Source organism: Crotalus tigris, unplaced genomic scaffold (assembly GCF_016545835.1).
Source record: "Crotalus tigris isolate CLP2741 ecotype Arizona unplaced genomic scaffold, ASM1654583v1 scf7180000018490.839948, whole genome shotgun sequence".
NCBI classification, from domain to species: domain Eukaryota; kingdom Metazoa; phylum Chordata; class Lepidosauria; order Squamata; family Viperidae; genus Crotalus; species Crotalus tigris.
Window position 1 is genome coordinate 164,661 of NW_024097036.1, and position 144,179 is coordinate 308,839.

General features: G+C 38.6%; 1 protein-coding gene across 2 annotated transcripts; it reads left to right on the forward strand.

The window, feature by feature from the left end:
- The first annotated feature begins 2,033 nt into the window (after positions 1 to 2,033).
- NPR3 (natriuretic peptide receptor 3) lies at positions 2,034 to 69,174 on the forward strand. Of its 2 annotated transcripts, none has more exons than XM_039353047.1 (8): positions 2,034 to 3,182; positions 16,966 to 17,088; positions 27,199 to 27,365; positions 58,168 to 58,303; positions 61,335 to 61,429; positions 65,853 to 65,985; positions 66,346 to 66,433; positions 68,830 to 69,174. In XM_039353047.1, exons 1-8 carry the CDS (start codon positions 2,456 to 2,458, stop codon positions 68,939 to 68,941), a joined length of 1,581 nt encoding a protein of 526 aa, XP_039208981.1. In that variant the 5' UTR covers positions 2,034 to 2,455; the 3' UTR covers positions 68,942 to 69,174. The 2 variants fall into 2 exon arrangements, with proteins under 2 accessions (XP_039208981.1, XP_039208982.1); XM_039353048.1 differs by having other exon boundaries at positions 2,035 to 3,182; positions 66,349 to 66,433.
- The last annotated feature ends 75,005 nt before the right edge of the window (positions 69,175 to 144,179 follow it).

The following is a 144,179-nucleotide window of genomic DNA, read 5'->3' on the forward strand; positions in this document are numbered from 1 at the left end:
TATCATGGGAATCCCATTTCATATTGTTTTGAATGTTTTATGATTGGCTTGTTCTTTTTTTAAACAATACCCAGCTATAAAACTTAGAAAAGCATACTAGACAATAAAACACCAGGCAAAAGGTTTATTTCTATTTTCATTAGTTGGAACTAGTCAAGGCAGAAGACGATGAGGAAGAATAAAAGCATACGTTCAAAGACAATGTTTCTTGCTAGAATGTGAATTTATTGCTGCATTAAAAATCTGTTATGAGGAAGAATTCATGGGTTGCAATTTGATATATATATTCATTGTTTTGTGTGTATTTCACTTTCTCTCTGTATTACCCTTTATGGTTCCACAAAACTGCTCATAAACTTCTCTCTTAAAATATGGATTAAGGCTCTGTTTCAAGATGCATCTTTGAAACAACGGCTATTAATATACCTTTCATGTGGTTTGAATGATATTTTTGTTTCCTGCTTTCATTTCCTCCCCCCCCCAAAATATATATATATAAAACTTTCTTCCTCCTGATTTTTGTAGTATCTCGATTCATGCTCTTAGTCCTTAACAAATACAATATACAAATTTGTTACACATCTGTGCATATACAGATTTTAAGCTGTGCATGATATGGTGTGATTTATTTATTTAATTAAATTTTTAAAAGTGTACGTAGTGGAAGATTTTCACAAGTTTCTAGCCTTCACCCACTGAGTAGAGATCAAAATGCCTATTTCTATACAATGTCTATAAATCCAAGTCCATACACTACTATTCTTTCTAATGATGGTTATTTCATTTTTCAAGATTTCTGTAGCCCTTAAGGCCAAATGGAAGGGATGCTAGAATCAGTACTGTAGTCCTTGATTTATGACATTTGGGACCAGAATTTCTGTTGCTAAGCAAGGTGTTAAGTGAGTTGGCCTGATCTTATCATATTTTTTGCTAAGACTGTATGCGAACCACTGCAGTTGCTAAGTGAATCATGTGGTTGTTAAGTGAATCTGGCTTCTCCCATAGACTTTGCTTGTTGGCTGGAGAGATTGCAAATGGCAACCCCAGGATGCTGCAATACATGCTGGTTGCCAAGCGCCTGAATTTGATCAAGAGATAGTGGGAATGCTTTTTTTAGTGATGTAACTTCAAACAGTCTCTAAAAATGAATGGTTGTTAAGTGGAAGATTGCCTGTATTGAAAAGTACCTGAAAAAGCCATCTTGTCTGGTGCAGGATCTTTCAGATCCAACCTCTGAAGACGTCCAGAGAAGGAAAATACATTTGATGAGGTAACTTGTTCCACTTGTTGACAGCATTCACTACTACATCCTTACTATATATGACCACTACAACTAAAGCCTTGCTGTCTTTCTCAATCTGTAGCCTCGCCTCTTAACCGCCGTAAGAAATATCTCATTCTTTAAACTCTACTTCCTTTTTACAATTTTGCTCTAAGAGCCTATTCCGCTGCTGGAATGGTAGATTTTATATCCCTCGTCTGTTTATTTATCCCAGGTTGTTTATCAAGTTTCTCCTTCAAATGTTTTAACGCTTTAATCCACCCAGAGAGCCTTGATTCTGCATGATGCAAAGCAGATTCTCTGCCACTCGCACGGATCCGACTCCACGTTTGGCCCAAGGCCCAGCACCTTGCCTTGTTTCCCAGGCATGGTGCTCAGGATCGCAGCCTGGATTTGGAACCCCCCCACGGGAGGATGAGGAGCGCCACAATCCCCAAGCTGGGGCGCGCAATTCCTAGCCAACAGAGGTCGGCGCCTAGATTCCCCGTCCCCCCTTTTCCGCCTCCGCTCCAGCCTCCAAAGAACAAAGCTACGGAAAAACGAGAGGGCAAAAGGCGGCGTGTGAAAGCGGGGCGGGGAGGAGCCAAGAAGAGGGGGCGGGGCCAGCCAGCCAAGGGACGTTACGGAATGGCTCCTCCCCAGCCGCCCTCCCCCGAAGCGCAAACCCGGCCTCGTCGCGCCGCGTGTGTGGCGACCGGGCGCGCGGGCTGCAGCCGCAGTATTTAAACAGAGGCTATGAGGCCAGGAGCGGCAAGGACGGTTGACCCAGCTCACTCGGGAAGCAGAGAGATTGGGGAGGCGGGTGGAGACGGCGGCGGAGGGGAGGAGGAGGAGGAGGAAGAAGAGGAGGAGAGGTGGGCGAAGAAAAGGATAAGGATGCTGGCGCCGCCGTCGCTCGTGCTCCGACGGTTACATGGAAGGCGAGGCGCGGGAAAGTTGTAGTGGGACTGCAGACCGTCCCTTCCCAAAGCCGTGAAGCAAATTCACCCCCTATTCCTGACTAGCATCAAGGGACGAGAGGGAACAGACGCCCCTTCCGAGCGGATCCCTCCAAACTTTTCCGCCGCTCTCGCTAGTCCGCTCCTCGGCGTTCTGAGGTGACCGCTGCGCTTCGTGCGCCTCCGGCTCTTGGCCGTTTAAAAAAGAATTTCCCGCCCGCTGTGCCTTGCCACCATGCCGTCCCTTCTCTTCCTCAGCTGCTGCTTCTACAGCCTGGCAGCGTGGCTGCTCTTGGCCATCCCCGCCCCCGGTAGCAGCGCCCCGGGCGCGGAGGCGGCTGCGGCGCCCGAGGAGGAGACCGCGCTCCGGGTGCTGGTGCTCCTGCCCAAGGACGACGCGTACCTGTTCTCGTTGGCGCGGGTCAGGCCGGCCATCGAGTACGCGGTGCGGAGTTTGGAGGCGAACGATTCGCTCCTGCCGGCGGGCTACAAGTTCCGCCTTTTCTATAGTGACTCGGATTGCGGCAACAGGGCGCTCTTCAACATGGTGGATATGATCGCCTTGAAGCGGGAGTGGCCCGACCTGCTGCTGGGGCCGGTGTGCGACTACGCCGCCGCGCCGGTAGCCCGGCTGGCCTCGCACTGGAACCTGCCCATGATCTCGGCCGGCGCGCTAGCCGCGGGCTTCAGCCCCAAGACGGGCGAGTACTCGCACCTGACCCGGGTTTCCCCGGGCTACGCCAAGATGGGCGAGATGTTCCTGGCGCTCTTCCGCCACCACAAGTGGAGCCGCGTCCTGCTGGTCTATCACGACGACAAGGAGCAGCGCAGTTGCTTCTTCGCCGCCGAGGGGGTCCACCTGGTCTTCCGCGAGGCCGGGTTGCACCTGGACGACTTCGCCTTCGAAGAGAGCGGCAAGTACGCGGACGATGTGGTGCGCGCCATCCAAGGCGGCGAGAGAGGTGAGGGCTCGCGGATTGAGGGGGGCTCCCGGCGGGATCGCTCGCCGGGCTTTCTGCCTGGAGTCAGGTTTCCTAGCGGGGTTTCGGGGCTGCCAAGCGGAGTGCCGGTGAAGCACCGCGCAATCCAGGACGGGAGGGATTCCGAGGCCACTGCTCCACGCCGGATCTATAGGTGGGGAGCGTGTGGATGGGACTTGAACCAAGCCGTGTACAGGATCGGCGCGCCAGGAACCATATGGCTTTGATCCGAGTGAACCCGGGAACCTACAGACCTCTTGATAGTTTAGACTAGAACTCCCGTTCTAATCACCAAGTGTTTTCCGGAGTTGTAGTCCAAAACATCTGGAGAGCATCGGGTTGCCTGCGGTTCATCTCCATTTTAAGCTTCGTGCTATATTCATCCTGGGAGGGTGCCACCTCTAGCCGTATTTGCAGAGCTAGTTGCAAATATTTACTCAGAAGTAACTCGGACTGAGTTCAGTAGGTCAGACTTATTCCCAGGTAAGCGGACCCATAGCAATTGCAGCTTCTGCTCCTCTGAGCTACAGTATCCTTGCAAATTCTCTATGGGGTAAGTTCTGCTCCTGTTGGAGGGAGGGGGGGAGGGAGGGAGGAAGGAAGGAAGGAATTACAAATTACACTGCTAAAATATGAACAGAGATGCATCTTGAACCAGACCCAATGATCTCATTCAAATACACCTGAGAACTCATGCAATTCTCCTTTATCCTTCATCTGTTCACTCTTTAGGGGTGCTGCATGTGAAAAAAGTTTGCGTATTAGACTTAAACACAGTGTGGTGTATTAATTGACAAGGTCTGTTTCAAAAAGAGGGAAAATGGAATTTATGACAAAGGAGATAACTGCTTTTTTTCATACTTCATATAAAGGTATCTTGGCACCTAACCAAGGAGGGAGCATCCAGTCAGTAGAAACATTAATGCAAAACAGAAGCCGTAAAATTTCTGCTAAAGCAATATGGATATTATGAGGAATAGAGTATAGCATCACTAGTTACATCTTTCCATTGAATTCACATTCACTGTGAATGGTACTTTCCATTGAATTCAATTCACTGAATGCACTTTCCACTGAATTCACATTATCTGAATTCACATTAGTGATGCCACATGATTGACCCAAGGGAGTTCTTGATGGCTTGAAGACATATAGCATGTCAGACAGTAGTGTGATGCCATATGATGCCACGTAGCATGACAGACTAGTAGATTTGTCCTATGACATCAAGTCCTGTGCTAGCAGTCTATCAATGGGCTGTGCATGTAACATTACTAATGTGAATTCAGTGAATGTGAATTCAGTGAAAAGTGCTTTGCTTAGAAAAAAGAAGTAACTTGTGCACTGTAGCAACTCTGCAATTGTTATCAAGTGTAATAGTTATTCAAAAAAGGCCAGAGACTGCCTGCCAGTATGTTAAATACATACTTGATTTTAGTATTTGATTTACACATTTATATTTGATTTACATTCAATTTGATTTGTGTTTAGTTAAAGTAAGTAAAGAACATGAAAAATGTCTTTAACAGGTAAACTTGTATAATTTGCCTTAAATTACCTTGTACCCATAATTTTCAAAATCCCAATCCATCATATTTCCGTTTTACTTATCTCCTCCATTTAATCTGCCCACAACAGAAATTGATGGCAATATCTTTAATCAAATTCTCAAGAAGATTTACAAGTAAATGTAAAAAACAAAAACATGGTGATTTTTATGCATTGTTGCCATACAGTATATCGGTAGCTCCATCTAGTTGCCCCTGGGACTAAAGGGTGGTAAAAAGGAGGGGTTTTTTTTGTTATATACCTTTTCTGTTTTCATGCTTATAAAATGAACAGTGATCTCCAATAAGATTATTTATTCACTTGCTTGAAATTAAGGGTGCAGATAGATTATAACATTTATTCATTTATTAAAATTTCACTGTTTCTCCAGTCATATGAACCATAAATAAGTTGAAATTTGTTATTGTTCTGGTTTATACTTTTTTATAATGTGTCTGCATACATAGAGTTGGTATAATTTGAACTACAAATTGGGAAGCTCAAAAACGCCAATCAACGAAAATCTCAGTAAGTAGTTTTAAGAAACTTTAAGAAATTCTTAAGAAGCCAAGTTTAATTCTATCTTTGTATGGAGGATGAAGATAATACTTCTGAGGTTTGTAAGGAATTTAAGTAAGATAATGTACATATGCAAGTTGCTGTAAAGTACTAGGCAGATGCTGTATATTAACTCCTTTATGTAATTTTTCCTTGATAGCGCATTTTCTAATGTTTCTGTAGTTTGGGGAGTAATAGAATGGGAAATGTTTGGAGCTGATCATTTAGAAAAGTGTTTTTGGGGGATTAGATTAGCTTCATGTTAAAGTATTACTTATGACCTATGTTTCTCCATAAGTACTATAAGTTTGATTGCACATAAGCAAGGTGCAAATGAAAAGTTGAGAACCCTAATTTATGGAATTCCACTCTGAATAAAGTATACTTACCATTCATTTGACTGAATTCTTATTATGAATAATGTTAGAAAAACTTGAATATTTCTAATCCATTTCATAATGGATTCTGTTCATTTGTATCATTGTTCTTTTATTTGTTCATTAAATGCCAGCATGCATGCTTGTTTATAGTTCTACTTATGGTAATAGCATCTAGATTGTATGAAACAGATGGTTAAACATAAATAACAGCTATGAATTGCTACCTACAACAGAGATTGGGTAAACCTATCACTGTCTAAGAAGCTCAGACGAAATCTAGTCACTTCAAATAAACATCTGCTTCTATCTTTCTTTCCAAATGTTATTCATTTCAGTAACTTATTCTAGGAGTGCATAGTTTCCCCCTTTTATTGCTTTGTCATACAAGTGGAAACCAGAAATGTTTGCACATTTACAAGAAGTGCACTTGGATTATGATCAGTAAGCTCCTTTGCTCCCTAATTTACAATACAAGTGGTTGTTTGCAGTTCAATATAGATACAATAGCAATTTCCTGAAGATGAAATTGGCCTTTATGAGACAACAAGATAGTAAAGCAGTCTATCTCACCATGTCTCATCAAGAAGAAACCACAAAGCCCCGAACAGAATCTATTAGAAAAATGCTCTGGCTGATCAGATAAGTCTGAGTTAACTTCAAAGTTACGTTCCTTTCCTTCCTGTGTTACCACCTCAGAATTCCTGTTCCTCCCTTTGCTGTCTTCTCCTATTTCCATTTACTGTTTATATTTGTCAATGAAAAAATGAGCAGGATTTCCCTCTGCTTCTTCCTGTGGTTCTCTTGGCATCTGGCAGATACAGCAGGCTGTCTTCCCCCAAAGTTTAGCTCATTGCCATGTTATTTACCTGAATGGATGTCTTGCCCAATCTGTTGCCATTCAGATTGTTGGAGGACATCTCATCTGGGGCAGGGCTATGAAAGGTGGATTGAGATGATGCACAAGAGTATCTTCTGAAAACTGTATTATTATTTGCCTGTGCTTCAAATATTTATTTCACAATATCAGCACACTTTTTATTTTATTTCCCCTGCCCCCGTTTTTCCTGTTTTTATTCAAAATAGGAAGTTGTTCTCTGATAGGTCAGACATGGATGACTTTTGGACTCCTTTAGTTCAGCAGGGGTAATAAGCGAGGAAGTCAGTGTTACAATAAATGGCGGATTGTGCTGGATTGTTTGTGGCATGGACTTGTCAACCAATTGCCTGAAATAATAACCATTTCCAGAACAGCCCTATTATTTTGTTGCAGCTGAAAACAAGGACAAATCTTGGTTCACCTAAAGATTCAGACATTTATTGAGGCATAAACAACTAATGAAGTGGACTGTAGTTCACAAAAAGCTTGTGCTGTAAAAATATGTTATTCTTTAAGCTCCCTGGGAGTCCTTGTGGTATTTTTGAAATGTGGATCAAGTCACAAGGGTTGAATTCATAACTGTCATGGGATATATGTGTATTAAACACATAGTTGCCCTTATGAGATCCTACTCAGAAAATATGTAGACGTTGCAGAACAGGAGAAGGAGTCCATATCTGTAAAAGGAATGCCCCAAACACAAGAATATAAGAAAGTTGCAGTAGTATTTGACACATACTTTATGCTCACACTATATCCCTTAAGTAAGCCAGAGGTTCACAGCAGCAAATCTAAAGAAAGTCAGATCTTCCCACAACTAGTTTAAAGTGGCATCCACATCCATTAAAATCTACAAAAGGTTTTATAATATCTGGAATGGATTTAAATTACAGGTAGCCATCAATTCACAACCATTTGTTTAGCAACAGTTTGAAGTTACAACAGCACTGAAAAAAGATAGACAAAATAGTCCAAGAGAAGCTTCATGCTTAATGTCTGGATCAAAGTTTTCCATTTCTGCAAATGTTTGAAGCTCAGATCATGGAATAATTGGAGGATATTTATAAACTTTTGCAAATATAACCGATTTTGGCAGAAGCAGTGGTTGCCATCATGTGGTTCCTCCAGAGGAAGATCAAGGTGTTCAAATAACATCTGAATTTATTATAGAATCATAAAATTAAAACCGATCTCAAACATAATCTTTGTCTGTTTTTTGCTTGGGGTCAGATCTGCTAAAGCATTTCAACTAGCCAGCCTCCTTGAACATCTCCAAGAAAGAGAACCAGAACCACTTCATGAGGCAGCTAATTCCACTTGTTGGCAAGTCTTACCATGAGAAAAATCCCCCTGATGGCGATATGGAATGCCTGTAATTTCAACTCATTGGTTTTGTATGGCTTGCATGTCACTTGTATGACAGCCCTTTAGATAATTGAATACTATTACTCTACCCTCCCTCAGTCTTCTCTTCCACAGATTAAACATATACAGTCCCCTTCCCTGTTCCTTATAGGATTTGGTTTCCAGTTTCTTCATTATCTTGATGGTCCCTTTCTGAACTTGCTTTGATTTGTTGATTTGTGCTTTTTAAGCTGCAATGACCAGAAGGACTGACCAAGGCAGGGGAGAGTAAGACAATTACTTCCCATGTTCTGATTCTATGCTCCTGTTACTGCATCTTAAGACTGTATTTGCCTGTTCAGCTATATCACATGGTTGGCTTATGTTCAAATTGTGATGTACATAACACAACACCCAGATCTCTTTCAAACATATTATTGCTAAACTAGGACACCTCCATCCTACTTGGTTGCTTCATTTTTTTCTCCCCAGTTGCAAGATTTTATACTTCTCTCTGTTAAATTTTAACTTGCTCATTTTGACCTTATGTTCAAGTCTATCTTCAAGTTTTTATCGTTAAGGTTTTTTTAAAAATCTTTTTCTCTTCAAAAACATTAGTCATTCTTCCTAAGTGATCTGCAAATCTGGTGAAAATCTCAACAACTCAATCCAGGTTCATTGCAACTTTATACCATTTGGAACAGAGTAGTGTGACACTTCATTTGAGGCTATTTGATTTTGGTGTACTTGGTAGACTATTTGAAGGAGTGCTCAGTTGGTCAGATAGGAGTACATCTAATAGTTGGATCATATAGTCCATATTTTGCCAGTTTATTAATGGGGATGTTCAGAGGATGATGATAATGACGACAACAATTATGATGATATCCATTCAGTTGTGGCCAACTCTTGGAGATTCTATGGGCCAGGTCTCTGTGGGAAGTCAGCCTCCCAGAGAAGGAAATATTAAAAGGGCAGAAAAATATATTTCCACAAAGAATCTTGAAGAGGCAGAAAAGCATGCCCAGTTTTTTTAATAGCCCCAAGTCTCCCTGCCCCAGAAGAAACCAGCTCTGTAGAAATGTAGATGTAAATAATCTAGGAAGGTTGGAGGCCCCCAGCTAGAAGATTAAGAAGACAAAGACACCTAAAATCTACATACCCCACCCAAACTCTAAAACAGAACATAATAGGATTAACTCACAGATGCCAAAGGGACACAGGTCAAAATACATGACACAGGAAATACAAAGCCTCAAACAGAACAGGAAACAACCTCAAGAGCCACACAGGGTATAAAAACCCACTCCCTAATGTGCTGTGCTTTTTTCTTTTTCTTCTTCTTCCAGAGCCATTTTTCTGTCTGGCTCTCCTCTCCAATAAACTGCAACTTTCTTCCTAAAGCAGTCACCATGTTGTTTATTCCCGGCTTGGACTGAACCATGATGAAGACTTTTCCTTCAACATCTCTCTACATCTTCCGATCTTGCACTTCTTTGGGTTTTTCTATGCTTTGGATGGCATCAGCTTTGGTGGCCTTTCCTCTTCCTTTTACCACTAACTCTTCCAAGCATAATTGCTTCCTCCAGTGAATTCCCCCTCATGACATGGCCAAAATAAGTGAGATGCAGTTTTGTGTTATTTTGCTTTCCAATGACATGTCTGGTAGATATTCATAACATTTTATCAAATGCTTTGCTGAAATCCACTATGTTCAGTGCATCTCCTAAGGTAGTAACTTGTTCAAAAGAGGGGATAAGGTTAATCTGGCAGGGCTTGCTGTGACAATCACATGCTGGTTTTATAAATAGCCATTCTACCCAAGTGCTACTTGAGGACCTTAGACATCATACTGAGAGGCCTATAATTTCCTGATTCCTCCTCCTTCCCTTTTCTGTTCTCTTCCAGTCTTCTCCGCAGTTCTCCAGAAGTTCTCAGAGATTACAGCTAGTAATTTTGCAATCATGTCAAATAGTTTTCTTTGGTACCCTAGGATATAATTCCTCTGGCCCTGGAGACCTGAATTAGTTTAAGTTATCTAAATGCCTGCTACTTTTGTAAATAGCATAATGATAAGTACAGATAATACAGTGCCCTCCAAGCAGGTATTTTAGATGTGAGCAGTTTATTATACTTGATTTTTTTTTAAGTGGCATTGAATGAAATACACTAGTGATTAAGGTTGATGCTGAGGAAACCTCATTCCCAGCACTTCTATATTTAAAAATATACAGGTAGTCCTCAACTTACAACCACAGTTGAGCCCAAAATGTATGTCGCTAAGTGAGACGTTTGTTAAGTGAGTTTTGCCCCATTTTACGACTTTTCTTGACACATTTCTTAAGTGAATCACTGCAGCTGTTAAATTAGTAATACAGTTGTTAAGTTAACCTGGCTTCCCCACTGACTTGGGTTGTCAGAAGGTTGCAAAAGGTGATCACGTGACCCTGGGACACTGCCACTGTCATAAATGTGAGTGAGTTGTCAAGCATCTGAATGTAAATCATGTGACCATGTGGATGCTGCAATGGTCATAAGTGTGAAAAATGGTCATAAGCTACTTTTTTTCAGTGCTATTGTACCTTCGAATGGTCACTAAGTGAACTGTTTTAATTCAAGGACTACCTGTATTATATATAGTGATGGCTAGCTTGAGATGGGAGACAGGATTTGATGGTAAACATGTGTCAGTTTGATAGGGGAATTTCTGGATGTAATTCAAGCTGCTGGTTATCACTTTTAAAGCCCTACATGGCACCGGGCTAGATTATTTGTGGAAGCATCTTTGGATGAGGGTATCTGCCTGTCCCACCAGATCAAATAGGTAGGAACACTCCAGGATTCTTCTCTTAAATCTTGCCATCTTGAAGGACCTAGTAAATGTGTCTTTTCTATGGCATCCCCTGCCCTATGAAACATTATTCTGCCTTGAGACTCAGAAGGCTTCCACTCCACTTTTAAACTCTCTTGGAAAGCACTCAAGAGCTGGCTTTTTTATTTATTTGTACCTGTGCCTTTATTATTTTTACAAACAACCCTAGGCAGCGAACGTATTCAACACACCTTTTTCCTCCTATTTTCCCCATAACAACCACCTTGTGAGGGTGGGTTGAACTAAGAGAGAGCGACTGGCCCAAATTTCCTCAGCTGGCTTTCGTGGCTAAGTGGGATTTGAACTCATGGCTTCTGCTTTCTAGCCTAGTGTCTTAACCACTAGGCCGAACTGACTTTCCTTGCCCCAAGCATTGGGATAACTGGATTTGGAGGTGAGTTTTGTGGGTCTGCATTGGGGAAGTTTGGTTGTGGCACTGGGTTTTTCCCTTCTTGTTTATACATATTGTTTTATCCTTTGGCTGTGAGCCATCTAGAATTTGGTTTTAAGGTAGATGGCTATAAAATGCTATAAATAAACAAATTTGCAAACTGGAAGTTTTAGGGAGATACTTGATTTCCTTTGCTCACACTAATTTTGCTGCCTCCTACCAGAGCTTACAAAATATTTCCTTGGCATGAAGAGAAATATAGGCATGAACAGGAGGATACAGAAGTAATTGAATAAACCATCACTGGCCTCTGAGCCACTCTTTGTATCTCTCTATGCACATAGACAACAAATGGAAATTTCCCATTATATCTTCCGTTCTATCCCAAGGCATTGTATAATATTAAATGGGGGAAAATGATTTTTTACTGTTGTTTTTCAAACTAAGGATAGCATCTTCTTGACCTAAACCATTCCTTTTGTGGATATACTCCCACAGTAACATTTCTTAGGAATCATCCTTCTTTTTAAGGCCTTTGGTTCTAGGAATGTTAAAACTCCAGTCGCCTACCCAAAAGGAAATGTTGGAAGGACAGCAAAAAATGTGATGCTTAACCTTTTATTCTTTTATAGTGATGCTGCGCAGGGTGAGTGTCTGAGGGATGCTTCCTTTTGGCACTTCTGAATAGGGAATTTTCCCCCCGTCAATCTGCAAGATCCTACAAAGTATTAATAAATAGCAAAAGCATTTTGAGGAAACGGAGTGGTGACAGGGTGCACATTTTAGGAAAACAAACAGCAAGAGAGAGACAAACAGCATTTTACTGCTTCATATAAAACAAAAGATATGCACTTAAGCTTAATGTCAATATCTGCAAATCAAGTTACAGGTGCTGATAGCCGATATATTACGTTAAGCGAGGATCTGCCTTTGTCACTTTTATTTATTTTGTGTATTTCTTTTACGGTATTTTGCCCCAGTCAAAATTGGACATGGATGGGGTACAACAAAACAAAAATACAACATGAAAACAAGATATAAATCAGTGTTTCTCAACCTTGACAATTTTAAGGCATGTGGACTTCAACTCCCAGAATTCCACAGCCAGCAATGCTGGCTGTGGAATTCTGGGAGTTGAAGTCCACATGCCTTAAAATTGTCAAGGTTGAGAAACACTGATATAAATGAACCAATAAACAACCTCATTGACCAGGATTGCTGTTAATGATCAGGCTAGATGAGCAGGATTGAGTTCAGCAAGCCATTGCCCAATTTATCCTGGTGCTGAACATCAAACGGCTTCCAAAATACAGGTAGTCTTTGACTTAAGACCATAATTGAGCCCAACATTTCTATTGCTAAGTGAGACATTTGTTAAGTGAGTTTTGCCCCGTTTTACTATCTTTCTTGCCATAGTTGTTAAGTGAATCACCGCAGTTGTTAACATTAGTAACATGGTTGTTAAGTAAATCTGCTTCTCCATGCCTTTGCTTGTCAGAAGGTTACATGTCCCTGGGACAATGCAACCCTCAGAAGAATGAGTGAGTTGCCAAGCAACTGAATTTTGATCACTTGACCATGGGGATGCTACAATGGTTGTAAGTTTGAAAAATGGTCATAAGTCACTTTTTTTAGTTCCATTGTACCTTCAAACGGTCACTAAATGAACTATTGTAAGTTGAGGACTACCTGTAATAACCATCACTTTCAAGTGGACCTTGAAACCTCTTAACACCCAATGCAACTGTTTCAAAATCAGGGTTCTGGCTTGATGGCATTGTTTCCTGAAGAGATGAGCCACTGCGTTTTGCACCAACTGTAGCTTCCAGGTTGCCTCCAGAGGCATTCCCATCTTGGACTCCCATTACTCTAGTCCAGCTTGTTTTTGAATGAACTATTGTTAAGTAGGATCATAAATTGGTGCAGAGAAAGCCTCTTTTTGCTGTGGCTTCTACTTGTTGCTTAAGCAGGCTGAGTCCAGAAGAATCCCAAGTCACTAAACAATTGTTTTACGATCCATAGTAACTATCAAAATTAATATTAACAAATATTTCTGATGTTTGTTGACAACAAGCAACTTCATATTGGCTTCGTATTTATTCTGGGGTTGTTTTGCCTCATCCAGATTCTTATAGCTCCAGACTCTGCTTTTGTTCATCCTTCAGCCTGCTAGGCTATTCAGCCTAAATGTTATGAAAGTCCTCATCTTTTTACCAGGTGAATTGTCATATAATTAACTATGTTAAGCCAAGAAACGTGGAGTCATTCATTGGCTGACTTAAGTCCCCAAAATCTTTACTCGGGAGAAAACAAGTTCTAACAACCTATTTGGAAATCTAGCTCATCTTTCTCCAAAACCTACTTTTCCTTTGACCATGCCTTTAACCAAACAAAGCAGATTACAATAGTATTAATGTTTATATATCAAGGAGGTCAGAGATTGCAATATATTAAAGATCTTAGAATACCTAGATAACTCATTTTTCTCTTTTTGATTTCCTTGAAAAAAAAATACAGTAGCAGGAAAATATTCCCTTTTCTATTGCAAAAAAATGACCTTGAGTTTAAACATTACTCAGGAAGTCTCAGCAATATGCAGTAATGGGGATTTGTTCATAAATTGTCTGGATAAACAAATGCCTAAAAATGCAAATAAAGAATTTTAGAGATGATCTGCAATGATCTATTATTATACTTGATGTGAACAACTATTTCATACCTATCTTGGAGGTACATAGAAAAGCAATTGCTGACCAATTACAATCTAGGAAGACTTGTGAATAAATAAATGAAAACTTCATCTAAAGAAAAGAAAAATATTCTTGAGGCGATACTATGATTGTTAGTCTGAAAAAAATGTGCTTGGCAAATAGTGAATGGCTTCACCCCCTCTTTTAAGAATTGCTCCCAAATACCCAGATATGGCCAAAAATGTTTTTGTCCACTTTAAGGCTAAGTAAATTTCTGGGAAGAGATTATGACAGTTTGAATCTGTTTTGAATCTGTCAATTTAAAGTCTTTTTTTTTTTTTTAGAGCTGGGAAGAGGAATGTTTTTCTGTGTCCCTTAAAACTGATGTAGTCTGATAACAACAGCATTTATACGGATTTTGTCTTCTATTATCTTTAACTCTTGGAATGAATTGCAAGTGCATTTTTTATGCTTTGAACACATCTGAATTTTGAATCTTCCCCTTCTTTGTTTTTATTTCTGTCACATTTTGTCAAATTTGGGAAAACTTGAAAGATCGTACATTATTTTGTGTTCCTTTGGTTTGCCCTGATATCAGTTTATATATTTGTTAGATTTACAATGTATCCCACCTTTTGTTCATAAACTCAAGGCAGCATATATAATATTTCTATCCATTTGCCCCACAATAAATAAATTATAAATTTCTCTGAGAGAAGGAGGCTGTCGCTAATCGGTTATAACTTAGGTGAGAAGATCTAAATTTGGAAAATACCTAATACGACTTAGAATAGAATAGAATAGAATAGAATAGAATAGAATAGAATAGAATAGAATAGAATAGAATAGAATAGAATAGAATAGAGTTGGAAGGGACCTTGGAGGTCTTCTAGCCCAGCTCCCTGCTCAAGCAGGAAACCTATACCATCTCAGACAAGTGACTGTTTAGCCTCTTCTTAAAAATCTCCAGTAATGGAGTGCCCACGATTTCTGGAGGCAAGCTGTTCCACTGGTTAATTGTCCTCACTGTCAGGAAGCTTCTCCTTAATTCCAGGTTGCTTCTCTCTTTCATCAGTTTCCAACTGTTGTTTCTTGCCCTGCCCTCTGGTGCTTTGGAGAATAACGTGACCTCCTCTTCTTTGTGGCAACCCCTCAAATACTGGAACACTGCTATCATGTCTCCCCTATTTCTTCTTTTCTTTAGACTTGCCAAACTCAACTCCTGCAGCCATTCTTCATACGTTTTAGTCTCCAGGCCTTTGATCATCTTAGTTGCTCTTCTCTTAATTTTTTCCAAACTCTCAACATCTTTTTTGTGATATGGTGACCAAAATTGGCTGCAGTATTCCAGGTGTGGTCTTACTAGGGTTTTATAAAACGATACTAATACCTCACGTGATCTTGATTCTATGCCTCTGTTTATACAACCCAGGATTGTATTAGCTTTTTTGGCTGCTGCTGCACACTGCTGGCTCATAGTCAAGCGATTGTCCACTAGGACTCCAAGGTCCCTCTCATAGTTACTGTTTTCTTGCCTAAATGTAAAACTGTGCTTTTCTCCACATTGAAACTCATTTTGTTGGATAGGTCCCATTGTTCAAGTTTGTCAAGATCTTTTTGGATCCCAAGTTTGTCTTCTGGGGTGTTGAATGCTCCTGCCAGTTTAGTCTCATCTGCAAATTTGATGAGTTCCCCTTCAATTCCCTCATCTAAGTCATTTATGAAAATATTGAAGAAAGAGTACTGGGCCTAAGACTTTGTTGGCATATCACACCCTTCCCCAAAACAAAAGAGAAACAATTCTCTATCTCCCCTCCACCTTGAACAATGGCACTCAGTGACAATGCCTCTTCATTGCCGTTCCCAATGGGCACAATGCTGAAGTTAACCCTGAGGTTGAGGCCCAGGCCTCGATTTCAGCTCTAGCATCATACTGCCATGCAAAAAGACCTCTTCACTGCTGTTCCCAATGGCCACAAGCCTTGGGGAACAACACAATGGCCCAGGATCTGCCATGTACTACTTATTTTCAGGTTGTGTTCTCTCTCTGTTGAGAGGCTGCTCCAGGTTGCACAAGGCCTTTGTTCTGGAAGCAGCTTTAGAGAATGTTCTTCAATAGACTCTGCAGCCTCCAAAAACCATAGGAAAGCATGCCCCATTCTCTTGCAATTTTTGAAGGTTCCATAAGCTACACAAAAGCACCATCCTTTCTCTTGTGGCCTGCACAACCTCCAAAAATCACATGAGAATGGAAAGTACTTTCAAGAATAATTGGTGCCAGGTGTTGGTAAATGCTGGCATATCACTCAAAATGTTGTGACATGTCGCTTTTGACACATGTGTCATAGGTTTACCATCACTGATCTAGCCAATGCTTTACGTAACTAGTCAGATCCACTCTGGTCACTATATGGACAAGTAACATCATTTGGACCTGCTCCTGGCAATCCACAGCTCTTTTAAGGAGATTCCAATGAGATTCCTTTGGTAAGTTGCAGGGGACTTCAACAGAGAGATAATACAAGCTGAAAATAAGCAGTGCATGGCAGATCTTGAGGAGCACTGTGCCATTGCGACAATCGTGTTGTTCCCCAAGGCTTGTGTTCCTTGGGAACAACAATGAAGCAGTCTTTTTGCATGGCAGTGGTGATGCTAAGGCTGAAATCGAGAGAGGGAGAGAAAGATGCCATAAGAGTCTATCCACCTTATTCATTGCCTTCCTTCTCTTTACCCAACTTTGCCAAACATGGTTGTTTTTTCTAGTCCATCATTTGCTCATGTTACAAGTCCAAAGTATGCAAATTTCTGGAACAGTTCATCTTTATTAATATTTATTTTAATGCCTGCATAAAATCTGGTGCTTAATGTTGGTTAACTTAGAAACTGCCGTCCTGTAAAAGTATTTGTGAAAGTTGTCCTTTCATATTTTCACACTGAATATCCTGATCTTGTTGCTGTCCTTTGTATAGCCATGAATTAAAAACAAAAACAAAGCAGCCAGAGGACCGTCTGTGTCATTGTCTCTAGCTGTTCAGAAATTTGACAGTCTGTTTCTGGTCTTTGAGGAATGGCTTCTTATCTCTGTTTTCCATTTATTTCCACCAGTTGTGATCATGTGTGCCAGCAGTGACGCAATACGGAACATCATGTTGGCTGCACATCGGCAAGGAATGACTAGTGGAGATCATGCTTTCTTCAATATTGAACTTTTCAACAGTTCGTCATATGGTAATGTAATTTCTGTCTTCTTGGATTGCAAGATTTTTCTAAATACACTAACATTTTAGTAATGGTGTCAATCTTTAAGCAAGTCATTGTAACCTTTCAAACAAGCATTTGAGTTATGACATTTGGCAAAAAAAAAGTAAGCAAGCAGACCTATAATTAATACAGTGGAAATTAATTTTGTTTATGGTTGCTTCCCATGCCGTTTTCAGAAATTTGCTCTGCTGTATAATGGCTTACTTAGTGAGAAACGGTTGTTTGTCTGAATCCTGTGTGAGCTCTATAGCTCAGGGGTGTCAAACTGGTGGCCCGTGGGCCGGATGTGTGACATGCAGGCCACGCCCACCCCAGTTCTGCAAAGACAAAAAACGTGATATGTCACGTTACACCATGTGACATGATCAAGTTTGACACCTGTGCTATAGCTGGTTTTGAATATGCATTACTGTGATGCAAGACACAGCATCACACACTGACTGACTGAAGCATCATTTGGTCTTCTTGAACTATAAGATTTATAAACCAGATAAGTTTACCATGTTTCCCTGAAAATAAGGCCTACCCCGAAAATAAGCCCTAGCTTGATTTATGGGGGTGGGACTAATATAAGCCTTACCCCCAAAATAAGTCCTAGTTTTGGGGCGAGGCACACACCTAAAAATCAAGCTAGGGTGGGGGTGGAGTTGCCCCACAAGCCCTGCACCCACTTATTTTGCAGCCCACTTCTGTAGCATCTTCTGCAGCCAGGCCTACGTTTCTCAGTCACAGGCCTTTCCAGAAGGCCTGTGCAGCCAAGAACTGAGCTATGGATTCAGTACTCAGTACTTTGTTGCATAGGCCTTCCAAAAAGCCAAGCTCAGTACTTGGCTGCATAGGCCTTCTAAAAAGACCTCACTGCAAAATGCTGCAGAATTAAGCTGCTCCTTTGGCCCCAGAAGAAGTGGACCTGTTGGGCGGGGCTGTCAGTGTCGGAGGTGAGTAAGAAATCCCCCGAAAATAAGACCTGGTGCCTCTTTTGGAGGCAAAAAAATAAAATAAAAATAAGATCCGGTCTTATTTTCAGGGAAACGTGGTAACTCCTAGTAATTACATAGGCACAATTCTTCCATTTGCTTGGTAGCGATTTGCAAGTGATTTGTGATGGTCTTTCAACTTTTCAATTTAGCCTGTACTCCTGGACTTTCATTGTAGTCTCCTTAAAATGCTAACCAAGCCTGATCCTGCTTCGTTTCCAAGCTAAGAGAAAGCCAGGTGCTGTCATCTGCTGAGACCTAAGTTAGTACTGATTGATTGGTTAATTAAATGCCATTATGTCAATGTTGATTATTAGCAACCACATAGATTGAGCATCTCCAGGACGATCTGCCCAGCCTGGCCAAGATTTTCCAATGGGGGCTCATCACTGCTATAATCAAGTTCATCTGTCATGCTGCTGGTTATCCTCTTATCTTCCACTTTTCCCAGCATTGTGGATTTCTCAAGGGGAACTGGGATGTTCTCATAGTGTGTCCAAAGTTTATTAATTGAGTTTGTTATTTGTGCCTCAAGGGAGAGCTCTAGATTATTTCCCCCTGTAATGGTTTGTGGGAATAACCTTGGGAGACAGGAGGAAGTGATGGTGAGATAAGAGGTCAGCAGCTGAGCCCACAGAAGGAATGGGAACATGGCAAATGTCTCAGAAGGGATCCTCCCTAGTTCTATGGAGTATAAAAGTGAGAGGGAACAAATATATTTTCAGATTTTCAAGATTCTGTTAATACAACTTTGGGATAGAGCTAATACTTCTGGGTATGCTTCTTTGTCTGGACTACCTTGCAAGGCTGACATGTTTTAATTTACTTCCCTTCATTTCAGCCAGCATGGCTAATGGACATACTGCCCAGAAATAATAGGAAACATGAATACATCTAGAGAGCACTAAGTTGGGGAAGGCTGTATTTATATATAACGAACCAAACTTTGAAAGTAACACTGACTACAAATAAAAGCTTTGATCACACAATTTGTTCTTTCCTATTTGCTGACCTCATGCTCAGAATTGTAACTGTTTTGTCTTTCAATATCTTGTTTGGATCATACTTCTTAATTTCAACAACCGGAAATTAGCTGAGTGTTTGATGATAAAATATCTGAGTGTTGTTTCATTTTTTACTAGTTCTTTCCTTTGTTAGTAAGTTTCAGTGGAGTGATTTCCATGGTGCAGTTTGAGGAGAGACCTGGTCATTTAACAAATAAAGCTTCACTTGAAATAGTGGAGCTTCTTGCATAGGAATTCCCCAAGGTAGCATGTTTAGATGCAGGAAAAGCTTGCCATCTAAGCAAGTGTGTGTGCGGTTTGTGGGTCTTGCAAATTATTTAATGGACAATGTCCAAGGCTTGACTTTAGTGTTTGGCTTCATTGAAAGTTATTTCTAGGAAGTAAGCTTGTTTGCTTATGCATTTTATTTATTTATTTATATAATATTTATAAACTAGCCTTCATTAAAATATATCACAAAAATGTGTGTGTGTGTGTGTGTTCTTGCACATATATAAATAAATTGCATACCTATGCAACACTGCTACTTTGAGTACTTTGCAAAATAAATACTTTTGCAAAAATAATCATCAAATTAAAAGGCAGTGAAAATACAGTTTGGTATAAACCTACCATCTTAAAATGTCCAAGCAAATAATAACAAATTGATCAAAGCTGAAATGCTTGAAAAGACAGCCTCAGTTAGGCTTCTGTAGGACAGGTGTTCTATTAATGTTATGTCACAACCAAGAGAGCTCTCTTCCCCTCACATAATATGTATCAGCTGAACTGTTTTGGTTAATGGTTAAGGCAGCAGGCTAGAAACCAGGAAACCGGGAGTTGTAGTTGTCCTTGGACATGAAGCCAGCTGGGCGACCCTGGGCCAGCCACACACACTCAGCCCTAGAAAGGAGGCAGTGGCAAACTACTTCTGAAATCTTGCCAAGAAAACTGCGGATATTTATCCAGGCACTTGCCAGGAGTCAAAAGCAGACTTGATACCCCAGTCTTGGCTTAAATAAGCCTTATCGAGGCAATTCTAGGTACATGCCATGTGTTCTTGCCATCCAGTCCAAAAGCTACTAGATCACTGGATACTATGGCCATACTATTCCTGTGGACCTGTCTAAACAGCTGTCTATGTGGAGGAAAACCACTTAGTGCTGCCCAAATTATCTGATGACCCTGGCTCCAGAGATATTCCCAAGTTAGGCAGATGATATTTTTCAACTTAATGGTCTCTTTAGTCCCAGCCAAATGATAAAGAGTGCTATTTTTCTTTCAGAATAAATAAAGGTAGTTTTTAAAACAATGCTTAGTTAATACAGATAGTCCTTGACTTATGACCACATTTGGGTCGTACGTCTGTTGCTAAGCAAAGTGATTGCTAAGTGAGTTGTGCCTAATTTTCTGATCTTTTTTGGCACAGTTGTTAAGTAAATCATGTGGTCACTAAGCAAATCCAGCTTTCCTCATTGACTATGCTTATCAGAAACTGGCTGGAGAAGGTCGGAAATGAAGATCACATGATCCCAGCATGCTGGAACCATCATAAATGCATGCTGGTTGCCAAGCACCCAAATTTTGATCATGTGACAAGGGGATGCCGCAATGGTTGTAAGTGTGAGAATTGGTTGTAAGTTACTTTTTAGTGATCCCTCAGAAGAAATGGAGTAGCCTTCATAGTCAATAAAAGAATAGGAAAAGCAATACTGGGATACAATCCCCAAAATGACAGAATGATCTCAATTCGAATCCAAGGCAAACCATTCAATATCACAGTAGTCCAAATCTATGCCCCAACCACTGGTGCTGAAGAGGATGAAATTGACCGGTTCTATGAAGCCCTACAGCACCTTATAGAATTAACACCAAAAAATGATGTCCTTATCATCATGGGGGATTGGAATGCTAAGGTAGGAAGCCAAAAGATAACCGGAATAACAGGCAAGTTTGGCCTTGGAGTACAAAATGAAGCAGGGCACAGGCTGAATAGAATTTTGTCAAGAGAATACGATGGTCATAACAAACACTCTTTTCCAACAACCCAAGAGACGGCTCTACACATGGACATCACCAGACGGTCAACATAGAAATCAGATTGACTATGTGCTCTGCAGCCAAAGATGGAGAAGCTCTATACAGTCAGTAAAAACAAGACCAGGAGCTGACTGTGGCTCAGATCATGAGCTTCTCGTTGCAAAATTTAGGCTTAAATTGAAAAAAGTAGGGAAAAGCACTAGGCCACTCAGGTATGAACTAAATCATATTCCTGATGAATATACAGTAGAGGTGACAAATAGATTTAAGGAATTAGATCTGATAGACAAAGTGCCTGAAGAACTATGGATGGAAGTTCGCAACATTGTACAAGAGGTAGCAACTAAAACCATCCCAAAGAAAAAGAAATGCAAGAAAGCAAAATGGCTGTCTGAGGAAGCTTTGCAAATAGCTGAGGAAAGAAGGGAAGCGAAAGGCAAAGGAGAAAGAGAAAGATACACCCAATTGAATGCAGAATTCCAGAGAATAGCTAGAAGAGATAAGAATGCCTTCTTAAATGAACAGTGCAAAGAAATAGAAGAAAACAACAGAATAGGGAGGACCAGAGATCTCTTCAAGAAAATTGGAGATATGAAGGGAACGTTTCATGCAAAGATGGGCATGATAAAGGACCAAAATGGCAGAGACCTAACAGAGGCAGAAGAGATTAAGAAGAGATGGCAAAACTACACAGAAGAACTATACAAGAATGAGCTTAACATCCCAGATAACCACAATGAGATGGTCACTGACCTCGAACCAGACATCCTAGAATGTGAAGTGAAATGGGCCTTAGAAAATCTGAGCAACAACAAAGCTAGTGGAGGTGACAGTATTCCAGCTGAGCTATTCAAAATCTTAAAAGACGATGCAGTAAAAGTGCTACACTCAATTTGCCAGCAAATTTGGAAAACTCAACAGTGGCCACAGGATTGGAAAAGGTCAGTTTACATTCCAATTCCAAAGAAAGGCAATGCCAAAGAATGTTCAAACTATCGCACCATTGCACTCATTTCACATGCTAGTAAAGTTATGCTTAAAATCCTACAAGCTAGACTCCAGCAGTATGTGGATCGAGAACTACCAGAAGTACAGGCAGGATTTCGAAGAGGCAGAGGAACTAGAGATCAAATTGCCAACATACGCTGGATCATGGAGAAAGCTAGGGAGTTCCAGAAAAACATCTACTTCTGCTTCATTGACTATGCTAAAGCCTTTGATTGTGTGGATCACAACAAATTGTGGCAAGTTCTTAAAGAGATGGGAGTACCAGACCATCTCATTTGTCTCTTGAGAAACCTATATGCGGGTCAAGAAGCAACAGTGAGAACTGAACATGGAACCACTGATTGGTTCAAAATTGGAAAAGGAGTCCGGCAAGGCTGTATACTGTCGCCCTGCCTATTTAACTTATATGCAGAGCACATCATGAGAAAGGCAGGGCTAGATGAATCAAAAGTTGGAATTAAGATTGCCGGGAGAAATATCAACAACCTAAGATATGCAGATGATACCACTCTAATGGCAGAAAGTGAAGAGGAACTAAAGAGCCTCTTGATGCGGGTGAAGAAGGAGAGTGCAAAAGTTGGCTTGAAACTCAACATTAAGAAAACCAAAATCATGGCATCCGGCCCTCTCAATTCCTGGCAAATAGATGGGGAAGAAATGGAGGTAGTGACAGATTTTATTTTTCTGGGCTCCAAGATCACCTCAGATGGGGACTGCAGCCAAGAAATTAAAAGACGCTTGCTCCTGGGGAGGAAAGCTATGGCAAATCTAGACAGCATACTAAAAAGCAGAGACATCACCCTGCCAACAAAAGTGCGTATAGTCCAGGCCATGGTTTTCCCAGTTGCAATGTATGGCTGTGAAAGTTGGACCATAAGAAAGGCTGAGCGCAAAAGAATTGAGGCCTTTGAACTATGGTGCTGGAGAAGACTCCTGCGAGTCCCTTGGACTGCAAGGCGTTCAAACCGGTCAGTCCTAGAAGAGATCAACCCCGACTGCTCTTTAGAAGGCCAGATCCTGAAGTTGAAACTCAAGTACTTTGGCCACCTAATGAGAAGAAAGGATTCACTGGAGAAGAGCCTAATGCTGGGAAAGATTGAGGGCAATAGAAGAAGGGGACGACAGAGAATGAGATGGCTGGATGGAGTCACTGAAGCAGTAGGTGTGAATTTAAATGGACTCCAGAAGATGGTAGAGGACAGGAAGACCTGGAGGAACGTTGTCCATGGGGTCGCGATGGGTCGGACACGACTTCGCAATTAACAACAACAACTTTTTACTGCTGTTGTAACTAGGTAGTGAATTTTTTTTAGTGCTGTTGTAACTTTGAACAGTCACTAAATAAGTGATTGTAAGTTAAGGACTACTTGTAAATTGCAATGCCTTGGGCTATTTGTTATGTCAAGCCATAAACTGGTTGGCTTCACACCTTTATTTTGCTCCATAAACCGCAAACCATATGATGATTTAGCATGGTGTAAATCCAGAAATGAGTTTTCTAAAATGCTTCTCATTACTGTAGACTGGATTTTTGAGTTTGCAGATGTTTGTGGATGTAGTCTTGCAAACTTTGGAGTACATGCTTTTTTTGAGTGACTGAATGGACAAAACTAAATAGGAATAGTCTGAGAATGGCAGTTGCAATATGGCTAACCTTGTGTCAGCATTAGTTTACGATTCTGTAACTAACAACTAGTATAGTGAGTTCAAGTGGCAATAGTGCATCTAACCATTCAACGTTTGCATACCTTCCTTCCTAAGTGTAGTATCTCATGGTCATTCACAATCATGCTCTTTTACAAAAAGAAAAGGTGGAAAATTACTGTAATATTTTAGTAGTAATACTTTCTGTATAACTGCATCTTTATTTCTCACATGGCTGGCAAGGTTTTCATGTCTAGATTAAAGTTATATATAATAAATTAAGAAGAAGCATATATCTCTGCAGTACCTATTGGTTTGTTATCAGCTTTGCTGCCTGCTCATATGGCCCTCTGTCTTAATAGAAAAGAGCTCACATCAAATAACTTTTGCAATAACTGCGCTGGATCTGCCCATTTCTGGCAGTTGATGTAAGGCACAACTCTGTACCACATGACAGGCCTTGCTGGTGAGAATTATTTTAATTATGTATTTGATGGATTATAGGGCCACCCACGTCAAACAATGTGACTCTGGGTGGTGTAGAGCGAAAAGCAAACAATAAACCAAAGAAATAACCACATAACCTTCAAAAACCTAGCCAAAATATAAATTGATGACCAAACCTGATAATTAAACAACCAAAAAGGGACTCCATTCAACTGGATCCAAACACCTAAAGAAAAAGCCAGGTCTTAATAGCTTTTCTGAAAGCAACCACAGTTGGGGCTTTTGATGTATTGGAGACAAGATCATTCCAGAGCACAAGAACAGCCACTGAAAAAAGCAAAATTGTAAATTCCATGGGATGACAAAGTCTAAAAGAGAGATCCTGTAGCATATCCTTTCTAGGGATTGGATGTTCTTGGGAGAAGAAAGTCCCACAGGTAACCTGTTCCTACGCTATGTAAGCTTTAAAGGTGACAATCAGCACCTTCAGTTGCATCTGCAAGCCTGTTGGAAGCCGAAACAGCTTGTAGAGTAGCTCTGCCACATGGGTATAAATCAGTGGTTCTCAACCTTTCTAATGCCGTGACCCCATAATACAGTTCCCCATGTTGTGGTGACCCCCAACCACTTATACATCACCGGGTGCCAGGGGCATGGCCAAAGAAAAGGGGGAAAAATGGCGGACAGCCTTGTTTGGCGACCCCCGTGAAATGGTCGTTTGACCCCAAATGGGGTCCCGACCCACAGGTTGAGAACCACTGGTATAAATGAACTGCTTTCCATAACTACTTTACCACTGCTTTCTGAACCAACTATAGCTTCTGGGTGGTCTTCGGGGACAAGGAACCCACCTCAGAAAGGAGGCAAACCAATGTCCTCCACTTCCAGCTCCCTCAACCAGTCCAGAAGGATGCTATGTTTGATGGTATTGAAGACCACTGAGACATCAAGAAGAGCCAGAGGCACAGATGTCTATAAAACATGCAGCACTGTACTTTGGAGGACCATTAAACCTTTTTGAACTTTCCATTTCAAAGAATGTTGAGATTCTACTGTGGCCAATGGAAGTGGTGTGGTAAAATTTCAGTGTTGCGGCTGCATCAGAGACCCAACTTTCTTTTTCAGCTTGAATGGGATACAGTTTAATGGTCCTCAGAAGTACATTGCAGCTATGAGGAAATATCTTAATTTTCTCCCCAATTGTGTATTTGAAACTAGGAAGAAAGCAAGGGATTATCCTTGACTTCATAATAGAACAAGTACTCCATTATCCAGATACTTCTCTCTCACACTTATCCTCACTTGACCTAGGTGGGAATAATACTTTGGCAATAGGAACAAATGACTGTTCTTCATACCTGGCCTCCTGATTACCTCAGTTCATTCTGTTTTGAAATTTGAATCTTGGTATTTTTAGACATGTCTGGAGTTTTATGTCTAAAGGTGTTAAAAAACAGTATAACCTTTACTCTTAATTTTTTTTAAAGGACACTTTATCCCCATATTAATCTCAAAGCCTCTTCTCTCTTTGTTTCTGAATTCTTTTTTTTTGGGGGGGGGGAGATTTTCTACTAGACTGAAGAGAAAAAGATGGATATTTCTTTCCCGTTTTCTTATCTATTTTTTCTTGTAAATCAGAGCAATTTAACCTTATGACCACCCAGATTCGCCTTTTGGTAAGAGGAGCAGCAAATAAATTAATGATTTTTGCCACTTTTGATCATTCTTTTCTAGTCCCAAAGGATATGTATGCTGCTTTCCATTCATCCTGAATTTTCTGCAAACAATTATCTTTCTCTTTTGAAATTTTTAAATAAAATTCCTTTTCAATGTAACTATTTCAAGAATCCATATGAATTCATCTCATAGGAGATTATTATAGTTAAGGAACAGGCAAGACTATTAATTGCATTGAGGTGAACTGATACGTACCAACTCAAATTAGCATAATTAAAATGTATTTAGATAACAGATGGATTCTGCTCCTAGAGCAAGAATGGGAAATCTCTGGCCCACAGGCTGAAGGCCATACAATGGAGTTTCCCATCTAGGTACTTCTTGGTCCATCTTTGCTAAATTAAATCCCATTCACTAAAGCCAGAAAGGAGAAAACTAACTGTTCTTCTCTGTATAACTAACAGAACTGATGAGAATTTTTTTCCTACTGGCTGGTTTTCAGCATCTCTCCCACTGATGTGAGTAGAAAGTGTTTCAAAGACTAATTGTCAGGGGGAGGGACATTTTCAAAGAAAAAAGATATAGTTCAAAGCCCTTGAAAAATCACCTCTTCCTACTTGCTCACTGCAACTGGACATTAAAATAGTCAAGTGATCAAAATTCAGGCGCTTGACAACTTGCATGTATTAACAAAGATTGCAGCATCCTGAGGTCGTGATCACTATTTGCAACTTTCTCAGCTGTCTTCCAACAAAGTTGAGAGGAAAGATAGAGTCACTTAACAACCATGTGATTCACTTAACAAATACACAATTTGCTTAACAACTGTGGCAAAAAGGGCTATCTAAAATTGGCATGACTCCCTTAATAGTTGCCTTGCTTAGCAATGGAAATTCTAGCCCCAATTCTGGTTATAAATCAAGGACTACCTGTATTCTAGTTTATTTGTGCAGAAGGTCTTTTTAATAATAATAATAATAATAATAATAATAATAATAATAATAATAATAATAATAATAATAGTAGTAGTAGTAGTAGTATAGTAGTAAAGTTGGAAGGGACCTTGGAGGTCATCTAGTCCAACTGTGGAGACTCACTTGGAGCAAATTTAAGCTTCAATATGAAATGAGCCTCCTAGCATTGCCCAATATACATTGTGTTATCAGGTACTTCTTGCTAAGCAAAGCAACACATGGGAAAATACAGCCAAAGGAAAAGAAGAAAACAAGCTCTTTATAGTCCCTGGTTTGGAATTGTAAATATTTTTATTTCTCCCTTAGGGAATGGTTCATGGAGGAGAGGAGACAAATATGATCTTGAAGCAAAGCAAGCATACTCATCCCTCCAGACAGTCACACTACTGAGAACATTGAAACCTGAGTTTGAAAAGTTTTCTATGGAAGTGAAAAGTTCTGTTCAGAAACAAGGAATCCATCATGATGATTATGTAAGTACCTGATTAAGAGCATCAAGATTTTAGCATCTCTAAAATACTACTTGAAATAAATCAGGGGCGACATTCTAAACTGAATCAAAGCCTACTTCTATTAGTATTCCCATTTCCTTGCTGTAGAAAATTGCTGTTCATTCACAGTCATTTTCAGTAGAGCTACTGTTATCAGTGAAATGGGTAGCATAAAAATAAATAAACTTTGTTTTTATTTATTTCCTAGAAGTGGGACTTCTAAGGTATGAAGTCGGGAAAGAATAGAGTCCATAACTCATAGTGCTTTTCTAGTTCCATTTTGTTCTTTGTTTTCTTTTTACTCCGATGTTACCAAATGACCTGGGACACGTGTTTCCAAATACACCTGCAAACTTCTCAGTGGTCACAGAACACTGAGAGAACATAAAAGATAGCAGAGAAAATTACCTCAAATGTGCTAGGTCCAAGGGAGATGTATGGCTGGTTTGCAATGAGTTGAAAGAGATTTATGACTTTTAGTGCTTTTAAAAGAGAAGCAACAAAATGTTTCCTCTTCATTTACATTATCATTGTAATGTTTGTGTGTTTTTTTTAAATAAAACTTGAGGTAACCATGAATGGATTCTTAGTAAATGGAACATGAGTTCCAATTAGTTCTGATATTCTGTACACAAATCTAAATCAAACACTTTTAGAGTGTGGCTTTAGGACCAGGTACTGGTTGATGGATCTCAGCAATAAACAATAAAGTAGATTCTATAAATATAACTACCTAGTTATATTTAATAGTAGGGAAGAACTGTTCTCTCCAGGAAGACAATGGTGAGTTCACGCATCATGCTAAGTTACAATGTGATTTGCTGGTTTGTGTTTTAATGTGTTGCGTGAACTGAGATAGTTGTGATATATTCCTGTTAACCATGTCTCAAAGATGCTTTTTCAAAAGGCAACTAGACTTTCTTTGTTTTTCCTTGAAGACATTTCACTTCTCATCCAAAAAGCTTCACTAGTTCTGGATGAAGCTTTTGGGATGATGGAACCAATGAAGCTTTTTGGATGAGAAGTGAAATGTATTCAAGAAAAAAACAAAATTCAATTGCCCTTTGAGACAACCATGACCTGGATGACTGAGAATCTCCATAGATATGTTAGCCATGGCTTAACTTAATACTATATGTAGGAAGTCAGTAGGAATTGGCTGTTGGGAACTCAAAGCAATTGGGAACGCAAAGAAAAAAATTGGGAAGCCAAGTGCATGGACTTAGAATCACTTACTTAAGAGTGCCATGCAGAATATGTGGTGGAGCCAACACTACACTGGAGCCAACACCATACTGGAAGTCAGCATGCCCTGACGCTTGTTATGGATGGCTCGTCTAGTTTTCATAACGTTTCACAGTAGACTTCTGAATTGATGGTCAAACCACACTCCACGAACTTCGTTAGCAGTACTCCTTTGCATCTTCACATTTGGCGGGATTTTCTATGGCACCACTTCCGGTGTGGTGTTGGTTCACGATAATGCTTGCCCGCACACTGCTAGACGCACCCAAGAACTTTTGAAGCAGTTCCATTGGAATGTTTTTGATCACACATACCCCATAGCCCAGATTTGGTGCCCAGCGACTACTACTAAAGAATTTCAAGCCTTGTAAAATGTTATGACAAATGCCTCAATTTGAATGGTGATTATGTGGAAAAGTAATGCAATGTTGTAGTTTTCTAATGTGTATAATAAAAGTTCTGTATCTACTAGTGTCTGTCATTGATAACCAAACGGAGGTTTATTTCTGAATTGCCCTCATATGGTGTGAAAAAGGGAAATTTATTTGAAGTCAAGCTGAATTCCAGATGATGTGATGTATGCATCCACATAGTTTTCTTAGCATCAATATAGAAGTTATTTACTATTTCCTTCTTTGGGGATGTTTCTGCCTATCTTACAACTTTAGAATTATCTGGAAGTCCTTATGCAAGTGCTAACTTTACCTGATTATAGTGGGGTTATGAGTCCAGATTCAACTAGATGTTTCCACCATTTACTAGCTTCTACAAGTTCTGTGTATTGTTGGGGCTTCTCTTGTGTTCATGAAAATAGAGCATTATAAATTGGGTAACTTACTGTTTGACTTGCTTTGTGAAGCTACGTCCCTTCATACTCCTTCATACTTTGGACCAGCTCCTATAATCTGAGCCCCTATGGCTTATATTTAACCAGATAACAAGGATAAGGGTGGTAGGTTCATATTTATGGATTTAAATGTATTTTTATTATTACTCAGTAGTGAAGTGCAATAAAATATAATAAATGACATCCGTGTATGATAAATATATTTTAGATAATCATTTAGTAAATAACTGACTCAATAACAGTGACAATGGGTGCATCATTTGAAGATCTGAAGAATCAGATTATCCTGAATAAATTCTGTTAATTTGTTAAGAGGTGACAGTGACTTGATGTCTCATAATCAGTAAACAGTTTAAAGAATACTTCAATAAATAACAGATTTCAAATATTTAAAATTAAATGTAACCTGATGTCCATTTTTGCTACTAGAACACAATTGTGTGATTTTCCTTGGCTTTGTATTTGATCTCCCAAATAGGCTGTATGACAGAGAAGGTGGCTAAGATTTTAAAACAACATCTGTCTCAGAGTTTTTGCCTATTCCAAGAGGTTGAGATGTAATCCCTGTTATTTCACTTTCCCCATGAATATAATCTCCTTGGAGCTTCTTCAGGTGTAAAATTTTATGTTAGCCAACAAGTCTTTCATTTGCAGATAATGGAAGAAATTGCTTGAAAGTAAAAACCACCCTATGTAGACGACACAAAATATTACTCTGGCACAATATATCTAAGCATTTCTGATGCTCAAATGCAAATCATTTTCACTTGTAATCTTTCAAATCTGCCATAAAACAACCTGGATTTAAATTAGCATCAAAAGAGAATCTAAAGGCTACCCCCCCCAACTGTGACCCTTTCTTCTGAATATTTCTTAGCAAACAAGAAAAAAAAAAGGGGGGGGGGTTCCTGACTCTCAGCCAGAGACATTAGTATTTGTATAGAGACAGAACTGGCCACTTAGGACATGCTTCTTAAAAACTGGGCTTCAATTAGATATTGTCTTTCTAACCACTATTAGTATCTAGTTTAAATACCAAACCAGTAAGAAAAGGCTTGAAATAAATCTACCTATAATTTTTACAGAAAGAAAAAGATGGCAGTTTGGAATCTCACATCAAACAATTTGGATTAAAGCAGTGAATATTATCCTGCAACATTATCCAAGGACACATATATTTGCCTTCATTCATAAAGCAGTGAAAGCCATCTAGCATACAATGCTCTAGATTTATACTACAGATAGGCCTCAGTTTATGATTGTGATGAGGCCTACCCATCATGGTCATAAGTCATGACAATCATAAAACAGGCCGTCCCTTCATCAACCCAATTTTGCTTTTTTGCAGCAGCTGTTCAGCAAACGCTGCAATCATTAAGCGAAAACCATAGTTGAGCAGACCAATGGTTCGCCATGGGCTGGTTTTGATGAAAAACAGAAGTAAATGCTGGTGTTCAGCAAAAATATTGTAAAATTATCTGACCACAAGATGCTGCAAATGGTTGAAAGTGCCAAGCACCTAAAATGCAGTCAAGTGACCACAGAAGGGAGGCAGCTATTGGGAGTTTGGAACCAGGTGTAAGTACCACCTGTGGTCATAAGCTGAGGACTAACTGTGTAGCTCCACTAGCATTAAAATTGTTTACTTTATTATATTAAATAACAAAGTGTCTTACATTATTATACTTTTTTGTGGTGCTGGTTTATGTTGTATACAATTTTGTTTTCAGCTCCATTATGCTGTCAGGGGTAGGCAACCTTGGCTCTTTTATGACTCATGGACTTCAACTGCCAGAATTCCTGAGCCAACATGGCTCAGCTTGGAAACCTCTCCCTTTCCCCTCAGCATAGCTGGCTCAGGAATTAGTAATATAGTAATAGTAGTAAAGTTGGAAGGGACCTTGGAGGTCATCTAGTTCAACCCCCTGCTCAGGCAGGAAACCCTACACCATTTCAGACAAATGGCTGTCCAGTCTCTTCTTAAAAACTTCTAGTGTTGGAGCATTTACTGCTTCTGGAGGCAGGCTGTTCCACTGATTAATTGTTCTCACTGTCAGGAAATTTCTCCTTAGTTCTAGGTTGCTTCTCTCCTTGATTAGTTTCCACCCTTTGCTTCTTGTCCTGCCTTCAGGTGCTTTGGAAAATAGCTTAATTCCCTCTTCTTTATGGCAGCCCCTGAGATATTGGAATTCTGGGAGTTGAAGTCCAGGAGTCATAAAAGAGCCAAGGTTGCCTTCCCCTATGCTATGTTATAAGTCCACACTGAGTAAAATAGCTATTATGACTAAACTATTAACTACATGTATGTCAATAACCATGTTAATACTTTAAATATCTACACTGCAGCATTCCTTCACTTGAAGTCTTCCAGGTGTGTTTAGAACCAAAGTTCTCAGAAATCCTACCCACTTTTTTCTTTGACTTTCCTGGAGGTTAAAGTTCCAAGACATCTAATGTAAGACCAGATTGAGGAAAGGCATGTATATATATATTTATTTGTCACCTATCTTCTTATGAAATGACTCTGGGCTGGAATTCAGTATAAAGGCTCTCAGTCTCCAGGTTATAGCCCTCAAGGGACATGAAACAAGGGATGAAAGTAATTAGGTCAAGGCAGGACACAAACAAATTTCTATGGTACAAACAAATAATTAACAAGCCTCGCCTTGATTCTAAAAATAGTTCCCACAAACTGTCATTTAAATAAGTGTGATTAGAAGGCTTGGTGTCAGATTTAAACTGTTTGATTTGGAATACTGAGGTCAATTTAACCGAGATCCCTAAGAGGGCAATCCTTGCCAATTGCCACTGTGCCTTCTAAAGAAAAGTCAAGATTCTCCCCCCCCCCCCCCAAATATAGCCATTTGGCCAATACCTTATTATTACTCTTTCATCAGACCACAGATTGTGGGGTAGTTAAATCTTGACATTAAAATGTTTTTCTTACTGGCACGGCTCTCAGAACGTTCTTTGCTTGTATGCAGAATAGGAACACTGTATTCCTATGTTAAGCAAATGTAAAGCCAATCTCAGCTGCAATTAGAGTAGATACCTGTTTTTAGCTCCCTGTGAAGGAGGCTACTTGTATCAATCACCCCATGTTATCCCTGCTTTGTCAGTCAACTAAGAGTAGACAGAAGATGAACATTGAACTTTATTCATGTTATAAATATCAGCTTACAAAATAAACTGGGGGTCTTCATCCATCTGGCTCCCCAATGTTTATGACAGACAACCCCCGTTTCATAAGGCGAATCTCATTTCCTCATTCTACTCAAATTGTTGAAACTATTAACTTTATCTTGCTCTGTCTCCAAACTTAATAGCTCCTATGAGACCCAGAGAGTAGCAAGAAACTATGGGAACTGTGGCCCAAAATCCCTGCAGAGCATCTACAAGTAGATGATGGAATCTTTGCATATAGATGTGCATAGTAGACTTGCAAAATTGACTGAACATGTGCAAAACTGAAATGTGTTTTACTAGATTACAAGTAGCCTTTGACTTATGACCGGTCACTTAGCTACTGGTCAAAGTTATAATGGACCTATCTGGAGGTACTTATGATCTGGATTTAAAGTTTGGGGAGTCAGACCTTCCCTCCCCACAATCACATGAGCACACTTTGGGCGCATGGTAGTTGACTCACATTTATAGTGGTCACCTGACTTTGTTTTATGACAATTTTGTTGAAAACTGACATTTACATCTGGTTTTCAGCAAAAGTGGCAGACAGCGAGCCATGGATTTGCTTCATGACCATGGCATTTGCTAACAGCCATCACAAAAAAGGTGATAAAATTACACCAGTCGTGTGATTGGCTTGCTTTATTACCATCACACCTTACTACAGTTACAACTGTAATGGGCAGTCTCCATTACAGTCATACCTCAAGGGCTACCTGTAATTGTCAATTTCTTAGTTTAGGTATTTCTGCACCAATGCATTCCCAGAATGCTACCAAGAATGGTTCTTCCTTTTGAGATGGGATATGATCACAAGAGCTTCAAAATAAACTGCATTTCTTTTGTTTGATTTCTAAATCGGATAATTTCAAAACAGAAAAATATTAAAGAAATAACATTGTTGATGAAAGTTGCTACTGCATTTAGCAATACTGTGTTCTATTATTATGTCTTGCATCCTGAGAAAAGAGTTGTGGGAAATTGATTTATGGCACTTTTTCCATGTCTTGGTGCCTACATTTTTGGGACTTTGACCTAAAAGGTATAATCTTGGTTTTAAAATGGAACTTCGCCCAGAAGGGTAGAGACATCTGACTTTAACCCAAGCCACCTGTATGGACTCTTTCAAACATCATACAGGTAGTTCTCAAATTACGGCTGATGATTCAGCAATTGTTCAAAATTACAACAGTGCTGAACAAGAAGAGTTATGACCCCTGCCTGACATTATGCATCATCCCCGTAGTCACATGATCAAAATTCAGGCACTTGACCATCTGCCTGCCATTACACCAGCTGCAGAGGCACTGCAACTGTCTCTACTTGTCAGTCCCTCTCCCACATCTCACCTGCCTAAAGCTGTCTGGGCCTTGGAGGCCTCGACTTGATCCTTAACTATTTCTTGTCCCAACACACTTGGGTTCACTTACCTTTGTGTTGTTCTGCAGCTGCTGTCTGATGCGCCTTGCACTATCTTGCTAGCAGACCCCATTGTTCAGAAGGTTCTTTTTCCATATCTCTGAGGCACCCCCACTCTGCTTAATAACCCACATGATCACTTAATGATCTTGTCTGGGAATTCCAGGATTGCAATTGTTGAGAAAAACAGTCACTGCATGCCTCAACATACGACTGCAATGACTTATGATGAAAATTCCAGTTTCAACTGTGATTGTAAGTCAAGGACAATCTGTATGAAATTGCAGTTAATTCTCTTGAGTTCACAGAGTAAAATATCTGTCTAAACCAGAATTCCCCACCTTTCTGGCTTTGCGGACCAGCTGGGGGGGGGATGGTTCTGCATGAGTGGCAGGAAGCGTGCACCGTTCCATTTGCACGAGTGGCGGGCAAGCGTGCCCACTGCTCACGCAAATGGAGCGCATGCATTTGCCCGCTGCTAGCACAAGTGGGGATGTGCACATGTGCTCGCCCACCATTTTTGAAGTCCGGTTCTGAACTGCTCAAGGCCCGGTAGTGGCCTACAGTCCTGGAGTTGGGGACCCCTGATCTAAACTATTGTTATTTAATTGCAGAAGCCATTGGTGGTAGAAATAGCAACTTTAGCAGAGCTTTTGATTTGATTGATTCACCATGCCAAAGCAGTAGGAAAATACCATAACTGAAATACATGTAGTAGTGGGGAACAATAAAATAAGAATTTGGAAGTCATCTGTTAGACACAGTCCCAAGTTGAGCTCACTTATCACACACAGCCTGTTGAGGCATGCAGATCTTGTAAGCCCCCCTTATTCTCCAGCTGGATTTTTCAGATATGTGCAAGTAGAACAGAAAAGACAAGTCCTGGTCAATTTCTGGAAAATAATTAGGAACACTTTCAGTTTCCACCAAATACTGAGTTATATCAAGTCCTTCTGGAATATATGGAGATCCAATGAATCTAAAGTAGCAGAAGAATTTTACTGATTAAAATGTACATTTGTGATCTTTCTCTCTTTCACACATACCCACACACACCCATGCACAAATCTGCACTTACAGACCTCTTTTTCAACTAGGCTGCCAGTCACTAACTAGAACCCCAGGTTTGGATGTAGGACAACTCAAAGATTGAGCTGGCTGGGCTTCAGGAACTCTTTTCTCCCCAAAAGTCCTTCCTTTATTGAATCAAAAGACTGGTAACTATTCTTGCCTTGTCAATTCACAAGTGTGGTACGTGTGGATTGGGTTGGGGTGTTTTCCATTGGCTCAGGCCCAGCCTCCTTTCTCTGCTTCAGGAGGCATTTCTTCTTTGATCCCAATCAATTTGTTTCCTTCTTATCTACCTCCCTGAAGGGATTTTTTTAGACAAGATTTCTGGCTTTTATCCTCTCTGCTTATGACCCTACTTCATCTTTAGATGATGGCAGCTTCACCACAGTCTTGTATACGCTTAAGATTTAGATAAAGATAAACCAGGAATTAGGATTGCTAGCCTGTAGCTGATACACCCCTCACCATTGGCCATACTAGAGACTGCTCTTTACAAAGCCATGGGCTATGATACAGCTTGTGTTGTACTGGCAAACTGATTACCAATATGATAAGAAATTTACATTTTGTTTCATTCATGAGAAAGAATACAGGTAACCCACAACAGTTATAAGTATGATAGTCATAAAATAGGTCATCCCTTTAATGTTGAATTTAATAACAGCAGCAAGATTATTGGTGGGTCAATATTGGAAGAAGGATACTCTGCCTTCTTTAGAAGAATGAGTATTTAAGGTTTCTAATTTAGCAGAAATGGCTAAAATTTCTGCTTATTTAAAGGACCATTCACAAGAGAGATTTTAATGTATGGAGAAGATGGATAGAATATGTTCAGAAGAAGTATGGAACTACAAAGTTTCACTTATTTTATGAGTAATGAATTTGTTTATAAACTTATGATGTTAAAGTTTGAAGAGAGTTAAGGGTTAGTATGATTTTGGTTATTGTATAATTAGTAAACTTAAATAGATTATGTTTAATATGTTTGTATAATCCTGTACTTTGCTCTGGGAAGTCGGGGGGTGGAGGGGGGTGGGGGGTGGAGGATGGGTTGAAGTTTAAGTAGTTCAGATAAGTAGAAATAGTTTTATTGTATATAATATTGATGTTTCAATTTGGAGAGAGGAATTGCTCGGGCATTTCCCCTGGACCGCATCCGGAGTGAGAAGATAGAAGAAGGCGAGAAGCAAGTAGGAAGGTAGAGGAGAAGGAGGAGAGGGGAAGAGTGAGGAAGAGGAAGAAGAGGGAAAGAGGCAAGTGGATGCGGTTTGGGGGGAAATGGGTGAGCAATATCGAAAGTGGTGTGTATCAATTTGTTTTATTTTTTATCTGAAGTATTTTTAAGAATGTAATGTATTGTAAAATTGAAAATAAAAACTTTTTACAATATAAAAGAATACACAGCTACTTCAAGTTTCGGAATGCAGAAATTGTATAACATCAATCTCATTTATGATTTGACCACCTAAAATAAACGCCTGTTTATTTAAAAAAAAAAAAATAGGTCACCCTTATGACTGACCAGATTTTACAACCTTTTTTGCAGCGATCATTAAGTAAATGCCACAGTTGTAAAACAAATATTGGGGACATTGCGCCTGTTTTTATTGAAAAGCAGAAATAGATCCTAGGTTTTGGTAAAACAATCGTAAAATGTCTTGTAACCATGGGATGCTGCAAATAGCCCTTCATTCCAGCTCAGCTTTTCTGCAATGAAGTTAATTTTTCTATTTTTATTGCTCAAAAAAGACCAGTAAGATTAGAAGCAGTGCTTTAGAACATTTGATTCTGGGTTTACAGTTTTTAAAGTCAGAATTGTTCCATTTGTTTACCTTATGATTGTGCATTGGGTTTTACTTTAGAATGAAGTGTGTCATTATCAGCAGATGATAGCATTTATCACATTGGAAGTTGAACAGGTTTATGAATGTCTCATGTTCTGGATAATAATATTAATTAACAGTTTTGTTTACTTTTCTTTGCTTAATTTACTTATTCAGAGGTACCTTGCATTAAGACCCTGTGTAATTAACAACTCAATCTACATTTTCATCAGTTAATAATGAACCATTGTTTTACCACTCTAGTCCACTCCTAAAATTGCTGTCTATTTTAAAAAGTTAGCACCAAATGTTATACATACTTGTAGTGCAACAGTTAATTCCCAAGAAGGCAATTTCATAATAGAGATTTCATTTATTTAAAGAATCTGGCCAAAGTTACATGACTTTTGTTTTAGAAGGTTTTATTGTTTTGCTGAGAAATGGAACGATAACAAAACTAAATCTGGTTTCCTCCAGATTATATAAATCAATTGTGCCATTACAATTTGAGACATTTTTAATCCATGTATTTAAAGAGCTGTCTGAATAGAAAATACAACAACAAGCAGATTTTGATTGAAACAGAAATAGTCAGTTGTTTTACTTCTTACATGCAGAAGCCGAAAGAGACATTGCTGGTTTAGAAAGTCCACTTTTTGAATCTTTCTTTCTTTCTTTCTTTCTTTCTTTCTTTCTTTCTTTCTTTCTTTCTTTCTTTCTTACTTACTTACTTACTTACTTACTTACTTAGATGGATAATGTGCATTTGTCTTCTGCAAATGAAATAAAATATTGAAAAGGTATTTGAATCACCCCAGATATGGTGTTAGGTCCACTGAGCATGATAACCTGATGACTTAAAGCTCTGTCAGTTGCTTCTGCATAACATGTTGAGTCCAGTGGAGTTTTAATATTATATGAACCCTGCCCATTTGATAAATATGGCTCATTATGTTGCATGAACATAGAAAATGGGTTAATTTGGTGAATTAAACATGTTATATGAACCGAACCAGTGAGTTACATTGTTGAGAAGTAAAAGTACTTCCCCAAATTTGTTCTTCATTATGTAACACTACTATTTAAGGCCTGGGGAGTATTAGCAGATACATATAAATACTGAAAAAGGGGGATCCTTTGAATTTCACATTATACCTAACACAATTAAATTGCATATAATAATATGGGTAGACAGTCTTCTTTGGAATATATAGAACTTTGAGAAGACGCTATCAGATCTGTCACAAAATGGATACTTGGGGGGATAATCAAGAAGAGAACCATCCTAGAAATAAGGAGAAATTTCCTGATAGTAGAACAACTAATCAATGGAATGGCTTGCCTTCAGAAGTTGTAGATGCTCCATCACTGGAAATTTTTAAGAAGAGATGGATGACCATTTGTCTGAAATGGTATAGCAGGGATTCGACTAGAAGACCTTCCAGGTCCCTTACAATCCTGTTATTCTATGTTATTCTGTTATAATTATTTACAGAATAGTTGCCATGATGGCCAAGCCAAGTCTTATGACACCCATTATCCACAAAGCAAACAAACTCCTCATGCTCAGGAAGCTTCTTATCATTGGATTTATTAATAGTTTCTCTTCATAGGCCGAGAAAGTGCTGGCTGAAACCACTAGTAATTTGTTGTTTTCTATGAGCGCCAGTGGGACCAATACTGGGTCCAGAAAAAGTATTGTAAATACATTTCATGCAACCTGCCAGCTCTCCCTTTTTAAAATTAAAAGTATTTTTACAATTGGTATCCAGAATGTGATAAATACCAAAGGAACAATTTATTGGGATCCCATTGCCCATTTTTATTTTACAATGAACAGTGTGCATAAACAGGCCGTCCCAGGGCAAAAACAAATGCTGTGATATCTGATTGGCCAAAATTGTTTTTTCAGCTCAAGTTCAGGCACAGCCTGCTTTTTATTAAATAATTCTGAACTTTTGCAGAAAATTGGCTTAGGCTTTACTTTTCAAAGTTTTTAATGCTACCTCTGTTACTGGTTTCAGGGGTTGGACTTAATAAATGGTTCTTTTATTTATGACTCAATATTCTGTGCTGGGATGGTTTTATAACCTTGGCTATTTGGCCTTCTGAGGTTAGCAGGCAATCCATAGCTTGTTTTCCCTTCTCATTTAAAGCTAATGGAATTAACTAATTTAACACTATTTTTTGGATGGAGGAATACATTGGTAATATCAATTCTTATTCCTCAGTGCCAGAGACACTGAACAACATCCTTTTATTAAATTTCTTTATTCTCTCAAATAGTGAGTCAAAATAATGATATATAATTTTATATCTGATCCTCATTTTTTTTAAAAAATGAACCAACTATTCCTCCATGAGGGGACAAAACTAACACTTTTCTGAAGCGATGATGACTTAACTGCCTAAAACAGCTGGATGGATGACTACCAAAATTAGCAAACTCATGAGCTGATCAGTGATTTTTCATGCCAAACTCTCCACTTCCTTTATCTTTTATCTCATCTTATCTCATCTCGTCTCTTCTCGTCTTGCCTCATCTTATCTTATCTTCAGAAAGAGAGTTTAGCATTATTGGAATTTAATTGGTCTAGAGATGGGAGCTGCAAAATAAGAGTGAAATTGTATCTGTAAAACCACTGAAAGAGGACACTAAAGCATAACTTGTTCAGTGGGGTGTGCTGCACTAGCCTTTCCCCCAAATGTCTAAGTACGATTCATGAGAGGCAGGCCTTTGTGTCCTCATTTGAATGCATCAGAAGCAAAAAGAAAGACAATTTAAAAAGACTGTTGCTAGGGGATAATTTGTCCAAGTGAATAGGTCCATTCAGTATCTGGAGTGCTTTTTTCTAATTGTCTCTGAGTGGGAGCAAGAGAAGGGGGAGGAAACAAGTCAAAATAAGCATTTAAACTCATGAAGAAAAGAAGAATTTTTCATGCTAGTTTACATATTGCTGAGTGAGCCAATCTGCTAATAATTATAAATTTAAAATTTGACCCTGCAGTCATTAAAATCAGCAGGAGGGTTGTTGTTGAATCTTTAGAACAGTTAAGGCAGAGATATTGCATGTTTTTCAGCAGTGAAGAAAATAATAATGCAGCTCTACTATTTTTATTTCTTTGTCCTTTGATATTTTGGTTACTTTAAAATAAAAACTGGCTTATTCACACTAGCCAGTTGCCTTTTCAAGGGAATAGACTGATGACTGTTTCTGGAGGACAGAAATAGGCAACATTATCAACTAGTCCCTCGATTGTCATTGTAGGGGTTTAAAAGCTTGTTTTTGTGCTCCATCTAAAAATACACTTTCCCGTGTTATATTCTGTTCAGTGCGCCTGTCTGTTTTGAAATACACATTTCAGTTTGTTGCAGTTTAATCCCAGCAATCCACCAACTACTCTACAAAGGCAGAAGCACCCTTAAATTCAGTCAGTGCTGACCACAGTCTTTAATAGTTTTCAGAGCTACCTTTACTGTGAATTCTATAATAGCATAGCTATTACAGGTAGTCCTTGACTTACGAGAACAATTGACCCCAACATTTTTGTTGCTGAGTGAGACAGTTGTTAAGTGAATTTTGTACCATTTTACAACCTTTCTTGTAGTTATGTGAATCGCTACAGTTGTTAAGTTACTAATATAGCTGTTAAGTGAATCTGGCTTTCCTCATTGACTCTGCTAGTCAGAATGTCACAAAAGTTAGTCACATGACCCTGGGACACTGCAACTGTCATAAATATGAACCAGTTGTCAAGCATCTGAATTTTGATCACATATCCATGGGGATACTGCAACAGTCATAAATGTGAAAAACAGTCATAAGTCACATTTTTCAGTGTTCTGTAACTTTGAACAGTCACTAAACGAACTGTTTTAGGTTGTTTAGTTTATATGTGTGTGTGTGTGTGTGTGTGTGTGTGTGTGTGTGTGTGTTTTCTGAGGTTTTTGCGGGTGTTTGTAGGTCTTTGGTTATTCGGGTTTTCTCCTGCGTAAAATTGGAAGTGTCTTGGTGATGTTTCGACAAAGTCCCATTCGTCATCTTCAGGCTGGTTTTTTCGGCTTTGTGCTTCTAGGAGCAATGTGTGATCGTAGCTGTTTCTTCCTTTTAACTGCCAGTGGGGGTATGAACTGATTGGGTGGGAGCTTGGCTGTGTTCTGATTGGGTGGAGGTGTGTTCTGATTAGTTAGGAGCTTGGCTGTGCTCTGACTGGGTGGGGGGTTGGCTGTGCTCTGATTGGCTGGGGGAGTGTTCTGTTTGGGTGGGGGCTTTGTTGTGCTCAGGTTAGTCTGAGTTGCAGGGGGAATTGAGATGGTGAGCTGCATTGCTGTTGTTTGGCTTCGCGTTCATGGTCGTGCCTCATCTTTATGGTGGGTGTCAGTTTGCTTCATGTATGGATTGGAGGGTCTTAAAGTGGCTAATGATGCAGCTGTGGTCTGGCTTCTGGTTTGTGGTTGTGCCTCATTATCGGTGTGGGTTTGGGTTTGCTTTTTGCATGGATGTGTGGTGGTGACCTCCTGTGTGGTTTTCGTGAGTGTGGGTCTGGTGTCATTCTTTGTGTTAGGGGCTCGTTTGTCAATAAGGGCGGGTTTCCAAATGGCTGGTAGGCAGGAGGTATCTCGTTCATTCATGCTGTGTGGGCGTTTTTCTATCTCGATGGCTTCTCTGATTATTCTGTTATTAAAGTCATCGAGATAGAAAAATGCCTACACAGCATGAATAAACGAGATGATACCTCCCGCCTACCAGCCATTTGGAATAGCAACGCAGCTCACCATCTCAATTCCCCCTGCAACTCAGACTAACCTGAGCACAACAAAGCCCCCATCCAAACAGAACACTCCCCCAGCCAATCAGAGCACAGCCAACCCCCCACCCAATCAGAGCACAGCCAAGCTCCTAACCAATCAGAACACACCTCCACCCAATCAGAACACAGCCAAGCTCCCACCCAATCAGTTCATACCCCCATTGGCATTTAAAAGGAAGAAACAGCTATGATCACACATTGCTCCTAGAAGCACGAAGCCGAAAACACCAGCCTGAAAATGATGAATGAGACTTCGTCGAAACATCGCCAAGACACTTCCAATTTGACGCGGGAGAAAACCCGAATAACCAAAGACCTACATACAAACACCCGCGAAAACCTCAGAAAACAAATTGTGTGTGTGTGTGTGTGTGTGTGTGTGTGTGTGTGTGTGTGTCCTTAATAACATTAAAAATGCGAATCCTGGGCAAACACATATCAATAAACTATAGAAAAAACGAACACCAGGATAAAAATAAAACAAACCTGTTTAATACAAACAAATTTGTAAGTAAAAGAGTTACCAAGCTTTCATCGGCCCGACTGCCGACATGATGACGTAGGCAGTCGGGCTGATGAAAGCTTGGTAACTCTTTTACTTACAAACTTGTTTATATTAAACAGGTTTGTTTTATTTTTATCGTGGTGTTCGTTTTTTCTATATTTTATTAATATGTGTGTGTGTGTGTGTGTGTGTGTGTGTGCGCGCGCGCGTGTCTTGTATATAGAAGGTTGCTGGTTCATACCTGAAAGACGTATCATTGCTTTTAATTTCAAAGTTTCTTTCTTATACTTAAAAACAAAAAAAAGAGTGGTGGTTGAACCACTCTGTCCAGTCTGTACCAGTCTGTGCTTGAGCCCATCTATTTAGGATTATAAAACATGCATATCTTTGCAACATTGGACCTTGCCCACATCTGTTCTGTAGCATAATCTACCAGTTTACGGAAATGGCAAGATGAGCAATGCGATACAATGAAATTGTGCCTTTTGTAGTACTAGAAGAGACACAAGCTTGCTACTTTCCATGGCATTCATGCATTGAATTCCTGCAGCATTTACTTCTGACCTAGTTGGAAATTTGTACTTAGATGAGCGGTGGATTCATTTCTGTTCTTGGAAAGAAGCCCTGCAGTGAGATTTTCAGTACTGTATGAACTTTGCTTACAACCCACTGAAAAATACTGTAATGAGTGAGAGGCCAAAGCATGCCAGAATGTTCCAGATGAAATTAAACAAAGCAAAAGGAAAAGATGTGTATATTCATACAGTTATAGCATCATAAAGTCCAGGATCCTTAGGATACATTTCTATGGGACAGAGGAAGGATCTTTGTCATTCTTGAGAGATAGAATCAAAGATTACTTCATTACTCTTGAAGCAAAATTGAAAACAAATCAAGATTCACACAATCCTTTCATAAAATTATTAGGAATGTACAGAGATCAAAATCTGATGCACATGAGGGTCTACATCTAGGACCTGCACTTTTTTCTGGGCTTGTACACCTCTCTAGCAGGCATGAAATTATCATAAGAGACATAGTATTTAAGGTATATGTGACAGCAACTACTTGTCCACCCATGTGCTGAATCTTCTTTTGTCCTTCTAATTCAGATTCCTTCACAGTCACAGGAGTTATTGCCTTAAATTCTCTGAGTTCAAGGAAGGGATAGGGAAGACTACCACCGGAATAGAGAGGTGGAAAAAAATTGATACCTAGCTCTAAGAAAAAAGAATTAAGATCCTTCAATATCTTGTTCTGGAATAAAATAGAGTTTTGGCATTAAATCTAATAGTTCTGTTAGACTGTCCGGCAGACCTTGAAAGAAATTCTAGGAGACTTGATTTTGCACAACTTAGTTTGATTTGAACCTACCTGCAACCTCTCTGACCTATAACATGGCATCGCTAGATAATAATCTCTAATGCCATGTGGGAATGAAGCCATCAGAGTGAAGGTGCAAATTCCCTCTTATAACCTTGGATAGTTCAAACCCATTGCCTTTCTTCAGTAGATCCTTTCTGTGAACTCCTTGGCCTTGAAGTTGAGCAATTCTGTATTGTTTCTATAACTGGCTTCTCTTTGTTGAGAATTGCTGGCTCTCGGCTGGACTGTCACAGATTCTGTATGTGTCCAAATTCAAATATGTGCTGAACAGGATGCCGAAAATTCATTCCCGAATGGTCCTCTGTTCCTTTTAAAGCAGAAAGCCAATTAATGTGCCTAAAGGAATGAGAGATGCAAATATCAATTCCCTTCACTAAATGGGCATCAACAGATATATTTGATTCATTTGGCAAACAGGGTTAGCTGAAAGCTCAGGAGGGTGCAATGATTGTAAAACATCATGCTGTGCCTTCTTTCCCCCTGGTCACACGACTGCATTTTGGGCACTTAGCAACCAACTTACATGTACAACTGATTGTCAAGAGCCTCATGATCGTATGATTGCCATTTGCAACTTTTTCTTCCAGCTTCCCCAGAAAATCAATGGGGAAGACATCAGGGAAAGCTGCAAACAGAGGGGAACTGTAATATTTCAGCTGGTGACTCTTTTGTTCCATCCGCTTAATGTCCCAGGAGATTACTTAACAACCACAACTGGGAGTCATTGCAGTCATTGAATTGAACAGTTATGTGGGCATTTTGCTTAATGACTGCTTTCTCAATGACTAAGATTCTGGTCCCAGTTTTGGTCATAAGTCAAGGACTACCAGTGTGATGTCCAAATTACCTTGGAGATTTTGTACATTAGTATGTGTCATGGTCTTGTGATGATGTATGAAGTGTTTTTTTTACTATGGTAGAAATAGAAAATTATATTGCCAATTATATTTTCCTTGTCCCATGCTCATGAATCCCAGTGGTGGGATTCAGCCAGTTTGCACCACTTCAGCAGAACCAGTAGCTAATTTTTTGTTGCCCAGGCCCAGAAAGGCGTTCCGGAACCTGCATCCAGATAGAGAAATGGTTGTTCACATTTTTGAATCCCTGAGTACCAGTCAAGTGAAATATAAATATTCAGAGCAGCAAATGATGTTCTGTTTATATTGTAATTTAGAGGTAACTTGCCACATTGAACAAATTGTCACCTAAAATAAAAAAAAACAATATTGATATTTCACTTTATAGTATTTATTTTGTAATGAAATGTTGTCTTTTATGCGACACAAAGATTAGTCTGCAATCTCCTATCACATTTTGTAAAAAAATAAAAACACGAACAATTTCTAGGCAGGCCTTATGTCACCGAGAGGTATTTTTGTAAATAAGATGATGCTAAAGACACTTTCATTCACCTTTTAAGTAATTTTTAAAGAATGAAAATTGTGGGAGAGAACCTAGCACACACCAAGAGATATCAAACAACTCTGTGGACATAGAGGTTTCCCTGTGAACCATTGCTGGCTTATGAAACTACTATTTGATCATTCAAAAAATGTGTAGGATGTTACTGATAAGACTGCATGATGATGGTATCTGGGATTCTGATGCTTGGGAAGAACAAGGATAAGGAACTGAATTCAACCTGGAGTTCGTCTGCCTCTCCCTCCCTATGATCAGGAAGAAACAAGGAGGCCTGACGTAAATGAAGGAAGTGAGCCATTGCTTCCATGTTCCTCTTCTCTACAGAGAAAGGGCTGATTATTACTGATAGATCTGATAAAAGGACCTGAGCTTGTCTTTGTCTCTTTATGATGCCAGCTTGAGAGAGAGAGAGAGAGAGAGAGAGAGATGAATGTCTGATGGGAAGCCCAAAAGTTTATTTCTCCTGGAGACAGAAAGATTCATTGCATGGCAAAACCTCTCATTGACTTTGTAGCTGGTCCTAAATCTGATGAAGAGGCCGTTCAGGTTTCATCAGCAAGACAATAGAAAGAATTTGGGGTGGAGGATTAAAATTACGGGTTGTTTGGTAAGTTGGCAAGGTAACGGTTGCCAGGATTTTACAGACATTTTACGGTTGTCTAAACCCTTTGAAAATAATGTAGCAATTTGAAAAAAAGGATGCAATGAAGGAGGGGTTGCTAATAAGCACTTCTGTTTCTTCAGAAAGGAATTTGCATCCTCATTTGTAAGTCATTTGTCACTGTGATATATGCTCTACATTTATCCTGCACATACTATTATTAATGAGAAGTAAGATGAATGTCTATTATTATCTGCATAAGAAAGACAGCCGGGAGTAATTCAAAGTTTGCTTGGTTCTTCCCACCGGAGATACACAAAACATAAAACATAATAGAGTTGGAAGGAACCTTGAAGGTCTTCTAGTCCAACCCCCTGCTCGATCAGGAGACCCTATAACATTTCAGATAGATGGTTGTCCAGTCTCTTTTTGAAAGGCTCCAGTGATGGAGCACCCACAACTTCTGAAGGCAAGCTGTTCCACTGATTAATTCTGTTAGGAAATGTCTCCTCACTTCTAGGTTGGTTCTCTCCTTGGTTAGTTTCCAACCATTGTTTCTTGTCTTGCCTTTTGGTGCTTTGGAAAATATTTTGATCCCCTTGTCTTTGTAGAAGCCCCTCAAATATTGGAACAGTGCTATCGTGTCCCCCCAGTCCTTCTTTTCATTAGACTAAACATACCCAATTCCTGTAAACATTCTTCACAGTACCAAGCAACACTCTGGATGTTTTTTCCTGCAGCCCCTGGATCATCTGTCCTCCCGTCTTCCTCTTCCCGGTACAGAGCAATGAGGGAGGAAATAGATGCCTATCCTGGACATTTGCAAAAGACTTTTGAAGCCAGTGTGAGGTTGCATGACATTGGGCGTGTGTGCACAACGAATTTCAGCCTGCATTGCTGAAGTTAAAACCTTTACCTCCCATCTGCTTATAGGTAGTTCTCGACTAACAACAACTGAGCCCAAAATTTCTGTTGCTAAGCAAAACAGTTGTTCAATGAGTTTTGCCCCATTTTATGATTTTTCTTGCTACAGCTGTTAAGTGAATTACTGCAGTTAGTAACACAGATATCTATCTGGCTTCCCCATTGATTTTGCTTGTCAGAAGATCACAAAAGGTGATCACATAACCCCAGAACACTGCAACCATCACAAATACATGCCAGATGCCAAACATCCAAATTTTGATCATGTGACCATAGGATGCTACAACGGTCGTAAGTGTGAAAAATGGTCATAAGGCACTTTTTCCAGTATCCTTGTAACTTTAAACTGTGACTAAATGAATGGTTGTAAGTCAAGGACAGCCTGTACATCAAATTGTTCCTAACAGATGACTATAATATTAAAATGTATGTTTTTTGATATAATTCTATCATTTCTTCTTATTTGCAAACTCTTTGAAAAGAATGCAAAGTAGTTCCTTAATAGCATCCACTGAGATAAATCAGTCGGGTTTTAGACTTTTCAAAGCAATCACTCAGACAAGACTGTAAATCTAAACTCCTTGGGAAGATTATACAAGAGCCAATTGTTTGAATAGCTTTTGGAACTTTGTTTGATATCTAGCTATCCCTATAAGTGGCTAAACAAAATTTACATAATAAACATTTTCAGCTGTAACTGCCCTTAGTTTTACTTGTCCTTTAAATATACTAGAGATCATAAATGTTTGGAGGAATTAAAAACTGGAATTAAAAACCCACCAAGAGATAACTACTTTTACAGTTGACGTACATGAAGTTTTGGATGTTTGCAACTCTATCTTGGTTGTTTTCCCATTGGATACATATTTTACGTATAATTAATTTTAAAAATTTGTACATTCTGAGGCCAGATTTTTGCACTTTGGGGATCCATAATATAAATATGCTGTATTTAAACGGATGATGAGTATTTCACTGATGTAGTTTACTAAAATTCAATAGTTGTTTTGGATTTTTAATAGAGTATGGAGAATGCAAATGAAAAAAATCATTGGGGGAGATGGGCGGTGTAGAAACAAAATATAAATAAATAAAATAAAAAAATAGTAATGCAATTATATTTATACATTTATTGAAATCAGATTGATTCTATCAGTTTTTCATCATAATCAGCACTGTAAGAATCAGGACAGGAATAATCAAATATTATTCTTAAAAGTATATTTTCTTTTGCTTTTTTTGTTAAAAATTTACTAAATATCACCCTCCCACTCTGTTGTTTTCAATGTTAAATGTGGGTTTTATTTTTACTTTGTTTTATTTGTATGATTACTGACACAGCATGCAACTCTGGGTGGCAGAATTATCATATGAAGAAAAAAAAATGCAAGTGTTCCTTGAATTACAACCCTGATGGAGCCTACCCATCAAGATCGTAACTTGTGACAATTATAAACCAGGTCACCCACGTAATGAAGCTGATTTTAACAACCTTTTTTTGCAGTGGTCTTTAAATGAACCAATGGTTTGCTATAGGTCAGTTTTGCCAAAAAAAGAGAGGTAAATGCTGTTTTCAACAAAACTGCCATAAAATGTGGCCATATGTCTATGGCAGGGGTGTCAAACTGGTAGCTCACGAGCCCGATGCATCATGCGCAGATTACGCCCATTCTGGCTCCGCAAAGGCAAAAAATGTTGCAATGTGTCATGTGATGCAATCGAGTTTGACACCCGTGGTCTATGGGATACTGCAAATGGCCATACATATGGCCCAGTTGCCAAGCACCCAAAGTGCAGCCATATGACATGAGGGGGGGACAGGGTCATCCACGAGAACTTCCAATCCAGGTTGTAAGTACCCACTAGGACACAGGTGTCAAACTCGCAACTCTTTTTGCATTGCCAGCAATGGGGTGGGCACGGCTTCAGTGTGATGAAACCGGCCCGCGGGCCGGCAGTTTGACACCCATGCTCTAGGGAGGTCTATGGCAACTTTTTTTTATAAGTACCTCTAGGGAAGTCTGTCATATGTAAGTCAAGAACTACCTGTGGTCCATCTAATTCAGTAACTTGTCATTTTAGGTTAGTATCACATCTCCAAGGTCTTGACAAGCCATTTATCTACCCGTGCCAGTACATACAGATCTTGGTACAGGCCCCAAGTTTGCAAGCTTCCTTCTTGTTCCTGAAGATCAATGTTTCTCAACTTAAGATGTGTGGACTTCAACTCCCAGAATTCTACAGCTAGGAGTGAGAAATACTGCTGTAGACCAGGGGTCTTCAAACTTGGCCCTTTTATGACTTGTGGACACCAACTCCCAGAATTCCTCAGCCAGGCAGGCTGTCTGAGGAATTCTGGGAGTTGAAGTCCACAAGTCATAAAAGGGCCAAGTTTGAAGACCCCTGCTATAGAAGGAATTTCTGAGGGTGACCTGAGCTCACCCACTGGAAGTCTTGAAAATAAACTGCTAGAGCAGGGGTTCTCAACCTTGGCAACTTTAAGACTTGTGGACTTCAACTCCCAGAATTCCCCAGCTGGCTGAGGAATTCTGGGAGTTGAAGTCCACAAGTCTTAAAGTTGCCAAGGTTGAGAACCCCTGTGCTAGAGGAAGTGCCTCTGATCTTTAGGTGAGATAAGGCTCATCGGCATGCATGGATAATGCCAGATCATCTTGAGTTACAACAGAAATGTTGCAGTTACATTACAAATTCTATTTTCTTCAGTGTGTCTGAATACATAACTCTTCTGTCATAAAATGGTAACTACATTTGTGCTTGGATTAACCTATTTCAAAATGCAGATTTTCTGTTTTGAGTGATTACTCCGCAAAAAAAAAAAAACACATTCCAGTGAAACTAGATATCACTAAAAGGTTTTGTGTAGACTTGCTTTCTTTGATACTGATTTTCTATATGTAGTTTTTGGGGACCGGGATAGCAAAGCCAGACACTTGACCCAAGACACACTTACTTCAAAGGTTTCCGGAGAGGAAGATCTCATTTAGAGATTTGCAGGATTTTCCCTTCGCTCAAGGCCATGGTGTTCCTGCTGTTTGGAGAGATTAAACCATGCTTTAAAAAGGGGTCTGAACTGTTTTACTCCATCATACAGCTTCCTAAAGGCTTTTTTCTCTCCCCCAATGTTTAAACTGCACATCTGGGGCAGCAGCTGAGTTTCAACCTGCTAAAGGCATGAAAGACACATGCCTTGGCATGAATGTAAGAACATTCCTGAACTAATGTATAATCAGCAAATATTATTATAGATTATTCCCCCAACTCAGTTTCCCTTATTGTTAAGTCCCCACTGTTAATTCCCTCTTTGGTAGACACACAGCAACAGCCAGCAAAGATAAGCACAGACAACTTAATTTGAAATGGCATACATTTCATGTTAGACTTTGGCAGCTACTTCAACTGAAAGTAATTCTTCCCACTCATAGAGCCTCATTAACAAGATTTATTGAGCTAGGAAGGAGGGGGATTATTGGAATTTCATCAGCTAAATGATTATTTACACAGAATTTAATCTAACTCTGAAATATCTCACAGTGGAGGCTTGCTCAGTTTTTTCTTAATATCCTCATAAAGTTGTAAGAAAGTAGATTTCTTTGCATGTAATGGAAGATCTTGCTGCTGTTTACTAAGTGTCTCTAGTCTAGAACCTTTATCAATCTGTGAATTATCTTGTACAATTTGCGGGTGTTCTCTCATAGTTAGAAGGGTTTTACTGCCTAGCTAAAAGCAATATCTTGTTGCACAGGGTAACGCAACAGAATAAGGATCTTATAAAAAAGCTGTGTGATCCTTTAGCCCTCTGTAATATCGAACTGTTACAATTACACAACAGCACCAACAGAATTTCACATAACTTTACCTCTTATTATCTACTTGAACCTGTTTTGTTACTATATAGGAATTAAATTGGGAGGAATAGTAGCAGAGTATTTATTATAATTTATATTTCTAAGGCCAGTCAATTCCATCACTTTCAAAAGTCTTCTATCTGAATTGGTTATGGTGCAACAATTTATAGGTGGCACATTCTGTTGGGATCCTGTCACTCTGCACTTGGAGATGATTCTGGATCACCTTAGCTGGTGGTAATTGCCTGTACGCACATTTGTGCAAGAGGGATGCTAGTGCTACCTAGCATATGCTTTCAATGCTTTTTGTAGGTTTGATACAAAAGAAAGAACCAACAATAACGGCACCCTGTTGAAAAAGAAGAAATACAAAGTAAATGTGACAGAGAAGTCAAGAGTACTAGACAACTGTAAATCTTTTTGAAGTTTCATAGACTGTTCTTTCCTATTATAATAACAGAATAATAGAGTTGGAAGGGACTTTGGAGGTCTTCTAGTCCAACCCCCTGCTCAAGCTGGATACCCTATACCAGGCACGTCAAACTCAATGATGTCATGTGATGTCGCTTGACCTATTGTGACTTTTTCCCCATTGCCGGCAGTGGGCACAGTTTCAGTATGATGCATCCAGCCCATGGGCCGGCAGTTTGACATGCCTGCCCTATACCATTTCAGACAAATGGTTGCCCAATCTCTTCCTTAAAACCTCCAGTGTTGGAGCACCCACAACTTCTGGAGGCAAGTTGTTCCACTGATTAACTGATTGTTCTAGCTGTCAGGAAATTTCTCCTTCGTTCTAAGTTGCTTCTCTCCTTGATTAGTTTCCATCCATTGCTTCTTATCCTGCTCTCAGGTCCTTTGGAGAATAGGTTGACCCCCTCTTCTTTCTGGCAGCCCCTTAGATATTGGAACACTGCTATCACATTATAATAATAGATGTATTTGCATACAAATATGATTGAGCATTCTTTCAGGAAGGAAAGGAGAGAGAAAGAAAGAGAAAGAAGAAAGAAAGAAAGAAAAAGAAAGAAAGAAAGAAAGAAAGAAAGAAAGAAAGAAGGGATCTGATTAAACCTTTCACTATAGTTCTGTTTTTAATATGAAATGGTCCGCAAGTTACTTGTTTTACTTCTAGAGCAGACATGTCAAACCTGCGATATCACGTGATGTTGCACAACGTATCGGAGCTTTTTCTCCATTGCCGGCATTGGGATGGGTGCGGTTTCCTGGTGATGCGTCCGGCCCCGCGGGCCAGCAGTTTGACACCCCTGTTCTAGAGGAACAATAATAAGGCCTGCGTGTTTTAGGTTTAAGCAGATTTTCCCCACATTCTCTTTCTCACATGGATTTTGGGTTAAAGAAAAAAATGAAAGCATGTACATAAAGTATGAATTGTGGCGTTTATTTGATGTCTAGCTTGGATTAGTTACTAGAGTGACTGACTTTGGAAGACAGTCAATACCAGCACAGGTCATAAGTGTCTCAGAGTCCAGAGATCACTTGATTGTATTTGTTCTAGGAAACAGGACAGGGTCTCTTTCATAATCAGCACAATTCTCTGATAGATAGGTATATTTACTTTTGCAACAAATGAATGCTTCAAATTCTTGACTATTGAGAATATTTGATCAAACACCAATTGTTGCTAAAGGAATTCTGGATGTCTTGGCAGATGTTTTCTTTCCATCCCTGTTGCTTTCCATGATCCTTGTTCAGATTTAGCATAGCTCAAAGATTCACTCATTTATTTATTTTTTTGTCTGACAATGAAAAAAGAGCACATCTTGAGTTGCTGAAATGCAGAAGTAAAGTTGAAATTGACCTGTGTTTTTAGCAAAATGTTAAAGATTTTAGTGTACAGCAGAGACACATATCCTAGAATCACAGCCAGAGAACCCTTAATAGTTATATACAGTGCTTTTTTTTTCTTAAAAAAAAAGGTGCCAGACTCACACATATCATACAACCCACCTTGCCTACCCTACAAGGTTCCATCCAAAAAGGTGCCAGAACTCCGTTCTGGGCGTTCTATGAGAAAAAAAGACCTGGTTGTATAGAAGAAAGAATTGCAGTGGGCATAACTCTTATGCAAACAACATTTTCTGAATTTCCATCTTTTATAATAGAGTTAAGAAAGGTCAAGGATGGTGCCTCCTTTTTGCTTCTGGCCTACCACTTGTTTCTATTGAAGTAGATAAGCACAGTTATTTAAAACTGAAAGTAGACACAACAATTGATTGGTGTGTTTTTTAAAAGTAATCTACATCAGGCAAATAACTAACCAGACAATTTAATTCCTTTTATGCTGCATTCCTGAAGAAATCCCTCTTCTGAATTTGATTTTTCTATTTGGCAGTCTCTTCTTCCTTGCTCCAGAGGACTTCAGCCAAAAATATTGTTTCTCAGTGATGAAAAGCTTGCTATTCTTTTGAAAAAAAAAATGAATTCAAGTTGCTCTATCCAACTTTGAAAGTCCTCAGTGGGTTGTGCTACCTTCTATGGGGTGGATGAAATTGCTTAGATAATGCTAGTATTATTGCTTTATTTATGTCTGCTTCTCCATCTGATTTGACAATAATTATACTTCCAAATCATTTCCACATTTTTCTTGGGGAATTAAGTGGGTTATATTAATTTGAATTTTTAAAAATTATCTTCATTAAGAGATTGGTGTGCAGTGAATATTTTCCTAGTAAATAGACAGTTTACTATTAATTTTTTTTTTAAGATTCGCAACTGAGGAAGGGGATAAATTCCCTGTTCATTATTACTCCATTTCCTTCCTTCCTTCTTTCCTTCCTTCCTTTCTTTTTTGGCAGCTTCTCTCCACTTAATGGAATTTGCCTTTTTAAAAATTAATCTAGTCCTTAAAGATTAACTATAAAGTCTTTCCACATGAAGAATGTGTGCCAAATAGGAGTTGCATTAGACTTCATAGGTCCCCAAAATCAACAGTGTTATGAGTGTTCAAGTGATTTTTTGTGTTGTTGCTTAACTGCAAAGCTGAAACCTCTTCCAGGCTACTTTTTCAAAATTAGCCTTTTTTTTTTTTTTAGTCTCTCAAACATGGAAGGAACCTGCTGCACCTTCTTCTGTTTGAGCTTTAGGTCTCATCAGGGGAATGTTTCGTTGACTGCAAGGACACCCTCCCATTCTGAAATAGAAGCTTAGATCTCACTGTCGTGGCCTTCTCAACTTGTTTGACTTTACCTAGTGGACACTTTTGCTTGTTTTGTTTTTTGCTTTGCATTCCCTGTTAGTAGCCCAGAAAAGAAAAGAGAAGCATTAAACTCAAACCAATATTGTGAGTTTCCATCTTTTCTTCAATGCAAATGTATTTCATGGCACAGAGCATGGTTATTTGAGGTCTGCCTGTCCCTATGGATCTCTGCTCATCCCAGTATATCCATCAGGGTGGGTGCATTCCAGGCCTCTTCAGTTAATCAGTGTCACCTGTTGGGATCTAGGAAGTATGTCTCTCAGAGCTCCTTTACTCTGGAACAGCATTGTAAGATCCATATGGCTATTACCATGAAGAGTATTCTGTAAATTCTTGCTTCAGGCCTGGGGGGGGGGGGTAGAGTAGTTGCTGAGTCCCTGTCAGGTTTTGGGGGAATTGTGTTATTCCAGATGTTCAGTGTCTTTTTTTTGTTCAGGATTTTTAATATGTCAGCTACCCAGGCAGGCTCCAAATTGAATGAATAAATATTAGTTTTCTGCTTTCCTTTTTGTACAGAATTTTGTAATGGCGATTTCTTCTTAGCAGAATTTAAGATCATTACCAATCACCTCGCAACTGTTTCTGAAGGTTTGGGAAGTAGAAAAGGTGGCAATATGGAAACGCCCTAAAATTGTCATTTATTGCACATAAATGCATTATTATATTTTTGGTGTACATCATGCTCCTATACTCTAAAGAACGGTTGCTGGAATTTGGGTATGTCTAGTTTAATGAAGAGAAGGACAAGGGGTGGGGGACATGATAGCAGTTTCCAATATCTCAGGGGTTGCCACAAAGAAGAGGGAGCCAAGCTATTCTCCAAAGCACCTGAAGTCAGGACAAAAAGCAACGGATGGAAACTAAGTAAATTACAGTTCTAAATTACATTCTATAAAGGGATGAATGTTGGTTTCTCAACCCCAGCAGGTGCTGGAAATGCTATTCCCCATCAGGTGAGCTTCAGAAGCACCACAACAAAATCCTTTACATTGTTCTTTTAAATACTTGTATAAAGCAAGTCATGTACGTGCAGTCAAAAGTTAACAACTGGGTAAGTGCTGTTGAAGAGCTGTGTTTTGAGACTATAGAGCAGATATGTCAAACACAAGGCCCGGGGACCAGATGCGGCCCACAAAGTGGTTTCATGTGGCTCGTGAAGCCACCCTGGAAACAGTGAGGGAACGGCCCCCGCTGCCTTGGCCCTGGCCCAGGCCAGCCGGGAGACAATGTACAATTTTGTGGTGGCCATCTATGCTGAAATGCATTCAGTCTTAGTTCCACAAGGCCATTCTGGAAACAGTGAGGAACCAGCCCTTGCCATGTCAGCCCCACCCCCTGGGTGCATGCTGGGGAGGTGTCACCCTTTATGAGGAATGAAGAAATGCACCATCACCTGGAAGTGGCCAATAAATGGCCCTCGCCTACTTCACATATCCGGCTTGATGGGCTCTGGGGGAGGGGTTTCAGCAGCAGCGGGACGTTCTCCTCACAGTGCCGAGAGGCTGAGCTGAGCAGCACAAATCCAAAAAGAAATGCAAGGCCACCCAGCTCCCAGCCTGTCCGGTTTCAGCAGGCAGCGGAGCGCTGTCCTCACAGCGCCAAGAGCTGAGCTGGGTGGCCCAAATCTGATGAGAAGTGCAATGCTGCCTAGCCCCCAGCCTGCCCAGTTTCAGCAAGCAGCATGGTGCAAAGTTGGCAAGCTTCGCACCGCCCGGCTCAACTTCTTGGCGCTGTGAGGAGAGCGCCCCGCTGCCTGCCAAAACCATGCCCACCCAGTAGGCCACACCCACTCCATCCACACCCACCCAGTAGGCCGCACCCACCTTGGTCACACCCACCCGTCCCCCCTGAGGGCAACCGCAATGCTGATGCGGCCCTCAGTGAAATTGAGTTTGACACCCCTGCTATAGAGGGCCAGTGGAATGATCTTCTCAAAAGAATTTGCTGTAAAAAGAATTAAGAAGTGGGGGCTTCCCTATGAAGCGCTACATGCAGACTACAAAATCTTTCAATTACATCAGGGATGGGTTAGTCAATTTCAGGACTTGGTATTCTGCAAGTCATTGATAGGCCAGCCTGTTTCAAAAATTAAAAGAGAGGAAGTGGCTGAAAAAAAATCATTACAGTAAGCATACTTTGCAGATGAGCTCAAAGTCTATTCCTAGTGTTTTAAAATCATGAACTGGTATTGCATTGGTTTAGTAGAACTTTGGACATTTCCACTACTTAAAAAAATCTTCTGCCTTAATTTATAAATCACTTGTTAATCATTTGTGCAACTTTGCTGCATTCATATTATAAGAAACTCAAGAGACTAGTTTCTGAAGTAAATGTGGGTGAAATGAATGTGTTCTTTTGTTCACCTAGGCAATTCAGCGTTCTTTTTCTCCTATTCAGATATATGCCTTTATTTCTGTTGCTCAGGGAAGTTAATCTCATTAGCCTTTCTGTTTTTAATTGCCCAAAGAATACGGCAATTAGCTGCTTTTTTTTTTTAATGCAACTTTCTCTTGGGGTTGCTCCAAAATGGACATACATTTGAAAAGAGGGACAGGAAAGAATTCTGTAAATAAAACAAGGGGAAGTGAAAGGGGTCCCCTCCAGTTTGCCATAAAAGACAGGCCTGTTAATTTAAACTGGCTGCTCCCATTCTCTCTGAATCTACAGATGGCCAGCAAATAGAACAAGCATTGCAATCCAGGGAGAGCAGCTACACAGCTGGACTCCTTGTAGCACAGCATTGCCTGTATTTCTCAAAAACACAAGGCCATTTATATGCTCTTTGGACTTGTATTGGAAAGGGACATTTCATTTAGCTCATGCCATTGACTGAAAGAGCCACAAAACTCAGAGACACATGCGCGCACACACACACACACACACACACACACACACACACACACACACACACGGGGTAGTCTTTAGAAAGTAAGCTACAGAATGGAATTGTTCTGCTGTTCAAAGTCCTGCCAAGATGGTGTCTGCTGAGCGGGTTTCTAGCATCTGTAGGAGGGTTGAAAACTAGGAAAGGCCACCAAAATCAGGAGACAACAATACTCCTTTCTCCTCTTCCAAAAGCCTAAAAGCGTTCTGATAAACCTGTATTCTGTTAGCACTTTCTCAGATCCTCAACAGGAAAAGGGATACGGTGAGTTGGTGGATTATGTATATACAGTACATTGAGTAATTATTACACGCAAAAAAAGAAAAGAAACATCTCAGATTGTCCTATCTGTTCTAGGTCAGACCATTGCTTCTGCCATATTAAACTTTGTGTGACTTTGCTGGCAGAAATGCAAACTCATCTTTAGTATAAGCTGAGCAGCTATGTTGGTTTGTTGTTGAAGGCGATTAGAATAATACCTTCCTTTTCATGGGTTCTGTTTGTCAGCCAGTATCTGCTGCTGGATACAGACTGAAATTGAAATTCTCCATCCCTATCATATCACAAGGAGTCACTATATCATTCTAAATTCATACATATCTTGCAGAATTCCAGAGACATACAGTAAACCTGCTTTATCCTACCTGAGACTGAGATTTCTTCTCCGATACACATTTTTCAAGTATCTCCACAAAAGTTAGCACTTCATTTTGCTGTAAGAGAAAATTATTCTGAAATAACCACTTGAAGATCTCATTTGAAGCCTATGTATCCTCAATCTTTACATGCAAATTAAAATACAGATTAAAACTGCATTATAGGAAATGTAGGAATATTGTAATAAAAAACACACTTTGTATACAAACAAACTCATGATATTAATGGATTGTAACACAGCTTCTATAACAAGTCATGGTGATAATCAAAATGCTGGTGTGTTCTTTATAATGCATACAGGCTACCTGAGAGACTGCTTGTCTTCAATCATGTCTGCTTGTCCGATGTGTTCCAGCAGAATTGGTGGGCTCCAGGTCTCCTCCATTAAATGCTGCCATCTTGTGGGACCTAGGAAGCGTGTGTGTCCCCTTTGTGTGGGGCCCAGCCTCTGAAAGTGTTCCAGAAAACTTAGAAAACTTGTCTTTGGATCTGTGTCTGGGGTTAATGTTTGTTATTTTTTAATGGGTCTTATTTTGTCTTGTGTATTTTGTTATAAGAACATTTTAGTCCAGGATGCCTGTTGATTTAATATTTTTAGCTGCTTCTATGTCTTTTTTTACCTTTGTGTACCACTCAACATCCACTGGAGTTGGGCAGCCAATAAATTTAAATGAATGAATGAATGAATGAATGAATGAATGAATGAAATTATTAAATTAAATAAATAAATATCATCATGCAAATTTTGGGATATTTATACGAGTACACAGGTTACATCATTTTCATGCTGATCTCATAACATGCATATTTATTCAACCCACTTGCTCCCTCTAGGGATGTCTATGAAGATGCATAAAATTATAATTTTGCTGAACTTATGGGCCAAATCACCAATGAAATGTTGTTCTGTTTTTAGGTGAATATGTTTGTTGAAGGTTTCCATGATGCCATAGTTCTCTATGTTCTGGCTTTACGGGAAGTTCTGAAGAATGGCTTCACAAAGAAAGATGGAGATAAGATTGTTCACCAGACATGGAACAGGACATATGAAGGTACATCCAGTCACATAAGCCATGCTTTTTTATAAACAGTTTTGTTTGATTAAAAGCTGCCACTTTTTATCCTTGTTTCTTCATAGTAGAGATTATGATTCCTGGGTTTTGTTGATCAGTGCTTCTAGATAATTGAAATGAAAAGCCAATTGTTTCTGCTAATATTATGAAAGATTGATTTTGTTAGCCATTTTTAAAACAGATGTGTCATGCAAAATCTTGTGCTCGCAGCATAAAGTACAGGACTAGCATAGGAGTTTAAACAACCAGTTCAGGAGCTTCAAGTACCAACAAAGTCACAGGGCTTGAAGAGAGAACAAAAGAGGTCAGACTGGAGTGGTTATCAGAGGAAAAATTCTAGATAACCTTAGGACAACAATCGGTTTCTATGGAAGGAAGTTTCTGTGAGAAGAAAACACTCTGTAGGGTTACACAGACTGAAACCAATCCTTTGAACTGGGCCTGGAAACAACCAAAACCCTGAGAGAGTTAAAATGGAGCACTTTAAAAAATAAAGCATAAGGATCACTGAATGCTTAGTTTAAATCAGTGTTTTCCAAACTTGGCCACTTGAAGATGTGGACATCTTCAAGTTGCCAGGTTTGAAAACCACTGGCTTAAATAATCTTCACCCCTCAACCTTCTATCTTTTGTCCCCATTGTTCTGCCTGAAACACTGTCTCTTGCGTTTGATTGTATAGTCTGCAAAAAATAGAGTGGAGAATGTTGAATTTAATCACAATAGGTAGAGAATTGCATAGACAGTGCAGCTTTTAAATAGCTCCCTATTGTATCCATGTTAATAGCACCAATATAAAGTATCAGTAGCAAGCAGCAATATGTCCTTATTGCAGTTATTTAGCAGCTCTTGACTCCCCTGTTTTTTAAGTTTTTTTCCCTGTTTTTCAACTGTTTTCATGTTTGTTTATTAGTTCGCCACATTACATTACTTCCTTTATTAATTCAGTTTTTTAATCTTAAAAGCTAAAATGTTCAGATGTCCATTGCCTACTTATTTGTTTAGTTGTAGTGTTACGGGTTTTTGTATTAGGTTTTGACATTTTCATTGTGCATTTGGAAAGTAAGGCTTTCATTTTTTTTTTTCTTTTCTAGTCTTTGTGCCTGATTATTGAAACAACCACGCTAAATCCTACAAGCCTTATAATGTATAAATGTACGCAAAACTTAATGTGGACATCCACATAAAGATAAACTTTATAAAATAAGCAGGACATTCCTGGTAAGACCAGCAGCCCTTGTCAAATTCACCCTTCATTATGTACTGGGCAAAATTACCAAGCTTTTCAGTGGAAGTACTTAAAGAAACGGAAATGTTTCCTTTAGATAAGAACCCAACAATGAGTTCAGAAACTGGAATGGCTTTGAAAAACATCATCAGCCATTTTCTCAGCTGCAGTTACTTTTTCTTTAGGAAGAGAGCATTAAAGGAAATGCTTTAGTAGAAGGGAAATATTAGATTGACAGTAGAATTGCAGTGAAATATCATTTCATCTGGTATGCATTTTGAAGTGAACTTCCTATTCCACATTTCCTGGATGAGCAATTATCTAGACTGTGCTCCTCTCAGAATTGGATAATGGGCTTTTTGGATCGCAAGTTATGCAAAGAAGTATGTATTTCAGGAGAAATGGTCCATGAAAAGGAATTTTCTTTTTTACATGCAAAGAAGAGCAAAATGTATATACAACTAAGCACATAGAAGTTTGGCACAGACTAATCTGTCTGGCTTTATCTGAAAGGGAAAAAAAATTCCCTTCTAAATCTTTAATTCAACATTCCTCATTCTGGCACTTTCTGGATATACTTGGAACTACAGTTCTCATAATCCCCAGCAAGGAATTAAGAGGCATTTTAGTATGATTATATTTGTAAAATATTAGGTTACAAGTCAAGCCAAAAATTTGCATGTATTTTTTCTGTAAACAAGTTCAACTAATTCAGTGCCTCACATTACAGAGATGATAGCACACAGCAGGTCCATTGATTTCAGTGAAAACTGCAGTAGAAGGACACTTCACTAGCATATACACTATTTTAAGAATCAGTTAAGGAGGCAACTAGTGGTACAGCAGTTAGTGTAGAAGGTTGTGGGTTGTGGAAGAAACAGGGAACTGTTTAATCAAGATACTGGTATTTGCTATCTCTTTACCTAATTTTTGACAGAGTTTCTACAAGGAAAGAAGAGGGAAAGAACTATTCCCTATGTTATTTCTACAGATTTTTTTTTTTTTTAATGTGCCTTCAAGTCAGTGTTAATCCCTGGTGACTGGCTGGATTAATCCCTGGGATTTTCTTAGCAACATTTTTCAGAAGTGTTTTCCCATTGCCTCCATCCTAGGGCTGAGAGTGTGTGCTGGTTTTGTGTTTAAGATGGGACTAGAATTCCTGGGCCCCTGGTTTCCAGCCTGGTGCATTAACCATTATTCCAAACTGGCTTTCTAGTTCTACAGAGAGGGATCCTTAAAATTCTTTTGACTTCAAGTAAGCAACAGTGAGCATCCTGTGAGAAATGAGATTTTTCAGAGCAAGGTTTTTCATTGTAAATTAATTTCCAACATAATTTTGTTGAGCTTTAATAGAATTTTTAAAAAAAAAAAAAAAAAAGTTTAGGAAGACAAAACTATTCCAACATTCAACAAGTACATTTGCTTTCCAATATGACCTCTCTCTGTAAGCTATTCAAAGCCATTTACTTCTTGCTTCTTTTAACTCAGGGCAAGGGTTTTAAAGGCAAGGAAGACAGTTTCTATTAGGAAACGTCGAATAAGACTTGATTACTTTCATTTCTACTAATAAGCTGAAATAATTTATCCTCTTGAGAAGGAAATGTTACATATTCTAGGAATGTAGACACAACTGCAGTCTCTTGGAATGCCAGCCAGAACCCTGGAATATTGCTAGGATTCCTTACCATATCGGTCTGTAAAAATTCTGCCCTCTTTATGTTATTTTTACTTGGAAACATTCAACATTTTCAATTAATATATATATATATATATACATTCTTCAGGCATTGCAGGGCCAGTATCTATTGATGCCTCTGGAGAAAGATTTGGGGATTTTTCTGTGGTTGCCATGACAGATCCTGAAACTGGAACACAGCAGGTTAGTAAATGTTTCTAAATCAGCTTTGACCATGTTTATTCCCCTTTGGGTTGAACGACCTAGCATGGGTAGCAAGATGTCCAGGCCTGGGAGTTGAAGACCAACACCTCTGGAGTCCATCAATTTCAGGAAAGCTGTTCTAAATTATAAATTGGGTTGAAATGTATACTTGTTCTGTTTCATTAAATCTTTGAGTGGCATTTAGGTTCTAGAAATTTTAGGTATAACAATAATTTCTCCTACTGAATAGGAATTTGAACTATGCTTCTCCTGGACCAAGTCCAATACTGTAATCATATCCTAAAAGTGCTTCAGTTTTATATATGGCAACTCATAGAAATCAGCTAGGAATTTAGAAAAAAAATAAGGGCAGCAATTATGAAGGCAAGAAAGATTAAGGGGGTGAATTCATTTAACTTTTATCCAGAACACCAAAATTACAATTAAATTAAGCATAATTCAAACAAAACCACTTGCCTGCAAGCAAGAACTGGTGGAACCACAAAATAGACAAAATAATAGAAAATGAAGAGGCTAAAGTGCACATTGACCACATTTTGGGTACTTGGCAACCAGCTCATATTTATTTTTATTTATTTATTAATTTGTATCCTGCCTTTACTATTTTTACAAATAACTCAAGGCAGTGAGCATACACAATATTCCTTCCTCCTTCTATTTTCCTCACAACAACCCTGGGAGGTAGATTGTGTTGAGATAGAGTGATTAGCCCAGTGTCATCCAGCTGGCTTTCATGGTTATGGCAGGATTAGAACTCACAATCTCCTGGTTTCTAGCTTGGTGCTCTAACACAAGACTAAACTGGTTCCAGCATCCCACAAACAAATGAGTTTCTAGCAAATAAATGCCCATTTGGGAGAATGGATTTGGACTTATAACTGTGTGATTTGTTTCATAACTGCGGTAAAAACAGTCATAAAATTGGGTGTATGCCTTGACTTAATGACTGTTCCAACTTACAACCGAAATTCCAGTACCAATTTTAATCATGAGTCAAGGGCTACTGATATGAAGAGTTCATATACTGTAACTCACTAGCACCTTGAAAAGGTTAGATGGAAGAATAGGTTGGCATAACCACAAGACACATTTTAAAACACTACCAAACTAACCATAATAATTAGCTATCTGGATATCACAAATATGACCCTAAGAAGTATTTTAAGTATTGGCATTGTGAAATGATAATGACTGCAAAGAGAAATACAAAATCCTAAATCCAAAATATCACAAATATTATATTTTGTGAAAATAGATGCTCCACTTCGATAATACATGATAGAAAATTGAACTAAAACACATGCGTGGCATGTATTTCTTATACAATTCCATATTTTGCCAATTGACAGCAAATAATAATAATTTGGGAAGATGAAGAGAAATAGAGAAGGCAATCTGTTCACTTCCCGATGCTTTGAATTATCCTTGCAGTCTCTTGCAAGCAATGAGCAATAAAATTATAATTTGAATTACACCATGTTCCTCTCTTTTTTCCCCAAAGGGAAAGATTAGAATCAGTTTACTAAGGTCCGCATTAGGAGAAGCTTCTGAATAGTAAGACTGGTTCAGCAGTGCATGCAGTTTGTTTAACAAGGTGGTAAGCACTATTATCCTGCCAATATTATATTAGAAGGTGGAAGGCTACCTGAGAGGGGTGTTGTGCTTGCACGATTCTTTTCAATTCTATTACAGTCAGTTTCTCCTTTCATACCCTTAGTATTTGAGGTCTGCCTAAAGTCAAATGTAGATTCCTGTTTCCTGTTAGTTTACTAAGTAGGCTTTGAAACAAAAAAAAAAAAATCTGCAGTTATAGAGCCTGGCAAATTAGAACAAATTAGGTAACTATTTCCTGTTTTCAACATAATGGGGAAATATTTTCTTTAATCAGAACTGCAGTACTGAAGCCAGTATTCTCAGAAAAGGGAAGTCAGTGCATTTCTGGGTTCGTGACACAAGTGTCATTACATCCAAACTCCAGAGTCTAAGAATCTAGAAAAGATGCCATTCTGTTGAGTTTCTATGGGGGAAATAGCCCCCATTAACAGAGCGGAAGTTATTACTTTCAGGTGATTATAATCTGCTGCTCAAGATGGTAAAATTAGGGAAATCATTGTAATGTCACCTTGTTGAACTGCCAATTCAGTGAATTGGTTTGATTTGGCATGGATGAGCCTATTTGTGCTGTTATCTTATTCATATAATCTTTTTAACTGCACTTACGATATTTTGAGGTTTGATGCCATATACTGAAAATTTATCCTCTGAGCCTCTGAATTAATTAATTAATTAATTTATACTCTGCCCGTCTCGCTGTTTGGGGCAGCTTACAATGTCATAAAAATAGATATAAAAGCCATTATAAATATAAAAACAGATTAAAAATTGCAAAAGATTAAATACAAAGTGAAAGAACATGAGCTGACAGCAGAGCGGCATTGATGCCTTCTCTGTCCCTGCACCAATCAACTCCAGGCTACGGCTTCTCCGTCAGGGCCCTGCACCAACCAGCAGAGCCAGGCTTTAAGGCTCTTCCTAAAGGCCAGAAGGATGGGGCAAATCTTATCCTTGGTGACAAAGTATTCTGGGGAGTGGGAGCCATGGCAGAAAAGGCTCTTCTCTAGATCCTGCCAGCCAAAATTCCTTAGCTGATGGGGCCTGCAGGAGGCTCTTTCTGCCAGAACAAGTGGAGCAGGCCAATCCCATGAGGCAAGATGGTCCTCAGATTTCCTGGATCCATGCCATATAAAGAATTTTCTGCAGTAAAGATTTTTGCTTTTATACTTTGTTATCTAGGGTCCTATAGAAGTATTTCTGATTTTATTTTATGGCTGCAAGGATTTTTTGTTAGACATTTCTCTATCACAACGGGCACGGTGGCTTGTGTGGTTAGGATGCTGGGTTGGAGGTTAGCAAGCCCATTCAAGACCCACGTTCTGCCATGGGGCAGGGTTGAGCTTCCATCCTTCGTTCCATCTCCTGTCCTTCGTTCCATCTCCTGCCGGGGACATGAAAGGTGTCCCCAATTGTGTGTTTCTCGGGCAACGGTGATGTCACCAGCTAATCCTTTCAACCCAGAAGTGCCTTGGTGTTTCTGACAGGAGTGCTACATTATGCTATTTCTCTATCACATGCCAGCCCTACTGGCTGCTCCCCCTTCCTGACTGAAAGAAATTCCAGATAAGAGATCCTTCATTGAATCTTCCTCCAGCGTTTCATTGAAAAGTGGGAAATTAGAAGCTGGGGAGAGCAGTGAAAGCCAAGACCCTAAATTGCTCACTTAAACCAAATCTTGCCCCCAATATAAGAGAATTTTGCCGCTACTTTGTAAAGTAAGCAAACTGTTTCCACCAAGTTGAATGAGAAAGATTAACAAAACAAATGCATTATAAAATATTAAAATGGAAGATGTCGAAAGAGAAACTATATAAAGGTAATAAAAAGTCCAGAGGTCATCTGAGGCAAGACCAAAGGGATTCAACATTTTAAGCCAAAGAAAATAATATTGATTTCATTCTCTGCAGATGTTCCTGTTCAGCCCTCCTCTTGGGCAGAAACAATCACTGCAGGGCTAGCAACCATTTGTTAACTTTCCGTCTGCTTGTACAAACATCTCTCTTTTCAGAGTCTGATTACTTTCCCTTTTGAGTTGGTTGACATCATTTCTTTTACTATGTTTGCCCCAGCTCTGATTTATAATATTCTCCTCTCTTTGATGATGCTGGTGGCGGTGTTTGTTTACTTGGGAGATTCCTTCCCATCGCTCATGAAAACTTTATTTCCTAAGTGGAACAGAGCCAAAGGAACTTCGGTCTTTATCTGATCACTTGGTGTTTACAACAAGGTTACTTTGGCTTCTTGTAAAATAAAAAAAATAAATGGCCAAGATACATGATAGAAAATCCTGACAACTGTACACAAGTAGTCTCAGATTGTAATGACACCCTGATAGTTCCTCTGTTAAAGCTGTAGGAAGCAACTTTGTATGTGGATCCACAAACACAGATGGGTTGCAAATGTTTATTTATTCCCCAGGTCTGTATAATTTCAGCGACTTGGTTTTGCACCAAACAAATCTTAGGAGTTTTGAACTAGGTTGGAATAATTGTTGTTGCTGTCATTATTTTTACCATTGTTAAGTTCTTCCAGAAGCTCAATAGACTTTCAGTTTTCTCAGTTTTTTTCCCTCCTTGGGTTTTAAGATAGAGCAAGAAAATTAAATAATTTACCAACTCTGTCTTCAGACAGTAAATCTTAGAATTGTTAATGCTCTTTACCAGACTTCTGATGTAGATGTACAATGGGGATGGAAAGAAAGAAAGAAAGACACAAACAAACATACTTTTTTATCTTTACCTAGCAGGATATTGTTTTCATTTTGTCATATATATCTATATATATTCAGGTAATTGGAAACTATTATGGAAAACAGGGAAGGCTTGAAATATTTCCAAGTGCAAATTACCTCTGGGAACAAAGACTAAAAACAGACGATAGCCGAGGATTGGAACACACAAGCAATGCAGCCTGCAAATCATGTAAGTTAATGTACGAATGTTAGGCCTAATCAAACCAAACTGATAATCTATGCTTTTACCTCTGTATTTTACTAGCAACCTTATTCTGGCCAATATTTAGGTCCTGTCCTGGATCTTGAAAAAGACCTACATATTTTCTTTCTCCTACTAAAAGCAAGCAATGTCAACAATGAATCTAGAATAAACATAATTTATAAAAAAGGCTGTGAAGCTAAAGAAAAAAAACATTTCAGCCTCAGCTTAAAACTAAGCTTCAAACAAATCTGTACATCCAATTACAGATTAAATCTGTAATTCAATCATTCTGCAAGATTTTGTTGTTAATGGATTCCTTTGGTTGATTTCTGTTTATTTTTCAAGCAGGTGGTGTAGGAGAATCAGCAGTTACCGGGATAGTGGTAGGGGCCTTGCTAGGAGCAGGATTGTTGATGGCCTTCTACATTTTCAGGTGAGTTTAATTTTAACACCCAGTATATTTGAATGTCTGTCATTTCTCCTCAAATTCTGTAGTCTGGCAGAGAGGGTTCATGAACTGATCCAAACACTGCCAAAAACGCTATGGTAATTAAAAAGAGATTTATTCAAAGTCAGCCTTCCATTCCCTTAGCAATTGGAAACCAGAAGTGAAATTAACATGGCAGCCAAGGTGCTGGCTGTCACCTTTAAAGCCTTTCATGGCTTGGAACCGGGTTACCTGAGGGGACCGTTTTTCCCCAGTCGTTTCTGCCTATCCAATTCAATGAGGCAGGTTGGACCATTCAAATCCTTGAACAACTGGTTCTGTGTGTGGATGTAGGCCTGGGCCTCCCAGGCCTAGAAAGGACTTCCGGAAGTGGCATCCTCGCACTTCCAGCTGGCCGTTCTAAGCCTGGTAGGCTTTCTCCAGGCCTCCCAGGCCTAGAACGGACTTCCAGAAGCAGTATGCATTCAGCCGATTCTCTGAACTCAACAAAATTTAGCTACTGAAACAGCTGAATCCCATCACTGGGTTGGACACATGTTGAAGGCCCCATCAGCCAAGAAATGGCAATCGGAGGGGACCAGGAAGAATGCCTTCACTGCCATAGTGCCTGCCCTCTTTAACATTCTCCCTCCAGAAAATAGGATGGCCTTAATTCTGTTGGCCTTTTACAAGGTCTTGTGCATGGGCCTCAAACCCTGAGTATATGAAGAGGCTCATTTCCTGGTTATGCTAACAGTTACGGATTATAATAATTCTCTGCTGCTATATCCATTTAATTCTTCTTCTTGCATTGTGATTTCAATTAGATTTTAATCGATTAAATGATTATTTGCTGGCTAGAGTCACTTGCTTGAGATGGAAAGTAAATGAATGAATGAATAAATAAAATTATTTATTTATAAAATGTATTGGCCATCCATCTTACCATAGGGTAACTCTGAGCGGTTTACGGTTACCTATAAGCTAAAACATAAAAAGTTAAAATCAAACATTAAAACCAAAGACACATAAGGAGGGCAGGGGCGGTGTGGGGGGAGGTAGGATCTGTTATTACTCAGTCAACCAGCTACATTGCACTGTTCCCCCACTGGGTTCCCAAGCCAACTGGCACAGCTGTGTCTTTAGGCCCTTATGAAAAGATAGGAGCATTGGGGCCAACCTTACATCAGGGGGCATGATGTTCAAGAGGGCAGGAGCAATAGTAGAGAAGGCCCTCCTCCTGAATCCCGCCAGCTGGAATAATCGGGCTGACGGGACCTGCAGCATGCCTCCTCTGCCGGCACAAATGGTACAGGCCAATCCCAGTGGGTGAGACAGTCCCTCAAGTAACCTGGAAAAGGGCTTTAAAGATGATCACCTACACCTTGAATTGCACCCGGAAACAGATTGGTAACCAATGCAGCTCATAGAGGGGGCCATTCTTGGGGCCTCCAAAGGTGCTCTTGCTGCTGCACTCTGTACCAGCTGTAGCTTCCGAATGCTCTTCAAGGGTAGCCCCATATAGAGCTCATTACAGTAGTCCAGTCAGGAGATGACTAGGGACTGAATGGCTGAACGCAGGGATCGTAACTCCAATCCACAGGAAATCTAGGAATTCTACTCCCTTTACATATAAGGGGGAGGGGATATGCTGTAACACAATTTTTAGCAGAAATGTGCAGTTGACACATGCAGAAAAATACTTAAATCATGATTAGGCTTTCTTAAAACAAGTGAGTTTGGCAACAATATTCTTGTTTAGAATATCTCCCAGCCATGCTTTCTTTCTTTCCAACTTCTCTACTCCCCTACTTTTCATCCCACTGCAGATAATTAGCATTCTGTACCAAGTTAGCAAACAATGTTCTCATTTTTCTTGTTTCATGAGAGGTTTGCCATGTAAGGGTTTCTTTTTCTAAAAAGCATTTTTCTGCTTCTGCATACTGCTGGCCCTTCTCTTTCTTAGTAGGCTCATTCTGGTGATACAATCATCATTCAGCATTTGAGCTTCCTGTAAAAATAATACCAACAACAAGAAGCAGGGTTGCACAATATATTACTGTAATTAACAAAATGGACAAACATTTAAATTTAAGTGGCTCACAGATAGACTTTTAATTACAGATACGATTTTAACTCTCACTGGATATAAAGAATCCTCTTGTTTTTAGGGTCATTTTGTTTGATATTTGTAACTAAAGAAAAAAGCTTATCTGAAATATTTAAACATGCCTTAACTTGTATACGAGACAAAAATGGTGCGAGGCACATCCCTTTAATCTTTTGGCAGTGATACTCATTCATGTAACTGATTATGACAAACCCAGCTGTTCTTTTGTAGTGGGAGTTTTATTTCTTATCTCAAATTCCTGAAGGAATTGTTCTTGCTTTCTGCCACCCAGGAAAAAGTACAAAATAACCATTGAAAGAAGAAATCAGCTGGAAGAGTACAACATCGGCAAGCACCGACAATTACGAGAAGATTCCATCAGGTCTCACTTTTCTGCTGCATGAAATAGAAAAGAATTGCTCTTGTGGGGATATCTGTAAACAAATGGACAGTACCAAAGACTGCCACAGGGGGAAAAAAGTGTGTTAAGGACTCCACCTTTTAAAAGTAGAGTCACTTGTCTTAATTTTTTTTTTCAGAAACTCAGGAATGATTTACTAGCCACATTATGCCACATGGCCTTTTTTATCTCACGGAAAGATGAATGATTAAAAGAAAAATACCTGTTTTCTCATGACAAGACATTATTAATACTTTGTGGATATCTCAAGACAGATTTGGGGTCTTGATGATGTAAACGTTCCTTCATGATGCCTTGTGAATGTCAGGTGATTCTTTACTACATCACACACCAGATCCTTAAATACTTTCATAGACAAAGGGGCAGCTTCACATAGGGAACAAAATAGGTTCTGAACTGAATTGTGGAGACAGGATGGGGGGAAAGAGTGTAGTTAGTACAGTGCAATATAATTTTGGAAAAAGAACAACCATGCATTTCATCAATGAGACAGAAGAAACCTCACGGTGGACCCAAATGATGATTTAATACTGAACACAGTTTACATCTCACATTAGTTTTGAAATTGTTCCGCTGTGATTCCTAGGGATATTCTCTCACTACTCTATTATTAATATAAGAAAGAGAACTGTATCCATGGGAAGGGAAAATTCTTCTTCACATAAATTCCACTTTACCCTGAATTTTTATTTGGAGGAAGTTTCCCTGTCCACATTATTTCTACATCCAGGGGGAAATGCTTCCTGTCTTCAGCTCCAGATGTCTGAGGCTGTAGCTCCCTAAATTTTCAGCATGGCTGTTAGGAATTTGACAATTATAATCATACTTTAAGAGCCAGCATAGGACAGTGGTTTAGACATGGCCTAGTATCTGGGAGATTCCAGTTCAAGTCCATCCCTTGATCTCTTTGAATGACTTTACACAATTTTGTCTCAGTCCAACCTGCCTCATAAAGATTTTGCCATATGGATAAAATTAGAGGAATCAATATTAAATATCACCAAGATCTGACAAATAATAAATTCTTAATCTGTCTAGACAGCGTAGGCTATTTTAGAAATTTGGTATAAGGTTAACACAAAAGAGTTTTGGGGGAAAGAGATGCAGTTTTAGGCCAGCTGTGTACATAAGTTAGGATAAAGTGATGGGATCCTGAAGTTTGGGTTTTCAAGTTCAGAATGCAAATGACTACCTGAATATTTTCCTATATAGAAAAAAAAGGTTAAGGTATTTCAAAATACTTCAGAGAAGATTGTTCTATCTAATCCTCTCAGTGGTTGACTAACAGGTGTGAACTGGATTTCTATGAAGCATTTAAAGATTGAAGTCAGTTCTACCATCTGGATGCCTATCTCATACGCTTGATGTGTAAATCAGATTTTACAGCTGCCAATGACTCAAATCAAAATCTCTGCCTCTAATCAAAGTGCATGCTGCTCTCTACACAAGTAGTCCTCGACTTAACAACCATTCGTTTAGTGACCGTTTGAAATTACAACGGCACTGACAACACCGACTTACCGCCATTTTTCACATGACTGTTGCAGCATCCCCATGGTTTACCTGATCAAAATTCAGAGGGTTGGCAACTGGATTTATGGATTTATGATGGTTGCAAATCACCTTTCGTAACCTTCTGACAAGCAAAGTCAATGGACATATTCATATTCACTTAACAACCATATTACTAACTTAATTGTAATGATTCACTTAACAACTGTGGCAAGGAAAATTGTAAATGGGGCAAAAGTCACTTAACAACTGTCTTGCTTGATAATGGAAATATTGGGCTCAGCTGTGGTCGTAAGTCAAGGATTACCTGTATAGGTATCCTTGATATAAATGAAAATGCAGACACCATTGGAAATTCAGGTGAAATTCTTTGATGATGCCCTGTTGGACCATAAGTCTGTAATTAGCAATGCTGAAATGTAAACTAATGAGAAGAGGGGTCCTTGGTGAATGTAAAACAAACTCCACTCCTTACTAGCACTGAAGATGTTTTCTAGTGTGGGTAATGTAATGTCTGCAAGAAAACAATCAAGCTCAGACCACTCGTCTCAGCCCTGAGCTACAAATATTCTTCTCTGTTGGAACTAATGAGATATTTAGCCCCCGCAGTTGTCTACTGTGCAGCTGTGAGAATCTCGGTGTCTCCCCCTCCCCAAAGCAACTGGTTTTCAAAACCAGGCTGTTAACTCAACAATATGTTCCATTGAAAACTGTGGTACTTTACTTATGAGGGAAAAAAAGCATAGAATTAGGTTGCAATACAGCATCTGCCCTCTACATTTTTTTGTAGGGTGTAAATGCCCAACTGCCAGCTTGGAGCCTTGGGTGCAGCCCAAACTTCGTAAAATACCACATGGCAGAATAGTTTTGTACAGCAATGGAAGTCGCAAGTATTTTGTTGTGTAAAAATGATATTCTGGTTTAACATTTTATTTTTAAGTATTCCTATATTTTTCTATTAGAAAACTGGTTATCTATTTGGGATATCTGTTTTGCTTTGGAAAAGATATCTGTTTGGGATATTTTTTTTATGTTGGAAGAACCAAATGAAAAGCATATTACAAAATCTATCTTTTCTTTTTAAGTCTGAATAATCGTGAGCAGAGAACTTAGATTCAATAAAAGTTTACTCTTTTATATCATCATGGTCGGAAGCTGACCTTCCGCCTTTTTCCTTCTTTCTGTCAACAGTGGCAACAGGTAAGAACTGAACGTTGATGCTCATGTTCCCAAGGTCTGGATAGTGCAAGAATGACCAGCCACAAAACTCTTTTTTCCCAGAAACATTTGAACCCCCAGGCCACGCAATGTAATGCCATGAAGCCCAGGGATTAACAACAAATAACCGTGTTAAGGCATTTCTTTTTGCCTTTATTTGCCAAAAACATACACATAGAAACAATAAATTCTGTTTGTTTTCTTTTTTAAAAAAGCTATTGATTAGGTTTTCTGTCTTCTGCCTTAAAATTTATCTTTATAAACCAAGGAAGTTCTCATGAACTTCCAAACAAATTAGCTAGTTGCACCCAGAGAGGTAGTGTGCATGCTACACACCATTCATAGCCCACACACTAGCAATGTCTGCCTCCATTATTTTTCCCTGTCTCATGCTAGCAAAAGAGTCAGATGTATTTCTCTGACCATGTTCCTCTTGCCAGAGGACTCCTCTTTCTTCTATAGTGGTTTCTGAACTGGGCATATTGCAGAAGATTCTAGAATGTACCAGATCTAGGTTGCAGAAATCCAGGTATCCACTAGATGGCAGCAGCAGGCCTCTTTTTCCCATCTACCAGTTATCTGGATTTTCACAACTTATGGGTGTACTCCCAGCCTCTACATTCAATCATACCAGTTAAAGTCCATAGCTTCACCACTATCTTATAGTTTGTGATTATTATATGCACACAGTCCCCAGCCTTATTCTGGTGCTACCCATTACAGGAATCAGGTTAGTTTCAGGGAACTTTATATTGGCTGGTTTTATTGATTTTCTAGCACAGATACTACTGTTAGATTTCAAAGTGTTTCAAAATAGATCATGAATAGAAAAGATCAGGCTTACACAGGAGTCTCTGTGGTTCAGCTGAACATTGAGGAAATTATTTTATCCAGTTGAAATGAAAGTGATCCTAAATATGCATTACATTGTAGTCCAAATAATACATACAGTGCTCAGACAGGTATAGTGAAACTTAATTTAAGAACTACATAAGTATCTAATACTTGCCTGATTCAAGTGAAAAATAGACAGTAAATCATATTTGATGCACATGTCACTGAACCAGTAGCTTTTGGTGAAAATAGTCAAGTATTCCCAGTTTCATACAAATTTCCAGAATATCCAGGCATTTTTACTAGTAGATATTGGATTAATCCAATTTGATCCAGGTAGGACTCTTACCAAACATAAGAAAATCCATTTCTGAGGAAACATGCATTGAATTGCACTATTAAATATATACTATTTTCCCCTTTGGCATTCCTTAGAACCATAAAATTCAAAGGATTCCTCCCCAAAGTAGTGAACTGGAGTGTTTCTATTTCAAATCAGTACCTAGATACTTCGTCAATAATGTTCAAGCCAACGCTAAGTTTGAAAATGGTTTAATTATATCATGGCATGCAAAAATAATTTTTTAGCTGTATAGTTTTTGAGGTATGCCCAAAGTAACTGTGGTAAAGAAAGAAATACAATTATGCTTTGAAAAAAATGCTTGCATTTAATAATATTAAAATTCAGATATTTATTCCTGCTTGAGTTGGATCCCAATATAGTCTGTGGGGCTTTTGATAAATCTAACTGAAGTTACCCTGATTTCATGGGTCTGTTTTAAATCTGGCTTAATCTAGTCTTGAGATTCAGTCTTCAGTAAACACCAACAAGACCAAATAAAAGGCTATGGGATTAGGACAGTTGAAAAAAAATTAATAATATTCCACAATTACTGAACAGTGATTGTACATAAATATTAACCCTTACAATGTTTAACCTGGAATGAGGATGTCCTAAGCAGAAGACCTTATGACAAAAATAGTAAACATAAGTTTTCTTTTAAGAATTCATTGCAGCTTCTTTAGTAAACAGTCGACGTGAGGCTTTCTAAAACCAGTAACTTGGTTTTCTAATACAACATTCAGTTAATCCTATTTAATTGATACATGCATTTTAGGGCATTATGAACAATGTTTAAAGCTGTTCCTTGCACATTTTACATTAACCATTATTGTTAATGCTCTTCACCAAAGATAAAATTTCTAAACCAAGCTGGTTTTTATGCCTAAAGTGGGACTAGAACTCACCATCTCCTAGTGATTGGCCCAAAATTACCCAATCAGTGTTCATTTCTGAGGCATAACTAGAATTCATCGTCTCCTGATGATTGGCCCAAACTCACCCAGTCACCTTTCATGCCTAAGGTGGGACTAGAACTCACTGTCTCCTGGTGATTGATCCAAAGTTACCCAACCAACGTTTGTGCCTAAGATGGGACTAGAACTCACCATCTCTTGGTGATTGGCCCAACATCACCCAACCAACCGGTTGTCATGCCTAAGGCAGGACTAAAACTCTCCATCTCCTGGGTTTTTTGTTTGTTTGTTTGTTTTTTACTTTTTCAAAACATCTCCAGCTATTGCTGTTATTCTTTGTTTATGGCTGGTGTGAATTTGGGACACACGTAGTCCTTGATTTATGACTACAATTGAGCTGAAAGTCTGTGGCTAAGCAAGTCCGTTGTTACGCGGGCTTTGTCCCATTTTGCGACCTTTTTGCCACCATTGTTCCTGAATCACTGCAGTTGTTAATAACTCGGTTGTTAAGAACTAAGGAGAAACTTCCTGACAGTGAGAACAATTAACCAGTGGAACAACTTGCCTCCAAAAGCGCTGAATGCTCCAACACTGGAAGTTTTTAAGAAGAGACTGGATAGCCATTTATCTGAAAGGTTTCCTGCCTGAGCAGGGGGTTGGACTAGATGACCTCTAAGGTCCCTTCCAATTTTATTATTATCACTACACTAGATCTCAGGATGTCATCACACAACCCATTACCCAGGTTGTTACAACACAAAAGACTAATGGGCACACAGCCAGCACCTCAACTACTCAGGATGTTACGAAACAGCCAAACAATCCACAAACAATAACTCCAACACAGCCAACCAATCCACCTACAGCAACTAAGCCAGCACTCCACACACCCCCATCAATATATATAGAGAGACGGCAGCTCCAATCAGACTTTGCTTACACAAGCACGAAGACGAAGACCCCAGCCTGAAGATGACAAGTGGGACCTTGTCAAAACGTCACCAAGATACTCTCAATCTTACACGGGAAAAGACCTGAATACACCAAGACCTACACATACATACACACACACACATACATATCTATATACATACACATATATATACATATATACATACATATGTATGTGTTTTCTGAGGTTTTTGCGGGTGTTTGTATGTAGGTCTTTGGTTATTCGGGTTTTCTCCCGCGTAAAATTGGAAGTGTCTTGGTGACGTTTCGACGAAGTCCCATTCGTCATCTTCAGGCTGGTGTTTTCAGCTTCATGCCAATTTTACGCAGGAGAAAACCCGAATAACCAAAGACCTACATGCATGTGTGTGTGTGTGTGTGTGTGTGTGTGTGTGTGTGTATATATTATATATATATATATATATATATATAATATATATACATACTATATATATATATATATATATATATATATATATATAGAGAGAGAAGAGAGAGAGAGAGAGAGAGAGAGAGAGAGAGAGAGAGAGAGAGAGAGAGAGAGAGAGAGAGAGAGAGAGAGAGAGAGAGAATGCTGTATGTTACACCCTGTTGACCCAAATATGGGAGAGCTGATACAAGGCAAAAGATTTCTCTCTCCCATATTTGGGTCAACAGGGTGTAACATACAGCATTCTAGATAACTCCTCCCCTGTTTCTTCCCTCCCTAACACAGCTGGCAAAAGTGAGACAGAGCCTGTGGCCTAGAGGTTTAATACAGCTGCCTAACATGCAGACAGCCCAGGTTCGAATCTTAGAAGGGTATGTCTGGTTGAAAAGAGCTAAAGAGTTCGAAATAGCTATTCCAGTTCTCAATTCTTTGCTAGCAATCCAAATTTTAGATATGTGTGTGTGTGTGTGTGTGTGTGTGTGTGTGTGTGTGTGTGTGTATAGATATGTATATATATCTAAAGAAGAGACATATAAACTTCTATTTTGTATCAGAACATATATTAGCATAAATCCAGTGTTTAGTGCCAGTTCTACTATCCAGCCTCATCAGATGCACAGCTAAAAATTTTGAGAAATTGGACGGTTCCCAAAGCACAATGGCCCCAATGAAGTAAAACAACCCAGGCCAATAGTGACAGTTAGATTATTTTGAATAATAAATAAATAAATCGCTTGTTATCACCTACAGTTCAGTTAAAACTATCACAGTATCATTTTCTCTCCTGCAGACAATGTGTGGTAGAGACATCATTATAGCCAACTTGTTTAACAGCTCCCAATTAACAAAAACAGAACATTGGAACAGAACTATTCATTAGTTCCAGTCTGTAATGAGAACCAGCTAAAATACAGTTCATTCGGGGATATTCTCATGGATCAAACAGAGTTCAAGGTTCCAACTTTTTTATTATACTAATCAGTGCAAGAATGCGTGTCTATGAAAATTCCCATTGTTTTTTACTTAAATTTTATCCTCAATTTGGCTCACTTCCATTTGATTTTTCTTCTTTCCATCTCCTCCCAACACTGACTTAATGTATATAAAACTTATTTTAGAACCATACTCTACACCCAATAAGGAAGCAGTGTAGTATAAAATCTTATGCAACGATTTTTTTATTAATGGGCCCCAAATTTGTTTGTTGATTTTGCTATGGCAGGTTACCTCCCTAGAAACCTCTAAATGCATATAAAATATTCCACAAATCTGTGTAACCTCTGGATATCTATACATCCATCTAGCCCTGGATAATTTTCAAAGTTCATTTCAACAATGCAAAGACAAGTTTTAAGTGAACAACATTTTCCTGTTCCTCTCCATTCCTTCAGACAGAAGAAACTCTAATCTAGAAACAAAGCAATACACCAAGTATTAACCAAACTGAAGTCCCCATGACAAAAGTAGATCGGTTTAACTTTCATTAGAAAGCCCAATGGGGAAATCATCTTCTAAATCAGGGCTTTTCAACCTTTTCACCCATTGTACCACTTTTAGGATATGGCAATATCCGAGAACCACAAGTCGCCTAGCAAGGTGTCAAAAACTTGATGACCAAAAAAAAAAAAGAGAAAAAAGTGATAAAGTACAGGTAGTCCTCGACTTACAACAGTTCGCTTAGTGACTGTTCGAAGTTACAATGGCACTGAAAAAAGTGCCCCCCAAGCCACAGCCAAGCAAGACGCCTGCCCGCCCCGCGGCGCTCTTCCTCCTGTTAGAGGTTTCCATTGTTGTGAGCATTTCTGTTGGGGATTGGCAGTGGGGGTGGGGTGGGGTGGTGTTTGGTTTTTATTCCCCCCATCTGCTGGGTGGTTGCAGCAGGTTTTGGACACTTCACATGACCCTGGGACACTGTAACCATCATAAATATGAATCAGTTGCCAAGCATCTGAATGTAAATCACAAGATCCTGGAGATGCTGCAACATTCCAGCTGATCGGCGCTTTTTCTAGGCTCAGCAGAAGTGCCAGGATCAGCACCGAGCTCCAGTTGGAGCCTGGCGCTGATCCTGGTGCTTCCACTGAGCCCTGACAGCCCCAAAACACCGATCAGATGGAAAGCGGCACTGATCCTGGTGTTTCCGCTGAGCCCTGACAGCCCTGCAGCTCCAGCCATCTCTCGCTCAGGCTTGTGCTGTGCTGCCACCGGTTCAGCTCATTCCCCTCCCCCGCTACTTTTCTAGGATGGTCATGTACCACCTGCCAGGCGCCAATGTACCACAGGTGGTACCCGTACCACTGGTTGAAAAGCTCTGTTCTAAAAGTACTTGACATTCAAACTATCATGTTCTGCACAATTGACTAGTATTCTACCTCTTCACTACAAAAACAGACAGACTTCAGACTTCAAATATTGTATACAGTGAAAATCTTAAAATCATATGAAAATGATCTTTATAATTGCATAGTCAACTGGTAATTCGTGAAGTGCTATTGGAAGGGCAGCTAATTTGGAAGTAGTGTAGCTACTATATCAGGATTACATATTCTTTGATCCTATTTAAAGTTGTTAGGAGTCAGGCAGCATATAAATTTCAGTCATCATAGTATCTGGATTTTCCAGTTTAGATGGAGTTATCCTAGCAAAGAGAGCTAGTATGATATGAGTATCTTGCTTCATATAATAAAGAAAATACAAGACAGTACAATGTGCATGGCTCACAATAAAGCTAAATTAATCAGATCTTTGGTCACTGAGTTCATTTTATGAATTTGAGTGGTCTTGGGGACCTGTAATTTCAGCTGCAGTCATTCTGAGAAGCAGCAGTACAAATGGCCTGTCCTGCATGAGAATGAGATTAGGAATAATGAGGGAAAGATTTTGTCACAAGTCTAGACTTAATCCAGTTTAGACCATGCTTGAGTGGTTATGGCCTTAGCAGCAGAACCTTACCATCCCAGAGGGAAAAAGGCAGCTGTAGACAAGCAAACATAGTTTGCAGTCAGTGGAATTCTTACTATTCTTTGGCTAAGATTATATTATCACACCCTAATTATTGCATTATTAGTTGAAAGTATCTTTAGAGCATATTGCAAACTGTGTTTTGGCAGAACTTGCTGTTTACTTGCAGAATTTTTTTTTTTAATTTCCTAAACTACTTTTATTTATGTTGTAGGTCGTGCATGCATGAACGTTTTACATCTTTCTCCTGCTTTTAAACTTGTATATGTATGAGAAAGCTCAGATAATTCTTTAAACTGCCCTGGCCATGTTTTATAAAGGAAGAACTCCATATAAGTATTTAAAGTAAACACACGGACAGACCTGAAATACATAATATGCTCTTAACGTTTGAAATTAAAAACCAGATGGAGGTGCAGGAAAGATGGTATCAGAAGTTTCTTTGTTGTGGAGAAATATCACTTCCACTGTTCTTCACATTTTACAGACCTATGCACTTAACAAAAGTTTCATAGCTAAAAAGCCATCTCAACTGAGATTTAGAACAACTTGTAAATCAATGCAATTTTTTTTCAGCAAGCTTCTATGTCTCTATTTGCTTTCTGCTTTTGTTCATAGGAAAATTCATCTTCTGAGTACTTTTAATCTCATGAAATGTACCCAAGTACAGACTTTAAATTAAAGCATAGTAGCAGCTAGTACAGTGGCACAAAACATATGGAGAATGGTTTCCAGAGACTTAAGCAATCACATGCAACATGGAACCTTATTTTATACATCCTTTAATGAATGGCACTTATTAAGAAAGGCTCTGTTCATTTAATTCAACAACAAGATGTATTGAATGGACTTTGCACCAAATCCACAGATTTCTAGATAAAATCCAAAGCTCACAGAAATAATCTATTGATCATTTTATGAAATGATTACAAACTTTTGAATTGCCAAGAACGATTTAACAGGAAAGCTGGTCAAAAAATAGAAAAAAGTATGTCACTGTGAGAAACAACAAACTAAAGTTTGAACCATGGCTGTATTTTTTTAATAGAATGAGGCCTTAGTATGGTGGAAAAGAACATATAATTAATACACTCTTGAGCAATAGTTCTCCTAACGCCTTGAAAACAACTTGATTCATCCAAACAAAATATCCAAGTATACACAATCCTAGACTCAGTAAAAATAAAAAACTAAAACTCTTATGGATGTCCTTTAAAGATGCCACTGAGCCAAACTGAATGAGTTGAAATATGGATGAGGACAGGTGATGTTCTTCTATCATCAGCTAAGTTTGCTTCCAAGGATGTATGTTACAGAATAGAGAAAAAAATATTGAATCATAAAATGCACACTCATAATTAAACTACCAAGAACAAACAAATCAGCAATATATTTTCCTCTTGTTACTCAGGTCTTCCTCTTTGGGGTTTCTGCAGCTGTTTTGGATGAAAAAAAAACTCCTTGATTGCCAGTGGGAATTTCTTGCTGAACATTTTGACAAACAAAACTTATGAGCAAGACTTTGCTTCATTTTTCTTTTGTTTTTCTCTTATGAACTAATTAGCGTGATGAGAAGTTTGAGTATTTTAAAAGAATAAGGCCGCTTACTCTTTGTTGACTGATGTTTTCATTGGCAACAGATGGATAAATGTCCAATTGTGGTGCCTTGATCTGTAATGTGGATTTTTGTTTCAGGAGTCACAAGAGAGATTTGATCAAGACATCACTTCTGTCTATTCAAGGTAAAGTGGAGCTGCTAAAAGAAGAAATAAATATAGCCCCAATTAAATATTTTTGATAGACTCTAAATCCACTTTGAAGCATTCCTAATTAAGCATTTTTCCTTGCTCCTAATAGCAGCCAGATTACTTTTGCCCCAGAACCCACCAGAATAAGTGGGACAGCCAATCTTAGAGAGACTTGGTTCTTACAAATAATTTGCAATCTGCAATTTGAGGAAATTTAAAGAGCTTAAAGTATTAATTTTTGCATGCTGGGGAAAGGAGAGAGACAAAAATCAAAGTTTCACTGATACTGTTTTACTCACGTGCATAGGAAGTTTACTTACACTGAGTCAGATTTTACATTCATCTTCAAAGTTGTCCTTTTCTTTTTCTTCTTTCCCACTAAAACTGACTAAATGGAGTCAAATGCTAAAAGAGATGCTTTTAAAATACAGGAATTCTGACCCTAGGAATTCACTTTCAGATTGTGAAATAACCTCTTCCTAATTATCCCGTTTTCTTGATTTGAGCAATGTAATAGGATAGGAAGGAACATTTTATATACTCTGATTATTAAATGAGTAAGAATCAAAAAAACTTGACAAACTACAACAAAGTATTCCTGAACTAAATGCAGACAAAGCTTTTGCTCTTTGTTCTCCGCCTCTTCTCATTGACTCTTCCGCATCTTAAGGACCCCACTGGCCCATGTGGTGTCTTTCAGATGCTGGAACTTCAGTTTCCAGAATCCTATTGGTCATTTGGCTGGAGATCAGAAAAGCATTAAATAGATATCATTACGCCCAAAAAGATGGGTGAACAAATAGAGTTGGAATAAAAGGAATACAACAGAGAGAGAAAGAGAGATGTTTACTTAGATGCATGGGTATGTTTTTCTCTTGGCAATAATAATGGTTGCCACTGCATTCTTTTAGAATGTTTATTTAATTACCCAGATCTCGGATTGAGTGGTATATTAAAACTAGTACTTTAGTTTACCCTTCATTTTATCCTCAGTTTATTGGGAGTAGAGATGCTGTTTTCTTATTTCTTTCATAGTTTGTGAGGCTCCTTTATTATTAATAACCCTCTATCTATTATTCTCTTCTCCTGTTTTAGCTCTGCCATTGTAATTTCTAATTATTTTACTAATTACTATATAATAATTTTAACTACTGATTGTCTTATTTACTAGATTATTGCACAAGTCCAGAATCACTTTCTGTAAGATGGACAGCCATATAAATTTGATAAATAAAGTTATTTTTTAAAAAAGAAAAAGAAACAGGAAGATTAGATAGATAGATGATAGGTGATAGATAGATAGATAGGTAGATAGATAGATAGATAGATAGATAGATAGATAGATAGATAGATAGATAGATAGATAGATAGATAGATGGTATAGCTATAAAAATCATTAATTTTTACTCAAGTAAAAACAGCAGTCTGTAAAGGGCAAGCAGATTGCAAACACTGTCAAAACTTCTTTGTTAAGTAACTATGGCATAATGCCATGTTTCTTTTGATGAGGAAGATTAAATCTGGGTTACTTTCTGAAAACAGGAAAGCATGGCAAAAATTTTCTTTCAATTAAATAGTTCCCATATAAACACAGGAATTCCACTGCCATCAACCTCAGGAATCTCCAACTGGCAAACAAGCTGGGTAAAATATCTGTTTTTAACAAGCAAATCATAAACACGAGCCTGACACATATCCTTACAACCTGTTTTTAAATTGTACAGATCTCTTGCTTTCTCTGCTCAGTAACAATTGCAGATACTTTTGATGCTATAATACACATACCTTGACCAATGAAATCAAAGCTACAACATTTATAGGCACAAGCATATCGTTTTCCTATTAAACTGGATGAATGAAACTTTGCTAATGCAATTCAGAAAGTCATAAATTATTTTTTTGGGAAGTGTAGAGCTGATGAACTGAACTGAGTTCTAATTAGGGAAGGGGCATTCTAATTAGGGAAGGGGCATTTTGACCCATTGTGTCCCCCCTACCTTCTGTTCTAATTTGGATCAGTTACCCTCAAATTCAGATCCATGCAAGATACATTCTGGAGTGCTACATAAATGCAAGAAAATTGGAGTTTTAATTCTTAATTAAATTCTCTTTAATTACTGATTACTAATTCTCCTAGTAATCAAAATTCTTTCCACTGAAAAGAAAGATTTTTCTAGTTCCAGGTGGTTATTCACATCATTGAGTCTGAATAGATATGAAATCGGCTCAGACATCCTCCAATACACACTAAATTTGAATTTGTACATTCCTAAATGTTGCTAGAGATATGGAAGGACATAAAACACCAGGAGTTTTCCCCCCAGTTGTTCTTTTTTTATTCACAAAATTTCACAAAATGCTTAAACAACATTGTCTTTCACTTGTAAGTTTTCTTTATTTCCACTTTCCACTTCTTCCACTGTCACCATTAAAAAGTCCATTAAAAAGGGAAGGAAGAAGTAGCTAGCCCATCAAAAAATACTAGAACCAGTATGCAAAAAATTATCAATTTCTCCTCGTGCTTTCTATATAAGGAAAATAACACGATGGGAAGAGGGAGAAAGGAATCATAGACTATCGTTTTATGCTTCATAGATTTGGCTATTATTCATGCTAATGGGTTCTACAGAGCTGTGGCAAGTGTGTAAAACTAATACATCTCAGGACACCTCAGGCCAATACCTCAATGGGATTGGCCACCCTAATTGTTCTGGCAGGAGGGGTTTATGCTTGTATACGCCATCAGTGAAGGGATTCTGGCTGGCAGACTCCAGGAGAAGGGCCTTTTCTGCTGTGGCCTATGCAGAACATCATATCCTTCCAAGTGAGATCCCTCCTCCCTCCTATATTCTATTTTTTTAAACTTATTTGATCTTTAATGTTTTATTTAATGTTTTAATGTTTTGTACCCTTTCTTTATATTTGTAAGCCACCCAGAGTGACTTGACAGGAAAATGGGTGGCATATAAAATAAGTAAGTAAGTAAGTAAGTGAGTGAGTGAGTGAGTAAGTAAGTAAGTAAGTAAGTAAATAAATAAATAAATAAATAAATAAATAAATATTAGGCCACTAATATTAGAACTTCAGTGGTTATTGTGCTGCATCTAGGCTTGGAAGAAAACTGCATCTTCAGATCTTCTGTTTCATAGTACAGTCCTCCATATTTATTATATCCTTGACAAAATATCTCAAAAAAGCCCTCTCTGGTTCAAATGGACATAATGGGAGGGAAACACATTCGGACGTGCAAGATTCTGTTACTCTAGCAGTTGCAAAAAAAGTAATCCTGACTTATATGTTATTGATTTCCAGTCTGGCTTAACTTGTGGAGCTTACACATATATATCCACACAGAGACCTTTAAATTGTTCCTTTTTCATTCCTCATAGCACCTTGGCGTCTGTATCCTTCTGAAAGTGTCAAGATTTCGTGCCAAATCTATGACATATTCTACTTTTACACTAATTGCAGATGGAGAAAATGTGAATAGGAAACTCTGTTTCCAGATTTGAAGATTTCCCCTTCTAAAAATATGCTTCTTTCTCAAATTTTGCAGGTTTCTCAAATATATGGCATTACATAAGGTTCTGCATTATTTTCTTGCCCACAAAGAACCTCACAGGGAGATAAATGAATTCTTTTTTTCATCCCTCAGAACCACCCATTAAACGTGGGTGGAGAACAAAACTGGGCCAGATGAAATAATCTGGAAGAGCGTCATCCCTTTGTAAGGGCCTGTTAAGGAGATATATTTCATTCTAATCTATTCTGTTTAAGACAAAAAAAAATGCCAACAACTACTCATCTATTGATTTTAATGATATCAGTCAAAGGCATGAAGCTCTCTAGAGGGACTCAGCCTCTGGAATTATTTAAGCCAAATTGGTTTCAAATGATTGACTTGGGAAATGTACCAAATCTTTTGATTGTTCACACTCTTAGTAATGAGCGCATTCAGATTCCAGACACTTTATCTGAGAGTTAAAAGGAAGAAGGAATTGCAGATAATGCTAAATTTGACAGTGATGCCAATTGACAGAAGAAGCCCTACCAGTAAGGTGACCAACTTTTTTACAATGAAAAGGAGGACACAAATAAATTGAAGAAAAAAATATCGTAAATAAAAGAAACATTTTATTCATTGCAACAATAATACAGACAACTTGCATGTGCAAAGTTTGCCAGCCAGGTGTTTTGGTGTGCTCAGCAGCAATTCCTATTGGCTTTCGAAAGCCAATAGTGGGAGTAGCACAGCTCATGCAAAAGTTGAAAAAAACCATCAAAAAAAGGTGCTGGAACGCCATTCTGAGCGTTCTGTGAGGGGGAAAAAAAGCCCTGCAGATTAGTCTTCAAATATCGAAAAGGAGGACATGAAGGAGGACACTTTTTGAGGGAGGACAGAACTTACAAAAGGAGGACTGTCCTCCCTAAAGGAAGACGGTTGGTCACCTTACCTACCAGAGCTAAGAAGAATCTTATGATTGCTCATAATTACTCATTAACATTGTCCAGATTCTAAACATTTGCTTTAAGAAGCAAGAGCTTAAGTGACTGCAGATGGTCATAGTAATGAGATCAACCTATCTCAGCAACCCTTCTGAAGTCTTCTCTCCGCCCAGGGGTGATTTACATTTTCGACAGGATTCAAGACAAAACAGAGTAATGCAACATCTATTTTCCTTATGGACTGCATGCGTCTTGTTGAAGGGGAGAAACGAATACAATCATCTGAATTAAAGAATCACAGATTATATCTGCAATGTCAGGAATATCCCTCAAAGGACAGTTAGGCAAGGGAACTGTCCATGTTTCTTTGTAAACAGTGTTGGGGAAGGCTTATATGCATGATTGATTTGCTGAAATGACTTCCTCTGTCTCATCTCTGATGTCATGAAATGTTTAAGAACCAGCCTTTCCCTCTGCAGAATAAACAAACAGAATATTCACATCAAGGTAATTTGCGTCAGTGAATCCTTGTAGACTTTATTATTATTTTGTTGTAATGTGAAAATGTGATCTAGCACTAAGGAATTGACATATCTTCAACATCACATTTGGCCTGGAACATCACATTTTGGAAGAATATGTAAACAGAAATCATTCTGTCTAGTGGAATAAAAAAACAACAATTTGCCCCCAAAGGCACACCTCTCTTTATATGGTACATACGTTCACTGGATCCTTCAAAACATCTTGATTTAAACTTCCCATCTCTGTCAGCCAGCAATGCTAACAGTGATGGGGAGTGATGCCTATTGCTGATTAATGTCTGTAGGTGACTGATTCTTCCCACTGAGCAAGCTGAGAGTGCTTCACACACCATAGGTAGAAAATGAGGCAACCAATTTTCTGGAAATGACCTCATTGCGGAGGCAAACAGGCAGAGCTAGCAAGAGTTGGTCAATGAAATACTTCAGGAGGAATAGAGAAAACAAAGAGAAGGGGCTGATCAAAAGGCCTTTTTGCTTTGAGGAAATGAGTCCTCCACAAGAATTGTTAATTCCTGAAATTATATGTGTGTCCAGTATATACACCTATACACCACAGTTTACGCTGTGTCCAGTTATAAACAACACACTTTAAGGAGCATTCAGACTGTCTGGAATAGATTCAGAGAAGAGCAATAAGGATGATTAGAAACAAAGATCTTAGACAAGAAATTGAAAGGTCTGTTTAGTCTTGGAAAAAAAGAAGACTGAGAGGAAATATAATAACATTCTTCAAATAGCTACAAAGATGTCACAACATAAAACAGCCAAGATCTGCACTCCATCATCCTAGACAGCAGGATTCAGACTATTGGATTTAAATTACAGGAAATCATGTTTTGTTTGAGAGTTAGGGTGGAAAATTCTAATAATAAGAGCATTTGACAATGGAATCAGTTTCTAAGAGAGACGCTGTGCTGCCAATCATTGAACAGAGACTGAATAGTTATCTGTCAGGGATTGCTTTGAGCTGGGTTCTAGCACAAAGTAGGGGATTGTATGTGATATACATTTCTTCTTCCAAAATTATAATTCTATTATTCGATAATTCCATAATGACAGCGCAACAATTGGCAGCACTAGAAAGCACACAATTTAAAAAGCTTGCCTTAAATTAATTGCAGTACAAATATTTTATATACCATATTTTACGGTGTATAAGACGACTTGGCATATAAGACAACCCCCAACTTCGGAGACGATTTGCATGCTTTAGAAAGTCATCTTATACGCCAGAAACTACCGTATTTTCCGGCATATAAGACGACTTGGCGTATAAAACGACCTCCGACTTCGGAGACGATTTGCATGCTTTAGAAAGTCTTCTTATATGCCGGAAAATAAGGTAGATGTATGTGTTTCCAAATTTCCAAATGCTGATCTACTATTAATGTAACTGTATTGGTGCTACACTGCAAGAAAAAATGTAATGCTTTATGCTTTTGGAGCTGTATTCAAATTGAATTTTTCTAGCTATGTCTTCTGCACCATAATTTTCATAGTTCATAGATAGTTAAGGTTTGTGAGAGTTGCAATCTAAAATAGTTAAGTCCAGCTCCCTGTTCAGTGCAGGAACTCAGGTTAAAGTATCTATTCGAGAGATGTATCTTTTAGTTCTTCTTGGACATATTCATTGAACATTTGTTGAACATATTGTTGAAGGGAAAATAGGAAGAACAAGGAATATTATATATGTTTACTGCCTTCAGCTGTTTATAAAAATAATGAAAAGGTGGGATATAAATTAAATAAACAAATAAATAGAGAAAGGAAGCCCATTAGATATCAGTAACTGGTTTCATTGTGAAACTGCTTTTAACATTTTAAAAATTTAATAATGGCTTCTGCCATTTTTTCAGTTTTTCTTTTCCATGGGATGTTAGATATTGCATTTTTGTTAAAAAAAAAACACCAAGAGGTACCATTTATTGCCATTTTGTTCTGATTCAACATTTATAAAACAAATGCTCAGTACATTACATTCCCTATTTGTGACTGTCTCTCCATTGAATCATCATTCACAATTGATGCCAGCTGTGGCAGAGTTAGGTATTTCAACTATGTTGAAATCAACATAAGAAGCTGCATATGCCATAGATTTTATATTTATTTCCTTTGTCAAAATTATAGTGCACTAGTTTTCTTAGCAAATTCATGCCTTTTGTAGGTCAGGCAATTATCAAAGACCTCACACAGATTGGGAGTAGAAACATGCCACCCACATGGTTTAGAATAGAATAGAGCTGGAAGGGACCTTGGGGGTCTTCTAGTCCAGCCCCCTGCTCAAGCAGGAGAACGTATACCATCTCAGACAATGACTGTCTAGCCTCTTTTTAAAAATCTCCAGTAATGGAGTGCCCATGATTTCTGGGGGTAAGCTATCCCACTGGTTAATTGTCCTCACTGTCAGGAAGTTTCTTCTTAATTCCAGGTTGCTTCTCTCTTTGATCAGTTTCCAACCATTGTTTCTTGTCCTCCCCTCTGGTGCTTTGGTGAATAATATGACCCCCTCTTCTTTGTGGCAGCCCCTCAAATACTGGAATACTGCTATCATGTCTCCCCTATTTCTTCTTTTCTTTAGATTAGCCAAACCCAAGTCTTGCAGCCGTTCTTCATATGTATTAGTCTCCAGGCCTTTGATCATCTTAGTTGCTCTTCTCTGAATTTTTTTCCAAACTCTCAACATCTTTTTTGTGATATGGTGACCAAAATTGGCTGCAGTATTCCAGGTGTGGTCTTACTAGGGTTTTATAAAGTGGTACTAATACCTCACATGATCTTGATTCTATCCCTCTGTTTATACAACCCAGGGTTGTATTAGCTTTTTTGGCTGCTGGTGCATGGTTAAGTGATTGTCCACTAGGACCAAGGTCCCTCTCACAAGTTACTGTTTTTAAGCCAGGTCTTGCCCAACCTGTACTTTTAGCTTTGATTTTTCCTACCTAAATGTAAAACTTTGTTTTTCTCCATCATTTTGTTGGATAAGGCTCATTGTTCAAATTTGTCAAGATCTTTTTGGATCCTGAGTTTGTCTTCTGGGGTGTTGGCTACTCCTGCCAGTGTCATCTGCAAATTTGATGAGTTTCCCTTCAATTCCCTTGTCTAAGTCATTTATGAAGAGTACTGGGCCTAAGATGAAACTTTGTGGTACCCCACTGCTTACTTCTCTCCATGTGGATGTAGTGCCGTTGAGGACTACTCGTTGAGTACGGTTTGCCAGCCAGCTACAGATCCATCTGGTAGTGGTGTTGTCTATTCCACCTTTTTCTAGCTTACCAAAGTGTAGGTCTACTTTATCAAATGCCTTATTGAAGTCTAAGTATACTACATCCACAGTATTTTGCTGGTCTACTAGTTTAGTCACTTTGTCGAAGAATGAAATAAGATTGGTTTGGCATGATCTGTTTTTAACAAACCTGTGCTGGCTACTAGTTGTAACTTTTCTTCTGGTTGTTCGCAGATCTGTTTTTTGATGATCTTTTCCAGCATCTTCCCAGGTATTGATGTTAAACTGATTGGTCTGTAGTTTCCTGGGTCTGTCTTTTTCCCTTTCTTGAAGATGGGAACCACACCAGCCCTTTTCCAATCCCCAGGTACTTCCCCAGTGCTCCAGGATTTTTGAAAGATGTGGTGCAATGGTTCTGAGATAATATCTGCCAGCTCCTTCAGAACTCTGGGATGTAATCTGTTGGGTCCCAGTGATTTATACTTGTCAAGGTCAGATAGCATTTTCTTGCTTATTTTAATTTTTGTTTCTAATTTGTCTTGGGTTTTTTGGCATGTTGGGCTGTAGTTTCTTTTTGTGTGAAGACTGATGCAAAGTATGAATTAAGCAGCTCTGCTTTCTCCCTGTTGCCTGTTATTTCTTTGCCATCTTCTCTCTTTAGTGGGCCTACAGTTTCCTTGACTTTTTTCTTGTTGTTAATATGTTGGAAGAAACTTTTTTTATTATCCATGATTTCTGTTGCAAGTCTTTGTTCATTCTGAGCCTTTCCTGAGGTTATGACCAGGGCAATAATAATAACCTTTGTTCATGTCTAAGGTCATGGGAAATGCTGTCAGATCAACTTTTGAGGAACTTCTTAGATTTGAGGAAGCAATGACAAAAACCAGGATCATTACTGTTTCTTTGTTAATCAATTACTCCCCTTCAATAGCACCAACTGGGATGCAGGAATTCTCAATTATCTGTCTTAGTTTTATTGTTCTCTCTATGAGTCCCATTATGTCTTATGGAGCTAGTCTTCTGTTCCTTGCCATAATGTTCATCAAACTTATTTTTGCCAGCAGCAAAAATTGGTATTTCAACTGATTATTAAACTAGATGTAAAGTGGTTAGTAATATTCAAAACTTTAGGCCTAGTAATGGCTCATCAACACCAGTGGAATCACCTAAGATGAATCAGAGAAACTGATTTGAGAAATGTTAAGTAGCAAAAGCCAACATCTCTGTAAAGTTTTAAGAACATCATACTTAAGGAAAATAGTTTACCATCTGAGCTGCAGTATCTCTTGAGAAGAGTCTCTGAAGCACATTTAGCAGGCTGAATGTCTGGGTTACTCCAATCGGATAATTCTAGTTTCAACTCTCCTTGTCCAACAGTAGGAATGGATGATGTAATTGAAATACTTAAAACAACAGTAACTGGGAATAAAATGTTTGAACTAATATAGAAGCTTGTGTATACATATACATTACAGATAGACAGATATATCCATCTCTCTATTTTTGCAATATTATGCAAAAAGGAGAAAAGAAATATGAAATAGCAAGCCAAAGAACATTTTAAAATGTACTATACACTCTTCATACATTTTGATGTCTTCCTCAAAAGCAAAAATATTGGCTGTACAACCCTCTATCTAGCATAAAACCTCACCGGATTTCACAAAGTTTACTTATTGTAATGTTCCCTCTACTTTGAGGTTGCATTCCCTCTTCTTCTTTCCCTTTTATAGGGGAACAATCATAGCATTCTTCTCATAATCAGGTGCAGCTGGTGTCTTCATGGACTCATTTAACAAGTTGTATGGCCGGTCCATACGGAAACAACATCAATATTTGAACATTTCTCCAATTACTATTTCTACATCTGCATCCTTACCATTTTACAATGTTCTCACAGCATTTATGACTTACTTTTCAACAACTTATTTTTGACTTATGGCTTTTGTTTCAATTCCAGTTTTATATCACTATTATTCTGAATACAAACCTATAAAATAACCTCTGCCAGCATTTCCTCATTTCAGTTTCCTTACAAATCATTTCCCCACTTTTAAGGGGACAGGGTGGAGCAGCAGCTTAATGGTGTTGGAACTGCTGGCCAGAAATGGTGTGCACTCTGGCGGTTCGAGACCAGCTCCATGAGAGAGGGTGAGCTCCCAAAGCCTGCTCCCTGGCTCCTGCCCACCCAGCAGTTCAAAAGCATGCAATATTGCTAGTAGATAAATGGGTACCATGTCACTGGGAAAAACCTAGCTGCATTTGTGTGTGCAAAGAGTGGAAGCCAGTGCTGGTTCTGGCCGGATGTGAGGCAATGCAACACCAGGCAAGGCGAGATGAGACAGGTGGAGGAGCCTGGAATAGCCAGCAACCCGAGTGCTGCTAGTCAGCTGGTGTAAACTAATTTGCACCCTGCTGGGCACCAAGGATAGGCATGCAAGCACCAAACATAATAAACTAGCAATTTAGACTGTCAAGGCTGCATTGTGTTGGAGCAGTTGTAGATTTTCCTGATATTATATGCCATACATTTTTCTTTTGAATTATATTTACTTCGCTAGAAGCCCCTTATATATAGTCCTGTTCACCCACTCCCAAAATAATGTTTAACTTCCTATTTGTCCTAGTTCTAAACACATCACATGCCTATTTTTCTTTCATTCATTTATTTCACCTAGTAATTCGTGTTCTTTATCTTTCACAGTATTCCTTTTCCATTCTAATCTCAATAAGAGAATAACAGAGTTGGAAGGGCAGATGTAGACATAAAATAACAGAATTGGACCTTGGGTTTTCTAGTCCAACCCCCTGCTGTCCAGTCTCTTCTTAAAAATCTCCAGTGATGGGGCACCCACACAACTTCTGAAGGCAAGCTGTTCCACTGGTTGATTGTTCTCACTGTCAGGAAATTTCTCCTTAGTTCTAGGTTGCTTCTCTCTTTGGTTAGTTTCCATCCTTTGCTTCTTGTCCTTGTCAAGTGCTTTGAAGAATAACTTGACTCCCTCTTCTTTGTGGCAGCCCCTCAGATATTGGAACACTATCAGTTCGCCCCTCGTCCTTCTCTTCATTAAACTAGACATACCCAATTCCAGCAATCGTTCCTTATATGTTTTAGCCTCCAGTCCCCTAATCATCTTTGTTGCTCTTCTCTGCACTCTTTCCAGTGTCTCAACTTGTTTTTTATATTGCGGTGACCAACACTGGATGCAAAATTCCAACTGTGGTCTTACTAAGTCTTTGTAAACTGGTACTAATCTTGCACATGAACTTGATTCTATCTCTCTATTAATGCAGCCTAGGACTGCACTGGTCCATGGTGATCATCACAGGAGCCCATGGATACTGACCTCCACCACCCACCAGGGTTTGGGTCAATCTATACTTTTTTGAAAGATATAGGCATAGGCTAGATTTCCTGCTAATGATAGTGGTACTTCTGAGTATCTGCCACCAAATTCCAAAGTTGTCCTTTATGGCTAAGGCAAGATTTGAACTCATAGTCTCCTGCTTTCTAGCTTGGCGACTAGCTACTCAGGGAATGACAAATTTCATTTCAACATTTTTCATACAGATATCTTTCTGACAATAGAAATAATTCCACAAAATTCCTGCAGATGCATCATCTGTAACACTTCACCAAAATGTTTCTTTTTCTCCTATTTTAAGGGATTATAATCTTTATGTTCCTAGCCACTGGCACCACCTATTGATTTATATGGGCATCTGCAAAGAGAGCAGAAGAACTTGCATCATTGGTATGATGATGTCATGACATAAGTGGCATAGGTGTATCTACTGGGTGCCTGTGTTGATCTGCCTATAAAGAAAAGCAGGCAAATTCTTGAGATTCAAAGCCAACCTTTTTTAAAATGATTTTTTGAACCACCAGAGTGACAGAATGCATGAAAATAATGCAAGAATATTATAAGAGATTGGGAAATGGCTATTATTTTCTTTGTCATTTTTAAAATTAATAATTGCAGTATATTGAGCATGTATCTAAATTATGTTGAGCATGTATCTAAATTTCACATTAAAAACTGGGGCAAACATGCATAGTATTTTTCATTTTTCTGCCAGAGTTAATAACATAAATCTGGCCCAATCAAGAGCCACGAAGCAGGACTCATTCCCGATCTACAATCATCTCTCAAGGAATTTTCTGCAATAATAAATGAACCATGTCAGTTGAATTAGCTTTGCTGACCTCAGACTGCATCAACACAGAAATACAAACATACCTATTCAAGTCACAAATGAAACATTAGGAGGGGATAATATCCTCCAGATCACAAATCCTGCCGAGCAATCAGCAAGAATGCACTCCACTATTTTGGAAGCCAAGAGAAAGAAAAGCACCACATTAGAACATTTATGACTGCCATGCTACAGTATTTTGGTCAGCACAGCAATGTAATCATTTACACTGCGCCATGGTAGCACTGTGGTTAGAATGCAGTATTGCAGACTAACTCTGCCCGCAGCCCAGAGTTCGATCCTAAATGGCTCAAAGTTGACTCACCCTTCCATCCTTTCGTGGTTGGTAATATGAGGACCCAGATTGTTGGGGGCAATATGCTGACTCTATAAACTGCTTAGAGAGGTTGTAAAGCACTGTGAAGTGGTATATATGTCTAAGGTTATTGCTATTGCTATCAAATGCTCTGAGCTTTAATCCCTGGGTAATACCTTCACAAAAGTAATTTGGAGCTAAAGCGAACAGTGTGAATATTATATGTGAACATACATTGCTTAATCCTGGGCAGCAGATTTGTTTTTCCTCCAGATTTCAGTGAAAACCAAGCAAAACAAAGGCAAAATAATATCCACTCACCATATCTCTAAATACCCCTGTTTTCCACATTCAAAAACTTACTTTAATTAATTCAAACATTTGCCTCAATTGCCATTATTCTAGAAGTTTTACTGGCTTTATTGGATAGATAGCTGGATTGTGAGAGAAGGTGGTAAGGCTTCAGGAGTCAAATTTAAGGCACAGTATAGAGCTGACACAACAGCTAAATTTAAGAGGACGTGTGCCAGATTCATACAGACCAAATAATGTTTTGCAATTATGTTTGTATGTGTGCATACACGCATATAAGAATGAGCTTGAGGGTCAGTGCAATCTCAGATAGAAGTGTTATACTAAAAACTGAACATATAATTTCATTCAATCTTGTGCAACTATAATGGAGTACAGTCACATAGAATCTATTTTGTAAATGTAAATGAATGTTAGGCTGATGGTGGGTGTCACCAATTCCAGTAAGTTGGCCTTACCACATTCTTCTGCTTGCCTATAATTGAAAATTGCCTACAAAGATCAGGATAGTGCAAGTTATGACATTCTTTGTGACAATCTATGGAAGTGAAATTCGGACTTTGAACTAGACCGGGTGCACCATCCAACATATAGATACATAGACATAGACATAGACAGAATTTCTATGAGTTTTCTTGTCAATAGTCACTTTTTACAAGACAATAGTCATGAGAATGATGCAGGAAAGATTGTGTTAAGATGTTTATCTCAGCTTTCCCTCCTGGTGTGTAAACCTTTCAGTCAAGAAAAACAGCTGAATGGGGCTATTATGAATGCACTTGTTTTCTTTAAAGAGCTGTTCAGTTCCATTTTGGAAACAAACAGACTTACTTAACTTACTTTTTGTGAAGGTTTAGTAAACACTTAAAAGTGATGATTCTAAATTTGTAATAAGAAAGTATATTGGGTGTTTAATTAGAATTATTAAATTTTCTACAGGAAATCTTTTTATGTAAACTCTGGAACTAATACTTTCTTTTCAGTCCAATGTTTAGACTCAAGTATTACAGGGACCTACAGTCTGATTCATTATTAAGGCTATTATTCCAAGCAAACTAAACCCACCCTTCAAAATGTCTCTGTTTTGGAAGTCTTGTATCTTCAATAGAAAAATGTAGAAACAGATCCAACTCTGACTTTTTTTGGATTGATTTATTCCACACGATCCAGTTAAAAATTACACATGACATATTCCATATGTGTTGGTTCCAAAACGTTAGCAAATTCTTCCAAATATGGGGGCTTGGGGAGTGCCTGTGGTTTCCATCAGGAAATGGATACAAAAAACAAGTGCATTCATAATAGCCCCATTCAGCTGTTTTGAATCATAAGAACATATCAGTATTGGATTAGATCAAAGGCAATTCAGTCCAACATTCTGTTCCACAGTGGCCATCCAAATGTCTTTGGGAGATCTGCAAACAAGATATAGTGCAACACTGGCTTTCTACTTGTGCTATCAGTTACTGGTCCTAAGAGATATTCCACCTTTAATCAGGAGATAATCATAGGTATCACAATTAGTAGTAGCAAAGCTCTAATTCTCTATGAAGAAATCCAATCTTGTACAAAACAGACAGTCACCCCAACGTTTCCTGTTAAATTATGTGGTGAGTGGAGAAATAATATTTTTGTATGTTCTGATTCTCCCATAATTCGGAATGAGGCTGAATTAGCAAAGAAAGGAAGTCATCTTTGTAGATATACTGGACAATGTGACCCACTGGATCATTTCATGGATCATCATTTCAGAGATATTTCCTTACCTAAACAGATCAACAGAATGACCACAGGCAGGCACCAAAGCAGTGAGAGCAGAAGACTTCCTGCTGTCTTCCCCTTTGACTTTGCTTTTGAGATGCTTGCAGGAAAAAGTTCAGTGGGGAAGCCAACAGGGAAGGTCACAAGTTGCTCAGGGAAGTCTCTTCCACCCTTATACCCTCCTACAATCTTCCTGTGCTTGCGCTGCGCTGGCCACTCGTGGACCCTTGTGCAACCTCCCAAATCCACATCCTCAGTCACATGGTTGCCTTCACAGCTGGCTTCTGATAAGCAAAGTCAATGGGGAGGCCAGCAAGAAGTTGCAAATCATGGTCACGTGACATCACCCATAATACTGCAGGTTATTTGCTTTACAATCGGAACCAAAACTGACATTGTTAGTCAGAACAATTACACAATGTTGTGCTTAACAACTATACCACATAGCAACATAGTTACCAATCCTTATTGCAGTCAATAAGTATTCAGTACTCTGCCTTTTTGCCACTAAAATGTGGTTGCAAAAAATGGAAATAAACACCATAGTATTTTTATGACTAAAACCTTTTTTTTACAGTTTTTCCTGGAAAGAAACAATTACAGTATTCCCAGAAGATTTAAAGATTTGCCTAAAAATAAGAGTTTTATTTTCTTCCTGTTCATATAAGGCTCGCTGCTTGCTTGCTAAGTATTGTGTTAACCGAATAATATAGTCATCTTTAGCTATGAAATAAATTGTAGAAATGGGTGCAATGAATGAAAAAAAAGTTTCTGAAAATTCAAAACAGATGGTTTTCAGAAGTTGCCTTGCTGCTGCAGACAAGGACCAGGACTTTTTTTGAGATAATTAAAAGAAAAGCTAAACATTGTAATCCAGTGATGGAGCTTTGAACCTGCAGACAATTAACTACAAGTCTATGGAACTGGATTTTCTTCTTAACAATTCACAGATCAGAAAGCAACTCGAAAGATCTTGATTAACAGAAACAACACTATGAGACATGTGTTGTTCTTTAATTGTGCCCAATTGAGAGCTGCTTTGTTTATCTTTAGAATACTATTAGGCAGAAAAAGTAGAATGGGATGCAGGCTTTTACCCAACATACATCCTCTCTTAAAATAATCAGAGGGCAACATTTGGGCCTGCATCCCACTTCTATTGTGATGGAATGGGATTCTACAGATTTTGCCTTTTGACATCAAGCACTGACTCCAATCACAAAGGAAAACATGTGACATTAGACACACACACACCCCGTCCTATTTCTTTCTTTCTTTCATTTGTCTCCATATCTATTCAGTGGTGGGATTCAGATACTGTATGTGAACAACCAGTGGATGCCACTTCCAGAAGTCAATTCTGGGCCTGGGCAAAAAATTAGCTACCGGTTCTGCCAAAGTGGTGTGAAGTGGCTGGATCCTACCACTGTATCTATTCCTTTCTCAGTGTTCAAACTTCAGTGTGGGAGAGATTGAGAAGGCTGGTTATGGTGTGCTGAGAAGAATAAATCAAGAGAGGAGTATGCCCAGGGAAAATAAGTGCTGCTTAAATATTTTCTTCCCAACAAACAAAACATGGTCAGGAAAGGAATGGAGAAAAATTGGAACAAGCAGATTCAAAAAGTAACTGTTTTTGTTTTGGCTGATATTTCACAGCAGTCTCTTTCTCTGTGAAATGGAAAGCTAAAAACTTGGTTCAGAAAATACTAAATTGCTAAAATGTTCTTGATATGAACCAGTCCTTTAAAAACTGCATAAAACATGTACCTAAGGTCATATTATAGCCATCTTCCAAACAGTGGATCAGCAACATTATATAAATCACATGCCATGTTAGTAGCACCGGATTTCGGTTTGTGTACAACTCAGGATGTGGCATGGTGTGTATAAAACCAGGCAGATAGTCTCAATTTTGTTCTCATTTAATTCTCCATAAGAGTAAAAGTACAAGGTGCAAGATATACTATATTTATATTTTTTTTATTTATCAAATTTAAGTATGGCCCATCTCAGTCTCAGAATGACTCTGCAGAGTAGTCCCACTATGCAATCACTTAAGCCTATCATCTCTGTCCTCAAAGCATGAAAGGGGATCTCAGGTAACCCCTCTCACCCAAATCTAGATTACATGATGAGACAAGATTAATGTAGGTAAATCCGTTTAATGTAAAGTTTGGGAAGTTTTCTAGAACTCAGCCTGGTTCTTCCATTACCGCTGTTCATGGAACTGTTTCCACTTTCATATGTATCCACAGCAATCTAGATGACCCTAATGACTAACCCTACCATACACAAAAGGGGTGTCGGAAATGACAGCCAGAATTCTGGAACCCCTAGCAATAGCAATAGCCTACAAAATCACAGCCACACTCCACCAGGAATTATCCAAAACCAAAGACAAGATACAGAAGGAAGAAAGAAACAATGCAATCTACAAAATCAACTGTAACCATTGCAACCAATTCTACTTGGGACAAACATCAAGTCAATTCAAAATCAGGATCCACGAACACCGGCTGCCAGTCAAATACCACGATCCCAAATCCTTAATCTCTACCCACACCGACACCAAACAGTACCAGTTCAATTGGAGTAACACAAAAATCATCAGCCACACTACCACCCACCACACTCGTGAGTTCATTGAAGCCTGGCATTCCACAAGCAATTCCATATATATATATATATATATATATATATATATATATATATATATATATATAAGATTTTTATTGATTTTTTTTCATACGTTCAATAGTACTTGTTCAGCAAACGTGCTGTCTCAGTTTACATTCACTAATACAAATTTAATTCCTAATCCTTTATTCTTCCCTCTAGCCTATAATTTTCCATCAACAGACACTTTGACTTACAACCAGCCTAGAAATCCCTCAGAATCCAAATCAACCGCACAGCCAACCAGAGACAGCACCAACCTTCAACCAACCCATGCAAGCCCAACCAGCACTTCCCTTCCCAATGGATCTGACCTGATATAACCTCCCCAAAGACCCATTACAAGATTCACTGATGACTCACACCAGATCCATCACAAGACCATCACAAGACCCTCACTTGACGCACCCACATCTGAAGCCCTTATTAACAGAAGAACACTGATACTGACATCCCCTAAACTCTGTTGAAGGTATTACCTAGACTGGTAAAGAAACATCCAGAAACCAACCCACAAACTCAGAGAATGAACCTTCACCCTCAATCTAGATGACTCTTTGTAACATATGTTTAGCTCTTTCACTTATATAAAAATTTCATTTCCCAGTAGTATTCATCACCTCCATTCTGCAAATCAATAGTTTCACATACAGCATATCTATATTTTGACTGATTGATTGATTGATTCATTGATTCATTCATTCATTCTCTTTGCCGTTTACTGTTTTTACATTCCAAATCAAAATCTTCCATATCCCATGATTATCACCAGATGGCCTATTATTCAGACCAAATCAAGCAAATGTATTAATATAAATCAAAGGTCAGATGGGCCCATTGATACTCACTTCTGCTCCCATCATGATTTTTGCACATCAAAACAGCACAGTATAAGGTTTTGTAGTCATTTATATGTTGGTTTCATTATTTCATAGTTTCCTGTGCAACACTTTGGTATGGGATGGTACAAAAATATATTAAAAAAAAGCAAAACGGTTCACATCCAAACATTACCGGGAGTCAAGAGTAATTTCTTTCAAGTAATAATTTCCAGAAGCATAGTTACAGTATGTTGATATGTTCTTGCAAGGATAGGAAACTGGGTAATCTTCAGATGCTTCAGATTTTAAATCCCAACATTCCAGAGGGCAAACATTCTTGACTAAAATGTTTGGAGCTAGGTTGCCTATCCTTGTGATATAGCAAATACATCAAAGAGTTCACAACATTTAAAAAAACAAAAGTTTGGACTAGAACAACCTTTCCCAAAGCCTAGTATTTCTGAAATCTGTGGTTCCACCACATCAGGTTTAAGAAGGCGACTTGGTTGTATGAGTAAGACATAACAATTCTCTGTTTTTCTCTAAGCTGAGCCAGTGTGCTCCTTTCAAAGTCTAATAACATTTTCCTGCTAGTAATGTAAATGAAATGCCCTTATACTAAATTTACATCTTAGAAATCAGAAGGTCAACACTAACCAGACTGCAAAGATATGTAGGATTCTGCTTTTTATAAACAGGCCTTTCCCTCACTCTTTTTTTTTTTTTTTCATTAAAATTGTACCGGGTGCTTCTAATTGCGGTGATGTTTATGGACCAGTTGACCTTTATGTTTTCTGAGAGCTGCCATGAAATGAAAAATCCTCCTGGAAAAAAAAATGTATAGGAAAAATAAAGAAGGCACAATTAGACAAGGTTAATGGAAGACAGGGCCAGTTCACAGATGGCCCAAGCATTTTGATTCTACTTGCAAGAAGCTGTGGAGGTGAACCTGAGGACCATCCATTCATAGACCCCTTAATGAGAGCCATATGCACAGAACTGCCGACTCAGCAGCCATGTGCTGCTTAAACAATTCAAGGATATGACAGTAAATTCATGCGAACTACAAGATAGAATCAAGCCCGTTCATACAAAAGAGAGTACCTACTCAGTTGCTAAAGATCAGTATGTAAATGCTTTTCATCTGTACTCCTGTAGCTCCTAGAATAAGGGACTCCAAGTTGCCTGCCATTTTCAAGGTCCTACGATGGCCTGAAATTGGCTTTGTTCATTTATCATTAAGCGATAGAGTTCATCTATGTTTATTGCATGAACCAGGATGGATTAGGTTTGCCACAGTATGCTAAGAGAGTGGTATACAATCTGGATTGTGAGAGGTTTTGGATGGAACACTCAGAGCCCTTTCAAAACTTGCCACTGAATTATCATTCTTAAGGTAACCAAAAGTCAGATGATCAAAGACATGGGTAATAATTCTGTATACTAGAAATATTTAATGTAAAGCAGTAAAGATGTTTGCTTGACTTTCTTTACTTCCTTATCCTTATCCTCCTTTTTCAGGGTCATGTGTGTCATGATGTCATTGTGTGAACACAGATATTGTACGTAACTTGCATGAGTTCCATCACACGTCATTTGCATGCTGACATCATAATGATGTATTGGGTGAGCATGCCATTCAAAAATTAATCAGCTTCCCTGCACTAAATGGTAAACCAAACTAAATGGTTTAGCAACCATTAGAACCAACTACCAAACTAAATGGTTTAGCAAACTTTATATTTCATAGTAGGTGGGGCCATACCACATACTAAGCCAAAATAAAAAGAGACAAATGATTTGGGACAATGTCTAAATTCAACCATCCCCAGCATTCTCAGTTACTCAAGGAAATGTTCAAAGGTAGGTTGTTTTGTTACAGATTGTAGTGATGCCATTATCACCTTGTGTGATAATCTTGCCAATGCCTAGTATCCTTTTTCAGAGACTGTCTTGAAGGCAGCATCAACTTTGCACACAAAAGCATCCAAAATTATCTGCTACTTATATCTTCTACATATAGCTTATCTATCAGAACTCAAAGCGGCTAGTACATTATAGCCACCAGTCCTTTAACTAAAATAAAAGCAGAAGTGGAGCTAAATTCAGACTTTAATGTTAAAATAGAGAGAGAAAGGCAGGACAGTTGGAAAGCTTCTCCCCTTTCCCAGACTTACTATGAGAACGAGAAGGCATGCAGCTTTGTGCCTGGAAATTAGTGTCATGATTGGCAACAAGTCAATGTGTGAAGAGCTAGACATTTTATTGTTTAGAGATCTGGCACAAGAGGAGAAGGGGACCAGGACAGAGGAAGAAGCAAAAGAGATTGAGGACCTGACCTGCGAAGACAGCATCGGGCTACAATTGAGAGAACCTCAAACCTTTGGATCCACTGAGTATTGCCTGAGCTAGGCAAACAAACTAGACCTTCCATGGGGGTCCAGCAAGGAGCAGGGGCCAGAAATGACAACCTGTCCTTATCTAGCTATGTTTCTGTCCTCCTGCCATTTTCAGTAGAAGAACAGTGGAAGGAAGAAAATTTAAAAGATGAGCAAGCCAGATTAGCTGAGACTAGGAAGGAGGCAAGAATGAGAGGCCAAACAGCTTTGTGGGCCTCCTCTATCAATGCATTACCAAATCATGATATAACATATCAAATATATCTCATGACTTGCCACTTGCTCTTGTTTCTCCAAATATGAATGTGGAACTAACTATATATTTTTGCAAAGTAGTGGGCTCCAGATGTGTGTTGGTCTGGTGATCTCCAGATAGACCTTGCTCCCTGTGGACTGAATCCTTTATGGTGTTATTTTATTTAAGCACTGTGGAAGTGACAAGGCATATTTCTCTTTCGGTAGTATGTCCCATTTCTCTGCAGGAGTCTTAAGGCAATGGAATATCAGAGCTAAAAGGTCACTAATTGGTACACGTCCATCTGTGCATCCCCACTGAGTGCGTAGGAGTAGAGTAACAGCAAAGATATTCTCATCCTTTCTTCAAAGGTATGTGCAGTCTGGCTAACATGGACCTTCCCTCTATGCAAAACTCATGCTTCAGATTCTTGTTCTCCAGTGTTTTCCATCACACAGTCTTTGCTTGCTGTACTTACCACAAATATTAATATCTGGAGAAGGAATTTGTTTTGTCTTCTTGTTTAATGTAAGATAATTTACATTGTAGAAGTGGAATATTTGCTTTATTTAATCATTTTTGCCTTAGGGAAGAATAAATAAATTGCAGACATAAATCCATGAAATACAGTCCAAAACTTCAAAAGACAATATGAATTTCAGGCATATATAATTATACAGCTGTATAATTCATGCTCATTAATTCAAGACACAAAATGTCAGTCCCATGTAGCAATGTCCGTATTAACATCTAACATCTTCTGTTGGAGAAGCATTCACTTCACTATTATCAATAATTTAATTTAATTTAATTTAATTCAATTTAATTCAATTTAATTTAATTTAATTTAATTTAATTTAGGCACTGTCCAACTCCAAACAAATCAGGGTGGCTCACAATATAATAAAGATATACAACACGATCCAGAAACATAACCAGCAAAAAACAAATAAACACACTGTCAAGGTTCTGATAGACAAGTTTGCTGTAGAGTTGACACACAGATGTAAAAAATAACAAAGTGAATCTGGCCAGCAACAATGGCTCCAGCAATTACAGAAATGAAAAGCCAGGTCTTTAAAGCTCTCCAGAGGTGAGAACCACCCAGATTGCAGGAGGAATTGAAAGGGTCATGAACTTGTGAATTGAGCAGGCTATCTCTGCCCACAGCCTGGAGTTCAATCCTGACAGGACTCGAGGTTGACTGAGCTTTCTATTCTTCCAAGGTCCATAAAATGAGATCCCAGATTGCTGAGGGCAATATGCGGACATTGTAAAGCATCCAGATAGTGCTGGGAAGCACTATGGAGTGGTATATAAGTCTAAGTGCTATTACTTAGTGCTAAAGATGCCTCCACAAATGAAGAAGACAAGAACAATAAGGAAGAGGTATTTCAAAAGCTATTTGCAATCTTTCCGGGATATAGAAATTATATGAAGGTAGTCACAAATGTCACTGTGTCTGTCATGGACTCAGCAGATCCTATACTAGACCTGTAGCTCCTCTTTCCAGCCCTTGAAAAAACTATTGTTTGAGGTAGATCTACAAAGAATGGACAGTTAAATCACATGAACTATTTGGAGATAATTTAGTGAGGGAAACCAAGCCTGATCATGAAGAATTATGTTCAGGCTTCTAATGCTTAACTGGATATGATAAATTCCCTGAAATAAAGTATAAATAAAGATCACTTTCCAGTTTGTCAACCTTTTGGCATGTGGCTTTAGTTTATCACCTGATTCTTCCATTTATTTACTCCGTAGAACTCTTTTGATTCTCAGTGAGCTTGCTTCTAGCAGTCTGAGCTTACACTGAATTTATAATTGGATTCATAACATAGTGTTGAAAGAAAAATCAGGTCCAGTTCCAAGCTGGGAATAAAATGGAGGCTGCTTTTGAAAGAAGGTTCCTGTTTATAGATGATCAGAATCAGCAACAGCATGCAGTTCTGGGACAGCTGATCAAATGGATTTGAGAGTGGGTGGGGTTTTATACCTTCTTTGGGGCTTTGTGTTTGAGGTGCCTGTTCCTGTGCAATGTACTTTGACCTGTGCCCTTTTGGTATTCTAATTATTGTTGCCTGACTCCCATTGTGGCTTGGCAGTCATGTCCTGTCCTTTAATTTGGGTGGGGGATGTAGATTTTAGGAGTCTTTGTTTTTCTAATCTCATCAGCTCCAGCCTTCATGGCCCCAGTCTTCCTGAATGGATTACCAGATGATGATGATGATAATGATGATAATGATGATAATAATAATAATAATAATAATAATAATAATAATAATAATAATAATAATAATAAAGTTGGAAGGGACTTTGGAGATCATCTAGTCCAACCCCCGGCTCAGGCAGGAAACCCTATACCATTTCAGACAAATGGCTGTCCAGTCTCTTCTTAAAAACTTCCAGTGTTGGAGCATTCACAGCTTCTGGAGGCAGGTTGGTTAATTGTTAATTGTTCTAACTATCAGGAAGTTTCTAGGTTGCTTCTCTCCTTGATTAGTTTCCACCCATTGCTTCTTGTCCTGCCTTCAAGTACTTTGGAGAATAGCTTGACTCCCTTTTCTTTGTGGCAGCCCCTGAGATATTGGAACAATGCTATCATGTCCCCCCTCATCCTTCTCTTCATTAAACTAGACATAACCAACTCCAGCAACCGTTCTTCATATGATCTGCATTTCTAAAAGCTGGCCTGCTCAGTTTCTGCCTGGGGCAGAGAGACTGGGGGTTGTTTTTGCCTAAGATTTTTTTTTTCATTTCTCCTTTAGAGGAAACATAATATTCTGCCTCTTTAATATTCCCCAAAATATTTCATCCTCTGTGGTGGGTGACTTCCTACAATAGATAAACAATTGACATTTATAAGGAAAATGTGGTTTGAGCACCTCTAGCAATAAAGATCTCACTTGGAACTCCTATATTTGGTCTGTAAAGATGCAGGTGACCACCAGATGTAATCCAAGAGATATAGGAAACTCTAACTCTTTGCTGGCATCCAATGGTACTCTGGAGCCTATTCTCCTTGCCAAAGTCCAAGAGATTGCCTGATATAAAGTCTCAAAGGGCTGTAAAGGTTCCTAAAGTGAAGAAATATGGGCAGAGAGCTGCATTGTCCAGTCAAATTTGGAGCCACCTAATAACTACTGTAAATTATAAATAAAAATGTTAGGCAAGGGAGTCATGATCTTCCTACATATCATGAAGTACGGCCCAGTTAGGTCCTTGGAAATTTCAATTTTCATTCTTTTTTTTTTTAGATATCCAGGGTCTTCCTTTTTTTCAAATCATAACTCATTCTCTCAAGTGGCGGCAGATCTTTCTAACTTTTAACACATACTAATATAGTTAGTTTTCATAGTTAAGATAGAGAAGGTCAAGAAGAAATATAATCTCCTATTATATCTTTTTAAAAATAGATCTGTGGCCAAATGCAATTCATCTTTAAGTGTCTCTGTGACCATTGATTTATCTCTCAAATTATATTTTTTCCGCAGATTTCACAGAAATAAACCAAAAAAACTTAGAATTATTGCAGAGTTTTGCACACCAGTTTTCAAAATAAGAATACTCAAACAACAAAAATTATAATGCCAAGCACATTCTACATTTTCTGGTTATTGGAGTTCAAAGTCTTTCCATTTTGACCACTTTCTTAAAATATCTTAAAAGCAGCAAAGTTTTAAAAAGTTAATTATACCAAGTTGATAATTAGATTTATATCAGTGAAAAGCAATTCATTGCTAATTACCAAGGGTTAAAATGAGAAAACTACAACATGGCTTAATATATTTGGCAGATTAAGCCATGATAGTTTATAAACTAACATTTATGGCTTAATATGATATAAGAAACCCAGCTGATTGTGATTTATAAAGTAAATTATACTGTCACATGATATGGAGAGTCATGCCCCTCTAAACCTCCCAGGTCACATTTTAATTCAAAATTATGAAGTATGAAAACATTCATGCAATGCATGATAGGAGCATTTTAAATTTATGATTAAAGCAATTTATTTTTTTGATTAATATTTCCAGAACATTTTTGTCCTTGACGGGATGATTTATATTTGGGCACTTCTGCCTATATCAAAGTGTGCCTAGATATGTCAGAATGGCATCGTATAAGAATGAACAAAAAGCTCAATCTTTAAATTTAGGAGTGAGAAAAAATGTTTAATTTTTTCAAAGCTCTCCAGATTTCTAATGACGTTTCTTTCATTAACTATCATGTACTTTGTTCTAAGGGCTTGATGAATTCTAAGTAAAGACAAAGCATGATTTCACAGTCTGATCTCTGAGCCTAATTAATTTATATGCCACCCATTTCACTATTAGAGTGACTATGGGCACTTATATTCCTGATCAGGCTATTGTTAGAAAAGGTAAGGAAATTAATCATAGTTGGATGAAGGATGAGGAGGACAATCACCTCATACTACACGTATGAACAGTGGCATTAATTTTAATTCCATATTTAGAGTGGTTATTTCAGCTGCTGAGATTAGAAGTGGCCCTTATGAATAATATGCCATGGAAATATGCAAGGCATCAATGACAGATCTAATGGTCCACGTTAGTTGAAGTCCACAAGTCTTAAAGTTGCCAAGTTTGAAAACCTCTGCTATACTGGCTGCCCCAATGCCTTCTGAAATCCTGTGCCAGTGCTGGCTGTGGAATTCTGGGAGTTGAAGTCCACATATCTTAAAATGTCTAAGGTTGGGAAACACTGCTCTAAAGAGGCTTCAGCATTTATACCAAAACTTGCATGGACTTCTGCAGGACAGTGATTTGGATATGAAAGTTTTTTTAAAAGTACAGATTATTTCTTGACAGGCTTGGAGCAGCTCTGTTTCATACCTAAAAGTCACATCACCTTAGTTTGCATGTGACAGATATTTCAGTAAATATTTATAAAGTTAAAGAACTGCAATTAAAATTATAAACATTGTTCTCTGGGGAAAAATTCTCCTTGTTTGAACTTCAGGGCATTATGAATGAATTGACCAAAATAGAAACAGGGCATAAATCCAACACCAAGTCTTTGACCTCCAGGAATATTATCATCTGAAAGCTCTGCAAAAAAGTAGGAAGTAGACTTTCCAATTTAAGAAAAAACAAAACAAAATGAAAACTGCGTAGTTTTTCCTGCCATTTGTTACCAAGTACAGCTATAATTAAACTAGTACTACTAGAACAGTGTTTCCCAAACTTGACAATTTTAAGGCATGAGGACTTCAACTCCCAGAATTCCACAGCCAGCAACGCTGGGAGTTGAAGTCCACATGCCTTAAAATTGTCAAGTTTGGGAAACACTGTACTAGAAGAATGCATTCAAGAGTGGGCGATAATTAGTCCTTGACTTACAACCACAACTGAGCCCCAAATTTCCATTGCTACACAAGGCAGTTGTTAAGTGAGTTGTGCCTCATTTTATGACCTTTTTGCTATGGTTGTTAAGCGAATCCTGGTTAATTGAATCATGCGGTTGTTAAGCAAATCTAGTTTTCCCCATTGGCTTTGCTGGTCAGAGGCCAGCTGGGAAGGTCTACAAATGGCAATCACATGACCCAAGACAGGGCAACTGTCATAAATACATGCCAGTTGCCAAGTGCCTGAATTTTGATCACGTGACCATGGGGATGATACAATGGTCATAGATGTGAAAAAAGGTCATGTCACTTTTTTCAGTGCTGTTGTAACTTTGAATGGTTACTAAACAAATGGTTGTAAGTCGAGAGTATCCGTATTTCTTTCTTCCAAAAATAATTATTGTAACACATTTGGTAGCCCTTTTCATATTACTGGGCAATCTTGGGGGGGGGGAGGGATTGGAGGTGGGCATAAGGAGGTGGGTTGAAGAAAGCAATTGTTGCAAAGGGAGGTCAGCGGCAGATGTAGCTATGCCCATAACTCTTTTTCATAGCATTCACACTCAAGACACCACACACATGTTACATTTTGCATTCATCTTGGGACCATTCAAGAAAAGGGGCCTTAATTTCCCTCAGTTTTTCAGCTTTGATACCCAACCTTCCATCTCAATCCCTGACTTTCCCATCCTCGGAATCATGATTCAAGCTCTGGCACAAATCGTGGAGCAAAGACGTTGTTTCCAATAACTTGGGAGTGTTTAAAAAGCAGCTGCAAGTTTTTTATGCAAGTGATGATCAGGCAGTGAGCTAGCTAGAACTGTGAAAGGCTTGACACTTGCTCAACAGATCCTTTTGCAGGATCCAAGACCTTCTTCCCTAGGTTTGCCCCACTGCTTGGCCCAGGCTGATAAAGGTCTCTTGAGAGCCTCTTGAGGATTGGCAGAAAAGGAGTCTGGCTTTGTAGTGCCTCAAACACCCTGATCCACCCACATCTCAGATTCTGGCTCTTGATCCATTCCAATGTCTGCCACAAAACGTAAAGTTTGGATGGATGGATGGATGAACGGATGGATGGATGGATGGATGATGGATGATGGACAGGCAGACAGACAGACAGAACTTCTTTCCTTTTTGGACCATTAAGTGATTTTAAATTTCAGTAATTGGTAGGAATAGAAACCAATGTTAAATTGGCTGGGCAATTCAAGCACATTCAAATAAATTTATTGTTCTTTGTTGTGTATCATCTCTCAATCTGAGTTCTGTTCATCAGTTCTTTCTGTGTTATACATTCCTATAATTGTCTTAATTTCTTTCCTCTTTGCCCATTTTTTTTTCACATCACAAAAAAGCTCTGGAATAGAGATACTGCAGCTCAGGAAATTAATTTCTCACTTATCTTGTTTTAGAATGCAAACAGGAATGTGTTTATTTCATAATATGCAGATGGCATATTTAATGAGGTTTTACAACACTTTGGAAACAATTAGGAAAGATGTTTTGAAACATGCAGGATTGTGTAGCATCTCTTTGCAGCTCTTCAAAGTAATGACATATTTTCCTAGGATTGCATGGCTGTTCTTTACAAAAAAAAAGGCAACTGTTTTTTTTTAAACTGCAGACAAGTGTTATTCCACAACATTATTTTGGAATCAAAACTGAAACATTGCTCAGGCCTACTGTTTAGCTTAATCCTTTGAGGGCCTAGATATAAACATTTCAGTCTTAATGATACAATATGATTAAATTAATTCCATGGAAAGCTTGGAATAGGGCAGGGATAGGCAACCTTGGCTCTTTTATGCCTTGTGGACTTCAACTCCCAGAATTCCTGAGTCAGCATAGAATTCTACTTTGGTGACTAGCAGAGCTGCAACTACTTGTAACTTTAATTTCCATGTCAGATGTGGCTCTTTCCAAGGGCCTATTTCCCTTATTCCAGGGGTAGGCAACCTTGGCCGTTTTATGACTCGTGGACTTCAACTCCCAGAATTCCTGAGTCAGCTTGCTTTCTGGAAGTTGAAGTCCACAAGTCATAAAAGGGCCAAGTTTGAAGAACTCTGCACTATCTGGTCTCCAGGTTTGTCATTATGTTACAGGGCAGTATTGCTAGATTTCCTGATTTTAAACTAGAGGGTTTTTTTCTAAGATATACTGTATGCACCACCCCACCACTACTGTCTCCTTTGACACTCTCTTATAAACATTATGAGGCCAACCTGCTATTGTCATGATTCTGGTGAGCATTAAACACTGAACATATGTATCATAAGCCAGTCAGTATTTCCTCCAAATAACCAGTAGGGAAATATAATAATAACACTTAGTCAATGCTCTTCCCCAAACTACCACCAGTTTTAAACCAACCCCTCACCTTTCTTCCCACAAAAAGAAGATAACATAAACTACCCTTCCCCTGTTCAGTGCCTGTTTGTTTGTGGTTCAAGTGTCTTCTCTTTCCAGAAGATGACAGCCAGGAGGTTCCATTATGTCCTCTTTGATTCCTGGTTGACTATGGGATAGAAAGATGTGGTAAGACCCTTATCTCTTCCACATTCTATGGCCTTGACCAAATGATGTTGGTTCATCTGCTTTTAGGTGTGTCTTCTCTGGAGAGCTGCAGCAAAAATAAGACATTTCAAATGAACATGTACAGAACCAAGCAAAGTAAGTTAATTTTTCAAACTTCCTGACTTGTGAGATTAGACAGCCCAGAGATGATTTTAAACAGCTACAGAGCCCTCCTGTAGAAGTGTCCTAAGATGCACCTTCCAAGCCCTGTGAGAAGAAAACATCGTTCAACAGGATGTGTTTATTGGACCAGTTGCTCTTGATGACAAGTGATGCTCTCTTTCTTTGATTGCACAATCTGAATTGCACTAATCACTTCTATGTAAAATCCATGATGTAATCCTCTTTCCCTCTTCTTCCCAAAGATTAGGACATGCTTTTATTCTGTTTACCAAAGAATTAGTGAAGAAACCATAACAAGACCAGTTTTTGCAGTCTCCTGTGTTCCTCTCTGTGGTGAAAACACAGATGTGAAAGATGAAAATAAACTTTTTTACATAATTAAACAATTAAATATTTTGACTAAATATTATAGGGTTTCACATCTTTTTCAAAAATTGAAATATATTGCTCAGATCCAGATTTTTCCTCTTTGTACTTGTAAAGCTGTGGGTTATTCTTTTATTTGCAACTGGTAGAAATACAGATTATTTTGAGTATCACAAAGTGTATTGTCTATTTGCTTTGTTTAGTGAATAAAGAAAAAATATTTTCATTTTAGCAGAGTATATAACAGCAGTACCTCTCTCCTGCCCAATTCTGTCTTTATTGCATTATTACATCTTCGATACATTTAATATGGACAATATTTTGTGCATCATATATGGAAAATGTATATTATTGGCCCAAACATTTATAAAAGTTCTTTGGTATCTAAGTATACTTTCTAGCAAACATGTCAATAGACGGATTTGTCTATCTGAGTAATAAATGAGATTGCATTATAATAGCCTTGTAAATATTGGGCTATCAAACTATAAAGAGAACACCATTTTTTTTATAAGCACACTAACTTAACCTAAACTAACCCAGAGTCCAATTGAACAACTTTAAAAAACTTTTCATAATTTAAAGACCATTTTGATAGGACAACAAATTACCCAGAAAAATTGTGTCTTATCCTTTTTTGTTTAAGTGATACCCAGATAGGTATCTCTCTAGAATTGATTTAATATATTTAATAAAAATTAATTTTATTTAGACTCCTGTGCAGAAAAGGGGGTTGGTTTCAAGGACAGTAATAGCCCTTCTGGCTCTATCTGGATATGGCAAGGTATGGCAAAAAAGTCAAGATGGTATGCTTGAATTTCTGCTTGTTTTTATACGTGTTGAAGATTAATGAAATCATTTAATAATTCAAGTGATGTTACTACTTAGCCAAGAATGATGTTTATGCTTCACTAACTATTTTATAATTTTTGTGGTTTAAAATTAACTCCCAAACTCAATGTGTCAACTTTTTTACTGGCTGCCTGAAATTACAGCTGGGGCCATGTCACTCACCCTCCCCACCCAAGACACATCTGTAAGCCTCACACAATGTTGAAGCATTCCAGAAATACCTTATTTCCCAACACATCTATCCGTGCACAAGGAAAGGGTGCTTTTTAAATAACCACCACCACAACAACAAAGTTTTTGAAAAATGTTATTTCGGTTCCATTCTTCATGGTTTCACACAGATCTTTCAGATGCAATCCCAGGCTATGAAAGTTAAAAGATGATTTACGATCTCTAAGAATGGATGCAGCCTAGCTTGTTTTCATAGTTGGTTTACTTTAGAAACAAGAAAGGAGAGAATCAAAGCTTTGGTCTTTCCCAGTTTTTCCAGACTTCTTTTAAACTAGCCCCTTTAAACAGACCACTTGTATGTAAAATAGAAATTCTCAGGGGCTAGAATTCTGGGAAATCTTGGCTTCTAAATCTACATACTAGAATGAACATCTGGGGAACAACAACGAATTATTTTAGCACCATGAACTATATTGCTCTCCCCAATAGCTGTCAAACTTGATTACTCTCATGATGCATCTCATTCTTTGGCTCGGATTTTGTAAAAGAAACGCTATCTCAAATATTACATTTTTTTTCTTTTGTAATTTTTTCGCCTTTACTTGATGACCTTGCTATCGAGGCAAGAGCCTTGAGTGAGAGAAGAGAATTCCCAAGGTCGGCTTCTTCAGAGCCCAGATCACGTCTGGATTTTCTCATTTCCTCTCCTGCCAAACAATCAGCCCCAAGGCCAGAAGCAGAAGAACTTCAATTCAGCGGACAAAATCCAGCTGTTGTAAAGTTCTTGGAGAAACCAACTTGTGTGTGCAGGAGGGTGGGGAGAAGAGGTGCCATTTAACTGAGGAAAAGGCAAAGCAGGAGAGCTATTGGGAAGCTAAATTGCCTTGCTTTTGGCCAGAAATCAGTATTCTCCAGGAAGTGTGTTGAAGTAACTCCCCAGAGTTTCCGGTCTCAGTTACCAAATATGATTTTAAATATATCTTGGCCATGAAAGGCTTTCAGCACCTTGAATTGCCCCCAGACGTTTACTGGAGTATCAAAGTATCATATACAAATGCTTTATTAATCTAGGAGGAAGATGCTGGTAGTCCATATGAAACAACTTGTCAAAAATTGTATTTTCAAGACTAGGCTGGCCACTTGTACTATTTTGCAGATGACAATTTGCATCCCTTTTTTTGAAGGGATCTTGTTTGTTGGTTTGTTTTGGTTGCCAAAAAGTATTTTGCTTGCCACTGAATTTCATACACCAATCAATTAGGTCTGCTTATTTCAATTACCTCACATGCCCCCCTCCCTGCCACTCCTAGATGGTTTAGGATTAAAAAGTAAGGAGTACTGTATTGTTCAATACTTGACAGTTTCCTCCTCAAATTTATGTACTCAACTCAAAATCACAACAAAGATATTGCACCAATCAGTTATGTTTGCTGTAGGTAAAAACTTTTCAGACACGACATTTTTAAACTAATGGTGGCTGAGTAAAGAACAAGAAGCCAATTTAGCCTAAATCTGATTTCCAGATATATTACACTGTTTAAGGTGGATCTAGTCAACCAACATCTAACATCTGAAAAGCCACAGAGAGGTCATTGTTCATAGACAAGGAAGGAAGGAAGGAAGGAAGGAAGGAAGGAAGGAAGGAAGGAAGGAAGGAAGGAAGGAAGGAAGGAAGGAAGGAAGGAAGGAAGGAAGGAAGATTTCTGATGTTCCCTGCCAGCTTCCCACAAGGAAACTCAATGGGGAAGCCAGCAGGAAGTGGAAAGTTAACACACCCAGCCTCTGATTTTTTGCCCATCTGTGGCCATTCTGTTTCTCTATTTAGTAAAGGAAGTATCTCTGAAATGATGACCAAGGGGGCAAGGATTGTCTAGTATTTTTTTTGCAAAATTAGAATGAGTCTATATTATCCCAGCTAAATGGCAGCATCTAGCCAATTTGATTGATTGCATGAATGAATGAGCTATCCAGTTGGTTTTAACTCCTAGTAATCACATAGAAAGGTTTTTCTCCATGAAAACCTGATCCTTCAAGTCTTTCCACGGTGCACTAAACACCACTATAATTGAATCCATCCACCTTGTTGCTGATCATCTTCCTCTTCTTTAACATGGGCTGATACCAAAAGGCTATCGTAAATGGCTTTGATCTGGGTAGGCAGGGCTTGATGTTCATAGGAAATAGTGGTGGTACAGACTAGACCAGGAAATCTATTCTTCTCTCGTGGTTTCTCTCAATCTCATTTTTGCAACCCAAAAATACAACAGTATATTATTTCCTTGTTTTCAATGTTTCCTTTCCCTGCATGTTCAACTTTGCTTGACCCTCTTGTCTTCACTCACTGTTTGTGATCTGCTCTCTCTTTGTTTTTTCATGATAGGCATGACTGCAATTGCCTTGACTTGCAATTGTTCTCCAGAAACTGGAGTCTTCCTGCTTCTGATTCAAGAAAGAACTAGAACCTTCATAACTAAAGAACTATTGCTATAATATCTACTATGGTTTTGATCTAATTTTCCTTTTAATTAAAAGTGGAGTCCAGATTACCTAATTTAACAATGCATTGTATAAAAAGTACAGGTAGTCCTCGATTTGAGCCCAAAATTTCTGTTGTTAAGTGAGACATTTGTTAAGTAAGTTTTGCCCCATTTTACGACTTCTCTTGCCACAGTTGTTAACTGAATGACTGCAGTTGATAAGTTAGTAACCTGATTGTTCAGTGAATCTAGCTACCCATTGACTTACTGGTCAGAAGGTTGTAAAAGTGAATCACATGACCTTGGGACATAGCAAAGGTCATAAATAGTTGCCAAGCATCTGAATTTTGATCACATGTTTCTGGGGATGCTACAAAGGTTGTAACTCTGAAAAACAGTCATAAGTCACATTTTTCAGCGTTGTTGTATCTTTGAACATTCACTAAAAAACTGTTGTAAGTCGAGGATTACCTCTATGCCCCATTCATTGGATGGTCTCAAGGAGCAATACTATTTAAGAGGAAAAATATTTTCTTCAATCTAAATTTCCACATCACATTAAATTTTCCTTGGCGCATTCAAAACTAAAAATTGGACATCATTATTTAGGTGAAATAATGATTAGTAAACTCCCAGAGGTAGAAACTTCATTATTTAGGTGAAATAATGGGAGTTTACTAAATTTTGTGTCCTTGATTGTCTTAAACTTTTTCCAACTCTTTTTGAGATGTGGCAGCAGGGGCTGTACAAAGGAATCCAAGCAGGGTCACTTCATAAATTTCTAGTAGCATTGTATTGGCAGGATCATTTTCAATTTTCTTCCAAAAAATACCTAAAATAAAGCTTGCCTCTTTCTCTCCATGATATTTTTATTTAATTGATCCCAAGGTCCAGTTCCTGCTCAGTCACTGACAACTAAGACCAGGATTTAATTGGTGTGTTAAAGCTCCAAATCAAAAGCCAGCATGCGAAGTATGGAAGATTTGGAAGCAACATGTAGCAATTTAAGTTTAATATAAGTCAAGAACTTTCTGATACAGTGTTTGTAATAAAATAAATGATACTTAACTAATGTACAGAATGTGCTAGAATGCCATGGTCACTACCTTCCTCTTTTGGCCATCTATTTCAGAGTATTTGGATCCATTTACTTTATTACAGAGAAAAGGAAAAAATTACAGATCGACAAGGCTAAATAAGAACATAAATCTGTTTTTTTACTTCATACATATTTATTGATTGAGTTATTCATTCATTCACTCACTCACTCATTCATTCGAAAAATTTATAGGCCACATTTACAGCCTCAAGTTAACATTTTTGTATATCAGAATTTAACATAAAAATTGAATTTCACAATGGCCTTGAGTATTTTCTGTCTTCCCAACTGCTGTTTCTCTACCATATTCTAAATTATAACCCCCTCAAATTTTTATTTATCAACAGATTTCTGGCCTTCTTTCCAGATCAACCATTCTCTAGAGCCAAATACACTAAAAACAGATGTACAATTAAAAAAAGAGTCTGGGCATCTATTGATTTAAAATACTTTTTTGTCATATCTCTATCAAAGATATTTAAAACATCAGAATATTGATACAATATTCTAATCATGAGATAACTTATCAAGATTCTGCTTTATTCTTTTCCCTCACTTGTTGAGTCCAAACATTTCTACAAATATTGTAGCCAGTTGTGTGTATTCCCACCCTTTCCTTCTTTGTTCTGTGGAAAGTAAATTTTATTTTCTCATGCATATACTGTATAACTTTAGCCCATGGGTATATTCTATACTTTATACATAAAACCAGGCTTCACTCTTTGCAAATCTATAGTTTTAAACAAGGTCTCTCTCACCGCAATTTACTTAAAATAATGAGGATTGATGACCTTAAGCTCTGTGGGCTAAATTCCAACCTCAAATACATGCGAATGACGTCAATGGAGTTATTTGAAGTAACTGAGGGCAAAAAGTGGCCCCAACTCATACTCTTCTCTTTAAAATGATTACAGAGGTCGCTATTATCTTATCATCTACAGGCCATGCATAATGAGGAATTTGTGGCTCCTTCGAAATTTAAAAATTTAGGCGTCATTGCACAAGGGAAGAAGAGAAAATGTCACTAATTATAGCAGAGTGGGTTGTGAGGGAAAGCTCCCTCATCTGTTCAGTGACTTTTTTTTTAAAGAAAAATAATTCTTGGAATATAATATGGCCCCTGAGAAATATGAACATCCATATGCAAGAATGAAAGAGCCTTATAGACAATATTATTTTGTCCCAAAGAAAACAACATAATTTTATATCATGAACAAAAAATTGATTAATCAGTTTAGACTGGATAGAAAACACAGAGTTTCTGACAATTGACATTCCTGCACAGCTTGAGTTGGGCAATAAAAACTGGGGTTACAAAAAAGTCTTAAAGAAACAATTCCTAGTTTCAAAGCGTATAATCCTGCTTTTGTCCCCAATTAAAATTCCTCTGTGGAACAAAGCTTATTAGTTCATCAAATAAAGTAACTACGTGAAGTATTCCATGTACGACTATTAAAATCAGTGTATCTTGCATTTTGTGGGAAGCATACAAAAACTTCCAGTTGACTGAACTGCAAAATATTAAGGCAGATAAAATAAAAAATTGCTTTCTGCTCATATAATCTGAGTCAACCTTTTTAAATTCCTTTAAAGGTAAATTAAATGAAGCAGAGACAAATACAGGTTAAAGGATGGGGATTTATTTTCACATTTTATTTTCTCTTTTCATATCAGCGTCTCAATTTTGCAGAGTAGAAAACAATACAATATCTGAATAGATGAATCAAGCAAAGTCATAATACAACATTAGTGTTTTCTCCAGGAAATTATAAAGAAAATGTAGGAAAAGGAATTTTCTAGCAGAAAAGATTGTAATATATGAGGGCTTTTTACAAATATACTTGTCCTCTTTGATAACAACTGAACCATTTTAGTTTCTAGCATTTTTGCTGTGATGGCATGAAGACCAGATGTGTAGCAGGAACACCCTATGGAAATTGTTGAATAAAGTGATGCGAGTTGCAGAGGCTGTGAGATCCTGACATGGGAGTCAAAGAAAGATGGCAGCTATGCCATGTGATGGAAATTCCCGTTCAAGGGAGAGAATTGGCTGTCATATTGATTTTTTTTTTACCCTCTCCCTAGAGATACCCCTGAGTCCTGAGGAAGATTCAGATTTTTGGACTGCCTTTCAGCAGCAAGGCAGAGCAGCGAAATGTGTTGTGGTGATCAGAGTTTATGGAGAGCGAAGATTCTTGAGCAGCCCTCTAGGGTGGCAGCCATTGTTTGTTCTAAGTGTGGATTGGGCTGCTCAGGCACCTGGACCAAGGGATGAACCAGTTGAGCAGCAGCAGCTAAAGCACCTCTGATTGTCTGTTTGTGGGAAGATGGGACTGGAGGACCCAATACTTAATTGACAAAAGCTCTGCAGCACTGTGCTGATAATTGTTCTGGTGGCAATGGCAATGGTGTGGCTGGTTTACCTTCCTTCTTCATTTCTTCCAGAGCAGCAGAGCAGCCAGCGTGGGGATGCCCATCCATGGATTGCACAAGCATTGGGGGAAAAACGGCTGAGCAGCAGCAGGAGAAGGTCGGTTAACCATATGGAGGGCTGTGTTGTGCTCTATGGCTGCCTTAAAGTCTACCCCCATTCACAGTGGAAATTTTATCTCTTTTGTGTCTACCAGAACTCGTTTATTTCATCTGTCAGCAGCCCCAAAGTTCTCATCTTCTGGTTCCCTAAACTGGCCGAGAATAGAACTAGTGAACGTTGACAAGTGAGGCCTGGTTGAGGAGCTATTTTTAGTATTTTTGGTGTAATGGTTAAGGCATCAGGCTAGAAATCTAGTTCTAGTCCTGCCTTGGGCACCATGCCAGCTGGGTGACCTTGAGCCAGTCACTTCCTCTCAGCCCTACCAAGGAAGCAATGGAAAACCACTTCTGAAAAACCTGGCAAAGAAACACTTGTCCAGTCAGTTTCTGAGAACCAGACATAGTTGAACAGAAAAAGTAAAATAAAATAAATGACATCCTTAAATGACCAAAACCAAGCCCAAAATTTCTGTTGCTAAGCAAGACAGTTGTTATGTGATGTTTGCCTCATTTTATGACCTTTCTTGCCATAGTTGTTAAGTGAATCAATGCAGTTGTTTAAGTTAATAACACGGGTTGTTGAGGAAATCTGGGCTTCCCCATTGACTTTGTTTGTCAGAAGCTTGCAAAAGGTGATCACATGACCCTGGGACACTGCGATCGTCATAATATGAGTCAGTTGCCAAGCATCTGAATTTTGATCACGTGACCATGGGGATTCTGCAACAGTTGTGTGAAAAATGGTGGTGATTCACTTTTTTCAGTGCCATTATAACTTTCAATGATCACTAAATGAATTGCTGTAAGTCAGGGACTACCTGTAAACACAGTATTAATGCTATTTTCTTGGCAGTACTATTTACTATTGCTACCTTCTAGGTTTTCTTTTCTAAACTTCCCAGTAAAACTTGACATTTTTTATTGTTCTTCTATCCAAATACTAACAAACTCTGAGCCTACTTCTGAATTTACACAAGTTTAGCTATGTACACTTGCTGAGGTACAAGTGTTAGGAATAACCTTCAACTTGGATGGCATAAAAAAGATGAAAGAAATTAATGGGTAGTTTTAAAAAGAGCAAAACCTGGCTATCGAGACTTCTGCAACTTATCTGCAATGGGCTATTTGTGGAAAATATGAGTGGGATGGTGCTATTATACTCAAAGCTTCCTTCCAGCCATCCCAGACAGATTTCTTTCCACTGTGGAAAGAAAATGTTGGAGAAATGGATGTGTGGTTGGATCTAACAAGACTGTTTCTGAGTCTTGGAAAATCTCACTGCAGGTACTGTCCATCCAGAAAGAATTGTGTAATTATTAAACACTGATGACAAGGTTTGGTTGAAAGCCCAATACAAGACTTCAGAGACAGCCTGCTTCGATTTGGAGTGAATTGCAGTCTGACTAGTTGATTTCAGTTTTGGCTAGATTCATGCCTCCCACTGGCTAACTTAGAAAAAACAAAAGACTTGTAGGAAGAAGTAGACAATTATGGAGAAAAAATTCCTGTGACTGTAGAGCTGGAAAAGCTCAGTTAGGCTATTAAGTCCAACCCTGTTCAGGGTAAGAATTCAATTATCTCTTGCAGATGATAGTCTACTATCTGCTTGGAGACATCACCATGTCCCTCCACAAAAAGTTCGTTAATGAGCTGTTCTTTTAGACCCAAAGGTGCTTTTTTTTCTCAAAAGGTAAATGGACTTTCTTGGCTTTTTCTTTTCCTTTGAAAATATTTCACTTGTTATGCAAGAAGCTTCTTCAGTTCTAATTGGTGGGGAATTGAAGGATTTATTTTCTTTGCAGTCATCCAGTTGTTAGTATTATGAGGGTCCGATATTAGCTCTCTGAAAATTAGTTTTTAGCTCTCTGAGAGTCGTTGAGGCCATTTGGAGGTTTATCTGTATCCTCAGAGTCCCCTGAATCAGAAGAGAAATGGGTGTGGAACCTACTTGTGACTGCTAACTCAGTTTTGCATTGTAAACAAGAGACAGGTGGTGGTGTACCCTCCCCCCATTGCAGGAGGGCTGTTCAATTTTCATATAAATAGTCTCCTTGACTCCTCTTTCAGATAGGTGGTCTGCTCTGTCCATGTGTTCCATCTGAATAGAATATACACCTTTTTTGGGGGGGGGGGAAAGCACTTTTGGAACAAACATGAACTGAATGATTGAGAATCTCCATAGACATTTAGCCATGTTCTTTTAAACAAATTTCTCTAACATTCAACTTATTCTTCCAAACCTTAACTTAAAACTATTATTCTGGATCTTGTATCTGTGATGATTGAGAACAGTTGCTGAGTTTCCTCCAGGTGATGCCCACCCCGGTACTTGAAGCATACAGTACTATCAGATTCCTGCTTAGTTGTCTTTAACCTTCAAACGAATGCACGATTCCCATCCCTTTGTTCTACTGAAACCTGAACATCCTCCATAAAGATTTGGGTGTCTTCAATTTGTACTTCATTATTAGCCTATCTACCATCACTTGAAAGTCCATCTCATGGCTGTTTCAGGATTTAGTGCTTCAGAAATGATGAAAGAAGGCAAGCTGTTGCTGACAGACTGTAGCTGAGGATCACAAGACCACATGGAGGGAAAGGACACTTCTGTTGCCAAGTTTACAGTATTTTTGTTTGTTTGTTTCTGGGTTTTAATTACACCTTTCATGATAACAGTTATCCAAAGTGGCTTCCAAACCATGTAAACCATTTTAAATCAAAATACACAATAAATGTTTTAAAACAAAGAAATATCTAGAGTTTTTCTATAGGAAATTGATGCCAGTGATTGAAGGTGTCAGTGGAGGAGTCCAACTGAGCAGGATTTTATGACTTTTGACCTCCTTCACCTCTCTGCAGGACTCTTCTGCTGAACTGTTGGAGGTAACGTTTCAGAAATGCTTACTTGCTGGTTCCAAGATAGGAGATTTTTCCATGGGATCAGATTTCTTTATGTGAGTGTAGATAGCTAAACTACTAGAGAATAAGTACATTGTTTTCTCCGAATGCCCCCTCTGTACGGAAAATATGAATTTGTCATTTGTAAGCTGGAGAACTTGCTAGTCAACATTTCTCAGCCATCACGTTGTTGGCCCAACCTAGAATGGGATTCTAAGTTGTTTAAAATGCTGCAACATAATGTAATTTATTCTAAGGTTGAACATTTTTGAGCCTGGACTTGCTGATTATATTATTTTTATGTAGAATCAAAATGGTGGAGTTTGGAACCTGTTGGAGTTTGAGAAATGAAACCTGCCTTCAGATAGACATAAGTGCTTTCATGTTTCCTGGTGATCATCCCTTGTTGTTGTTGTTATTCAGTTGCCAAGTCTGACTTCGCAACCCCATGGAGCATAACACACCAGGCCTCCCTCTCCTCCACTGTCTCCCAGAGTTTGCCCAAATTCATAGTCATTGCATCAATGACACTATCTAACCATCTCATCCTTTCCCACCCCCTTTTCCTTCTGCCTTCAATATTTCTCAACATTGGGGTCTTTTTCAATGAGTCCTCTCCTCTCATTCGGTGGCCAAAGTATTTAAGTTTCAGCTTCAGTATCTGTCCTTCCAAAGAACAGTAGGGTTGATTTTCTTTAGGATTCTGATCCCCTCCGATCCAAGGAAATCTTAAGCGTCTTCTCCAATGCCACAATTTGAAAGCATCTATTCTTCAGTGCTCAGCCCCCCTTATGGTCCAACTCTCACAGCCATTCATTATTTCTGGGGAAATTATAGCTTTGACTATAGATCATCTCTTGCCTTCCTTAAATTAAGATGATGTCATTAAGATGATAGGGCATTACACCCCTTAGGGGGTATATTTTTCCCTCGAAAAGGTACCATTTCTGGGTCTGGTTTGTATCTGGTTATTACAGTAATTTTGTCTCTCTTCACTTTTCTCACAATTCTCTTTTCTGTTTCCCCCTTATCACAATATCTGGATATATACATAAAATGCCTCTTTTCTCTGAGTATTATGACCTATATATCTGATCGATGACAGCTTACAAGATAATAAATTTGTTGTTCTTTAAGATTCCAGAAATCTCTTCTGCATTCTTAACTGGGTAGACTGAGGACTGCAAGCTTAGCAGGGTGCCATTATCTCAACATTTTCATAACCATCAGATTGTGCAGAAGGGCATTTAATTTGAGATATTCAATAAATAGGTAATAAAATGCCATCTAACGTTTCCTTAAATTTTTTTAAAGCTGCTATTAAAAAGATTTATAGAAAGAACAAAATGTGAAAGGTAAATATTGTTGTAACCAAAACATTCCATAAATGTAAAATATTTGCATTTGCTATAGTAGAGATGATTTTGCAAAATGGCAATTAATTTAGAACAGTTTGGGCCCCCAGAAAAAAGAACATGAGGTGTCCAGGGTTGAAGAACTTAGAATTAACTCTGGAAAATAATTCATTAGATCAGAGGCAATCATCAAATACATCTCTTCTGAGAAGTTCTGAGTTCAGCATGTTTTGGATTAGTTGGAATTACCACACTACAGTACTTTTAATGCTCAACTACATGTTATATGAAATTCCAAACAATTTCTTTCCAATGCTTTAAAATAAAAAAAGGAACTAGGCTCTAGTTAATACAGGTAGTCCTTGACTTACAACCATAATTGAGCCCAAAATTTATTTTGTTAAGTGAGACATTTGTTAAGTGATTTTTGCAACCTCTCTTGTCACAGTTAAGTGAATTTTTGCAGTTGTTAACTTAGTAACATGGTTGTCAAGTAAAATCTGACTTCCCCATTGACTTTGCTTGTCGGAAGTTCTCAAAAGGGAATCACATGATCTCAGGACTCTGCAACCATCATAAGGATGAGTCAGTTGCCAAGTGTTTGAATGTTGATGTGACCATGGGGATGCTGCAATGGTCACAAATGTGAAAAATGGACATAAGTCATTTTTTTCAGTGCCATTGTAACCCCAAATGTTCACTAAATGAACTATTGTAAGTCAAGAAAGAAGCAGGAAAGAACAATGAAGAACATTTTGCTTTTGGGGGGGAGCAATATGTTTTTCTTTAAGATGAGGCCACCAGATTGGTATACTTACTAAATAAGCTGAAGAAACTTCTTGGATGAGAAGTGAAACATCTTTAAAGAAAAGCAAGAAAGTCCAGTTTCCTCTTAATGAAAGCACCTTTGGGACTACTAAATAAGAAGAAGTGGAAATCAATGGCCAATTGTGTGGGTAAGGACCAGACTATTGTGAAAAGAAATGGCAGCTGGCTAATTTATTTGAAGCCATTGTAGCACTGCAATGCACACTGGCTGAGGAATTCTGGGAGTTGAAGTCCACAAGTCATAAAAGAGCCAAGTTTGAAGACCCCTGTTTTAGAGCATCATTGCTTGGAAAATCACTGCTTCTCAGGCCTGTGGGCCAGATCACAAAGCCCATCCAAGTGACTTGCTTTTCAGTGTGATTCTTAAGCAATTTAATTAATTATTTGCTGTACCTGGTTTACGCCTTGCTGTAATGAATGTGTTGGTTTTATGGTTCTAATCTGTGTTTGATTGCAAATTGATTTGAGTAATGTAAATATTCATCTTCCAGGGCTTGCTAATGTGCCATTTATTGGTACTTAAGAATTCATTGGTATTGTATTATGCCCTCTACTGGTCTCCTTTATTGCTGTTTTAGGAGACCAGTGATAGATTCCTTTGTCTGAGACTGAGCTGGAAACAATAGAGAAATATTAAAAAGGCAGGGAGATTTGTGAAACATCCTGGAACAATTTGGCCTTATTCTGCCCCATTTCCTGCCACTGTATATTAGGAGAACAAACCAGATACAAGATGTAAAGCGATAAAAGTCCTCATTTACTAAGTCTCCTGGAATGGACTTCTGCAAACAGTGAATCACAAATAGCAGAGTTCTAAATAAAACTTAGCAATTCATTAAAATTAAAACTATTCTACTTACATATTTTAAACAAATTCATTTAAAGGAAAGTATTTTAAGAATATTTATTAATAAGCTACAAGCTAGAAAATACAATGTTCAGACATCTGACTTCTGTTCATGTCTCTAAATATTGTTATTGCTCTTGCTTTGGGTCATAACTTTTCAAAGGCTCATGCAAAAGTAGAATAAAAATTTGTAGATATGGTACAAAACCTTACCTTATCCAAACCCAGAGGGGGAGGGATTTTGTTTTGTTTGTTTATATAACACCCAGGAGACTAAATAAGGGGGGGGGAGATGCCAATAAATGAAATTATTTGGAAATACTATTTCATGTTTTAGCAAATAACTGATTAAATTCCAAGAGTGTTAAAAATTGTTTCAGCAATGGCACTAATAAGAAATCAGATATATATCCAGCCATAACATGCAAAGACGAAGAAAGCAAAGGCTCAGAATGAACAAAGACTTGCAACAGAAATCAAGGACAATTTAAAAAGTCAACATATTAACAACAAGAAAAAAATCAAGGAAACTGTAGGACCACTAAAGAGAGAAGATAGCAAGGAAGTAACAGGCAGTAGGAAGAAAGCAGAGCTGCTTAACTTATTCTTTGCATCAGTCTTCACACAAAAAGAAAGTATAGCCCAATATACCAAAGGCAAACTAGTAACAAAAATTAAAATAAGCAAGAAAATGGTAAGAGAATACCTATCCAATCTTGATGAATATAAATCACCAGGACCCGACAGATTACATCCCACAGGTCTGAAGGAGCTGGCAGATGTTATCTCAGAACCATTGTGCCATATCTTTCAAAAATCCTGGAGCACCAGGGAAGTACCTGAGCAGTGGAAATGGGCTAATGTGGTTTCCATCTTCAAGAAAAGGAAAAAAAAACAGACCCAGGAAACTACATACCAATCAGTTTAACATCAATACCTGGGAAGATGCTAGAAAAGAAAATTGTGAGCAACTAGAAGCAAACAAAGTTATAACTAGTAGCCAGCGCTACTAGTTGGTTTGATCATGCCAAACCAATCTTATTTCATTCTTTGATAAAGTGAGCAAATTAACGAAACGCTGTGGACATAGTATACTTAGATTTCAGTAAGACATTTGACAAAGTAGACCACAATCTACTACTTGGTAAGCTAGAAAAAGATGGACAACTTCACAACCAGATGGATTTGTAGCTGACTGACAAACCGTACTCAATGAGTAGTCCTCAATGGTACTACATCCACATGGAGAGAAGTAAGCAGTGGGGTACCACATGGCTCTGTCTTCGGCCTAGTACTCTTCAATATCTTCATCAATGACTTAAATGAGGGAATAGAAGGGGAATTCATTTAATTTGCAGATGACACTAAACTGGCAGGAATAGCCAACAACACCCAGAAGACAAGTTCAGGATCCAAAAAGATATTGACAAACCTGAACAATGGGGTCTATCCAAAAAAATGAGTTTTAATGTGGAGAAAAGCAAAGTTTTACATTTAGGCAGGAAAAATCAAAGGTATAAATACAGATTAGGCGAGACCTGGCCCAAAAACAGTAACTGTGAGAGGGACCTTGGAGTCCTAGTGGATAATCACTTGAATATGAACCAGCAGTGTGCATCAGCAACCAAAAAAGCTAATACAATCCTGGGTTGTATAAACAGAGGCACAGAATCAAGATCACACAAAGTATTAGTACCACTTTATAAAACCCTAGTGCAGCGGTTCTCAACCTATGGGTCGCGACCCCATTTAGGGTCGATCAACCATTTCACGGGGGTTGCCAAGCAAGGTTGTCCGCCATTTTTTCCTCTTTTCCGGCGGGTGCCTTACCTCCCTTGGGCTGGGCCAGCTGGTGGCTCAGCCGGTGGTCGGCCTGCTCCGTCTCTGCCGCTTGCCAGCTACGCCTCGGCCGGCGCAGGGGGCGGCACCACGCATGCGCGGCAATCCCGGGCAGGGAAAGTCCTCGACTTACAACCGGTTGGGTAGTCCTCGCCTTACGACTGGTTTAGTCCTCGACTTACGACCCGTTGGGGGTTACGGCATTAAAAAGGTTGAGAACCATTGCCCTACTGAGACCACACTGGAATACTGCAACCAGTTTTGGTCACCATACTACAAAAAAGATGTTGAGACTTTGGAAAAAGTTCAGAGAAGAGCAACTAAGATGATCAAAGGCCTGGAGACTAAAACATACAAAGAATGGCTGCAGGACTTGGGTTTGGTTAGTCTAAAGAAAAGAAGAAACAGGGATGACATGTTAGCAGTATTCCAGTATTTGAGGGGCTGGCACAAAGAAGAGGGGTCAAATATTCTTCAAAGCACCAGAAGGCAGGACAAGAAACAATGGTTGAAAACTGATCAAAGAAAGAAGCAACCTGGAATTAAGGAGAAACTTCCTAACAGTGAGGACAATTAACCAGTGGAACAGCTTGCCTTCAGAAATTGTGGGCACTCCATCACTGGAGGTTTTGAAGAAGAGACTGGACAGTCACTTGTTTGAGATGGTACAGGTTCTCCTGCTTCAGCAGGGGGCTGGATTAGAAGATATCCAAGGTCTCTTCCAGCTCCATTCTACTCTACTCTACTCTACTCTACTCTACTCTACTCTACTCTACTCTTCTCTATTCTATTCTTTATGCAAAGTATTTCATGGATGATCCCTGTTTTCCCCCCCAACAAATTAGACAAAATCAAGTTCTAGTCTGGTCTTTTGCAGATGGGTGGATGCCATCCAGATGTTCTATTTAGCTGGAGTGATGTTTTAGCTAAGGAAATACGTGCAGAAGGACCCGTTCCCTAAAATTTCAGTGCAACTCCTATAACCTTCAAAGTCCTGATTAGTCCAAATCTCTAGCTTCCGGGCTTCAACTTTGGGGTGATGATTATGGCCTTTAGTTTCTTTAAACTTGTAGTAGGTCACTGCTTGTGGCAAGCAGACCTTGCAATTTATTTATTTATTTATTTTCAAGAGGAGGTAAAATATACTATTTTTATACATCTCTCTTTCTCAACTTGGTATCCTCCGGATGTGTTGGTCTCCTACTCACACTACCCTCCAGACAGCATGATCATTGGCCTTATTGGTAGTCTAGTGCTTCAGCTTTTGCCAAGAAACTTAAGGTCTTCCTGCAAGTCAAGAACGATTGTTTCCTGCAGAAAAGTCCACACAGAGGATGTTGTATGAATCATATCGGGGGGGGGGTGTTAGAGCAATGTCCTTATTAGGTTCTCAATGGTTATAAAAACATGTAAACCTTTGGTATCTTTTTCTGTCCTCATTTAAGGATGGAAACTTAATGATCTTGAAAGAGGGTTTATGAAAACATAGTCATCCTCATGGACATTTATACAGTGGTGGGATTCAAATATGTGAACAACTGGTTCTCTGTGTGGATGCCACTTCCATAAGTCCATTCTGGGCCTGGGCAACAAAAAATTAGCTACAGGTTCTGCCAAAGTGGTGCAAACCAGCTGAATCCCACCACTGCATTTATATCAATAACTAAATAGGAAGTTAATCCTTGCATGGGATTTCAGGAATTTTTGTTACTCATGTTATTCTTTTATTTTGAGAGTGATTGGTAAGATCGGTTAAAAATGGAGCTTGGTACCATGATATTTACTGATTTTATTCCTATATACAGGTAGGTTTCAGAAAATGATAAAATGCTTCATTAATCTGCAAGATCTCTGGATTGCTGCAGGTTTTTTGAAAGGGGGGGATACACTATTTATATATACTTTAAAAAGTAGAATTTTCCTAAATTTCTGGAATAAAATGTTAACAATCATTAGAAGCCATCCACTATGGAAATTCACTGGATGACTTTGGCCAGTCACAGAATTATTGGGAAGAGAAAATGAAGGAGATCCCCATGAACTCCAGTTTGAACCTCTGGAAAGAAATCAGAATATAAATATAATAAATATTTTTTCCATTTATGGCCAGAGAGGAAAGATAGATTTTGAATTAGTATGGAATAAGTGAAAGCTGGATGTGAACTAATGCATTGAAAAATATACAGACAAGAAAGAACTCCTACTCATTGTTATAAATACAACTTGTTCAAAACCTAAGAATTTTCAGGATCTGATTTTCTTCTTGGACAATTTGGTGGCAGTCTAGCCATTTCAGTCACTTTCAAATCACATCAGGGTTGACTCCAAAACCAAAAATTGTTCTTTATATGGAATGCAGCTCTCCAATTTATTGCAATCCCATTAGGTTTTATCATTCCACTTATTGTTTTTTAGCCTTGCCTGGAAATACTACTCCTTAAGGCTGTATAGCTCCCAAGCCAGATGTGGCTTGCCTTTGCTAGACTATTTAGACTCAGAAGAACACTTAAGAGTGCATGTCCCTCTACTTTTGCATTATAACAGTCTCAATAATTGATCTTTTAAGAGTATTCTCTCCCAGAGATGGAAAAGCCAGTAGCAGACCTAGACCAGTCAGCCTTCATCTTAGGGGCTCAATAGTTCTTTACACTGTGCTGAGGCAATTGCTCCAACCAGCATTTTCTATAATGCTCTGTCCAGGGTCCTGATGTGAGTTTGCCATGTGATAAAGGCCTCCCTTAATTTCCCCTCAGCTTTGACTTGTAGTGGGACAGGATTTAACTTTATTTTTTATTCAAACTGTGGTTTCTTATTAGTTGCTGGTCCTTATTTAAAACCCATATGATTACAGATTACAGTCAAGTTTCTTCTTGAAACATGCTCTGAAGTTTAGTGATGTTTCCAGGAGGATAAACATTTTTCCAATAAATAAAGAGGGTGATCAGTTTTAACATCCTTCTGTGGATACCAAGGAAAACAGAGGCAGGCATATCATCTCTGCATTTGGCAACTGATGTTGCTGGTTAGAAAATTGGCTAAGCTTGTCATTGCCTTTGATCAGAAAGTGATATTTTCATCCTATTGCTTTTCAGGCTTCATTTCCGGGTACTTGAATAACACTCTCTTTCTATAACAGAATAACAGAGTTGGAAGGGACCTTGGGGTCTTCTAGTCCAACCACCTGCTCAAGCAGGAAACCCTATACTATTTCAGACAAATGATTGCCCAATCTCTTCTTAAAGACCTCCAGTGTTAGAGCACCCACAATTTCTGGAAGCAAGTTGATAGAATCCTCTAATCCAAATCATGTGGTCTAAATGGAAGTAGAATTTGCCATTACCTAGTCTAACTGAAGTAGAGTTTGCCATTTTGGTTAGTTAGCTCAATGTCATCTGGGGACTCTATAGACAAATGCCATTTTGACCTTTTTCCAGCAGTAGCATTTCCAAGAATAGACCTAGACCACGAAGCCTTGCTCACAGTCACTCAACTCCCAGTTTGATTACTGCAATATACTCTACTTGAGGCTGTCCTTGAAGATCATCCAGAAATTATAATACTGTATGTGCAGTTCTGGTTGCTCCATCTGTAGCCCATATTGCACTAATGCATTGGCTTCCATCTGCTTTCCAGGTCTAATTCACTTTTTAAAGCTTTGAATAGCATAAGCCAAGGTCAAATATAGTGGGTATAATATTGTCTCTTGCCTTAATGGAGTTCTTGGTAGACCACAGATTAAACAGGAGCCAGGAGTATGCCAGAGTGATCAAAAGAACCACTGCAGTTTGGGCTGCATCAACAGAGGTATAATCAAGATCACAAGAAATGATATAACCACTTTTTGCTGAACTGGTCAGACCACACTTGAAATACTGTGTCCAGTTCTGTTTGCCATCATACAAAAAGGAAAGGAAACTGAGGAACTGGAAAGAATGTGGAGAACAGCAACAAAGATGATTCAGGGCATGGAAGTTAAGTCCTGTAAAGAATGATTACAGGAACTGAATAGGTTTAATCTAACAAAGAGAAGGCCAAGGGAAGATATGATAACAGTCTTCTAATGCATGAAAGGATGTCACACAGCAGAGGTGTGGATATATTCTTTATAGCACCTGGATAAGATAACAACTAATGGATGGAAGCTTAACAGAGAGATGTGCAGGATTGAAATAAAGGAATTTCCTAATCCCTCAACACCTGTGAGAGGTGTTACGTCTGTCTCCTGGAGTCATAAACATTTCATCAATGGAGGCCCTCAAAGGAAAGTCTGGGCAGCCATTTAACACAGTGTTTCTCAACCTTAACAATTTTAAGGCATGTGGACTTCAACTCCCAGAATTCCACAGCCAGCATTGCTGGCTGTGGAATTCTGGAAGTTGAAGTCCACATGCCTTAAAATTGTCAAGGTTGAGAAACACTGGTCTAGGACAGTGTTTCCCAAACTTGACAATTTTAAGGCATGTGGACTTCAACTCCCAGAATTCCACAGCCAGCGTTGCTGGCTGTGGAATTCTGGGAGTTGAAGTCCTCATGCCTTAAAATTGTCAAGTTTGGGAAACACTGGTCTAGGATGATATGAAGATTCCTGCACTGAGCCAAATGACCTTTCAATCTAATAGGTCTATGATCCTGACATTCAAGATTTGGGGCATATTCTTGTGTCATCTCTCCTAGTGGAATGTACATGCATAATTGAGTTATTTTAAAAGTCATATTTTATAATGTTTTCATGGGGGGAATTAGAATCTCCATGACACATTCCTTTTTTCAATTTTGCCTCTGCAGCTGTGCCTCTCTCAGATTATGAAACTGGACTGAAGCTACTTAGTTGTCTCTGAAAGCAACAACATTGCTTTCAGAATGCCCCCACCCACCCACTCCCAACAAGATATGAACAATGGAAAATTCTGCAATAATCAGCTGCTACAGAAATAACATATAGTGAGATATTAGCCAAACGTTTCCTTCTAGCACTTTCTGGGGGTGGGAGCGGGGGTGGCAAATATCCTCACCAAGCAGAAAAGAGTAATCTTACTCTCTCTAAAACTAGAACAAACATTTGTGATTATAATCCTCCAAATTCCATGTTGGTAGGATTTATAGTAGTTGCATTTCAAAAACATCTGGAGGGCATCATGTTCACATTTCAACCTCTCTAAAACCCTGTCAACACATTTCCAGTGGCTTAAAAAAAGTATGAAAAATGTAGAAATGTAGGTGATGGGACAGGCATATTTATTCATACACTGTAATGGTATGTGGGAAAGACCTTGGGTGATGGGGCAAAGAGATCCTGACTAGGAAAAGGTCAGATAAGAGACAGCATAGCCCACAGCTGCATAAGGGGTGGAAAAAGAGGTTTAAAAAGGACTTTCTCCAAGTTCTTGGGCTGTAGAGGGAGAATTTTACCTTCAGACCTGCAAGATTCTGTTAGTGTAGCTTTCCAATAAAGTATAATTAGTTTATCTGGTTGTATTTCCTGTTTGGTCTACCTGGTAAGGCTGACATACACAGAAAGTTTAAGATAGCAAGGACTTCTTTCTTCTTATTGTTAGCTTCAAAGCTTCAATCAGGACTTGTTTACACATTCAGTAGGCTTTTGTCCTTTTGAAACTGGAACCTAAAATGTTGTTGGAAATACAGCTACATGATGATGCAGCACCATTTCCAGGAAAATTCTTGGTTCCAGCATCAAAGGAATCAGGGCCCCCGCAAAGCATTAAAAAAACACAAAAAAAACCTGTCTTCACTACTTAGTAATAACTTCCCTTGGCACCTAAATAAGGTCATCCAGTTTTTTTTTCCTTCACCTTCTTCATAAAGATGGTACTGGAAAATAATGCCAGCAGTGGCATCTCTAGCCCTTTCTATTCCCCACTCTATTCCAGCCATTTGAATTAGGTATGCAATGGCTGGAATAGAGCAAAGGTCCCCGACCTTTTGGGCACCAGGGACCGGTTCCGTGGAGAGAATTTTTCCAGGGACCGGAGAGTGCATGGTTTTGTGTGCTGCCTCCATCTCATGGATGGAGCTTTGCTTCTTTGTATAGACTGGTTGCTGGCATGCCATGGCCCGGTACTGATCCATGGACCACGGGTTGGGTACCCCTAGAATAGAGTATAAAATAGCCCAGTTGACACCCACTGAAGGACAGGGATTTCCTCGTTGAGAGATGTGGGAAGTAAAGGCAGGGAAAGAGGACAAGTAAATGTTTTATTGAAATGGGCTGGTCACCTGGGGGTTGTTAATCAGCATTAGCCCCTCCCTTTGCTCCAGCCCAACTATTTCCTAATCAGCTAAACAGAAGGAGAATGTACCAAGTGGAGGTTAGGAAACAAGTACCGCAAGCAATAGCAATAGCACTTAGACTTATATACCGCTTCATAGTGCTTTACAGCCCTCTCTAAGTGATTTACAGAGACAGCATATTGCCCCAACAATCTAGATTCTCATTTTACTGACTTCAGAAGGATGGAAGGCTGAGAGAGCCTTGAGTCAGACAGGTTCGAACTCTGGCTGTGAGCAGAGTCAGTCAGCATTACTGCATTCTAATCCCTGCACCACCAGGGTTCTTTGTGTGTTAAATCGAGAATTCATCTCTCAGGAATCTCTTTAAAGACAGGTATCTTCAAGCAGTGATACCCAATGGAATCAGTGTTCATCAGCTTTCATCCACCCTGTCTGGAGTAATAATTTCAGAAAGTGAACTTTAGCGAGCTTCATGGGAAGGTTCACTAGCTAGAAACAGCCCTAAGCCAGCAATTGAGCCACTCAGAGTCACTTAGGTGAGATGGACAAATCAAATCTTTAAAAATCCCCATTTCTGAACTGCTGTGGTTTCCATACAATGTACCACAAAAGTGATAGCACAAATTCAGCTCTGACTGAGTTGAAAACTGTATTTTCTGGCATATAGGACGACTCGGTGTATAAGACAACCCCGACTTCGGCGCCGATTTGCATGCCTAGAAAGTCATCTTATATGCCGGAAACTACCGTAATTTCCAGAGTATAAGACGACTCAGCGTATAAGATGACCCCCGACTTCAGTGCCGATTTGCATGCTTTAGAAAGTCATCTTATACACCAGAAAATATGGTAAGTTGGATTGGATCCAATCAGTACTAGTGTCAACGCTGCAAATATTGTATATTCTTGCTTTTGACAATATGCAGAATTGTCTGGTAAATATGGGGTTAATAAAGAGCAGAAGGGGCGTTGGGGGTAAAGCCCAGGAAAGAAAGAGGAAGAAAACATTTGACCTTCACACTAATTGGATAGTGTGAGATATGACGGCTAATTTAGGGAGAGAACATGCTGATAATTTAACTGCTCAGAGGAAGAGAACTTAGATCCTAGCATCCCTCCATTGTGCCTGTGCCGACATTTTGTAACAATAAAAGACTTTTAGGAAAATAAATGCCTGGAAGTTCTTTGGAATGTTTCATTAGCCGGAACCACAACAACTAGGTTTACTCCCAAAATTCTTGGATGGCAAACTGGTTTGAAAAATTAAGAAAGAAAGAAAAACAGGCAAGAACAAACTTGTATTGCTGCTAAGAAGAAAATATGGACATCTTCTGTTAGCCAAAGGAGGAAGGGAAATTATTTTTCCATTATAAATTAGCCTGTTCTATAACTTCACTCTTTTTCCTCCTAAAAAAAAACCCTGCCTCCCCCTGCAAAAAAAATCAATCTTGGTGATCTTAGTGACATTTCAGAAAATTGTAAAAAACTCAAGTTCATCTTTGTCCCATATTTGCCATTCTTTGAGATGGTACTTTTCAGGATACCTGCAGCTGAAGCAACAATGAAGAAACAAATTATAGAAGAATCCTTTAAAAGGTGATTTTTTGATTCACCTTTTTTGCCTGGCTGCCCAGGTGCTGTGGCAGAGAAATTAATTATGACTTTGGCTAAGAGGCCCCATCCAACCGTTATTGCTCCTAGGGGTTTTCCTTTGATGTAATAAGAAGTCTTAGTGTTGTCTGTGAAATGATGATGGTCACAAATACAGATTACTTATTAATAAGCAAACTATGAATGAGAGGGTGTGTACAGTTCCAGGAACTTTTCTGCTATGATTAAAGGCTGAGGATATGTGGAAATAGAATATCCTACGGAAAGTGTCCATTAAGCTTTCTCAGATTTGAGATTTTGTTGTAGTGTGCACATTTTCTTTGAAAAATGACTAATTAGTAGTCATCATTCATTTCTTAATGTTAGTACTCTGAAAATAATCTAAAACAAAAGCACTGGGGGAAGAAAGTTAAAAGAGAAATGTGAGAAACTTCTTACCAACTCTCAGAGGGGATCATCAATTATTAAATTCTAAGATACATCAGAACATCACTAGGGAGCAAGATTTAGGTCAAGAACTTAGCAGGAAAGTTTTGGCAACTCCTAAGTCAACAACAATCAGAACTGAAAAACTAACTTGCTTGTCACCAATTTAAAGAAACTCATTGTGCCTCAAACAGAGCAAAAGATTTAACAGAAAAATAGACATATTTACAGCCTGGATTTACAGCATGGCTTACAAACATCTTATTACTTAGAATCCAGTCTGTAGTCCTGGAAACTGGGAATGTCACTTTGTTGAGAGGATGGATTTTTTTTCACATGCTGTAGATGCCTTGATGAAGTTTGCTATTTTGGTCAACCAAAAAGCATTTACTATTGACAGAGTAAATGCAAGCTTTGCAGTTATTGTACAGTGCAGGAAAGTTTGAATGTAACTAAGTGTAATGCTGTAAGATAGACATGAGTAATATATAGTATATAGCATGGTAAAGAATTCTTTGCTAGGTTGAACTTTAAGTCACAGGTGATTCCAGCTAAATGAGAATGTGATTTTTAAGGTTTAAGAATATCAGGAAGCCTGCATGAGATGATCACACTCATCTATAGGCATCCTCTACAAGATTGAAAAATAACAAATTGTGCATTGTTATGTCATGACATAGAGCCTGTATTTTCACACTGAAGTAAATAAACTATGAATTTTCCTCGTGGCAAAAGGCAGCATATCTTTTCTCTTCACTCCTGATACTAACACTTCCATTCTTTCAAAGTCAGCTCCACTTCTCTCTGGATCACTTCCATTAATATTGGAATCAAGAGTCATCAGTAACAATACACCAGTGGTTCTCAACCTGTGGGTCGGGACCCCATTTGGAGTCGAACGACCATTTCACGGGGGTCGCCAAACAAGGCTGTCCGCCATTTTTTCCACCTTTTCTTTGGCCATGCCCCTGGCACCCGGTGATGTATAAGTGGTTGGGGGTCACCACAACATGGGGAACTGTATTATGGGGTCGTGGCATTAGAAAGGTTGAGAACCACTGCAATACACCAAGGCAAAGCTGCAGATCAAAATCCCAAAGATTTTGAGAGAAAGAAAAAAGGTTTGACCAGGACCTGCAACCAAACATTAGTATGCAGTATTCCAGCTTTTCAGTTCATCAATCACAGCCTCCTCTAGACAGTTCTTTTCGATTCTTACTTTGTTTTCCTTCTCTTCCCCCTTTCATGGGCGCAAAAGAAGGACAGCCATAATTACATTTTGGTGAATTTACTCATGGAACTCACCAGCTGAGAAGCTTGTGCTACCCAAGAGTCTACCTCCTGTCTTTTTTCTGTCACAGAAAACTATAACTGATTATACTTATAGAAACAGTGCTGAACTCTTTTAGATTAATAGACTTCACAAGAGGATTGGCATTCAACAGAAGGGAATATTTGTAGTTCAGGGTTGAACTATGGAGTCTTTGCTGCTCTCTGAGTTTGGGTGTTTGCTTGCAGATATTTCATTATATCAGCTTGCACTGATGATGTTATCTAGTTGGGTAATGAAAGGGCTGCAGCAAACAAGAAAGCTCAGAGAGCGCTAAGGGCTCCACGTTCACAATTCAAGCTGAGCTTACTTTAAGGTGGCACTATAGAACCATGACAGTCCTGCATAGAGATCTTTAGCCTTTTGAGTTTTGGCTTCTCTTCCATTCCTGGCCATTTCCACCATAAGTTGTGACATCCAATTTGGATTCTTCTGGGTTTTTTATCCTAGGTAATTTTTTTTTACATTTACCCTCATCAATTTCTTTCTTTCCACAGTTCCTCTGGTTCCGTATCAATGATGTTCAAGACTTCAGAGTGATCCCTGATGATTTCCTTTAAAAGGGCGATGCATTCTCAAGATGTACATAGATATACATAGAGCCATGGTGGTGCAGTGGTTAGAATGCAAGTATTGCAGGCTAACTTACTGATCACTGCCAGGAGTTCAGTTCTGACGGGCTCAAGGTTGACTCTTTCCGAGGTCAATAAAATGAGGATCCAGATTGTTGGAAGCAAAATGGTGACTCTGTAAACTACTTGGAGAGAGCTGTAAAGCACTGTGAAGTGGTATATAAATCTAAGGCTATTGCGATTGCTAAAGATTTTATTATGGCTTTCTTCTGGCACTTTAATTTAACTTGGAACTGTTACACAGTTAGCTCTGACCATGCCTTTTCTGTTATAACTAACTTCTTCCGTTTCCATGTACCAATAATATTTCCATCCTTGCTATTCCAATCTCCAGCCACAAGCAGCACTTGTTTGCATGTGCTGTCAATTTTGGAATGAACTTGACCATAAAACTGGTCAACTTCCTCTTCTTCTGCATCAGTGGTTGAAGCATAAACTTGGATAACCAGCATGTTAAAGAGTTGTCCGTGAAGTCTAATTGATATTATTTGGCCACTGATTACAAGGTACCCAAATACAGTTTTTCTATATCCTTCCTGACTACGTAAACAACACCACTCCTTCTTTGCTTTTATAACCTGAGTAATAAACGGTATGATCTTCTGACTGAAACCATCCAATTCCAGCCCATTTGAATTTACAGATGCCTATAATTTTCCATCAACAGACACATTGACCTTCAACCAGCCTACGAACCCCTCAGAATCCAAATCAACCACACAGCCAACCAGAGACAGTACCGACCCTCAGCCAACCCACGCAAGTCCCCCTCCAACCAGCAATTCACCTCCCAATAATGTAACCTCCCCATCACAAGATCCACCACAAGCTTCTCACTGATGAATCACACCTGACCCATCAGAAGACCCCCACTTGACACAACCACACCCGAAGCTCTTATAAACAGAAGAACACTGACACTGACATCCCCTAAACTCCTCTGAAGGTATTACCTAGCCCGGTAAACCAACTCACAAGCTTAATAATAATAACAATAATAATAATAAAGTTGGAAGGGACCTTGGAGGTCATCTAGTCCAACTCCCTGCTCAGGCAGGAAACCCTATACCATTTCAGACAAATGGCTGTCCAGTCTCTTCTTAAAAACTTCCAGTGTTGGAGCATTCACCGCTTCTGGAGGCAGATTGTTCCACTGGTTAATTGTTCTAACTGTCAGGAAGTTTCTCCTTAGTTCTAGGTTGCTTCTATCCTTGATTAGTTTCCATCCGTTGCTTCTTGTCCTGCCTTCATGTGCCTTGGAAAATAGCTTGACTCCCTCTTCTTTGTGGCAGCCCCTGAGATATTGGAATACTGCTATCATGTCCCCCCTCATCATTAAACTAGACCTACCCAATTCCAGCAGCCTTATATGTTTTAGCCTCCAGTCTCCTAAACATCTTTGTTGCTCTTCTCTGTACTCTTTCTAGAGTCTCAAAATCTTTTTTACATCGTGGTGACCAAAACTGGATGCAGTATTCCAAGTGTGGCCTTACCAAGGCATTGTAAAGTGGTATTAACACTTCACGTGATGTTGATTCTATCCCTGTGTTAATGCAGCCCAGCACTGTGTTGGCTTTTTTGGCAGCTGCAGCACACTGCTGGCTCATATTTAAGTGATTGCCCACTAGGACTCAGCGAACGAACCTTCACCCTAATTCCAATTAATCTCATGCATGATCTATCCATTATATCTTACTAAAAATATCAAGTGAAATTCCCTGCAATAATATCTTGATACTAAGTGGATTGTATTCGCATATCTTTCTCCGTTCTTTTGGCATATACATATATAGCACAAAAATGTAAAGCTTGCTGACCTGGGTATGTTATCAAAGGAAACAGTTTTCCTTAAAATCTTGTTTTTGCCAACATATTTTGCAAAGTATTTGGACCGAAGTCAAACCACTGTGGTTCTCAGCTGTGTTTCCTCTTACTATTTCCCCAGGTAGTTTCGGCATAGCACTCTGAAACAGAATATTCTTTTAGGGAATGTAAAAAGAAGACAAGGCGTTCAGAAGACGGTTTATAGCTATAAAAGTACTCCTAAGGGTATTAAGCCACAAATGTAACAGCCCTTCAACTGCCATTTCTAAATTTCCAATGATTGCAAACTGTTCCCAGAGGCAAAAGAACAAAAATAAAAAAAAATCCAGGATGAAATAAAACCAATCACAAAATATTTGAAACATTATTACAAGATGTAGTTTTGTCTATTTTTTCTCTTTATCCAAAATTTCTCTAAAGTTCATTTTAGCTAACCCTGCATGAGTGCCCATTTGAGAACATTTTAAAAGCTGAAACATTTCCAGTTTTGTAACCCTAAGTATGAACCACCAACATGCCCAATCAAAACCAAATTTGATCATAATATAAGATGAATTATCTGTTTGTTTATTTATGCTATGAAGCTGTAATCTTTTATAATAGAGGATTGTCGTCATCCGAATACAGTCTCTTATTATGAAATTTAGTTAATGCTCTCAAACTCTGTTTAATCTTGCCAGGCTAATATCACAAAAACACATTTCCCATTTTAAATATTAAGATTTTAAACATATGAACACCATTGCTTTGGCACTGGTAGTTCTGAATTCCTTCTTTCATTGCTTGCAATAAAATTCCCTTTAAAGATTCTGGGGTGACAGCTTAAAATGAAATATGGAATGCAGAACTAATCTCCTTTTTGTTTTTTAGAGGAGATTTATTGTAGCTCTTTTTATCATTTAATAATTCATTACTGAACTCTTGTAGTATAATAAACTAAATGGACCATGCTCAATAAACAACATGAAATGCTCATAGCATGTCTTTTTTTAAAATAAAAATAAAATAGTTTCTGGATCTAAACCATATTTCTCTATCCCTTATTGACACAGCATCTCTTTATATTAGGCAACATATTGTCAAAATGAAATCTTCATATTCAGTTAGGATATTTAGGAAGGGTGTGTTGACAGTCAGAGCACCTGTGAGGCATCTATGCAATCTCAAGTAAATTTTGAAATTCACATATCAGCTTTCAGCTGTTTATTTACCCAATTAAAATATTTTTAAAGAACCAGTTGATTACTGAAAAGGTGCATAAAGTGTCCATGGGCATCTTTGTGCTTATTCTGAACACATCTTCACCAGAACATATGAAAATAGACTTCACTCCATAATGAAATAATATATCAGCCTTCTCAGGTAGACCAAACAAAAAACATGACCAGATGAGCTATTATTATTTTATTGTAAAGCTACATTAACAGAATTTTGAAGTCTGAAAGTACAAATCTCCTGCTGTCTCTTTTACAGCCTGAGAAACTGGTGTCCCTTCTCAACCTCTTTCTCCACCCATTATGCAGCTGCAGGCTATGCCTTCTCTTATCTGACCATTTTCTAGATAGCATTTCTTCTCTCTGGATCTTTCTCACATACCATTACATGATGTCATCATGCAAATTACATGAATTAAATAATTTGCAACAGCTCACATAATATGTACATACAGAGAGACACTAGAGACACCAGTGATGGATCTGAAATCTCGTATATTTGTAGGAGTCTCCTTGAGGGCATCTGCCTGACATATCTGGTTGGATAAGTGAGCACACTCCAGGTTTCTTCTTTTCAATATTGTTATTTAGCAGAACATAAGAAGTGTGCTCTCACCAAAGTGATCCCTGCCCTCAGGAACACTTTCCAAACACATTTACTTACAATAGCATGGGGATCTTCTCAGAGAAGCTTCTGTTTTCTCCAGTATTTCCTGGAAAAACCAAGAAGTATTGATGCTACAGTCAGTTCAAGAAGTGCTAGAGAATCAGAATCTTTTCTATCAAAATAAATATGTGGCATGTGGTGTATTTTATGCAATTTGTTTCAATTTTATAAAAAATTAATACAAGATTCTCAGTCATCTTATACAATAACAGCAACAATAAATTTATCCAACCTCTAAATGATTAAGCATCTCTTCCATGTTTCATTTTATTTTAAAGAATCTGTGGAAAACTCTCCCATCCTAAAACTCTGCTCCAAAAATATACAGTAATTATCTTTATATGTGTATACCTATTTGTCTCATAGTCTTCACAGTGTCTGTCTCTGATCCTTAATATCTCTGCATTTTCTCTCATCAAATTTTTCTATTATTTAGACAGGAAATATAAGTTAGTGACCCTTACTTATGTTTAACTTTGGGGGGGGGGAAGAGATTGGGTTCCAAAGTAAATAAAAATGTAAAGTATTTCAAATAAACTTTGAGTACATCCACCATTTACCACCCACAGCTGAGTTCATTTCTAAGATGAAATCATGGTCTGTTAAAAACATGTTAAAAGGATTAAGCATAACACACCCACAAAATGGAATGTTCAGATTTTTACCAATATTCCAAAAAGCAAAGTGTTGTGATATGCTGTTTTACCCGGAATAATTGTCATCTCCAGATAAAGTTTGTATATATTCAGTAGCTAAATAAAACATTTGAAGTTACATCCATCTAAGATAATTAATTATGTTATCATGTTGGAATATTTTTGAGAAGTAAATTTAGGGTACTTTTCATGTTCCATAATTCTTTGGAACTGAAATCTTAGACATCTAATAGATGTTTCCATATTTCTTATAAAATAAAAGGCATGGAGGCATCAAAGAGGTCTAGTCTTCTAAGGCTCCTGGATGAGCCTTATTATCTTGATGACAATTCAGGCCTTGTTGATCCATAGGTTGTGCAAAGGCATTTCACTCTTTGGAATTTCTCTATGGACATTTGCTTTGGAATTTACTGAAAACACTGTGATGAATACTGTTGCAGGTAAAGCAATTTAAGATGGAAGGATGTGCAAAAGGAGCAGATGGGAAGTAGCACAGAGTAGCAGGAAACAGATGGGGCCTCCAAAAAAAACAAGACACTCTTTGACCTAATTCAAACAGTGCTTTCCTGGCATTGGTTTTTCCGTAATCCAGTTCCATGCATTTCTGGTAAACATGGTATTGTTGTGCATTTCTTGTATTGCAGCTCTTGTATTTTATACAATTTCTCTAAGTTGTTCTGAAGTACAAGATCGTTTGGAGAGGAGAGAGGACTTGATCTGAAGGTTCCTAGTGAGGTCCTTGACTAGCAGTCAACATACAGGGAAAAAGTGTGCCCATCCTCCCCATTCCTTTTATAGGACATCAGTCTGTACCCATCTTTCAACATCTTTAGATAATGACTCAAGTCATTCCAACAATAAGAAATATCTGAGGAAGCAGTTTCATTATTTATTTTTTAATAAACAATGCATTTTTCCTACAGGCAAAGGATGCTTAAATAACTATTGTTTCAGACCATTTATGCTTTCCTTTTTTGCTCATTCCCAATTCTTCTGATGAATAATTTTCTCCCCATGTTTTTCTTCTAGGCTCAGCAAATTTTTATAATGTGATGATGACCGTCTTAAAATGTTGCCTTTACCTCTTGTAATGTGGCTCGAAGGCAGATAGTAAATGAATGGTGGAGGGAGGTCTGTAATACAATGTTTGGAAGCAGAGTTTGCTTGTTCTCCAGAGAATAGGTAGAATAGAATATAGAACAGTGGTGGCGAACCTATGGCATGGGTACCAGAGGCAGCACACAGAGCCCTCTCTGTGGTCACGTGCGCCGCCGCCCCAGTCCTAGGCCTTCAGCTGGGTTTTATAAAACCTTTTCGCTTTAGGCCTCCGCAATCATGTGCAAAAAAAAAAAAAGGTTCAATCAGTCAATTTCAACTTCTCGCAGGAAAAAAAAGATCTTGCAAAGTTGGAATTGATTGATTGAACTTTTTAGTCCCATCCAGTCTGCCGTTACCACCATAGCCACGCCCACCCAATGGGCCACACCCAGCCACTGGGCCACACCCACCCAGCACTCGATGATGCATAAGTGGGTTTTGAGTTGCAGTTTGGGCACTCAGTCTCTAAAAGGTTCACCATCACTGATATAGAATGTAGAATACTTTATGGGCCAAGTATGATAGACACACAAGGAATTTGTCTTTGATGCATAAGCTGTCAGGGTATGTGCAAAACAACAAAGTAATAATAATCATAATATCAAAATAATAATAATCATAATAATGAAACCAATAAGAGAAGATAGTAGAACAGATGAGTAGAATAAAAGTAATACAGCCGTATTATATGGGGAAATATACTTAGACATAAGACAGTGTTGTGGGAATTAGTTGTTCAGCAAAGAGATGGTACGAGGAAAAGACAGCCAACTATGACTTTTTTGAAGTTATTCCCTTTTGTTTGCCCTTCCTCTCTAGATAGTCTTTCTTCCCTGCTTCTACAACAAGAGATGCTTAAGATTCTGTAACCACCAAGTATGCAAAGTTGTTCTTGAAATGTTTTGTTTTGGTTGGGGTGGGTGTAGTTTGCTTTCTTCATGTTTTCGCTTTCCTGAAAAAAATGTGGTTCCCCAAATCATGCAATAACTACTTATTTTTCAGCATTCCTGCTTGACTTTCTGTTGTTTGTGCTCTATAGCTATTTGAAGGGGATTTTGATTAAAACTAGATCTATTTGTGGGGTAAGTATTAGAATGAGCAAACCCACTTGTGCCATGTAGGATTTAATTCAGATGGATTACTCTCAGTGAGAAATACATACCAGCATTCAGTAGACCTAACTAGATCAAAGACAAATTAGTCCAAGAGCTACTTTAGATATTAGAGGGCCAAAGAGAACAAAAGAAAATTGGGTCCTAAGCAGCAAAGGGTTTGTAGACAGGCAGATCTATCAGCAAATCAAAATGCAATGAAGCTCTAACAGAGAGTTGCCTGCAGCAAACATTGCTTTCAGAAATAAGCTGGTCTCCAATAGTGCCTTGGGTACTGGAGGTTGTAAATATCTTCCTTTATCTCATCTGTGACTCATATGTTTCATGTGACTGCTCCTGTACCTGCTTTTAAGCTTCAGGAAGGTGGTAGAAAATCTATAATAGTAGTAGTAGTAGTAGTAGTAGTAGTAGTAGTAGTAGTAGTAGTAAAGTTGGAAGGGACCTTGGAGGTCATCTAGTCCAACCCCTGCTTAGGCAGGAAACCCTATACCATTTCAGACAAATGGCTGTCCAGTCTCTTCTTAAAAACTTCCAGTGTTGGAGCATTCACTGCTTCTGGAGGAGGTTGTTCCACTGGTTAATTGTTCTAACTGTCAGGAAGTTTCTCCTTAGTTCTAGGTTGCCTCTCTCTTTGGTTAGTTTTCACCCGTTGTTTCTTGTCCTGCCTTCAGGTGCTTTGGAAAATAGCTTGACTCCCTCTTCTTTGTGGCAGCCCCTGAGATATTGGAACACTGCTATCATGTCTCCCCTCGTCCTTCTCTTCATTAAACTAGACATACCCAATTCCAGCAGCCGTTCCTTATAGGCTTTAGCCTCCAGTCCCCTAATCATCTTTGTTGCTCTTCTCTGTACTCTTTCTAGAGTCTCAGCATCTTTTTTACATCGCAGTGACTAAAACTGGATGCAGTATTCCAAGTGTGGCCTTACCAAAGCATTGTAAAGTGGTATTAACACTTCACGTGATCTTGATTCTATCCCTTCTGCATGCTATCTGCTTTGGTCTCCAAGTACACGTGGAACTGATATATACCAGTACAGTATTTCCATAAGTGAAAATATGTAGTAAATTTCCCCCCCACCACCACCTCAAATCATAGTCTCTATATTTGTAGTATAGATGTATGAAGCATGGTTGACATGTTTTAGGTCCTTCAGATACTGCAGGCAGGTAATCACTCAGTTTATCAATACAGGTAGTCCTCAATTTATGACTACAATTGGAATCAGACTTTCTGTTGCTAAGCAAGGCCATTGTTAACTGAGTTGTGCCCAATTTTGGGACCTTTTTTGCCATGATTGTTAAGCAAATCACTGCCATTGTTAAGTGAATCATATGGTTGTTAAATGAATCCAGCTTCCCTTTTGACTTTGCTGTCAAAAGCCAGCTGAGAAAGTCACAAATAGCAATCATATGATCCCAGACAATGCAACTTTCATAAATACATGACAGTTGCCAAACACTCAAATTTTAATCACATGACTGTGGGGATGCTGCGACATTCCAAATGCAAGAATTGATTGTAAGCTATTATTTTCAGTATTATTGTAACTTTGAACTGTCACTAAACAAATGGTTGTAAGTTGTGGACTATCTGTACTCACCACATTGGATTAGGTGGGTCATTATTACAGAGTACAGGACATGGAATAATAGACACATGTATATTTACAGAAGCAGATTCCATCTGAATGTTAGGAAAATCTTTCGAACAGTAAGGATTTCACAGTGAGACCCATTTGAAGCACTGTTTTAGTTGATACGATAAGAACCGTGGGTGGCACAGTGGCTGGAATGCAGTATTGCAGGCTAATTCTGCCAACGACCAGCGGTTCGATTCTCATCTGCTCAAGGTTGACTCAGCCTTCCATCCTTCCAAGGTCAGTAAAATGAGAACCCAGATTGTTGGGGGCAATATGCTGACGCTGTAAACTGCTTAGAGAGGGCTGTAAAGCATTGTGAAGCAGTATATAAGGCTAAGTGTTATTGCTATTGTACAAGAGGAGTTAGACCAGTGTTTCTCAACCTTGGCAACTTACAATGTGTGACTGGGGGATTCTGGGAGTTGAAGTCTACACATCTTAAAATTGACAAGGTTGAGAAACACTGGGTTAGACAGCTGTTTGGCATCTTGTCATTGGAGTCCTCTGCTGAACAGAGATGTTCCAATTCTATTACTTGAATGTGATTCAGTCATAGCTGCTTGCATATATATTTCACTGACGTGAAATGAAGAGAGATGGGCAAAAAATTAATTGAAACTTACATTTTTTTTAAAAAAAAAAACAGTTGTGCATTAATGAAGTCTCCCACCCAGAAAATTATGTTATTATTTAATAACTTGCCAAATGTTATTCCATCTTCAACCAAATTTTCTAATCATAAAAACATTATTTTATTTCTCTAACAGCTAAACCAACATAGTCATAATTTCAGCACAGTTCATTGAAGTACCTACATGTATCTGCAACCTTATTCCATTCCTACTTTCTAATTTTTCGCTTTCCATTCCCATTTCTATTTACCAAATATTTATCCTAGGAAGGTAAAAAGAGAATTTTTGCTTTGTAACCATTCCAAAAGTCCTGCAATCCCACAATTGGAATGAATGGAATCCCTTGATCAGAAATATTTTTAAAAACAGACTGCTGAACTCTTTTAGCAGAATGTTATATGGAGCTTTGTATGATTGCAGAGTGGATGATAAAATAATTAAAAACACTGTTGATCCAGGAACTCAAATTGCTAAAAACACATTCCTGCTAATCAAAGCACTGGAGAATAAGTTGGCAAAGATCTATTTGATTTGTGTTGGGGTGTTTTCAAACCATCTATGCATTGTGATTCAGAATTTCATTCATAGCAGTGGTTTAATGTAAAAATGGGAACCCCTTGGATTCATGTTTCTGCTCAAATATGAATGGTAAGTTGAAAATGTATCTACCTAATAGATAATTATGCATGAAACTGAGTCAGTGTAGGATAGAGGTTAAAATCAGGAGACCGTACTAAAGAGAGTGGGAGTAGGGTAACTGAGTGCCCTTGAGTCTGTGGGCTGGTGCTACTTCTCTCAAAATGTAATAACCCAATCTCTATTTTTAACATACTGTGAAATTCATAGCAAATCAAGTGAATATGCAGGGTGTACAAATCCTACTCAAATTCTGAAGTCATGGATTCTCTTATAATTTCAGCATCCTTCATTTAATCCTTTAGGAGGCCAAGTAATA

Bases quoted from the DNA above. Each gene is read 5' to 3' on its own strand.
- NPR3 (XM_039353047.1), top strand. From the start codon at position 2,456: ATGCCGTCCCTTCTCTTCCTCAGCTGCTGCTTCTACAGCCTGGCAGCG. The intron at 27,366-58,167 runs GTAAGTACCTGA...TTCTGTTTTTAG, and splicing joins GAATCCATCATGATGATTAT to GTGAATATGTTTGTTGAAGG. The intron at 65,986-66,345 runs GTAAGTTAATGT...TTATTTTTCAAG, and splicing joins CAATGCAGCCTGCAAATCAT to CAGGTGGTGTAGGAGAATCA.